The following is a 144179-nucleotide window of genomic DNA, read 5'->3' on the forward strand; positions in this document are numbered from 1 at the left end:
AGAAGAGCTCTTATGCTAGGAGTAGACTTGCAGTCACAAGATACTTTGCTAAAATACATAGGAGGTTTGCATAACTATCTTCGACACACCATTATTATGTTTAATCCCACGAATCTTGATGAGGTATGTGTTCAAGCTACACACCTCAAAGCAAGAGGGAAAAATGTACAAGAAGAAGGTAAGAAGAAGCCATTCCAGAGTGGTGAAAAAGGAAATAAATCTAAAGGAAAGCAGAAGAAAAATTCTTTTGTTAAGAAAGAAGGGGAGAAACCTGTGTGCAAGAATTGTTCCAAAGAGGGCCATGATGAAGCGCATTGCTGGAAGCTTCATCCTGAATTAAGACCAAATAAATTTAAAAATAAAGGGAAACAAAAGACAAACGCTGTTGTACAACAAGACTTGGGTTCCGACTTAGGTGATGAAACAAAGATTGCAGCCACAGTCACTAAAGGAAAATCCATGGCAAAAGCAAGCAAAGAGGAAGTCGTGCAAGCACCAACGAAAAAAATAACTCCAACAATGCTTCAAATGAATAAAACATAATTGAGTTGTTCCATATCAAAGTTATTTCCAAACACACCAAGATTGATACACTGTTTGACAATGGATCCCAGGCAAATTTAATTTCTACAGACTTGGTCAAGAAGTTGAATTTGGAAACCGTGCCTCATCATAAACCGTATCCGTTGGGTTGGATAACCAAGGATGCAAATCTTCAGGTCACAAGGAAATGCATTTTCAAGTTTTCTATTACTGCCAATTTCATTGATGAAGTCGAATTAGATGTAGTGTCGCTGGATATTTATGGAATTGTGTTGGGAAGCCTATATTTGTATGACCGGAAAGTTGTTTTCCATAGATTTGAGAACAAATATCATTTGTTCAAAGATGGAGTGGAGTATATTGTGAGAGACCATCATAGAAAGCTTAATCTTTCTTTAGCAAGCGCAGGGAAAATGAAGCGACTAGTTAATTCCAGCAAGAATCTCATGCTCCTTATGATCAAGCCGAAGAATGACACGAAGCGTGAATCCTTTGCAGGCTATGACGAGAAGCTGAAAGAAAAATTGTTTGATGTGGTCAATCAATATGGAGATGTGTTTCAAGAACCAAAGGGATTGCCACGAAAAAGGGGAATTCAACACGAAATTCAGCTACAACAAGACTGTCCACTCCTAAATATTGGTATGTATCGAATGTCAATTCTAGAAAGTTTAGAAATTAAGAAACAAGTTCAAGAATTGTTAGATAAAGGTGTAATTCGTCCCTCTACTTCACCATGTGGTTCACCAATTGTTTTGGTACCCAAGAAAGATGGAACCTGGCGCATGTGTGTATATTATCGAGCTTTGAATAAAATTACCATAAAGAATCGATACCCATTTCCCAAAATATATGATTTGCTAGATCAGTTGAAGAATGCAAAATATTTCACTAAATTAGACGTAAGAAGTGGATATCATCAAGTTAGAAAAGTTGAGGAGGATATTTGGAAAACTGCTTTTAAAACCAAACAGGGATTGTTTGAATGGTTGGTTATACCTTTCGGTCTTTGCAATGCTCCAACTACATTCATGAGAGTTATGAATGATGTTTTAAGATCCTTTCTTGATGCGTTTGTAATTGTCTATTTAGATGATATTTTGATATTCAGCAAATAAAAAGAAGAGCATTTCAAGCATGTGAGGAAAGTGTTGGATGTCTTGAAAAAAGAACAATTATTTGTGAAGATGTCTAAATGTGAATTCGGGAAAACTTCCTTAGTGTATTTGGGCCACATAATTGGAGGAGGTGAGTTGAAGATTGACCCGTCTAAAGTTTCGGTCATTGTGAATTGGCTAATACCCAAATCAGTCACAGAAGTAAGGATTTTTCTGGGAGCAACGCAGTATTGGCGGAAGTTCATTGCCAATTTCTCTTCCATAGCAGCTCCACTACATGCTTTGACCAGTGTGAAGGTGGTCCTCTAGTGGGGAGGAAAACAACAAAATGCTTTCGATGCTTTAGAACAAAAGATTAGTTCATCCCCAGTTTTAGCATTGTTGGATTTGAAACAACCATTTGAAATACAAACAGATGCAAGTGCCTACATCATGGGTGCAATTATTTTACAACATGGTAAGCCCATGTCATTTCATTTTGAGATTTTTAATGGTGTTGTTATTAACTATCCTACATATGATAAATATCTTTACGCATTGGTGCAAAGTGTGAAGAAATGGAAGCATTAATTAATAGGAAAATAAACCATTATTCACACCAATCATCAACCTTTGCAATATCTACAATCTCAAACAAAATTGTAGCAATCAAAGAACTTTTGTTGGATGGGATTATTTCAAAAATTCCACTTGGTAATCAGGTACAAGAAAGGTATTTATAACAGAGTTGCTAATATGCTTTCTAGACTGGTTGTTAATGTAGCCATTTTACTCAAGAATCATTCTATTTTTCCTGAAAGTTATGTTGAACAATACGCACACGATGCTGACTTTCAAGAGGTATATTTCAAACTTGAGTCAAGTCCCCCAAGTTGAGGAATTAGACTACCATGTACATGATAATTTGTTGTATCATTTGGGAAAACTTTGTGTTCCACAGGGAGAGAGAGTAAATGTCACAAGGGAAGCGCACACTTCTCTTATTGCTGGACATTTCAGTGTAAGTAAAACAATGGAAAATCTTGAGAGGTATTTTTGCTCACCTCGTATGCTTGAAAGTGTGTCACGTTTTATTAGAGGTTGTTAATTGTGTGCAGTCAGTAAGCCTAGTAATAGGAAACTAGGATTGTAAACACCACTTCTAGTGCCTTCACGTCCATGGGAGAGTGTTTCTATGGATTTTGTAGGAGGTCTTCCTTTATCAAGAAAAGGTCATGATTATTTGTACGTAGTTGTGGATATGTTCAGCAAGATGTGCATATTAGTGCCTTGTAAAAAACAAATTACAGTTGAACAAACAACTCAACTTTTCTTTCAAAATGTATGGGCTCACTTTGGATTACCTACTTCTATTGTAAGTGATTATGATTCCCAATTTGTTGGGATTTTTTGGTCAAATTTATGGAACTTGATGGACACCAAGTTGAAGAAAAGTACAACCTTCCATCCGCAAACAGATGGTCAAATTGAAGTGGTTAACATGACAGTTATTCATTTGCTAAGAGGATATTGCAGAAAACATCCTAAGTTGTGGGATGAACAGTTGCATTATATTCAACATGCTTACAACTGAGCAAAACACTCTTCTACTCTAACTTTGCCTTTTGAGGCATGTCTTGGTTATTTGCCTAAATCGCCTTTGGATTTCATCTTTGAGAAATATGTAGTTGTAGATGGACATAGCGACATAGACAGAGCAAAGAAATTCATTGAGCAAATTCAGTTGATTCACCAAATAGTTCAAGAACAACTAGAAAAGAGTCAAGGCAAGTATAAGGCAAGGCATGATAAGCATCACGTGGATCATCAATTTCAAGTAGGTGATGAAGTTTGGCTTTACATTAGCAAGGAAAGGCTTCAAGGTGAAGGTAAAAAGTTGAAACCAATCCATTATGGTCCATTTAAAATACTAGAAAAGATTGGTAATAATACTTTCAAGCTTGATTTGCCTTCATATATGCAAATTTATTTCGTTGTTAATGTTGAAAATTTGAGATTTTAGGAGCCTCGTTTGATTGAATATCAAGGAGAGAATATGCAGATTCCCTCTATTGAAGAATTTTCTCCAGAATTCCTTGATGAGCTTCAGCAAGACACTATAATTGACATAAGAACAAGGACAACAAAAAGGGGAAGTATTGATTATCTTTGAGTGGGGCTCAAGGATACAAATCCTTCAAAGGCCAAATGGATTGAAGAGGGGAAGGTGAGGGAACAATACCTTCATTTGTTCAATAGTTGAATATAATCTTTTGGAGTTCAAAAGGCTTCCAGTGGGGAGGAGTGATCAGGTTCTCAAAATTATGCTAAAATATAAAGTGCTAGAATTTTGTTAAACTTAGCTTCAGATTGAAGAGCTTGTCATTCTAAATCCAATGGTGTGAACGACACTCAAATCCGAGCTCGTATGAATAATTTAGAGCAATTCAAAGTTAAGGTTTGACTTAGACACGTGACAGGATTGGATGACATGGAAAAGGTCCCAACGAATGGGGAAGCACCAAGTGGCAGGTTGCCATTGGGTCTCGCATGTCGCATATCAGGGAAAAAACAGTGGTCGCGGCTTAAGAATTGGTCCCCAACAGTGCTGATTTGCGATTTGTGAAATCACATATTGCATATCGGAGGAGTTAAGGAAACCGACCCCCAGAGCAGTCAGGGTTGCGATGCGATATATCACAACTGCAAATTCGAGTTGTGATTTGCGATAATCACAATCGCATATCACACGAGTACCCTGCTGATATATATGTTCTTGAGGGACTCTGCCGATTCGATTTGTGAACGCGATATCATTTCAGAGTTGTAGTTTATAACTCGTTGGGTCCGCCAGATCGCCAGATCGCATATCGCAATGCGTTAAGTCCTAAATATAAGAATCACCCCCAATAAAGCCAATTGTGATTTGTGACAGAGCTGTGGAATTGTCGCCTTTTCCGCTGGACCGACCACTTTGTATGTGACCACTTGGTCTTAACCGTGAGATAGGTGGGGAAGATGGCGGGACCGCCGATTTCGGCAGAACTACCAGAATTAACTGTAGATAATGAATTTAGCTAGCAGTAAGCCAGATTTGGAGGAGAAAATTGTGGAAAGACTGATGGAAGTCGTAACTTCTTCAGTTTTTCACCAAATTGGATGCAAAAAGAGGTTAGATAGCCATTTTTGAGTATTCTGAACTAATTGAGGCAGGTTTTAGAGGCATTTGAGCATTGTAAACACACTTTTATTGTAATTTTGAGCATAATAGAGAGGCCCAAGCATTGGAAGCTAGACTAAGGAGACGTAGCCCAAGAGGGGTGAATTACTCATCAAATCTCTGTGTTGTGTGTTGCATTTTGATGTTCTTTGTTGTTGTTCAACATATGTTTTATGTTAAATTGTTTATAACATTTACATAAGAAACTCTCATGGGAATTGGTTAATTAAACAAAAATAGTGAATCCTTAAGCACTTGATAAGAAAATGATAAGCATCTTGGGTTTTATTCTGAATGGGGAATTAGCACAAATTACTAATTTGCTCCATTACATATTATGGCTCCTCCACATGACAATAGAAAATGGACAAGGTTGTAGAGGAGTACAGGGACATCTTCACCTCACCCATGGGGGTACCTCTACACTGTTAGGTCATGCACTCCATTGATCTGACCCCCGGCGCACCGCTACCTAATGGATCGATCTATCGATGCTCTATTCTAGAGAATGATGAAATCAAGAGGCCGATTTAGGAGTTGTTGCAGAAAGGGCACAATAGGCCAAGTTCATCACCCTATGGGAGCCCGACCATGTTCGTACAGAAGAAGGACGAGACCTAGAGAATCTGTATTGAATATCGGGTGCTGAACAAGATCACTGTCCAGAATAGGTATTCAATCCCACAGATTGATGACCTTCTGTACCAGCTCAAGGGGGTAAAATATTTTAGAAATATTGACTTGAACTCTGGTTATCACTAGTTACTGATTGGACCCTCATGGAACATTGCCTTCAAATCCAAGGAGGGCCTTTTCAAATGGTTGGTCATGCCTTTCGGGTTGACGAATGCCCCCACAACCTTCATGAGGTTGATGGAAGACATCTTGCGACCCTTCATCAACTCGTTCATGGTGGTGTCTTTGGATGACATTATGATCTTTAGCCAGAGTTGGGAAGAGCACCTCCACCATATTCGACAGGTCCTTCGAACCCTATGGCAGCATAAGTTGTGTGCCAATTTGGAGAAATACACTTTTGGTATGACCCAGGTTCAATATTTGGGGTACATCATTGATGATTAGGGTGTGCATGTGGACCAAGACAAGATACAAGTCATTTGGGATTGCCCAACCCTAACCACTCTAACAGAGCTCTGCAGATTTCTAGGTCTTGCCAACTTCTACCGTAGGTTCATGTTGGGGTTCTCTCATATAACTTGGCATTTGAGTCAAGTCACCAAGGGAGGAGAGAAATCAAAATTATTTTGGTATGAATCCCAAGAAATGGTATTTTCCAAGTTGAATATTTGCCTCTACTCTGCACTAGTGCTCACATTACTAAGCCTGCAACAACCATTTGAGATCGAGATAGATGCCTCTGACTACGCTATTGGTGCAGTTCTTAGTCAGCAGGGGCATCGAGTGGCATATCACAGTGAGACACTTTTAGACACAGTCCGAAAGTATCTCACCTATGACAAATATATGTATTCCATTGTGCAGGCCTGCGACAATGGAAGCATTACATTATGGGGAAGAAAATGATCATCCACACAGACCACAGACCCTTGCAGTTCATGTAGACACAAGGGAAGTTATAGAATTATCGCCATAAGAAATGGTCCACATAGTTGCAACAATTCCACTTGAACATGAAGTACAAGAAGGGTAGCACCAACAATGTTGCAGACTGCGTCAACCGACCACCGGTCATGGCGCTGACCACTGTGCTCGACTCTTGCAGGCATGAGACTGCGGGGTGTTCGCATATTTACAAGAGCGATCCGGAATTCGACAACACATACCAGATGCTCCTGGAAGGTAAGCAAGTTCCAAATTTTCACCTCTAGGATGCACTGTTATGCCATCTGGGACACCTCTGTGTTCCTTCAAGTGAACATGCCAAGATGATTTGGGAGGCGCACTACAGTTGGGTTGCTGGACATTTTGGGGTAGAGAAAATAGTGGCAGTGCTGCAGAAGTATTTTTATTGGCTGAACCTTCGACAAGATGTTGGGAAGTACATCAGATCCTGCACTGCCTGCACCATTGCAAAATCGACCATCAAAAATCAAGGCCTATATACTCCTCTGCCTACTCCTAGTCGACCTTGGGAATCCATCTCCATGGATTACATGTCGGGCCTTCCTTCTACTAAGCATGGCAACGATTTTGTTTTCGTGGTCATCGACATATTCTCTAAGATGACCATTCTGGCAGCCTGCAAGAAGAGTATCACAACAGAAGCCACTACTAAGCTCTTCTTTGAACGAGTATGGGTACATTTTGGGATCCCATAGTCCATTATCTCAGACTGGGATAACAAGTTCCTAAGTACATTTTGGTCAAGTATCTGGTCGATGTTGGATACCAAGCTCACTAAGTCCATGACTTTCCACCCCCAAACTAATGGCCAAACAAAGGTCATCAACAGGATGATCGTACACATTCTACGTATGTACAACTCAAAGCATCCACACACATGGGATGAAAGCCTACCCTATGTCCAACACAACTACAACAAAGCTCTACATAGCTCAACTGGCCACAAGTCATTTCAGGTGGGGTTGGGATTCCATCCATTATGCCAATTGATGTGGCCATACCATTTGCAACTACCCAGGCATATTCGTCTCATGTCCAATACGAAGATGACAGTGTTAACAACTTCATTGAGCGTATTCAGCACATCCACCAGCAAATCCATGACATATTGGATAGAGCCAATGCTAAGGACAAGCAGCGTCATGATTAGCATCGGTGCCACACAAGTTCTAGGTCGACGACAAAGTTTGGCTACATTTGGATAAGGAGCGCCTTGTTGGGCCTCACTGCAAGCTTCGCCCACTCCGATATGGGCCTTACACCATCACTAAGGCTGTAGGGGACAATGCTTTCAAGCTCAACATTCCACCATTCCTTGGCTTACACCCAATGTTCAATGTGGACCACCTTTGACCATACTTTCCACCATTATTGGACACATCAGACATTGTAGAACAACTCACACCAACAAAGTTAAACCCAGACTGCATGGAACATGCCACAACTGATCGGATCATGGACATGCAAATCAAGAACACTCACCAACAGAAGATCCAATTGTATCGAGTTGTCCAATTTGTCCAACTCTTGCACCAAGGCAAGTGGCTCACTGGGGACCATGCTCAAAGTTTCCCCATCTCATGGAAGCACTCAACGCAATGGGGACCATTGCTTCCTAAGGGGGGAGGACTAATCCAGGTGGATATTGGTGGCCACCTGCCTATTCCACTTGGACCCCCACTGTTGTTTCTTTTCAATTTCCTTAATTGTAGCACAACTTACTATTTTTGGTAGTTTTTTTCGGTTCCTAAACTTCTGGAGCCATTTTGAGGGACTAAAAGACGTTTTTAGGGAAAACAGAGAGACTGAAAAAGTCATAAACCTTTATGATTGTTTATTTTCGGCCTTCTCTTTGAGGTCTTCGAAACGATTTATTGTGATAGCCAAACGAAGATTGTAGGCCAAAGTTATGACACCGGGAGGTTGATGTATCTATCTACCCAAACTGGGCCCACAATTTTGGCTCTTCATCTCCTAAGGTTAGGTTTTTGGATGTTTAGGGTTTTCCATTGTTTCTCAATAATAAATAGGCCTTTGAGCCTCATTGTAACACATTTCAGAGGCATGTAGTTGCCACATCTCTTTTCAGAGATAAGCTACCATCCCCCGAGCTAATTTATCTCCATTTATGGATGTAAGCATATTTGAGTTCTTTGATATTAATGAAATGAAGTTTTATTTCTGCTGCATCTCTATGTTTATGTGTTTATCTGTATTTTGTTGCATTCCTGCATAAGTCCGGATCAACTTGATAATGCAACATTCATGGAATATCTAAAACGACTCCTTTCAAGCCACTAATAATAGTTAGTAAAGTTGGAGATAACACTTTGAAAAAATCTTAGGTGATCTAATGGTCCATACAACATGGAAAGCGTGGAGAACCAAAACTAGAACCAGCCCATTGAGAATCAACAACTTGAACCTAGATTTTTAAGCATTGAATCTTCACTCAAAGAGATATCCAACATGATGGACAAACAAGGCATGTGTTGGAATGTTAAGAACCCACTTAGGTATCCATATATCAAATCCGCAGATTGATCCAACTAAGGAAAATGAAGTGCATGCCGCTCACACAGTATTTATAAATAAGCCTCGCCCATACTTTCATGATCATAATTTGTGTTATTACTTTCCAAAGGTTGACATGAACAAATATGATAGTTCTAAACTCTCAAGTTGGGTTACCCAAATGGAAGACTATTTCTCTCTCTGTGGCATATGACCTAGAGAAATTAAAAGTGGAAAAAGAAACTCATAGTTGTATCCATCCTATATCGAATTTTCAAATTATGATAGTGAAAGGCGGTATGATGAAATGTGGAGGTTGATGTGAAAACATGAAAATCCAATTGGGTGACTATCATCTCAATACTAACATGTTTTTTATTGAAATGGGTAGTTGCAATGTAGTTCTAGGAGTGGAATGGTCACACACTTTGGTATCTATCACCATGGATTTCAAGGATTTATATGAGCTTCACTAAGGAAGGGAACGAACATACCCTCAAAGGGCTTACATTTAGTTTGCTTGAAATGATCACCTCCAATTACATGGAGAATTTATTGAAGAAATGCCACTTAGGTATCATGGCATAGTTCAATGTCACACAAGTCACAAACACCTCATGATAGGAGATGCATACTCATTTTTATTTGGTCCTCTCTAAATGTCAAAAAGTATTTGAAATGGCCTAGGGTTTACCACCTTTGCAAAGGGAACAAGACCATCGTATTCCATTAATTTTCAGTAGCTACCAACCAAATGTCCATCCTTATAGTCACCCATTTGCACAAAAGAATGAAATTGAAAAGGTCATTTAGGAATTGTTGGAGGATGGATTCATATATCCTAGTACTAGCCCTTACTCATCACTAGTGGTCATGGTAATCGGTGCATGTGTCCCAATTTTTGGGTTTTCAATAAATCAACACTTAAAGACAACTTCATTGTCCTAGTTATCAATGACCTCTTAAATGAACTTCATCGTGCCAAGTATTTCATCAAACATGACCTTTGTTCTAGGTACCATCAAATACGAATGAAAGAGAAAAACACCTTGAAGATAATGTTTTGCACACATGATGGACATTATGAATTTTTAGTGATGCCCTTTGGCCTCTACAATGCTGCATCCACCTTCTAGAGCCTTGCGAACAAATTTTTTTGACCCATCCTAAACAATTTTGTGTTAATAATATTTGATGATATATTGATCCATAACAAAACTTAGGATTCCCACATAAAGCATGTCAATAGAGCCTTGAAACTCATGTGGGACCACTAACTATTCATGAATGCTACAAACATTCTTTTGGAGATATAAAAGTTGAACACTTGGGTCACATTGTTAATTAGGAGGGACTATAAGTAGATCCCAAGAAATTTTTGGTGATGACAGATTGACCCTGACCCAAGATGTTGAATAGCCTCCATGAGTTCCTAGAGCTTACTAGCTCCTATAGATTTTTTGTAAAAAACTATGGAAGGATTATTTCTCCCTTAACATCATTGCTAAAAAGGAATGAATTTGTATGGTGTGAGGTAATAGAGAAAACCTCTTCAATTTTAAAGGATACCACATGCATTACTTTAGTAACAAGAATGCAGGATTTCATTAAGACGTTTGTCCTAGAATGTGATGCCTTAGGCTAAGGTATTGGAGTGGTTTTGATGTATGAAGGTTGTCCCTTGACATTCATCAATAAGCAGTTGCATAGTTGTAATTTGGGTAAATCGATATATAAGAAAGAGATGATGGGCGTCCTTATTGTAGTGAGACCTTAGCGTCCATATCTCATAGGGCAACATTTCCAAATTAAGAATGTCAATTATAGTCTAAACTATTTTCTAGAAAACTCTTATCATCACTAGAGAAACATAAATGGGTCACTAAGATGATGAGGTGTAATTATGAGATTAAGTGGCTCAATGAGATGACAATATGATTATGGGATGATCTATAAGAAGGGTAAATAAAATGTGGTAGTTAATGCTTTATTTTGGCAAATTGAGGAGAATGGATCCTTCTTTTCCTTATCTTTACCAATTATAGGTTGGCTTGATCAGGAATGGTCAGAAAATGACACTATAACTTAACTCATCCAAAGGCTTTAAGGGTATTCCAACCTTCATAAAGAGTATACATGGGAATAAGATAGATTTAGGTATAAAGGGAACATTTAAAAAAAGAGTTGTACCTTAAAACAAAGGGTCTTAAAGGAATTACATTCATCACATATTATAGGTCACCGTACATTTCATAAAACCTATGAAGGAGTTAAGTACTCATTCTTTTGGGAGGGCATGCAAATAAACATCCAAGATTTTGTAGAAACATATGAATTTCTAAGGAAACAAGGGTGAGACAATAAAGACAACAAGGGAATTGTAACCAATAATGACCCCAACACATCTATGGATTGACAGCTATATGGATTTTATGGTGGGACTCCGAAGAGCAAGTAATAGATTGGTGATCATGGTAGTAGTCAACCATCTTTCCAAATATGCTCATTTTTGTGCCTTAACACACTCATTTTTCCCTCCTTGATTGCTCAAATAGATCAAAATTTTATGTTAGAAGGCATGCCCAATTCCATATCAAATTAGGATACTACCTTCATAAGAAAAATATGGTAAGAAATATTTAAAATCCAGGGTGCCTAGTTGAACATGAGCACTGTGTATCATCCCCAAATAGATGGTCAAACTAAAGTGGTCAACAAGTTCTTAGAAACCTATTTTCAATTATATGCTTCTAACAAGCCACACCAATGGTTGCAATGATTTACCCTTGTATTTTGGTGGTTCAATACAACTTATCATGGAGATACCAAAATGATTCCATATGATGTTGTTTCTGGCCAAAACCCATTATCAATGACTTCTTATTTACTGAGCCCTCCCAAGGTCCAGGAAGTGGATAATGTAGTTCACACTGGAGAATCCATTCTTAACATCTCAAGGATAATTTGGTTATGCATTGAAATTGAATGAAATAACACATAAATAAACTTCATTTTGATTATTGTTTTATAAAAGGGATAAACTCTTTATTTGCCTTCAATCTTATAAATAATGGTCACTCAAAGAAAAAACACCCTATAAATTAGAACCAAAGTTCTATGGACCCTATATGATCATCCAACACATTGGACAAGTGGCCTATATGTTGGTTTTTTTGTCCCACTCCAAGATTCATACCTATTTCACATGTCTTATCTAAAGAAGGTTATGAGATCAAAGTTCAAGGTACAAGCTTGCTTGTTAGAGCGTGATGACAAAGGATCCATTTAGCTTCAACCATAAACAATATTTGATGTTATAGGATCCTAATTATATTGGCGAATGGTTCAAGAAGTATTGATTTAGTGGAAATATATGCAACTTGATAATGCCACATGGGAACTGTTAACAATTTTACAACAATTTCTTAATCTCCGACAGTAATGACTTTACTGCCTTTGAATGGGATTCAAGGACATGCTAGGATACTACCCTAATATCCCTACGTTAGGTTACCTAAGAGTTATTCAATCGGTGTATGTGACTATCCTATTTAAATAAGGCTCATTAGATATTAGTGGCTAGTTATTTAATGGAAAGGGGTTCACTATATAAGGCCCACTAGGTAGTTGTTCCCTACCAATGAATGGTGAGACAACAAATAGTTAGGTTTTTCCATTAAGAAATTATTTAAAAATATAGGAGGATAGTGAAAGGTCACCTCACCTTAAGAGGCAAGTGAAATTTTATTTCTTTCTTTTTATTATCATAATATAGAGGTATATTTGGATATTTCATCTTAATGCTCTTGTATTTAATTTTATACATTTATATTCTCTATATACCTAGTTGTGTTTTGAGTTTAAGGGTTAAGGAACACCCATTAGGGGGCAACATTATAAAACCAAGAATTGATGTTCCCCTTTTAAATGGGAATATTAGCTCATGTTGAAGCACTATTCTAGTAAATACATTGTTAATTAATAAGTCTCATATTTAAACATTAGGGACTATCCTTGACACATGAGTGTGCAGAACAATGCAGAGTCAAAATAGTGCGGCTTGGGACCCCACGGTGGGGAGAGGTTGCGGCAAGGATCTTGTGGACCTCCATTTTCCGTACGCCATGCACACCAATGAGGAGCCCCTTTCACCTCCTCACTACTGTTTCAATGAGTTTGAAAATGCACGTGATGCAAAGGATGCCATTCGAGGTTGTGAGGAATATGATATTAATGGCCATCGTCCATGGGTTGACCTTGCCCACGGTGGGAGAGGAGCATTATTTGTGGATCATTATAGTCACTTTAGCAGTGGAGGTGACATACATAATGGCCGACTGCAAAGGCATTGTGATGATTGAGTTATTATCAGTGGACTACTCGCATTGACATCATGGCAGGATCACATGCGATGAATCAATGATGTTACAAGTGCCTAAGCGTTCCATGATATATACATATTTTCTCAGTCATATATATGTGTAAAGGAATATGGCTCTAAAGGAAGCATGTCAAGGGGCTGTAGTTGCAATTTTTTCATAACCATAGCCACACTCGGTCTCCAAGTCGAAGCCCGTCAGTTGGAGAAAAGTCCACAACAAACCTCTGTGGAGTGGTCATAATTTGTTTCAATTCAAAGGCCACGTTCAAAACTATTTCTCAGAACCAAATCCAGGTCGATATCCGCGACACCTCAGCACAAGGTTTAGAGTCAAATTCCTAGAAGTTGTAGTGGGAGTTACAATCCATCTCGCTCTTGTTCAATTATGGAAAAGAAAAAAAATGAGTAAAGCCCATCACTAGGATCTGAAGGCTCAGGTGTATGTGTGCTAGATTAATTGAATTCCGAGATGAATATGAATAAATACAAGTTTTAGGTACACGAGAGACACATGATAGTAGATCCCATGATTTTTCTAGAACCTTATGGCTCTAGGTCGAAGACTGAAGAGCTTCAGGAGATTGAGAATCTCAGAAATGTAAGGCAGATCTTCGAGTGCTAACACAACTACTCCAAAATTTTCAACAACTAGAAATTATGCAACGAATGATTATGAATATGTTGGGTAGAGTAACAGGAGTTAACTTCTTTTACTTGGTAACAAATTATGTCGAGGGAACTACAACCCAGAACACAAAGAGCCCACAAATTTTAAATTTGGTTGCAACAACCTATTTTCATTTCGTTGTAATTTTATGTTTTTGTTATGTAACACTAGTCAGTTCGTGGAGACCCATGCAAACATGAGAAAAGGAAATGAGACTTGGGGCAGAGCACATGGGAAATATTTATTAAGACCCTAGCTAGGTGTTACTAGCTGGTTCTGTGCATACCAGTTTACACACCACATTTCAGATGCCTGAAAATAACAAAAGGCGTGACAAGAGAGATAGAGTTTTGTCGCAAAAGACTCTAGCCCAACATAAACAAAGAAATCTAATAACATCGACGAGTGATAAAACACAAAGAATCCGAGTAGGTATGATGGACATAGATAGTGGAAGAGTGGATAACAACAAATAGCTCAATGCAAGTTGCAGTATTTAATGACAGAATAACAAGAAACAAAGTAGAATAAAGAAGAAGAGAGATGGGGTCTTGTGAGCAAGAGGCTAGGACGCCCATAAAAAGAGGAAGAGGTGTGCAAAGAGGGAGTGCAGAATAGAGTAGAGGTTAGGGAGTAGCCTTTAGTTTAGAATTTAAAGATGGATTGGGATTGTGCAGTGGCCACACAAGCGAGTGTGGATGTCTGACTACACCTAGCTTGAGATGAGCTAATTATTTGTGTCAGCGTGCATTGGGATCCAAGTGCCACTTGGGTTTAATTGGAAGATGAAATGTAATTGATAGTTAAATGTAAATGTAAGGGAATTTAAATGTAAATGAATTTATCATGGAGGGAAAGTTAGTTAGGATATTTTATTAACATATTCCCCTCTAGTTTTATGATAAATTTTAGGGTTGGGGGTTTTAGTGAGGCATTCATTGGGATTTGAGTCTTGTATTTTTTTTGGAGTTGCATATGAGGGTTTTTGTGTCAGAGAGAGGAGATTGACAACCAATATTTCCAATGTTATAGGCCCATTAATACACCCTAAGAACAATTGTGACCGGTGAATGTCTAGTTGTCTTTTTATGATGGTCACACATATATTAATTTTATGGGTCATACATATATTAATTTTATGTATCATCATAGGTGGGATAGAAGGTCCGCTTCGACAACTTTGACTCACGAATGTCTAGTGGATAAGACAATCATTCAATGCCACTCCCATGCCAAGAATTTCAGATGTTATTTTGGCACCTAATATTTCAAATTAAAGAGTTGGGCAGGAAATTTAATCCTTAGATTCATTTACAAGTAGCTTCGGGTGTCCATTAGTGGATCCAGGGACCAACAGATTTTGGGCAGAGGGCAGTTTCTGCAATATTTACAAAGGAGTTCTCCCTAGTGGTGCAATGAAGTAAATCTGTCGTAGGAGAGGATCAACTATTTCAGGGTTGGGTGATCAAACTACACCAATGGAAAAGGTGTCAGTGGTTTATTGTGGCTCAAGTATAATAATTAAAGCATGCTTATCTCCACCCGTTGAGCTATAGTTCGGCGCTCTGCCCATTGTTTCTCAAGGTAAGCTGCACCAAAGACGACCGCAGTTCGGCACTCAGGCCATTGTTTCTCAAGGTAAGTTGCACCAGAGATGGTCGTAGTACTGTTGGAACAGACCCAGAGATTCGATCATCACTCCCATCTAGGAAATTCAACGTCCAACTTAACACGTGGAACTAGTTGCTGAGGTTGTTGCAGATTAGTTTGATGAATGAGGCTTGTTAGATTATTAAGTGTTGTAGGAATCAAGCCTTCCAGGGAATTGTCATTGAGAGATAACTGGTCTAGATTCAATAGAGAGGTGAGGGACATGGGGATGTTGCCAAAAAATGAATTGCAGGAGACTTGGAGATGGACTAGGGCCATGATATTTCCAATGGTTGTGGAAAGCATTGTTGGTGAGGTCCAAGATTTGCAGCATGCTCAACTGGGTAATGGCGAGCGAAAGAATGCCATTATATCTGACTCTTTGCCTATTAGATCTCAATCCACGGGTGAAAATATCTTTGAATGCATAAAAACATTCAAGGATCTGAGCCATGATCCAACTTTAATAGATCCTCATATTTAGGGTTTTCTTTTGTAGCATCCCATTTTTTGGAAGGTACAACCAAATTTTCTCTCTTACACTCATGAATGCTCACGTTGAAGTGTTGTCTGCCTTCGATACAATTTTCTTTGGATCCAACTAATATCTATGATGAGTCCTTACACCAGAGTATCCCCTAGCTAGGGTCCTGCCACTAGCGACTTATCCGGAAACACTCTAGCAGGCTCGAATTTGAAGTTGTCCTGAAATGGGCACTTTAGCTTGATGAGTGATTCATTGGGCCAACGATGGAAGAAACTAAAACAAACCCCTCTAAGCCGTGACTTGGAGCATCTTGTAAAGTGATTCTCACTCATCATTTCCACTTGACCAATCAATCTTCGAATTCTACAATATCTGTGATATCTTTTCAATATATGAAAAACTCCAGTGGCTGTAGGAAAAGAAAAGTCAAACCTCACCCCACCTCACATCAATGTATGCTCAAGTGGGTCCATAACGAACAAATAAATCATTGGAATTTCCTTTGCCAATAAATAAATCAGAGTGGACGAGAATCTTGGTAGTAAAAATGGAATATTTTCTACCTTTTCATTTTTAGAAAGGCAATTCAAAAAAATTCTTCGTATAAAATACAATTTTAAAATTATTTCTTATTTATTTATGAGGATAAAATATACTAGCATTTGCACTAGATGTTGCAAAGGAAACGCCGTAAGGCATAAAGTGCAAAAATCCATTATCCATGTAGTGTGTGCATTACGTTAATGACCTAAATATCAACATATCCATTCACTTTTTCTAAATGTTGTAACGAACAGAATTATAGAAATATTCTTAAATTTGTACCAATATTTATAGGCAAAAATATTTTTGTCTTTCGGATTTTCTAACACTTGTCAAACATTTTCATGTTATAAAACAAAGTCTAGAAGTCATAAAACTTACAAGGTGGTGGAAAGTTTAAAATGGTGCAAAGAAAGATCAAGTTCGAGGGATACTCATGAAAACATTTAATGTTAGTAAACTAATGCTAGCATTAGTTTATTTGTGAAAAAATGTTAATCAAAATGTAACTTATAACATAAGATATATGGGTTGAAGAATTGGATATCTATCTTGGGAAGAGGTTAAATAAAGTCTCAGACTTAAACATAAGGTATAATGTGAAATGCAATATGTGATTTCAACAAAACTTTAATTTAAACAATGGTATAACATCATTTTTTGTAACTAATTAACTAAAAAACAAAAATACAATACCATAGTCTTTACAACCGAAAGGGGAAAGACTTGTAACATTGTAAAGGGACTAACAACATTGTAAAAATAGTTGATTCTTGAAGAGAAAACAAGATACTCCAAAAGAGCAATCACACCAAAAATCAAAATCAAAATTCTCTCCTTAAACTATTGGTCAAAATATAAGACATCATAGAATTGCATATTTGGGATCATAGTCGACGAAATTGGATTGTTACTGGGTGACAATGACTGAGATATGGTATCAAGTGATGGAATAGGTGATGTTCCTAGATTTTCCAAGATATCCAAAGGAATACCATATGAAAGCGGCCATTCAAGTACGAAATTGAGCAACTGATATCCATAAACAATCCTTAATTGATGAGGCATCATAAGGGGTCATGTCACAGGCACATCTGTTAAGGAGATAGAAGAGATGGAGCCAACACATGAATCTACAGGTCTAGGCATTTGCAGAATTTGTTGCATGGTAGACTGTAAAGTAGACTGAACACCAGTACCTGGAGAAGCGATATTTCTATCAAGGTTGGGTAGAGGAATTTGCATAGAAGACAATTTACCACCAGAAATGGAAACATCCTGCACTGTTGGTTAATCCTGAGGGCTCTTCCGCTTTCGGTCATTTGTTCCTGTATTACTTCATAATTGCAATAAAAAGGATCTTAGTCCACATTAATAAACTGAACAACTTTTCTGCAGCCAACACATGAATCTACAGGCCTAGGCACTTGCAGAATTTGTTGCATGGGACACTGCAAAGTAGACTGAATACCAATACCTGGAGAAGAGATATTCCCATCAAGGTTAGGTAGAGGAATTTGCATAGAAGACAATTTACCACCAGAAATGGAAACATCCTGCTCTGTTGGTTGATCCTTGGGGCTCTTCCGCTTTCGATCATTTGTTCCTGTATTACATCATAATTGCAATAAAAAGGATCTTAGTCCACATTAATAAACTGAACAACTTTTCTGCAGCCAACACATGAATCTACAGGTCTAGGCATTTGCAGAATTTGTTGCATGGGACGCTGTAAAGTATACTGAATACCAGTACCTGGAGAAGAGATATTCCCATCAAGGTTAGGCAGAGGAATTTGCATAGAAGACCATTTACCACCGGAAGTGGAAACATCCTGCTCTGCTGGTTGATCCTCGTGGCTCTTCCTCTTTGCGTCACTTGTTCCTGAATTACATCAAAATTGCAACAAAATAGAACTTAATCCGCATTAATAAACTGAACTTTTCTGGATTCAACACATGAATCTACACGTCTATGCACTTGCAAAATTTGTTGCACAGAAGACTATAAAGTATACTGAGAAAAAGAATGGATACACTACTGAATCAGAAAACAAAGTTCAAAGTTGAGAGGCTAATAAGTGAATGAAAAAGGATGGATATATTGCACAATCTGGAATGGAAATTTGAAAAAAAAAACAGATACCTCTTGTTGGAGTGACCGATGTTGATAGATCTGATGTTGAATATTTTATCATATGTTTGTAGGGATTCTAGCAAGTTCTATGGGTTAGTTTTGCCAAGTACTGAAAAGTAATACGTTATTTTTTCAATGTCAATTTGAAATGGACCAGTAATATTGGTGCCATGCTTTAGTGTTTTAGAGATCATTTTCTATTTATGTCCCAATGTTTAAACAACTACGAGATAGAGAAATTCATCTTTCTCTGAAGAATTTTCAACTTCAAAATAAGTCAAAATGGCACAAGTATTTTTTGTTTTAGGAATTATCCAACATTTGTACCTCACTCTGCTGCAGTGGGATCATCTTAGAATATCTGAAAACAAATATCTAAACATTTTAATACTCACAATAAATTCCATTGTAGACCTTGATGTTCTCCCTGTGTTTTAGACATTATCCCATGTTAAAATGTCTATTAAGTATCTAATAGAGATGCGAGGAAAGAATTATCGAGAGAAGTTGCAAGTGGGTTAATGTAATGGTTGGAAATTCACAAATTGCTTGTGGAGCTCCCAAGTCACCATGACATCATGGTTGCTGAAGGAGAACATGGTTACATTTGAGCATTTTTCTTTACTGACTCAGACTCAAAATTAGACATATTATAGCATAATCATTTCAGTGTTAAACCTTATAATAGCAATGAGAGGTTAAACCTAATATGGATAATGATAAAACAATTATTGCTTCTCCATTTTTTGTACAACTCAAAAATCATTGTTATCCATATTTTCTTATGTATGGAAGCAAGCATGTTCCTGTTTGTTTGAAGCCCAATTTGTTCATCTCTAGGAATCTGCTCATCAAAAGGTTGGTGCTCTTAAGAAATTTTATTCACTACGGCTGGACCTGTACATGATGCATAAGAAGGTAAACCAAACACTCTTAGGGTAGGAAGACTACTGAAGAGGAGCAATGATGTCCTAAAATGATATGCAGTACTCCTGGAGTGGGAAAGTGGCTACCTTGGGTTCCTATGTGGGCACTCTGGAGAATCTAAAGGAGAAGTGTTGCTCTCTTTCTGTTATGTATATTGATATGCTTGTCGATGCCTGGAATAATGAAGGTCTCATTACCAAATATACAAATCTTGAGAAATCTCCTATCCCATTAAATAAGTATGCCTAAATGGAAGTGCTTTAATTCTAGCAGTGTTTGATTTCTCTCCTCCACATGATTACTTGTCCATATTATTCACAAACAAAAACTTCCTTTTGTCACATCGAGAGTTGTTCCCTCCGCAAGTGGTTCAGATCTCCTCAATGTAATAGCTGAAAAGAATTGTAAGAAATACCATACTTGAGATTGATTGGTGATTATCTTAGGCTTGAGAGTAGAGTTTGGTTGTAGTAAAATGCCTTTTCTACCATCCAAGCATGGTCTATTATCAGTTTCCCAAAGCCACGTAATTTGTTGTTTCCCACCTTTGTCAAAATATTCTATGAAATCAAATGTATCAACTGACATGGCTTCAATTGAATGGAGCTATGATTATCTATCTGGTCATTTCTATGATGCATGTTCTTCATTCGTTTTTGGTTGACATTTGTAGAGTAATTGCCTCGGGTCTGTTACTTTTGAGTCATTTCTTCATCATGGAGAAAATCAAATCCCATTTTAATGTTCACCGTCAGTTTTTGCTGGAGGATTTGAGCCAACATCCTGATTCTCTTCATCATGGCTTCCAAACTTTCAAGTTTGTTTTCCACAATCCCAAAGTGGGTTCTCTGTCAGTAATGGGTTGTCTATAGGGATCCCTAATCATCGTGTCTCTGAGGTCATGGGTACCAATCGAGGAGAAAGGGTAGGCGACATTGCCGTGCCTCCCATGTGAATGGGGACAACTGCATTTTCCCAGCCTCAGAAAGACAGCAGATGCCTCAGTTTTACAGAGGCCCCTTGCTACAGAGAACCTTCTCTAAAAACCTTTCAATGTCGAAAGGATAAACCAATTAACTTGCAAAGAGGTTAATCAATTTCTTTCATAATCACAACCACCTTAAGAATTGTTTACATATGGAAAGTTCAAAATCACATCAAAATTTTCTAAATCCTACCCTACACAATATTTAATTCCAGCATGTTCAAAAACATTTCTTATGAATCACATCAAAATTTTCAAAATTCAACCCTATGTAATATTTAATTCCAGCATGTTAAAAAACATTTCTTATGAATCTCTAGGGATTTCTGTTCTGCAATCGTGAAGTGTCTCAACTGTCACAAAACCTTAAAGAAAATTTTGAAATCTAATGTCCACAAAACCTAAAACAAAGACCATTTTACGCTCAACGGGTTGAAAGCTTGGAACATTTAATCTGCCCCTTCATCTTGAGCTTTGACAAAAGCTTCTTCGTCAACATTGCGACCAACAACACTTTTTGTCTCACTATAGACCGACAAATGGGCTTCAGAATTTCCATCCTCTATAAGTTGGGCATGGGCAACATCTCCTTTATGTAACTTGTGGCGTTTCTTGGATGACATATCTCTTTCTTCCTTCACTGAATCATCTTTTCTTTTTCCAAGAACATTGTCTTTGCCAGTCTCTGCTGTATCCTGCTCCTTTGTCTTTGCCATTCCTAACATGGACAGGTGTTTTTTCCCTGACATATGCAGCTCATGAAGATTTTATAGGCTTCCACAGTTAACCTCACAAAGAGAACACCACCCCACCAGTCCTTGTGGCTGCTTTTTCTGTGGCTTTACTACATATTTTAAACCCTTTTCCTTCAACTTTTTTAACCCGGATCGGTGCTTCTTCCCAAACACATGTTGTTTGGGAAGAACTTCCTTTGTGCTACAGGTAACATCACAGAGTGAGCACCACCCAGGGATCTTTGGAGTCTTAGCATCCATATCTTTGATGCCTGGGATCTCCCTATGTGCCTTGTTTTTAGACTTTGGTTGCAATCCAGAATCTGAGTTCTTACCCAACCTGGACTTGAAAATCTAAAAAACATACCCAATGTTAGTAATAAAAATAGTATGCTCTATAATTTCCAATATGAAGATCGACCTCTCTGCATTTTCCTAGCCTCAGAAAGACAGCAGAGAGGTTGTTTTAATGCCTAGTGAATGGGGTATTGCCCTCAACAGTGATAAAGGCTCCCACAATATCAAACATTGCTCAATTAGTAAACAAAAAGAATGGACAAATTACTGAAATAGTAAAAAAACAATCTGGCACAATAAGAAAAGGTAGAAAAAGAATGGATACACTACTGAATCAGAAAACAAAGTTCAAAGTTGAGAGGCTAAGAAGTGAATGAAAAACGATGGATACATTGCACAATCTGGAATGGAAATTTGAAAAAGAAAACATATACCTCTTGTTGGCGTGACTGATGTTGATAGATTTGATGTTGAATATTTTATCATATGTTTGTAGGGATTCTAGCAAGTGCTATGGGTTAGTTTTTCCAAGTACTGAAAAGTTATACATTATTTTTTCAATGTCAATTTGAAATGGACCAGTAAATATTGGTGCCATGCTTTAGTGTTTTAGATATCATTTTCTATTTATGTCCCAATGTTTAAACAACTAAGAGATAGAAAAATTCGTCTTTCTCTAAAGAATTTTCAACTTCAAAAGAAGACAAAATGGCACAAGTATAATGGGTTATCTGTAGGGATCCCTAATCATCGTGTCTCTTAGGTCATGGGTATCAATCGAGGAGAAAGGGTAGGCGGCGTTGCCCTGCCTCCTATGTGAATGGGGACAATTGCATTTTCCCAGCCTCAGAAAGACAGCAGGTGCCTCAGTTTTACAAAGGCCCCTTGCTACAGAGAACCTTCTCTAAAAACCTTTCAACATTGAAAGGATAAACCAATTAACTTGCAAAGAGGTTAATCAATTCTTTCATAATCACAACCACCTTAAGAACTGTTTGCATATGAAAAGTTCAAAATCACATCAAAATTTTCTAAATCCTACCATACGCAATATTTAATTCCAGCGTGTTCAAAAACATTTCTTATGAATCACATCAAAATTTTTGAAATTCAACCTACGTAATATTTAATTCCAGCATGTTCAAAAACATTTCTTATGAATCTCCAGGGATTTCCATTCTGCAATCGTGAAGTGTCTCAACTGTCACAAAACCTTAAAGAAAATTTTGAAATCTAATGTCAACAAAACCTAAAACACTTGAAAGCTTGGAACATTTAATTTGCCCCTTCATCTTGAGCTTTGACAAAAGCTTCTTCCTCAACTTTGCGACCAACAACACTTTCTGTCTCACCATAGACTGGTAAATGGGCTTCAGAATTTCCATCCTCTATATGCTAGGCATGGGAAGCATCTCCTTTATGTAACTTGTGGCGTTTCTTGGATGGAATATCTCTTTCTTCCTTCACTGAATCATCTTTTGTTTTTCCAAGAACATTGTCTTTGCCAGTATTTGCTGTCTCCTGCTCCTTTGTCTTTGCCATTCCTAACATGGATAGGTGTCTTTTCCCTGACATATGCAGCTCATGAAGATTTTCTAGGCTTCCACAACTAACCTCACAAAGAGAACACAACCCCACCAGTCCTTGTGGCTACTTTTTCTGTGGCTTTACCACATCTTCTGAACCCTTTTCCTTCAATTTTTTTAACCTGGACTGGTGCTTCTTCTCAAACACATATTGTTTGTGAAGAACTTCCTTTGCGCTGCAGGTAACATCACAGAGTGAGCACCACCCAGGGATCTTTGGAGTCTTAGCATCCATATTGTTGATGCCTGGGATCTCCCTATGTGCCCTGTTTTTAGACTTTGGTTGCCATCCAGAATCTGAGTTCTTACCCAACCTGGACTTGAAAATTTGAAAAGCATACCCAATGTTAGTAATAAAAATAGTATGCTCTATAATTTCCAATATGAAGATCAACCTCTCTGCATTTTCCCAGCCTCAGAAAGAGGTTGTTTTAATGCCTAGTGAATGTGGTATTGCCCTCAACAGTGATAAAGGCTCCCACAATATCAAACATTGCTCAATTTTCCCAGCCTCAGAAAGACAACAGAGAGGTTGTTTTAGTGCCTAGTGAATGTGGTATTGCCCTCAACAGTGATAAAGGCTCCCACAATATCAAACATTGCTCAATTAGTAAACAAAAAGAATGGACAAATTACTGAAATAGTAAAAAACTTTTCTAGCACAATAGGAAAAGGTAGAAAAAGAATGGATACACTATTGAATCAGAAAATGAAGTTCAAAGTTGAGAGGCTAAGAAGTGAATGAAAAAGGATGGATACATTGCACAATCTGGAATGGAAATTTGAAAAAAAAAACAGATACCTCTTGTTGGCGTGACTGATGTTGATGTTGATAGATCTGATGTTGAATATTTTATCATATGTTTGTAGGGATTCTAGCAAGTTCTATGGGTTAGTTTTTCCAAGTACTGAAAAGTAATACATTATTTTCTCAATGTCAATTTGAAATGGACCAGTAAATATTTGTGCCATGATTTAGTGTTTTAGAGATCCTGATGTTGATAGATGTGATGTTGAATATTTTATCATATGTTTGTAGGGATTCTAGCAAGTTCTATGGGTTAGTTTTGCCAAGTACTCAAAAGTAATACGTTATTTTCTCAATGTCAATTTGAAATGGACCAGTAAATATTGGTGCCATGCTTTAGTATTTTAGAGATCATTTTCTATTTATGTCCCAGTGTTTAAACAACTACGAGATAGAGAAATTCGCCTTTTTCTGAAGAATTTTCAACTTCAAAAGAAGACAAAATGGCACAAGTATTTTTTGTTTTAGGAATTCCCCAACATTTGCACCTCCCTCTGCTGCAGTGGGATCATATTAGAATATCTAAAAACAAATATCTAAACATTTTAATACTCACAATAAATTCCAAAGAGTTAATAATATTAGTACCCTGGATGTGGGATCATATTAGAATATCTGAAAACAAATATCTAAACATTTTAATACTCACTATAAATTCCAAAGAGTTAATAATATTATACTCACAATAAATTCCAAATATCTAAACATTTTAATACTCACAATAAATTCCAAAGAGTTAATAATATTAGTACCCTGGATTTATAATAATGATAGGGTTTAATAATATAATTATTATTTGGTTGTGCTTTATAACCCCTTGGGTTTATAATATGAATAATATGTTGCATTTTCTAATCTTTTGTGAGCTTATAATATTATTATAAGTTTATAATATAGTATATATTAAGTTGTAGCTTACTGTGTATATCAACCACATTTAATAATGTGGTTTTGCTAGTTGTCAACACTAACAACTACTCATTTATAATTGTACAATAAAGGGTGGATCAATACATGGAACTCATTCTATTATTTTTACAATAATCTGTAATTTATTATTTCTATTATTGACCATATTAAAATTATCGCTACATTAAAATTTTTGAATTTAAGAAATTATTTAATATGATTCAACATCTACCTTCAATTTCTTCAACTACATTGTAATTTGTTGTAATACATATTTATTTCCTTTTAATATATTGTAATATTATATTAGAAATTTAATTTAAATTTAAAATAATTTTCCTAACATAATTTAATTACACTATTAATTTTTTTTGGCTATCTCAATTTTTTCATGATGATAGCTACCATTAATTCTTACTATGAGTAATAATAGTAATGGTTTACTCTTATCAATGTTAGGATATTCCGACACATGGGAAATAGTTAAGTATAACTTGGTCTAGTATAGAGTTAGGTAAAGTGTGTTTCTTTACTATGTACATTTTGTAGCTTACAATCCGACAATCACGATATGTAGTGATCCGATGGTTCATTCTCTCCTTGGTATTACCGACACTTGATCCGTGGCTTACCACCCGATTGGTCCATGATCTCTATTTAAAGAGCATGGAGGATCATTTGTAGGGTAACCGTCCATGAGAGAAGCTTATGTAAATTTTCATTCTTTTATTAATAAATTGCCTGAAGTGGCCGCGTTGGCTCAGGCCGTGGACTGTTTCCCTCTTTGGGGGTTTTAACCACGTCAAAAGTACTGGTGTATTGATCTGTGATCTGTTTGTGAGCGGTGTCCTTTGGTGTTCTGTCTGAGGAACTTACCCTGTAAATTCCTACATGGTATCAGAGCTATTTGAGGGCCGCGTCTGTTGGTGATCCAAATCTGAAGCCGGTAGAACTGCATCCGACTGTCGTTTCCTAGATCTACTATTTCTGACTACTTTCGGGCCGAGAGGACTGCTCTATTGTGTTGGGAGCATCTGTTCCAGTGAGGAACCCCTTTCGTTTCACACGAAAAGGTTTCTGGTAGCCCTAGCTACGCCATTTTTAAGATCTGGAGGTATAAAGTGTTTATTTGCAGTTTACAGTTATTTTTATCTCTGTTTATTTCATTTTCGGTTTATTTAGCCTTTTTTATTACCGGATCTATACCTTTCATTTCTGCATATGCTCTTTGCCCTGCGACTCTGTGCGATCTGGGCAAATCAGAAACAGAAAGGAAGGATTTTTCTCATGCGTATGCTCTTTTCCGTTGCGCCTTAGTGTGATCTCGGAAAATCAGAAACATTGAGGAAAATATTTAGTTTCCGGCTAGAGCTAACTTCGAGCTGCAAGGTTCATTTTTTTTTTATGTCCGTGTTGGGTTTTGTGTTTTTTGTTTTGTAGGGAAAAAGAGCTTTCTCAAAGCAAGCATGCAACCCAAAGCTTCAACCCCTCTCTCTCTCTCTCTCAAACTTTTTGTATAGCTCACTTGGTCCAAAGCTAATTTATGGGAGTATAGGTCTTGAGTTCAAGTCTCCTTTTTGTGAGGGCGGATTTTTCATTTCCGCACATTCCCGCACTTTGTCGACATCTTCATCAATTTTTTTTCAAAAAGCCATAACTTCTTCATCCGGAAGTCGTTTTCAGAGCCGTTTTTTTGAACCAGCCTAATTTTTCAAGCTCTTTCCATTGGAACACTTAGTTTCAGCATCTATAGCTTCAATTTTTGTTAAAATGGAAAGTCCATGCCAAGTTATTCTTGACAGCACCAACTACTTCCAATGGTGGTCCTACATTGTGGATTTACTTAGAAGTAAAGGTCTTTATAGAATAGCCTCAGGCCAAGAGACCAAACCGAAAGATGAAGATAAAGCAGCTAAATGGGAAAATAGGCAAGATCAAGCACGTGGGTTGATAGGGATGTCTATTTCTCCAGATCTTAGATTCCATATTGCAGAACTTGATACTCCTGATGAAGCATTGAAACAGATTATTAAAGTTTTTGGAATAAAAAATGAACTTAGAGCCCATCAACTTGAAAATGAGTTGCTTACATTGGACCCCAATAATTTTTCTTGCATTGAAGATTTTTTGTCCAAATTCAAGACCCTTAGACTTCTCTTGGAAGGTGTTAAGGTTAAGAAAGAAGATAGTAACCTTATCTATTCCATTCTTACTAAGTTGGGACCAGCCTACTTTGTGTTTGTTTCCACCTTCCATTCTACAAGAGAAGCCTTCATTTCTCAAGGACAAGACTACAAGTCCCCTTCCTTTGATTCTTTTTGTGATTCTTTAATAAGAGAACAAGAAAAACTCTTACACCTTGGTCTTATTCATCTTGGAAACTCTCCTAAGAAAGCGTTACCCGCCCAACATCAACCAAATTCAAAGAATCCTAAGAAGTTGTATCCTAAAAGGAATGGTCCTAAACCAAACAAGGGTCCTAAGCAATTTCAGCCTCAAAATGAAAAATCATTTCAACAAAATGATAATATAAATAAAAACGAAGGGAAGAAGACTGATAGACATTGCAACTTTTGTAATCGAGATGGCCACTTAGAATCCAAATTCTTTAAGAAGATGGAAGCCTTGGAAGCAACAATGAAGAAGCATAACATCCATTTGGAGCACTCTTCAACTTCAACTTCATCTTCAGGAGTGGCACTTTCTGCATGTGGTTGTCAAGCATCTCGGTCTGGCTATGCACTAAATGTATCTTCTTCTTCTCATTCTCATGAGTGGCTCATTGATTCTAGAGCTTCTTATCACATGGCCAAAAACAAAGTCATGTTTTCTTCTTTAAATGATTATAACACCAAAAATATATATGTTGGTGATGATAGATCTCTTAGTGTTGTAGGGACTGGAACTGTTCATATAGACAACGTTCAGTTTAATGATGTATTATGTGTTCCAACCTTATCCTGCAACCTTCTATCTGTATATCAGATAACTCATTCAGGTGAAGGTAAAATCGTTGAATTTTCACCTCACGATGTTGTAATTAAGGACCTAAGAGATCCTAGACAGATTTTAGCTACTGGCATTGCTGATGATTCTACAAGGTTGTATAAGTTTCACAACTTTGGGTCATCAAATCTTCCCTCAGTATTTGTTGCTCATAATGATGAAGTGAGAAAACTTTGGCATGAGCGATTTGGTCACTTAAACTATCGCTCTCTTCAGAATCTATGTAAAGAAAATATGGTGATAGGTCTTCCAATGGTATCTTGCAGAGATGGTGTTTGTTCCGGATGTGTACTCGGAAAACTCATCGGGACAATTTTGAAAAACGTGCCTCTTGGAACGCCTCAACCCCTTTACAGCTTGTGCATAGTGATTTATGTGGTCCACTTCCAGTTGTTTCATTCTCTGGCTACAAGTATTTCTTAACTTTCATTGATGATTTCTCCAGACGCACTTGGGTATACTTCTTAAAACTCAAGAGTGAAGTATTTAACATGTTCTTGGCCTTTAAGGCCTTTGTTGAAAAACAATCTGGACATCAAATCTTAAGCTAAGATATGATAATGGCGGAGAATATGTTAACAACAAATTCATCAACTTTTGCACTAAGAATGGAATTCAAATGCAACATACTGTTCCATATACTCCACAACAAAATGGTGTAGCTGAAAGAAAGAATCGCACCTTAAAGGAAATGGCTAATTGTATGCTTCAATCTAAAGGACTTAGTCTTAATTATTGGGCAGAAGGAATTAACTGTGCAATTTACATAATAAATCGCACTCCTACTAAGGTTTTAAATAATATCACTCCAGAAGAAGCATGGAGCTCAATTAAACCAGATGTAAGTCACGTTCGTGTTTTTGGAAGTGAAGCATGGGCCCATATTCCAGATGAGAAACATAAAGCTTTAGAACCTAAGAGTGAAAAATGTATTTTTGTTGGATATAGACTTATTCCACTTAAGTCCAAGAATGTTATCATTAGAAGAGATGTAAAGTTTGCTGAAAATATATCGGCCTACGAGCCTAGTTCGGCGGATGTGCCACCTCTTCCTTTCTCTTCTACTTTTGAAAATATTTCTTCTTCTACTTTTGAAAATATTTCTTCTTCAGATGATGAAAGCGAGGATGAAAATCCTCCCCCACCTTCTCGGGATCCTCCTTTAGCTCCTCAGCTTCCAAAATGGGTCCGTGCTACTCGGGATGCAGCAGGTGATCTTGTCGGTGATCCTACAGATCAGCGACGTACACGTTCTCCGTTCAAGAGAGCCTCTTCTTTACTGGCTCAAGCTTCAGTGAATTATGATCCTGACACCTTTGCAGAAGCTTCAGGCCATCCAGATTGGGAAGCAGCTATGAATGATGAATATCATTCATTATTGGCAAACGATACATGAGATCTTGTTCCTCTACCAAAGGGACGAAAACTTGTTAGATGCAAATGGGTTTATAGAACCAAGTATGGACCAGATGGGAAAGTTGATAAACATAAAGCTCGTCTTGTTGCTAAGGGTTTTTCACAAGTTGAAGGCATTGACTACACTGAAACCTTCTCCCCTGTTGCCAAAATGAACTCTATCCACCTTGTTCTTTCCCTTGCTGCCTCTTTCAAATGGGAAGTCCATCAAATGGATGTTAAATCTGCCTTCTTGCATGGAGACTTGCATGAAGAAATCTATATGGAACAACCTATTGGCTTTATACAAACAAACTCTAGCCTTGTATGTTGGCTTAAGAAATCCCTTTATAGTCTCAAGTAAGCTCCTCGAGCTTGGTATGCCAAAATGGATAACTTTCTTTTAGAAAATGGCTTTTATAGGTGTCATTCTAACAATACTGTCTACACTAAGAAAGTGGGAAAGTCTTTTATCATTCTTGTTCTTTATGTTGATGATCTTATCCTGACTAGTAGTGATCCCAACCTTATAAACCATGTGAAGTCTAGCCTTAAAAGGAAGTTTGAAATGACAGACTTAGGACACTTACATTATTTTCTTGGTCTTCAAGTCTTGCAATCCAAGGAAGGTATTTCCCTTTCCCAGTCCAAGTATGCCTGTGATATTCTACGCCATTTTCACATGGAAGACTATAAGCCAACCCCTTCTCCCTTTCAGTCTGGTGTCAAACTTTCAGTCACTTTTACTTCTCCTGAAGTTGATGCTACCTTATACCGTCAACTTGTAGGAAAACTTTTGTATCTAACCCATACTCGTCCTGACCTTTCCTTTGCTGTTGGCCTTGTTGCTCGGTTTATGCAAAACCGATGTGAAAGTCATTGGAAAGCAGCTAAAAGAATACTTTGTTATGTTCGAGGTACATTTCAGTTTGGGATTCATTACAGTGCCGAAGCATCTCCTCTATTGGTTGGTTTCACTTATTCCGATTGGGCTGGTGACCCTGATGATCGGAAGTCTACTGCAGGTTATGTGTTCACTCTTGGTTCAGGGCATATTACATGGGCTTGCAAGAAACAAGGTGCCATTTCTATTTCTTCAGCAGAAGCAGAGTATCGTGGTGCCGTAGAAGCTAGTAAGGAAGCCTTGTGGCTTCGTCAGATCCTGTCAGAGTTTGGCTTTTAGCAGCAACATCCAACTACACTTTGGTGTGATAATCAAAGTGCCATTCAACTATGCAAAGATCCAGTCCAACATTAGCGCAGCAAACACATTGAACTGCACATGCACTTCATCAGAAAGCTCATTCACGACCATGTTCTTGAAGTGCAATATTGTTCAACAGATGATCAAGTTGCAGACTTCTTTACAAAGGCTCTCACAGAGGCGAAGTTCACTAAACTTTGATTTATGGTTGGAGTTCAGGAGGTTGTCACTAAGGGGGGATAGGCTCTAGTGCCTCCTTCCTTCTCCTATTGTGTCATATTTGTAAATCCTTCAATCCTATCCCAAGTTGTTCTTGAGGGGGGATGTTAGGATATTCCGACACATAGGGAATAGTTAAGTATAACTTGATCTAGTATAGAGTTAGGTAAAGTGTGTTTCTTTACTATGTACATTTTGTAACTTACAATCCGACGATCACGATATGTAGTGATCCGACGGTTCATTCTCTCCTCGGTATTACCGACACTTGATCCGTGGCTTAACACCCGATTGGTCCATGATCTCTATTTAAAGAGCATGGAGGGTCATTTGTAGGGTAACCGTCCATGAGAGAAGCTTATGTAAATTTTCATTATTTTATTCATAAATTGCCTGAAGTTGCCGCATTGGCTCAGGCCGTGGACTGTTTCCCTCTTTGGGGGTTTTAACCACATCAAAAGTACTGGCGTATTGATCTGTGATCTGTTTGTGAGCGGTGTCCTTTGGTGTTCTGTCTGAGGAACTTACCCTGTAAATTCCTACAATCAATACTTACAAATTTTAACTTATTTTAGTTAACTAACATAACTACATTAATAAATGTGTTTCATATAATGTTAGCTTATTTGAATGACACATATTATAATTATTAGAGGTTGTATTATAGTAATACTTTGTTCACCTAATTAATAAACAACATCATTTTAAATTCTCTAGTACTAAAAAAATGCAAACATAATTCTTGAAACTATATGAAACTTTTTATTTTTTATTTTTTTTTTCCATGAGAAAAAACTAAACATTCTTACATTAATCATAAAATGTCTTACATGATCTTAGTTCATGATCTAGTCAAAACATAAAACGAAAGTATTGTTTTGAAAATCCAAAACATATAGCATGTTGAGTCGTTGTGGGTGAAAAGTATTGTTTTGAAAATCCAAAACATATAGCATGTTGTGGGTGAAAAGTATTGTTTTGAAAATCCAAAACATATAGCATGTTGAGTCATTGTGGGCTAAAATCATGACAAGACTAAATATAGAATCTAGAAAGTAAAAACATGAAATTGGATTTATAAATTACCCATAATAAAAGCTAAAATCATGACAAGACTAAATATAGAATCTAAAGTTATGCTAAACATATAAACTTTAAGTATGAAAAAACTTGAATATCAAAACTACTGAATCTCACGACTCATGGGATCGTGAGCGTAGAACTCATTAAGTGGAGGCTTAAATATTCTAATTTGATCAAAGTGTGTATAATTTTGGTGAAGTAAAATTGACAAAATGAAACGAGAAGAGAAGGGATATGCATCGAGAAACTGCAACAAATTTAAGGTCCATAATTCGTATTCTGGAATACCATGAAACAAATGAAATATTTAATAAAAAATAACTCTGTAAAATTGTATTCTGGAATATTCTGGGATGCCATAAAACATTGCTCAGTTGTGCACCTCTAAACTCATCTAAAAAAAATAACATCATTCATCATTTTTAATGTAGGAACTCTCTAAAATCTATTACCAATGTTCATTCAAGTATAACATAATCTATTACCAATGTTCATTCAAGTATAACATTAATGTCAAATTTCTTACTACGCTATTCAACTGACAAAATCTATTACTAATGTTCCTTCAAGGATAACAAGAAAGTGAAATTTCTTACTACATTATTCAAACGAAAATATGGTAAAAATTGTCCTCTCGAATGCCATAGAAATATTTAATGATCAATAACACACACAATTTACCTAAAAAAAAAGTTTTGAGTTTCAGTCTCTGTAAAATTGTATTCTAGAATATTCTAGGATGCCATAAAACTTTTGAAATTTTTAACAACCAACCAACATTGCTCAGTTGTGCACCTCTAAACTCATCCAAAAAAAATAACATCATTTTTAATGCAGGAACTCTCTAAAATCTATTACCAATGTTCATTCAAGTATAACATAATCTATTACCAATGTTCATTCAAGTATAACATTAATGTCAAATTTCTTACTACGCTATTCAACTGACAAAATCTATTACCAATGTTCCTTCAAGGATAACAAGAAAGTGAAATTTCTTACTACATTATTCAAACGACAATATGGTAATCATTGTTACTTAATTTCAAATCTCAATACTCTGTACATCCCAATCATTTCTGTTTGCTTTCCTGCTGCAGTTCTTATAGGCGGCTCATAGATATAGCAAACTTTAACATTACTCTCGGCATTACCGTAAACAAAAATCTTCCCAGAACACTAAATCCTTTCAAGGGTTTTAGCAAGAGAACCCAGTGCCCTCCACACGTTTTCATTGGAATCACATTCCATCACTCCTTGCTGCAAGAAGAAACAACCAGACATGCCAGTGGGCCTTTCCCTTCTCTTTATCTCCCATAGTCTCCAGTGTTGTCCATGCCCTTGTTTCTGGATCATAAACTTCCGCACTCCCCCTGATTAGATCATGGCTAATAATGAAAAAATTGTCGCTAATGAAAGCACCAAAGCATTCATCCTATCCTCGGTTCATGTCGGGAATTGTAATGGTCTACAAACAAATTGTAAACCACTATGGGTTGTGCAAGGGATTTTGATCTTCATCATCTCCGCTGGAAACGTAAATGTAAATGAGTCCATGCTCTGACACAGTGCCAAGAAGGTAAGCCACAACAAAATTCGTTATACTGTATAAAGATTTTACCCTAACCAACTATAAGCCCCAACAAAAACCGTTACACTGTAAAACGATTTTACTCTAACCAATCAAAATTCCCGTGGACGGTGGATAATATTTGAATCATGTAACACACAGATCAATGGTGAAAAATGGTAACCAATGAAAAATAGTAACCAACCAAAACTCACGTGGACGGTGAATAATACTTCAATCGTCTAACACAAAGATCAACGGTGAAAAACGGTGGAGAGTGGCAATCAGGGGAGTCTTTTCCAAAGGGAAACACCTTACGGCGTAATTAGATGAAGATTCAACCAATTATGTATTTTTACAAAAGCATTATATCCCATTTACAATTATATGGTCTTTACCAATACGGTATGGAGGCCTGCACGCTTTACTGCGGCTATATTCCTGGGACTGTCATCAAAGAAAATCTGCACGGAAACATAATAGATTAAATAGAAACTCTTACAATAGATGTTGTTGAAATGATATGCATAAGGTAAATAAAAATTGATGATGTCGAATTGCAGGTTGCCAGATTGGTTTGAGTCTAGATTACAATTGCGTACAACAGTCCCTTTGTAGCTCCTCTCCACTGAAAAGGGGCTGTTCGGGAACAGATGTATAATTGATCAGTATGTGGGATGTGATCAGACTAACAAACATCTCTTTCTTATTTAAACATCTCTGTCACACACCTTCAGATTTATGTTTTGGGACTCAATACAATATTCTCTTTGTAGATCCTCCTCGTTGAAAAAGGACTGTTTTCAGAGACAAGTTGATAATTGTGCAGTATGTGGGACATGATCAGAGCAACATGCATCTTTTTCTTGTGAAAATACCACTGCAACATAACTTCTCAAAAGACAACTAGGTCATTCACCCTGGGGGATTTTAGCCAGAATGGTCATTTTTAGAAAACGTATCGCTATAGGATACCCCTGTACCCTCACACTGGGGCCAAAGTAGAGGTGTTAGCTATCCTTCTTTGTTTACTAAGGGGGATTTGGTATAAACTTTTTACGGTACCTGGATGAGTCAATATTTTCATGAAAAAATGGATAGCTGAAGGAAAATGGCCATCAAAATCTTTGTTACCATACCGTTTTTTGTGGATCAGCGTTTGCAAGGCGAAGAGCCTGCTCCATGGCATCTTTTGAGGGCTTGCAAATTATGGATGTCTTCGGGATTGTAGAGTTATTAGCGGGCATATTCCATTCATTATTGCTTTTAGTAATATTTGAAAGAGGATTAAGTGTCTCAAAGCATATTATGCCTTCAAAGCAATCTTCCAATCCCAGCCTGTTAAGGACCTTTGCAGCATGAACTTTGTCACTGTTTGTAAATATCTGTTTTTGCAGAACAAAGTTACAAGCGGTTAACGAGCACGCTAATAAGTTTCCAAACAAAACCTAGGACTTCATTTAATATCATCGTAAAAAGAATTTGAAGGGATCCATATGATCTTACAATTTTCCTCTGAGGCATGCTTAATAACAAGTTCTTCAGCATAGGATCTGGTTTAAGATCTTCATATGGCAATCTTCCATGAACAAAATTATATAAGAAATGTTTGTTTCCAGTGAGTGAAACAGGATAGCGTGTAAGGCCAAAAGCAATCAATGGTATTCCAAACAGTCTAAACAATGAAAGTCAAATCACTGGCATTTTCTCTGATTTTGTCGAAAGTTGAAACGTTAGATAGCTGTAAATTTACCAACCAGAAGATGATACAAGATTTCTTAGATACCTGTGGTAATCGTCATAGTCAAATTCATAGCCCACTGCCTGCGTAGAACAAAGAATACTGTCAAAATATGCAAGGAATTCATGAACATGAAAGTTGAGAAAAAGGTTCTCAATCCAATTGCAATTCCTAGCCATAACGTTGATCATAATTCCATATTTTAGAAATTGATATCGGTAGTAGTTATTAAATAAAGACATCTAGAACACCTTATATTTGCATTCATATATTATCATTAGCGGAGCAAGAAGAGAGTTCCTTGAGGCTTAAAGACCACAGATGAGAAACAGGGTTTCAGTCTCATGAATTTGCAAAAGGTATCATGGCAGAGTAGTGGCCAGTAAAATCATAGAAAACCATGGAGTAATTATGGATAGTATGTCTCAGATGTTCTGCAGTCATTCCAGGAAGCAGGTTCTGATTGAAAGCAGCTCATAACCCCACTCTTAAGCTACTTGCTAACCGATGACACATAAGGGACCCCACTCTTAAGCTACTTTCTAACCAATGACACATAAGGGGGTTGCTGAATTCCTCAATAATCAGCTACAGAAGACTCCCAATGCTAAAAATCAGTCATTTTAACCTTAAAAGTTGAAATACCATGTTGAATTACATGAAACAATAGGGATTGAATGCTTACCCTGAGTCCAGCCATGGTTGTCCCATAAGTTTTATACAGCTCTCTTGCTCAAGTCAGGGACTCTGCTCTTTTCAACTCCCAGTTTTTGATTCACATAATCTGTCACACAACAACCAGATCACACACACAATTCAAACCTCAAAAGTTACCTCAATGGCTTAAGAGAAGTCTTAATTGCATCTACAACCCCAGTAGGGGTGGGGTGATCCAACTCTGTGTGTGCAACAATGCATTAGTTATAGACAATATATTGGGCGTGTTGAATATGAACACTAAGCCCATAGTCCATTTGGGTCTGATCACCTTCAAGTTGCAAAGTTGGAGATGCATATAACAAGCTCACGTAAATTCCAAGAAATTGTTCGATGGCAATCTAACTATGCAACTCCAAGCTTTCCGGGTTGCATTTCAGACTCTGGTTTAGATTAAAATCTAAAGATTAACATTTCCTTCAAAAGAACACTGAAATTACACAATTTTTTAGGGGCAGATTAGCTACAAGATTACCTCTGATGTTGTTGGTGCATGTTGCAGCTAGTTCGGAGCTTAAGGGATATAATGTGTCATCCAGATCTAGAACAGCGGATTGGAATCAGAAACGAATACATACAACTTTAGCTTAATACCATTGAAAAAGGAAAAACTTAAAAGCCAAAGAAAGAAGTGTGATGCTCACCAGACAGAAGGCAGTCAAATCGAGGGCCCTTCTCTGTCACGAGTCGATTCTTAGCTAGCACCATTATGGATGACTCTGCAATACATATACCAAAAAATTATCATCCCGATACACTGAAGTATATGCACATCAAAGGCATCAAAACAAGATAATTATATTCCAATTATAAAACTCCGAAAATTTCAGAAGAATCAAAGAAGATTGGCTCTAAAGAATACCATATATGTTGAATATGGGGAGAAGAGTGAATGCAATAGGAAAGGAGGCAATGTATGTTGAAAGAAAAAAAGAGGCACTCGCAGAATAAAATGTAATACAGAGGGGCATAAACAAGCTAACGATGTTAATGAAATGAAGGGGGGAATTGAAGGAGAACATTGGGTGGCTTAAATAGATCTCCGAACGGCTTAGATGAATTGCTGTGAATCTTCCGTATTGTAGTCATAGACTCGTGATCGACTCCGGTCCCCATCTTTTCACATTCATTTGTTGTCACTTTATTGGCGTGCAATTTGTCGAGGATTCCTCCCATTTTCAAGAAACTCAAATTTAAAAATAAACAAGAAGGTAAGCCACAACAAAAGCCATTATACTGTATAACCAATGAAAAACGGTAACCAACCAAAACTCACGTGGATGGTGAATAATACTTCAATCGTCTAACACAAAGATCAACTGTGAAAAACGGTGGAGAGTGGCAATCAGGGGAGTCTTTTCCAAAGGGAAACGCCTTACGGCGTAATTATAAAATATTTAAAAAATGTTTTTTTTTTTTTTTAATAATTCATATATTTTTTATTTTAACATTTAGTTAATTAATGAATATTTATTTATTAGACAATCTATCATATCATTTTTAATTGACTATTATTTATGTGAGTAGACATGTTTATTTTGGAAAAGAGCTTCCATAAATTTAATTTAATTATTAGTAAATATTAGGTAAATAGTAGGGATTTAACTTTTTCTATTAGAGGAATTTTGAGGTTTAAAATGGGTCTGAAAAATGTACAACCAAAATAGGGGAGGGTCGCCATTACTTGTGCGCCCTTCTCGCCACGTCGCAAAACCACGTGTCAACGCGCATGGATCTGGTACGACACCTGTCCACCGTGGAGGTCCACGTGTTGGGCATCGTGTCATCACATAAAATTCTGTGTCCGTGCCATTTCCTTCGTTTGTTTGGCATCATTGCTACGATGTTCCATTTTCCCTTTGTCTTTTTGCTCGGGGCCGGTTGTTGAGCGAAGCTCCCCGTCGAAGATGGCGCGGGACGACCCCAGAACCTGCGCGCTTCGTCTGGTATGTAGATGCTATTGCAAACGTTTGTTCGAGGTTTAGGGTTTGTGGACCTGCGCGCTTCATTTGGTATGCAGGTGCTGATGCAAAAGTTTGTTCGAGGTTTAGGGTTTGTGGTTGGAACATCGCTTCTGCCTTTCTTGTGGTTTTCCTCCTGGATTTCTTAGTCGTTCTGGAGCGCTGGTTGTTTAGGGTTTCTTTGGTGGTGGTCTTATTCGCAATTTTTGTTGTTTGGGGAGGAGCCGGTTGCAGTTTTACCGAGCTTGAGGTAATTGCTTAATTTGTTGTTTTGTGCTGGTTTTTTTTTGTGGTTTTCTGTTGTCTAATGGATTTTTCTTCTCGTTGCAGGTGTGGAAAAGGTCGTTGCAGGTGTGGAGAAGGTCTGGTGAGCTCCAGGGGAGGTCGACGACCATCAATGGCCTGTATCCGGTAGGATTTTAATCCTACCAACAATTTCTCTATGTTTTTCAACAGAAACAACTCTATTTGGATATTTTATAAACTTTCTATGGCAGGTTTTGAGGGTTTAGGGTTTTTGTGGATGTTTTGATGTTGTTTGTGGCTTTTCATGATGGTATGTGTGAATTTTCGCTGTTTTCGCTGTTATTTTCGCCGTCCCGTGCCATCCTCGGCCGTCTCGTGCCCTCGGCCGTCCCATGCCATCCTCGGCCGTCCCGTGCCATCCTCAACGGAGGGCTTCGCCCAACAATCGGCCCCGAGCAGAAAGACAAAGGGAAAATGGAACATCGCAGCAATGACCCCAAACAAACCCTCGAAACCCTCTTGACTTTTGGTATGAATTAATTTTTGATATGTCTGATAGATTCCTTGGAGGTTTCTTTGGTCGACACTGATTCATATTTGTTTGTTAGGATTTTTCATGGAAGTCAAGGCTCTCTGTTATCCTGCACCTAAGCCTCTTCTCTTTGTATTTCTTCTACTAACTCGTGTTTATATTGGCTAGTTTCATGTAATGCTTCCTCCTTGTCAATTGTGTGGACTATGGAGGTAAAATTTTCCACCCTTTTGTTCAATTTAATAGCATAGATCTATATTTTGCTGTTTGATTTTAGGGCTTGCATTTCAAAACAAGGTTGGTGTAAAGAAGAAGCTTACTGTCTATATGTCCGGAACCAGTCCAGGCCTTTCCTTCAAATTCTAGATAGAGAGATTATTTCTTTTGTTTCCCTTCTAGCATGGTCCTATCCTCATCCTATGGTTGAGGAAAATATTAATGTCCTCGACTGGAATGTGGTAACAATCATTCAGGTGAAAGACTCAACATCTTCAGGCGTTGAGAAATTACATCATCAAATTTCTTTATCTGCTGCTTGGCTCTAGTAACTCCTACAAACATTATATTATTGGACTCTGGTTTAGGTTATTATTGCCATATTTAGCTTTTTTCCTACTCTACTTGATAATGAGTGCTCTCAAAAACTTATTATGAGATAAGACTATCTGGTCATATGCAACTTGATAATGAGTGCTCTCAATTTCTCAAGTGTCCCCTCAATGAATAAAATTATCAGTGGCTTTTTGACATTTAATAAAACTTATTATGAGGTAGATTGCCTCCTCATTTGAGATTGTTTGGTCATTTTATTTTTTGTATATAACCTTTTTCCTATACCTTTGGCCATTATCTCTTGTCTATTGTTCATATCCAGTGTTTCCACTTCTGCAATGTTTATTTCATTTATTGGTCTGTAATAGTATTCTGAATTAGAAGATTGTTTTCTCATTCATCGAACAACAACAAATCATTCTGTAGCTTTGCTGGCATATTCCTCTTGTTAATGAGAAATTTCCTTCTTCCCAGGCAATTTTTGGTCAATTTACAATTATTTAATTGCTGGTTTTGTCTCTTGCATAGAGTCTCTACGCCTGCTCGCAACTTTGAATCTCCCCTATTGAATCTGAAAAATGACTGAAATAATAATCCTAATGCCCTCAGAATCCTATAATACAAATTTCATTATTTTTTTCCTTTTTATAAATAGATGTCAACTATATTTTAAAGATAAATCACAATATTTATTTCGAAAGGTCAACTAAATCTTTATGATGTCATTAATCTGAAAAATTCATTCTACAATATAACATCTCAAATCCAACCATTTAAATTTCATTATTTATATTATATTTCATAATAATACAATCATCAATTAAATTTACTAAAAAACTATAAATTTTATTATCTGAATTAAATCTAATTCTCTCAGATATAAATTGCTAAATAATGGTTTCAAGGGCAAGGAAATGAAGAGATTCCCAATTATGTAAAGCATTAATGATTCTGGATTGGATGATGCAAGATTATCGGATGATTTTTCTGATCAAATCTAGTTGCTGTCAGGCAAAAGTAATGGTTAACTGAAAGTTCATTATACCACTTTCTTTGTGTGACCTTTTGTGTTATCCTTTCCTCACCCTATGGTTGAGGAAAATATTAATGTCCTCGACTGGCATGTGGTAACAATCATTCAGGTGGAAGACTCAACATCTTCAGGCGTTGAGAAATTACATCATCATGTTTCTTTATCTGCTGCTTGGCTCTAGTAACTCCTACAAACATTATATTATTGGACTCTGGTTTAGGTTATTATTGCCATATTTAGCTTTTTTCCTACTCTACTTAATAATGAGTGCTCTCAAAAACTTATTATGAGATAAGACTGTCTGGTCATTTGATTTCTGTATTTAGCCTTTTTCATATGCAACTTGATAATGAGTGCTCTCAATTTCTCAAGTGTCCCCTCAATGAATAAAATTATCAGTGGATTTTTGACATTTAATAAAACTTATTATGAGGTAGATTGCCTCCTCATTTGAGACTGTTTGGTCATTTGATTTTTGTATTTAGCCTTTTTCCTAAGCCTTTGGCCATTATCTCTTGTCCAGAGTTGGAATGGAATGTCCAGAGTTGGCTAGTTTCATGTAATGCTTCCTCCTTGTCAATTGTGTGGACTATGGAGGTAAAATTTTCCACCCTTTTGTTCAATTTAATAGCATAGATTTGTATTTGGCTGTTTGATTTTAGGACTTGCATTTCAAAACTGGGTTGGTGTAAAGAAGAAGCCTAGTGTCTATATGTCTGGAACCAGTCTAGGCCTTTCCTTCAAATTTTGGATAGAAAGATTATTTCTTTTGTTTCCCTTCTAGCATGGTCCTATCCTCATCCTATGGTTGAGGAAAATATTAATGTCCTCGACTGGCATGTGGTAACAATCATTCAGGTGGAAGACTCAACATCTTCAGGCATTGAGAAATTACATCATCACATTTCTTTATCTGCTGCTTGGCTCTAGTAACTCCTACAAACATTATATTATTGGACTCTGGTTTAGGTTATTATTGCCATATTTAGCTTTTTTCCTACTCTACTTAATAATGAGTGCTCTCAAAAACTTATTATGAGATAAGACTGTCTGGTCATTTGATTTCTATATTTAGCCTTTTTCATATGCAACTTGATAATGAGTGCTCTTAATTTCTAAAGTGTCCCCTCATTGAATAAAATTATCAGTGGATTTTTGACATTTAATAAAACTTATTATGAGGTAGATTGCCTCCTCATTTGAGACTGTTTGGTCATTTGATTTTTGTATTTAGCCATTTTCCTAAGCCTTTGGCCATTATCTCTTGTCCAGAGTTGGAATGGAATGTTATTATTGAATTCCTTACGATATCAATAGACCAATGATTATTTTGTTATGAATCTTGGTTACTGCGACTGATGGGATTTTACCAAGGTCTATTTCAGTGCAACATGGTCTATCAGTTATCAATAATCTTGAAGTGCTTGACTGAGATTTACCCGGACAATAGTTATCCTCTTGAAGGCTCTATCCTCTTGAATGAGCCTTCAAGGAGATGGGGATTGGTTCTAACCTATTGACCCTATTGACTTGGCCCAGAAACTAACCCCAGTTATCTCACAAAGTTACTCATGGATTCCTCTTTCATTAATTTCCTTTTCTCTTTTAGCTACAACCACTGAAATAATAGTTTTCAGTTTGAGTTTAATAGAAGCCATAAATAGTTTTGCTAATTTGCAGCAACTTAATTTAGTTCTAGAAACTTTATTTCAACACAACCACAATTACACAGTTTAACCCAACCGCTTCGAGTATAACTAATTAACCAGCAATGATGGAAACTATTTTTCAATACTTATCTGTTTCCTTCCTTTATTCCTCTAAGCTAGCCACACAAAGTTCACAGAATAACTTATCGAAATTGTTTTATCATAATTAATATTTTACAGAAAGAAATATTCCATTGAAAATTTCTTTTCAACATACATAGTTAGGTTGCCACAAGAAATCACTACTAGGTTGTAAGCCAAAATGTTTCCGTGACAAGAAAAAGATACAATCTAGTGTTGTAAGCCAAAATGTTTCTGTGACAAGAAAAATATACAATCTAGTGTTGTAAGCCAAAATGTTTTTGTGCCAAGAAAAAGATACAATCCATCCAAAATCCACATCATAATGTGGTTAGAACCAAAAACATATGACACCCCTATTCTTTATGGCCCTGAGAATCCTGAGTGCCAAAACTCCCCGAGTTACCTTCTTGAGCCAAGTAGATTGGCCTACTAGTCAAGGGCTGATTAGGAAATGGTTGATTGCTGCCATATGATTGATTCCAATTTGCAGCTTCCAACCATGGAGGTACTGAGTACCCATACCTCACATTTGCACTACTGACCCCTGCATTAAGTGGAGGTGTGTAATGAGCATACAGAGAATTGACACCAACTCTGATAGGAACAAGGCAAGTGGGTAAACCCTCAGTTTGATAGTGAGGCACTTGAATGTTTATGAGATTTTGGAATAATGGTGTATTATCTGCAATGGAGTCCAATGAGTTTGAAATAATCATGGTTTCATCAGCTATTCTTGTATCGTTGATCATCCCTTGTTCCTTTTCAACCATTTATTGTGCCTTTCTTTTTTCCTTTTCCTGTCTTGCCATTTGCTTTTGTTGGTCCTTAACTTGCCTTGCTTTATCTCTTTCAATCCTTTCATCTGCTCAACGTTATGCTGCAGCAATCCTTGTTGCCTTCTTTTCCTTGACTATATCCTTCTTTTTCTATTTTAATTCTTGCATTTCAAATTTTTATTTTATTTTATTTATTTATTTATTTTTTATTTTATTTTATTTTTATTTTTATTTTTATTTTTATTTTTATTTTTATTTTTATGTATTTTTATTTATTTATTTTATTTTTTATTTATTTTATTTTTATTTATTTATTTATATTATTTATTATTATTATTATTATTATTATTATTAATTTTTATTTTTTTTTCAGACTCAACTAACAGGTTTATATAGTCCTCTGAGGTGAGTAACTGTGAGCTTCGGCCCAAACAAAGACTACCCGGTGCACCTTGCTTTTTTTTCATTGATACTCTCTCTACTGGTAGCTTTAGGAACCATCCAAGTGTCTTCTCCACCCCTCCCACCTGCATGTCATTGCTTGGTACTTCCCTTTCAGTATCTGTTGGAACTGATTGAACTATATCATTATCTTCATTTGATGCCTCATTATGTCCGTCATCTTCTTCCATTGATCTATTATAAAAAAATGAACAATTTCACTGTTTAATTCTGCTGGTTGTGAGGGCATGTTCATGCTTTCTTCATTGGTTGCTGAGACACTATGTGCATTCATATTGATCATTGCTTTTGCTAGCCATGAAGGTGGGGTTACTTGGCTTGGCAATGTCAATTGGTCATTGTCAACTGCATGTTCAACAATATCATTAACAATATCAGCAACATGAATTTCATGTTCTTGAGTTGGTGGAACGATCTCCATGTTACTGCGAATTTGTTCATTGTTATATTGTGTTTCACATACAATTTCATCATCTTCAGCATATAAGTGTCCTTGAGATAGGGAAATCATATTACCAGCTGCAACAACATCATCTTGGTCATCTACTTCTTGCACTTCAACACCTGTTTGGGCATTCCCTTCTTCCTGACCATCCACATGAAATGCTTGGCTACAACCAGTATCATGCATAAGAGCATCATAGTTCAGTGGCCAGATTCCTGTCCTCCTAAAGCCAGCCTTGATATTTGATGGTGTCAAAGCCCTTTTAAAAGCTTTACTTGCAAGCTCTGCTAGCTCAAACCTTTTCACCTCAACCCCTGGATTCTTTGCCATCCATGTAGTGCGCTCTGACCTGAAATAGTTCTTGAAAGGTCCAAACACACTAACATCAAGGGGTTGCAGTCTGTGAGTGGTATGAGTGGGCAATGTCAACAGGCGAATGCCTAAATTGTTTGCTTCCTCAATTGGTACAACCATGTGGCTCCCATGGCCATCTAATATCAAAAGGTTTCTGTTATTAGGCGAGACACCACCTGGTACCGATGCAGCAAAATGAAAAAGCCAACTTAGAAATAGTACTTTAGTCATCCATGCATGGGGATGTGCAACCATGCATGCACCTGGTCAGGGAAAATTTTAAGAACCCCCCCTAAATTTATAAATATAATAAATGGGCGAATCTCCATGGTATATAGGAAAAATGGAAGGCGATCTTATCAATAATATAATATGTATATATAATTTTTTGGCGAATCTCTAACCAGGCATGGCGAATATTTTACTCAATTATAAAATCTTGTAAGATCTTGGCGAGTCTTTCACTAAATAATAAAACTTTGTAAAGTCCTAGTGAATCTTAGCATAGGCTACATGCTGGTTTAATTCCCCCATTTAAGTAGGCTACATTCCAGGTGAATACCATGGGTCAATACCATGTGCCATTTTGGTGAATACCATGGGTCAATACCATGTGCCATTTTTATTTTTATTAGAATATTTTACTCAATTATAAAATCTTGTAAGATCTTAGCGAGTCTTTCACTAAATAATAAAACTTTGTAAAGTCCTAGTGAATCTTAGCATAGGCTACATGCTGGTTTAATTCCCCCATTTAAATAGGCTACATTCCAGGTGAATACCATGGGTCAATACCATGTGCCATTTTGGTGAATACCATGGGTCAATACCATGTGCCATTTTTATTTTTATTAATTCTAATATTAGGGTTAATAATGGTTTTTTGCATGGTATTAATAAGTTTCACCTAAATATAACCCATTTTTTGAGTGTTCGTAAATATAAGGTGACTTATGGAGTAAATATAAAAATTTGTTTTATTTGTTTACCATACCTCTCGTTTATTTATATTTTTTTATTTATTTACCATACCTCTTTTACAAATATGGTATTTGGCCCATAGGATTCACTTAAATAAAACCTCTTCCTTGAGCCTTCATAAATAGAACGAGGGTTATGGACTAAATATAAAAAGAGGTTTTATTTATTTACGATACGTCTAGTTTATTTATATTTTTATTTATTTACCATACCTTTTGAGTAAGTATAAAAAGACGTTTTATTTATTTACCATACCTCCACTTTACTTATATTTTTACTTGTTTACACCCTTACATGTATATAAGGTGACTTATGGAGTAAATATAAAAAATGTTTTATTTATTTACCATACCTCTCATTTATTTATATTTTTATTAATTTACCATACCTCTTTTATAAATATGGTATTTGGCCCATAGGATTCACTTAAATAAAACCTATTCTTGAAAATGGGCGAATGGATTCACTTAAATAAAACCTATTCTTGAAAATGGGCGAATGGAAGGTTGTAAGTCTTAATTTCAAGGGCTAAATTTACCTTTTTTACCCTCTCCCTTAAAATAAGGTGGGCTATTTGAGGTGATTTGTAAAAATGTACTATGATACAAAATATTCGCCCACAAAAAATTTAAAACCCCTTAATTTCGCCAAAGGGCGAACATTCGCCCCTAAAATTATCCTTGCACCTGGTTCATAGTTATGTATATAGTTTTTCAGTTGATTTTTACCTTTGAATAGATAAAATCCTGGGATTGAAGTACCAATTGCATTGACACAACATAAAGTAGTTATCCACTCCCTACTCTTGGGCAAAATCTTTGGCACATTTCGGCTCCCTCTCTTGGAAATTACCCGCATGCCACAATTCCTCCCTACTTGTAAACCTGTTTCATCACAGTTCCATATATGGTCTGCTCCATAAGAATGTTTATCGTAAGCACTAGAAAGTGTGTCATAGAACTTTTGCACAACTGCAGGGTGCAAATTTAATGCTCTGTCTATGTCAAGGCCCTCAGAAGTACGCAATACAAGTTCTGGATGCCTTTTTTTAAACCCAAACCACCATGATTTACCAAGAAACCCATCTTTGAATGGGTTTGGCCTCCCTTGAGAGATTTGAGCAACTGTTGATTTGAGTTGTATCAACTCTAGCCCATGTCCTAGTTGGGCCATCTCTTTACACCACTCAACCACCTTGGCCTCCTCCTCCTCAGTCATAACTGTAAGAGGCCCTCTATGTTTTGTATGAGTCAGTCCATTTATCCAACAATGTATTGATGAGGGAGGAATACCATGTTTTTTTTCAGATGTCCGACTGAGTATCCATTAAACTCTATGTCATCAATTGCAACTAACATTTGTTCTTTTGTCCATCCTCTTATAGCACTGATCTTTTTAGTTGAGCTTGCTCCTTGGACTATTGTTGATGGTGGTTCTGTGGTTGATGGCGTGTTAACATCAACTGCTGTCACATGGTCATCCTCAACAATGTTCCCTGGTTCATTGTTGGCATTGACATAAGCTGTCCTGTCCTCATTAGATGATGTGTATCGCAGCTGCGCACCCCTTGTCACTCTCCTGCCACTTCTCCTTGTACGAGCCGAGTAACTTCCTTTTGCCATAGATGCAACAACCTGTAAAATTATTGCATGCATTTAGACATTAGAATATTTGTAAATCATGCTGTATTACTTCTCAAAAATACTTTTCCTTTATTACAAGAAATTATCAACATGTATGTTACAGGGAATCGAATTGCATTACTTATGTTACAGGAAATGGAATTGCATTACTTCGTAGCCTCTCATTGCAAATTACTTCGTAGTCTCTCAATTGCCTGCCTGTTCATCAGTTTAGAAACTTTTATATGGATTCAAGTAGGATTATATGATAGTTGTTTCAAATATCATTTTCCATTTTTTTTGCTGTTTGGCATTGCCAAAAATGTCTCAGTACTGCAACTTCTCCATTGCAGTCCATGGCCACCATTCCAGGAATAAATTCTATGTTGTGAACAACTTGCAGTTGTGATCAACCTTGGAATGGACTTATCAGTCATAAAAAGTTTTAGAAAATTGAACTGAAAAAATTAAGTATGTTGAAGGCATTCATTTTTTATTTTTATTTTAAGGAATGGTTTTAACTTTTCTAAATAGTTGTATTTAGAACCTACTTTTTATTCAATGGCTGTTTGTGAAACCATCCAACTATCCTTTTATCATTTATGGCCAGACAGATCATGTAAGAACTCTGATAAATGAAAACAATGAAAACAAAACTGTAAGAATAATGACTTTCAATGGCTGTTTGTGAAACTATCCAGGTATCCTTTTAGCAGTTATGGCCAGATAGATCATGTAAGAACTCTGATGAATGAAAACAATGAAAGCAATGAAAACAGAACTGTAAGAACAATGACTTTCAATGTTTGCTTGTGAAACCATCTATGTATCCTTCTAGCAGTTATGGCCAGGCAGATCATGTAAGAAATATGATAAATGAAAACAATGAAAACAGAACTGTAAGAAGAATGAGTTGTAATTGATATAACTAACTTGGATATATTGGCAACTGTTTTGTGATGTTGTCTTCAAGTTTGCTGAATAGTTTGAAAGCATAAGATGCAACTTCAACAGTGGGTGGACTTCTTTTATGGTTTTTCGCACTTGAATTTACTTGGTGGACATGGATGCACATGGATTGCAATGGCTTCATTTTGAATGTGTGGTCTGGATTTAATTTGATGTGATCTAATGGTTGGGAATTGGTTATTTGTTGATCCATGTGCTTTGATCTATTTTAATGAGAAATAGAGTGAATTGGGTGTCATTTATTGCAGTTATTGGGTCTAGGTGTCATTTATTGAACAAAGTGGGTTTAAATGTTATTGGGTTGGGTGTCATTTATTGAACATAGGGTGTTTAGTTGTTGAACAACACAACTGTTATGGCTGACATACATTCCCTTTGGTTATGTGCAGGTAGGCATATTTATTTAGGATGCAAAGCTGCAGTTCTGATGAGTGGGGGTTGAAGTCACTGCTGCTTTGTACTTCTGGAATAGACCATTTTGGAAGCCTTTATGGTTTTAGTTGTTTTCTAGTTGGGTCAATATGGTTTGTAGTCTTAAGTAGTAAAATACTATTTATGGACAGTTGTGGGCCCGGTCAATGTATGGGGAAATTTTGGACATAAATTAATACTTATTTATACTTAATGTTATTTATTTTTGTTTAAATATTGGTTTCAAAAGTCTCAATTTATGGTGGTTTGGTGGGCTCAGTACTATATCAATTACTGGTCCCTGCACAACATTAGGAATCTCTCCCCTAAACTTTATAAGAACCAAGATGATTCAAGATGATGATGTCAACCATGGGGATGATTCACCATTTTTGGAGTAAAAAAGTAGAAAGATTAAAAAATAATAAAATGAAAAAACTATTTTTTCAACTCGTATTTTCAACTTATCTCCCTAATGTTTTACTCAAATTTCAAGAGGGAGTACTCATTAGATGTACAATTTAATTCTTCATCCAAAGAATACCCATGTTGCATACTTTCGATGGACCTTGCTACACGAAAAATGAGAAATACATGAAACAACATGATTGCAATCACGTCTTTCATGTATTTTTAATTTTTCATGTTGCAGGGTCCATCGAAAGTATCCAACACGGATACTCCTTGGATGAGGAATCAAATTTTGCATCCTACGAGTGTTCCCACTTGAAATTTGAGTAAACCCATAAGGAGATAAGTTGAAAATTTGTGTCGAATTTATTTATTTATTTTCCCTCTAAAATTTGATGATGTAATCTAATCTTATTTTATTATTTCTATTATTATTTTATAATTTTCTTAAGAAGTCCATTGTAGACCTCAAAACTCCTCTTATGCTTAATATTCTAGAATATTTTTAGTACTATATACAAATCAAAGATTGAGATTTATCTCAATGTAGTTGTGCTCTTCTAATTAAATTTATTAATTAAAATAAATGTCACATGAACAAACGCCCTACAAACTGAATTATGGTTTTTTGGGCACGTAGTATTGACCCACCGTATTGTAACAAAGTGTATTTACAAATTAAAAATCTCCAAGGTAAAGTGGGGGTCAAGCTCCTTAGATAAAATATGTTTTTTTTTTTTTTCAAAATGATATATGTTTAACATATATATTAATTGTTTTTATAATTCATAATAATAATAATAGTTGAAAATAAAGTTATAACATAATTATTTTTTAGATTTTTTATTTTATTTTAACAATGCAGATGTATTATGAAGTGTGCCCTTCTAATTAAATTTATTAATTAAAATAGATGTCACATGAACGGAGGTCCTACAAACTGAATTATGGTTTTTTGGGCACGTAGTATTGTAACAAAGTGTATTTACAAATTAAAAATCTCCATGGTAAAGTGGAGGTGAATGTCTTTAGATAAAAATGTTGTTTGTTTTTTTCAAAATGATATTTGTTTAACATATATATTAATTGTTTTTATAATTAATAATAATAATAATAATAATAATAATAATAGTAATAATAATAATAATTGAAAATAAACCTATAATTAGTTATTTTTAGATTTTTTTTTTTTTTTTTAATTTTAGTAATGAAGATGTATTATGAAGTGTTTTGATGCTTATTATGGATCAATGCTTATTAACATTTACCATCCATTTAATTTATATGGATTCACTAGTTATTCATTTTAAAATGTCATTTTTTAAGACATTAAATCATATCCCCTTATGATGTATGAACTATTTTATGTGTCATCTAATGAAAACTTTTCAAAGAATAGACATTTTGTTTCTAGGATTCCAGTAAGCCATTGGCAACCATGTTTATTATCACCATTTGGTTTCAAAATGAAGCTAAAGTATTTGAGGAAAGCATCTAAATTTAAATTAATTTCCTCTAAAAAAACCTTTTATCTCTTCAATTATATTATTAAAACTAATTATAGATGTGTGCACATTAATTTCCATTCCCATGGCCTTCCAATACAAATGAAAAATCTATTGTAACATTTTCCCTTCTACTAGAGAACCATTAGTGAAAATTAATACACCATCAATGAATAAATGATGACTACGATGTTCTTTCCATCCAATTTTAATCCTTTTAACAACTCTCTTTCTTTTGGCTTCTGGAATGGCCATGCTAAGCCCTTCTGCCACTAGCAAGAATAAATAGGAAAACAAACATAATCCTTTCCTTAGTCCTCCTATTAGAGTGAAAATTGAAGAGAAGTGTCCATTAATAAGTATAAGAAACGATATAGTGGATGTTAAAAATAGCAACAAGAAATCATAGTTTAATTTGTCCTTGAATTAAATTAGGAATTAAATCGAAATTATATTCTCATAGCAACTTGTAATAGTTAACTAAGTTAATTTGACTTAGTTGGCTCAGTAAATTCGAGTTGGAAGTCTATCTAGAGTCATGTAGAGTGATTCCTAAATTTTAGGGGTCCAGGTTGAGTTCTTTTGAGTTGTAATTAATTAACTCAATCTAACTGAGTTAAAGTCAGTTAAACTAGTTCAAACAATTGGAGGAACTAGTAGGAGGTCTAGTAGTGGGGACAAGCACTAGTGCAACTTCACTGCTCCACCAGTTAACTGAAGATTCACTCATAAATAACTCATGCATGTCAGTTCTGAGGAAGACCCAGTTGAGATTAGAGTTCAGGGACAATGTACTATCAGTTGTATAATTTTCCGAGTTGTACAGATGGTGCATGCAATCAGTAGAAGACCTATGGATGGACTGCACAATTATGAATAAGGAATTTCCCAATTAAATATTGGCTAATTCTCTCAAGAATTGTGCAAGGAAGTTGGGGCTTGGCAGGCAACAAAATTAGCTAAGTGTTGGCTTGAACTCTTTTGTGAAGTAGAGAGATAGATTGTAATTGTGAAAGAATTGTTCGGGTTGAACAAGCATTGTATTTTCTTCTCAGATTTTCTGGTTAACGCAATATAGATAGTCGAGGTTTTGAGCAGTTGTTTTCCCCTAAAAAATATTGTGTTATGTGCGATTGGAATTCTTCCTTTTCTAATTAGTGTTTTCATCGATCAATTTTGTTTCCACTGATGAGTAGAGTAGATTCTTGTTTTATGTTTTAACATATCACATAAGATGTTGAATCTACAAGTAAAAATCTGCATGGCATTAGAGCTAAAGACATTATAGAAGAGGAAAATTCAAGTTTGTTGTGAAGGTGAAATCGAGTTTGTTGGTTCATACTTCAGAGTCAGCAGTATGTCATTCTATAGTTTGAGAATTGAGTACGCCCTGGAGGGCAACTCGAATTACATAGCTTGGAAGGATAGCATGGAGGCAGTGTTGGAAGACAACGGGTTGAAGGAATTCATAAATCATGATATTCTGAAGCCTCCAACGTATGATGCTAAAGATATGGATGAATGGAGAAAGTGTGTTGCAAAAGCAAGAAGGATTATCCTAGAAGGAGTTCGAGATCATATTGTCGATCGAATATCCATAGTAAGGAAACTCCATTTGCAATGTGGAAGGCATTGACAGACCTATTTCAAAATAGCAATGACCACATGAATCTGGCACTAAAGGACAAACTTAGAAAGATCAAGATGGATAAGACCAACTTTATTCCGAAGTACTTGACCAAATTCACCCAATGTTAGGATGAGCTTGGAAGTGTCGAGATTACTGTTGCTGAAGACGATCTAGTGAGCCTAGCACTTCTAGGACTTCCCAAGAGCTGGCACAGTTACCAGGACTCAGTTAATGGGAGGGAGAAGCTACTAGAGTGGGAGCGATTGTGGTCCGACTTGGTATAGGAAGATATTCGACAGAACACCAGAGGAAGATCCTCATCAAAGCATGATGATGAGGAGAATTGTGCCTTAGCGGGTAAGGCAAGAAAGGGAAGGGGAAGTCATCCCATTCCAAATCAGATTCTTGTCAGGGCAGAAAGAAGGACATGTCGAAAATCAAGTGTTTTCACTGTCATGAGCTGGGACATTTTTCCACAAAGTGTCCGCATAAGAAGGTTGGTAAGAAGCCCTCAGGAGGAGTGGCAGGTGAGGCTCTTGCTTCACAGTTCGAATTGGATTTTACCCTCATCGCTTGTATGGTGTCATCGATGATGGGTAGTGTGTGGTACCTGGACAATGGAGCTTCTTTCCACATGACCAGTAACAAAGAGCTCTTCAGTAACTTGGAGGAGAAGGATCTCCAAATGCATATCAAGATGGGTGATGATGGGAGGTATAATACAACCAGGATTGGTACAGTTACCTTTCAGAGGGAGTCTGGTTCTCCATGCACTTTACGAGATGTTATGTATGTTCTTGGTTTGAAGAAGAACTTGGTTTTTGTTTCCATGTTGGAGGATAGAGGCTATGATGTGATATTTAGTAAGGGAAAGGCGTTCCTTCGTCACATAGCCATAAGACAAGTGAAGAGGATAGGGGTTCGAGTGAAGAACCTCTACAAGTTGGAGGTAGAAGATTGTGTTGCCTTGAGCACTAAATAAGAGAAGGTGTAGAGTTGAGACATCGGTGAGTTGTGGCATAGGAGGTTGGGTCACTTGCACCATGGCACTTTGAAGATCATGCAACAAATTTCTACTGGTCTTCCCAAGGGTACACTAGAGAAGGTAGACACATGCAAAGGGTGTACATTGGGGAAGTACACCAAAGCTTCCTTTCATGAAAAAGATAATGAACACAGGTGATCCTCGATTGAGTTCACTCAGATGTGTGTGGACCGTTCTCGATAGCATCCACGACCAAGCATAAGTATTATGTGATATTTGTTGATGATTTTTCTTGTAAGTGTTGGATCTTCTTCATGTAGAAGAAAGATCAAACTTTGCTAAGTTTTGTGAATTTAAAGCACTTGTCGAGAAAGATACTAGCAGGAAAGTTAAAGCTATCAAGAGTGATAATAGTGGAGAGTATGTGTTGAATGAGTTCAAAAAATTTTGTACATCAAAAGGCATTCGATGGGAGTTGATAGCACCTCATAACCCACAAAAGAATGAGTGGATGAAAGGAAGAACAAGAGTATTATGGGAGCGACATGGGTGATGTTGCATTATCAGGGCCTACCATTACACTTGTGGGTTGAAGCATGCAACACAACTGTTTATTTGCAGTTAATAAGCCCTCATCAAATTCTCGGGATGAGTACATCGGAAGAGGATTTTTCAGCGAAGAAACCAAATGTGGCACACTTTAGGATCTTTGGTTCATCAGTCCACCGCAATGTTACCAAAGATGCATAGAAAAAGCTAGACCCAACAATAGAGTTGGGAATATTTGTGGTGTACATTGATACGCTTCACAACTATCGGGTGTACTTGCCAACCAATTGGATGACACTAGTTCGCATAGATGTAAAATTCGATGAAGAGAAGGCCATGAGATGTTCCCTTGAGAGGGAGCTTCAACTACATGCGATTGACGAGATTTTAGCTCTTAAGGAGGAACCTTAGGATGATGTGGAGCAAACACATGTAGAGGAGCAAGGAGTGGAGATACTCACTCATGCAAAGTCTTCTAGAGATGGGAGAAAGCACACCATAGAGGTTGACAGGTTATTGCACAATTCTAGAGAGAATGTGGGAGCACCCACATCACAATGCAAGCAGAGGAGGTCACCAGAGAGGTACACTAGCTACGTGGCTCTGATGAGCAGATGTGTAGAGTTGATCCATCTTCTTTTGAGGAAGCAATGCAGCAAACTATTTGGGTTGATTCCATGGTTGAGGAGTATGACTTAATTGTCAGGAATAGTGTTAGGGATGTGGTCCCAAGACCAGAAGACAAGTTAATGGTGAGTTCCAAATGGCTTTACAAGGTAAAGCAAGCAACGGATGGTAGTGTGGAGAAACATAAGGCCAAGTTTGTGGCCATAGGGTTTTATCAGGTGGAGGGGATTGATTATGATGAGAATTTTGCTCCTGTTGCAAGGTACTCATCAATCAATCCATTCTAGCACTATTAGCGCAGATGGGATGGAAGATACATCAGATGGATGTAAAGACAACATTCCTCAATGACATGATTGAGGAAGAGGTGTATATTGAGCAGCCTGAAGGATTTGAGACCTTCAATAGAGATTCACATGTGTGCAGACTCAAGCGAGCGCTGTATGGACTGAAACAAGCACCCCGTGCTTGGTACACCAGGATTGATAACTATTTCACTAGGTTGGGCTTCACCAAAAGTGAAGCAGATGCGAACCTTTACCATATTGTGTTTGAAGGTAAATTGTTGATTATTATTTTATATGTCGATGATTTGATTCTAACAAGTGATGATAAGCTGATAAAGTCTTGCAAAGAGGATCTTGCAAGAGAGTTCAAAATGAAGGACTTGGGGCTCATGCACTACTTTCTAGGGATGGAAGTATGGCAAAGTGATGAGGAATTGTTTGTCTCTCAGGGAAAGTATGCCAACAAGATACTCAAGAAGTTCCACATGGAGAGAAGTAAACCCATGGAGACTCCTCTAGCTAGTAACTGGAGGAAGGAGGATGCTACTTCCAGTGAAGTAGTGGAGGCTACTATTTACATGTATCTTATGGTTTTACTCATGTATTTGTGAACATAAGACCAGACATGTGTTATGCAATTAAACAGATTTGTCAAGCAATGGTTAAGCTGACCAAGTTGTATTGGAAGGCAACCAAACATGTGTTGAGATACCTCAGAGGCACTACTCAATATGGTCTTTGGTACAAACAGACAGAGGGAGTGAAGCTTCAAGGCTTCACCGATGTAGATTGGGCAGGGAGTCCATCCGATAGGAAGAGCACATCAGGTGGGATCTTCAGTATTGGGTCAACAATTATTTCTTGGTACAACATGAAACAAAGATAATTTTCACTCAATTCAATAGAAGTAGAGTACATGGCTGCTAGTTAAGCAACTTGTGAGGCTATCTGGATGAGGAAGATTCTAGTTGGTTTTTTTGGTCAGCAAATGGATCCAACTGTGATTTATTGTGACAATTAGAGTTGTATCAAACTCTCTGAGAATCAAGTTTTTCATGATTAGCCCAAGCATATTGATATTCGGTATCATCATCATCGAGATTGTGTGTAGAGGAGAATTATGTTGTTGGAGTACATTCACACATAGGAACATGATGAAAATATTTTGACAAAGCCCTTGTCAAGATGAAAATTCGATTTTCACAGAGGCGGGATTAGGGTAGCAGATAATCCCTTTCTTATTGAGAGGGAGTGTTAAAAATAACAACAAGAAATCCTAATTTAATTTGTCCTTGAATTAAATTTGAAATTAAATCGAATTCTATTCTCATAGCAGCTTGTAATAGTTAACTAAGTTAATTTGACTTAGTTGGCTCAGTAAATTTGAGTTGGAAGTCTATTTAGAGTCATGTAGAGTATTCCTAAATTCTAGGGGTCCAGGTTGAGTTCTTTTGAGTTGTAATTAATTAACTCAGTCTAATTGAGTTAAAGTAAGTTAAACTAGTTCAAACAATTGGAGGAATTAGTAGGAGGTCTAGTAGTGGGGAAAGCACTAGTGCAGCTTCACTGCTCCACCAGTTAACTGAAAATTCACTCATAAATAACTCATGCATGCTAATTCTGAGGAAGATCCAGTTGACATTAGAGTTCAAGGACAATGTACTATCAACTGTATAGATGGTGCATGCAATCAGTAGAAATCCTATGGATGGATTGCGCAATTATGAATGAGGAATTTTCCAATTAAATATGGGCTAATTCTCTCAAGAATTTCACAAGGAAGTAGGGGCTTGACAGGCAACATAATTGGCTAAGTGTTGGCTTGAGCTGGTTTGGGAAGCATAGGGATAGATTGTACTTGTGCAGGAGTTCTTCGGGTTGAACAATCATTGTATTTTCTTCTCATATTTTCTGGTTAATGCAATATAGATAATCGAGGTTTTGGGAAGTTGCTTTCCCCTGAAAAATATTGTGTTATGTGCAATTTAAATTCTTCCTTTTATGCTTAGCGTTTTCATTGATAATTTTCCCCCTAATGAGTAGAGTAGTTTCTTGTCTTATGTTTTAGCATATCACATAAGCTGTTGAATCTACAAGTAAAAATATACCATGGAAATGCAACCCTTTATCCAATTGACAGCTTCCAAATTATTTGAAACCAATTTGTCTTAATATTATCCTTAAGTAAAACCATCTAGGCCTATCATATTCCTTGGCAAGATATAGTCTTAACATTGTACCAAGCATAATTTTGATCTGATAGAGTGAACAACTTCGTATGAAAATACAATAGCTTCATAGATATATCTCCCATCCAAAAAGAAAAATTATTTCAAGGAAATCACATCAAATATTAAATTCTTCAATTTGACATCCAACACCTTTGAAATGATCTTATAAATGTAGTTATAGAGGAAGATCATGCCAAAGGCATCGAATGTTCTAGGCTTATCAACTTTCGAAATCAAGACAATAAATGTTAAGTTGAATGATATTGGAACCTTTATAAAGGTATTGACATTATCCACCACCCTTAATAAGTCACCACTTAATAAGTCAAAGAAGCACAAATAGAAATCAATTGTCTAACCAATTAACCTAAGAATTTTTCCTTCTTAGATGTGGAAAGGAAAGACAATATCTCATTCCTATATATCACCTTTTATATATCATCATTATCCTCTTCTATCACCATTTGGGGAAAATATGAAACCAATATAATAATATCTACATATTGACTCCTATTGGCTCTTTGAAAACATCACCAAATGATTCACACTATTGTAGGCGTTAGTTGACTTTGTCAAGTAAACCCACTAATCCACATAAGTAACGTTAGTCAATAGAGAAAGATAGTCGATCAAGTAAGTTAGTTGAGTGTTGAGTCATGCTGACTAACCTAGGTAGTTAAGTAGTTGTAACTATCATGTAACTAAAAGCACAATATAAATATGATCATGAATGTAACACAGAGTGGTTGTTGTGGTAGAATTGATATAATATAAAGTGCTTATTGCTGGTCTCCCTATTAAATTTTTTATTATCTTACTTCTCTTTTATACGCATGTGATGTATATTATTGTATGACACTTGTGTATCACTTTCATATCACTCTATGTAAAGGACTGCTAGTAACATTTGCATGCAGACCCTTAGATTACAACATTGGCTCCATTGTCGACAATACTTAATTTGGGCCTATAAGATAACATATGCACACATAAATTTTCAGTTTATAAGAGTTTCATGAGTGCTTGGATAGAAAAATAAACAAATATTAGAAGAATTACACATAAATAAACCAACTAAGATGGAAGAGGATCAATTTCAGACATGGTGCTCTTCTTTACAAGAATCTCTGTTAGGATTTATGAATAACTTATCATTCTTTTATTTTAGCAAAAAGAAAAATGTAAATATTCGTTCTTACAATAAATATTTCTTTTATGTATATGTGTATGACTATGTCTGTACTAGAACCCTGCCTCTATTTAATTTTCAAGAAAGAAAGGCTGTAACATAAAACCCTTGTAATTAGTCTTTCATGTATAAATATATTCTGCCAAGTCTAATTTTTCTCCTCTAGATTTTATCACATTCTAAACTCAAATAAAAGATTGGGACATAAAAAATAAAAAAAACATAATTTTATATCAATTTCATTTGTAACTAGATCATTTTCCATAGAAGCTTGGATTTGTGTAATTTTCTGCTCCATCTTCTGTATAGATGCTTGACAATCAGTCCTAGTGCCAGATAACTAGGATTTGATGCTCACTTTGAGTCGTTTAATATTTTTCTCCCAGATTTGGATCAGACTTCCCTCAACCTAGGGGAGCCACAATGTTGTGACTAAATTGTGGAAGTTCTTGAACTGGATCCAAAGGGAGGAGTATCTAAGGGAATTTGGCCATAATTGAGAGAAATGGATAGTTCCAACTTTATGGGGCGATGGTTTGAGCCATTTTAGGGGAGAATAAGGGAACACGGGTTAATATTGAGGGCCAGGAAGGTGTTCAAGGTTACGAAATGGTCAAGTCTTGCAACAATATGGTCTGGAGCAGATATTTTATTGTTCCAAGTGTATTCCAAGTATAGAAAAGACCTAAATGTTTGATCTCCATTAATTGGAGGTGGTTGATGAAGTCCTCCATGTGCTATTGGAAGGGTTTCAGATTGGGAAGCCCCTTTTTTTCTCCCTATTGTTATGAGTGGTATTGAAGTCCCCTTTGAAGATACAATTGGTGCCAAATTCAGTTTCCTTAAGACCCATGAGGGAGTTCCAACATTTTTGCTTTTCTTTGAAATGAATAGGCATATATATATATATATATATATATATATATATATATATATATATATATATATATATATATATATATATATATATATATATATATCTATATATATATATATATATATATATTGATGATAGCACATACCTGGTTAGAAGATAGGTTCTAGAAGGAGGTGGCTATCTAGTCCATTATCTTGAGAGATTTTAGAAGATGGATTTAGCAGGGATACCATAGAGTGCACAAGCCACCTGAAGCTCCCCTAAAGCTGACAAAAGAGATGTTACTATTGTTCCACATCTTATGATGCCTTGAGAGGATCTAACACTCCTTCATTTTCGTCTCTTGGAGTAGAGCCACTGAAGGGTTTTATTTTTTAATGCGAGATTTTACTTCTGCCATTATTTTTTCAGATTTAAGGCCCCTACAATTCTAGGAGATAATGATCATTACTTACTTTTGGAATGGTTTCCCCCTTTGGGGGGGCTATTCTAGTGTTTGTCTTTCTTTATTTGTTTCCCAATTTTGCTAATTGATGGGGCAGGGTAGGTTGATGGAATAACTCGTTTTTTAGACTTTTCAATTTGAAATTTTCTATTGGTTTTGTTTCTTGATCTGTGCGAATGACGCTCAAACTCTATATGCTTCAAATTTTTCATCAGCTAAGCTTATAAATGTTGAAGGGCATATAATCTCTCTTGGTGAGAGAAAATCCTCTTCCTCTTCTGAGAGATCCTCTTGATTAGTGGCTTGTTCTACACTAGGTCTAGATTTGTTCATTGGTTCAATGAATAACTCATGTTGGGGAGGTTTCTCAAGTTATTGATTTGATTCAAGAGGGAATTGTTATGGTATTTACTCTTCCTCTTCTTCAATGACTAAGGCTTCGAACTTCTTCCCATCCCCGCCAGGATTCATAGATTTGCTCGTCCCTTCCCCATTACCAGTGGATTTATTTTTTGGGGAGGTTGGTCCTTTTCCTTTATGGATTTCCTATTCTTGCTAGTTCTTGGGAGGATGCTACTGTCTATTGGATCCATGTCTCTTCTTTGCTTGTTTCCACTGATCTCTTGAATTTCCTTGATTTTCCTGGTCCTTTGGATTTTTGGGGCAGTTTCTAGCGAAGTGCCCATACTCATGGCATATTTTACATTTGAAGGGGACCTGGTCATAGTCAAATTCCTAAATATGTGACCAGTCGTCAAGATAAAGCTGATTGTAGTGGGGAGGTCCTTGTCCATATATACCTTGACACAAATGTGAGCGCAGGAGAAGAGGCCCTCTTGGGGCTCTGCATAGTCATTGTATTTACCGAGAGTGTTACTGATGCTTCTCAAGGTAGCATAATTTTAGCAATGGACAGGGAGGAAGGGGAGTTTGACCCAGATTAGGATAGATGTGGGAATGTCACAGTTAGGGTTAAAGTTAGGACTCCATCAATCAAGATAGATACCATGAGCCCCCATGAAATACAACCCATTATTGAAGATCAAATCTTGAACCAGCTTATTTTCAAAGAAGAAAGTGAAAAACCTTTTCCCAAAAAAGGAGGAGGCGATCTTTCCCTTGATTAGTGGTTTCCATTTTTCTTTTCCACAAACGGACAAATCAAGGAGAGGGCCATAAGCCTATGAACTAACCTACCAGATCCCTCTCAGATAACTATAGGGGGTGAAATCTAGCCTGTGGATTAGAAAATTTGACCTTTGGGATCTCATCGAGTTTCTTAATGAACCTGGATGGGGGGGTTTTTGGAACCTGGTCCCATTGGTCACAAGGGTGTTGAATTCTATGATTTCCTAGGCCAACAGAGGTTTAGAGGCTGGACTGGGCATGGATGATCTCCTAACTAAAATAATCTGCTACAACTACAATAATCAGAGGTTCAAAGACAATTATCGAAAACACCAATTAAAAAAAGAGGGGTTAAAATCTCAACAATGGGGGAATCCAATAAAAAACAAAGTCCTATAAATGTCGTGAATGTAGGGGAACAAATACATTTTGCTAAAGATAGGTTGCCTAGGAGCAAAATTTCTCATGGGCGCAGGGCCATCGAGCAGAGCAACTGCTAATCACGACTATCCAAAAACTTATATAACATAAAATAATATATAAATAATTATATCATAATAAAAATGAAAATAACTAAACTATTTGAATATTCATGTTAACTAATATATTTTAATATCACTCAAAGGTGACTAATTCGTTTACCAGGTTGGGTATGCTCCTAGATCAAAATGGACAAAGACCAGTGCTATAGTAATGGATATTCTGACGGGGTTAGATTTGAAAAAGGATCTACTTTGATATTCATGGGAACTGGGTGCTCATTTGGAATGCCGATTGCAAGGTGCTTGAAGTAGCCATAAAATCTTTTGTGTGAAGTTTTCCACATGGAAATGTTGATCCCTCTTGAAACCAATAGAAATTATAGATCTGGAGGAGCTCTGTTAAAATTGATGGAGCCCATAGCATTGGTGGTAGATCTTGTTCAAAATGTAGTTGGAAGCAGATCTTGTAGAGTGACGAGTTGAGGATCCCCTAGGCTAGTCCTTGCTTATATGTTGTAAGGAGAAATGGTGCTAGATTTACCAACTTGCTATTAAATCTTTGTCAAGATCCCCTCTGGACAATCACTTCTCTTTAGGGTTTTCTCTTCAGATCTAGTTTGTGACCTCAAGTTTTACTTAGAGCTTTAAGTGAGTAGTCCCTAAGTCATGCAACGCTTGCTTTTTGATGTAAGCAACTAGATAATGCTTCTCCTCTCTCAGTCTACAACAATGGTAAATCTGCTATTATTTTTATGGTGGGTTGGAGGTAATCCTTCCTCCTCTTGGACATTTTCTTATAAAGATGTTGTTTATGATCAGTCCACTCTTATGATAGATTAGCCCCATGCAGATCTTGGGCCATTTTTGGTGCAAAAATCAGAGGAAGTTCCCTCCATACAACTGTATTTTGGAGGATCTTCATCAACTGTATTCTGAGTTAGGCCTAATTTGTCGTTTTAATGGATTTTGGCCCTACACGACCAATCTGTACTAATGGATCCATTCTATATGGACTAAGAAATGAAAAATTATTATATACTTAATAGTATTCTTCATTGTGTTATTTGAGGAATCAAAATATTATCATAAAAATCTATCTAAGGGGCCTTGGTTTTGGGGCAACGCTGGACTATTTTTTGTTGAAAAGTGTGCAACATGAAATGTTAAATTTAGGAAGTGCTAAAAATAGAACTGCTAAAAATAGCACTTCTAAAAATAGTAGTTTGGCCAATGAGCATTTTGGCCACCTTGGGTGAGAGGTGAAACTGCTAAAAATAGCATTTCTGGGTCCCTTCCTATTTATAGCAGTCCCTGGTCTATCTATAGGAAGTAAATTCGAATTTGGTCTTACCAACAGTTTGGAATATTAATTAATTAATTCTCCATGAGTTAATTAGTTAAGGAAAATCAAACTTGAAGTCTTTGTGAGAACATGCAATTATTTCTCCACTAATTGGGGAATGTGTCCTTGATTTACTCCACTGATTGAGGAATTAAGGATGAATTCTATATTGAGAGGATCAATTGACTTAGCTTAACTTAGTCAAGTTCAATTATATTAATTTAACAAGTTGTTAAATTAATGAGATATAGTTTGTTGATGCTTGCATGCATGTGACAACTATTATTTTCAGATAACTGAGTATTCTCTCATGGATAACTGATGCATGGTAGTTCAGACAGAGACCTAGTTGAGATCAGATGAGGGATAATGTACTATTAGATGCTAGGATATTTCTTTCCTTGCATGCAGGAGGAACTTGAGTCCTCAAGGATTGCATAGTTGGACCTGAGGTTGACAACAGGTATGATTAGGACAATTTACATGTGTTTTGTAATTGGACCCCAATTAAAACCGCACAAGGAAATAGGAGCTTGGACTTGAGGTGTAGCCTTTATATACAGGGCTAGGTAGTCCATGAGCTTTATCATCAGAGTACAGAGAGAGCAGGATAGCTTTTGAGCTGATTCTTTTTGTATGTTGTTGAGGATTTCCACTTGATTGATAATATAGTGTTGGGGTTTTATGCTGGTGCTTTCCCTAGTGATATATTTTGTGTTATGTGTGATTGATTCCTTCTTATCAGTTATATGTGTTCATGCTTGATGTTGCTCATGTTCAATTAAGCTTCCGCAAAGTTTATGGTAGATGTAGATCTAGTATTATGCTTTAGTACATTGCATATATCAGTTTGATCTGCAGGTGAAATTTCTACATGATATCAGTGAGCTAGCTGATTTGTAGAGAAAATTCTACATGGTATCAGAGCATAGGTGATCAAGGAAGAACAATATACAAGAAGGAATTTGAAGTTTATTATTCGGGATATAGATCTCAAGTTCTTATCACATCTATTTCACCGATGGCGTTCTATGGTTTGAGGCTTGAGTATGCCCTTGATGGCAGCTCAAACTATATAGCTTGGAAGGATTGCATGGAGGCAGTATTGGAAGATAACGGCCTTAAGGACTTCATTGATCAAGAAGTCCCTAAGCCTACTGATGCTACTCAACTGGCAGAATGGAAGAAGTGTGTGGCTAGAGCTAGGAGAATTCTCTTGGAGGGAGTGTGAGATCACATTGTCTTGAGCCTCCATGGGAAGGAGACTCCATTTGCAATGTGGAAAACATTGAAAGATTTATATCAGAATAGCAATGATCAGAGGAAGTTGGCATTGAAGGACAAACTTCGAAAGATCAAGTGTGAAAAGGATGATACGATCTCTATGACCAAGCTCATCAAATGTAGGGATGAGCTTGCAAGTGTAGGGGTCATGACAATTGATGATGATATGGTGAGTCTAGCATTCCTTGGCCTTCCTAAGAGTTGGCATAGCTACCAGGACTCGGTTAATGGAAGGGAGAAACTGCCAGATTGGGAAGGACTATGGTCGAATTTGATGCAGGAGGAGATTAGACGGAGCACCAGAGACGATTCTTCATCCATGGAGGATGAGGAGAACTGTGCGTTAGCGAGTAAGGCAAAGAAGGGGAAGGAGAAGGCTTCTCTTTCTAAATCCAATTCTTCCAATGGTGGGAAGAAGGTTGACAAATTGAAAGTGTGATGCTTTCGTTGTCATGAGGTGGGCCATTATGCTGCAAATTGTCCACAGAGGAAATCCAAGAAGGGATCTGGGGAAGGATCTGAAGGTGAGGCACTTGATTCACAGTTTGAGTTGGATTTCACACTCTTCGCATGCATGGTTTCATCCATGGTGCGAAGTGGTTGGTTTCTTGACAGTGGAGCTTCTTTCCACATGACTGGTGACAAGATTTTGTTTAGTACTTTGGAGGAGAAAGATCTCTAGATACTCATAGCGATGGGTAATGATGAGAAGTATGGTGTCATAGGTGTAGGCATGGTTATTTTTCAGAGGGAGTATGGAGCTCGCCTTACCTTGACCAATGTCAAGTATGTACCAGGACTGAAGAGAAACTTGGTGTCAATCACGATGCTGGAAGACAGAGGCTATGATGTAGTCTTCAGTAAGGGAAAGGTTTTCCTTAGACACATCATCACTAGACAGGTGAAGCAAATTGGTTCACGGGTCAAGAACCTGTATGATCTTGAGGTTCAAGATGCATGCAAAGCCTTGAGCAGCAAGGCAACTGATGGAGACTTGGTGGTTGAGAGGGAGGGTATGTTACCTCTCAACATGCAGCGCCAGAAGAAGTCTCAGACGATTGTGGAGGAACCATGATTGGTGCAACAACTTCAGGAGGTTGTGGAGCAGCCACAACAGGGGAAGCTGAGTGGAGATCGAGTAGAGACATCTACTCATGCAGAGACCTCCAGTAGGGGGAAACTTTGAGCCAGGTAGGCAGAGGGATCACATGCAGCCATACCTCCAGGTAGGAGGTGGGGCGATATAGAGTGATTGTCCCAAGGATGAGGGGCAGGATCCTTGAGGTACCCAACCTCTTGGATGAGACCTTGCTACGGGAGCCTTGATGTGGAGTAGTAGGAACTGACTGATTGGGTAGAGACAGATGTGGATGGAGTGGCAGAGAGAGCTACAGTGCAGGGAATCCCAGGACAGCGTAGAGCATGTAGGCTGCAGCAATGCGAGAGGCACAAGTGTGTTGCACAGTGCAGGGTGTTACCACTCAGATTTTCCTTAAAGTTGTTAGAAGAAGGAAATGGGTCCGAGGTAACCACAAACCAATCTTTTAAGTACAGAATCTAGCCAATTTGTATTTAGAGAGGGCTCTCTCTTTATGATTTAGATTTGTTTATGGGATATTAGGCTAGTTATGAAATCTTTGGGGGGTTTTGATTTTGTTTGGTGGTGGAATTCAGGAACAAATGGATAGAACAAGGTATTTCAGGCCATTGGGCTATGGAGTCAACTGAAGATGGCTTAACTGGATCAAGTTGATTAAACAAAGGAGAGTTTCATAGGGTAAGATAGCTAAACAAAAGACAAATGATAGCTTAAAAGGGTGAGATGGTCTTGAAAAGGGAGGAAGGGCAATCAAGAATCCTTCAACAAAATCCAAGATGAAAGAAAGAGGGTGCTCATTAACAAAAAGCAATTAAGTATTCTTTGTTAAATGGTCACAATGATAAACTATGAAAGCAGGGAGCAGTTAAGAATTCCCTACCTATAATAGCTTGGAAGAAAACATTGAGAAAATAAACGATTTTAAAGACAGAATGCAGTAAAGCTCTTTCTGAAATATAACTTTTCGTTTATCATTCAGATATGAAACACATATGAATATTGATTAAACCAGAAAACTGTAAAAACACAAGATATAGAATACTTATTTGTTTCTCGTTTGACACAGGTATCCTGTAAAAGTCCTTTGCTTTATTACTTTGTTCCAGCCAGCCATACAAAAGTTGTTCAACAACACTTCAATTCCAAAAGTAAATTGTCTACAGAAATGTCTAAGAATCCACACCACAATACTTTGAATAAGGAAGTACTTATACAAAATTTACATTAAAATATCTCTTAACTAAAAGAGATACATTCTAGGAAAACTAAATATCTTTTACATGAATATAGAGACAAATGGTCTCGAAAGTAGAAACTGAATGTGAACTGCTTGTTGCTGTCCCTGTTTTTGTTGAAGGAGCTGGAGGCAGGTCCTATGAATATGCATCTTGCTGTCTTGCTCGTAATTTTGTGCTGGATGATTGATTTTAGCTTTTCACTGATACTCTTTTACCTATGACTAATACTCTTTACTTGTTTTACCATCATTCATCCTTTTTTACCAAAATTGACTATGGTAAATACTTCAATTTACTTCACTTTTTACCATGGTAAATCATAAGATGTCTGTCATGCTGGTCCACCAATCATCTCTCAGTATTCTTGTCCTTGTCAATTTTCTGTAGATTTCATCTGCTTCTGTATATTTTACAAAATTTGGTTGCACTGGAAATAAGTGCTTCACTTCATGCTCAATGTAAAAAAGGTTCTCCAAACTATCATAGAGAACTCTCCCTGTGGGCAATGCCTTGACTGCAGATGAACTGGCCTGACTGTTAGCTTGCTGATGTAATTTGTTGACATAATCATTCTAAAACATTAGCTTGTCATTGATGACTAAAGGACTTGGAAGTCCTTTACTTTGTAAGATGCCAAATTTCTCCATAAACTCATCTATGTCTTCCTGCATATTTTGACATTTGCATTCCAGGCCTTGCATTAGACTCCTTTTGGTCAATACTTTCTTTATTTCGAGGATGGTAGCAGTCCTATCCTCAATGTTTAATTGTTCCAACTGATGCCTGTTTCTACTGTTTAGAAAGTTTATTAATCTGATAGCTTCTTCAGGCTTCCTTCCTAGTTCTTCCTTGGTTTTTTCAATCTCTTGAAGAGCAACTTTCACTAAGTCAATTTGTTCAAAAATGATTTGAATTGATGACCAAATATCATTGATTGAATCAATGATATTGGTCCATAATATCTTTTTGATATCAGTCAAAGGATTTTCAAATGTAAGATCTTTTTCCAGTGTTTTAATCTATTGAGTCAAGCCTTTGTTTTTTCTCATCTCTTCGGAAAAATTGAATTTTGATACATCATATTTTTGCTCTAAAGTAATGAATTTCTCTTTTACTTTTTGCAGTTCAGTGACTTGGAGCTTCATTTCCTCCATGGACTTGATCAACTCTTCTGTGCTCTGATTTGAGGTTCCTGCCTGTGATGTACCTGTACCTATTACTTCTATAGTTGCAACTATTGCCAAAGGGACATTTGGTGCTAAAGCAGTTGCCAATGTAGAAGGGACTGCTGTAGAAACCACTGGCACTACATTTTGAGGCTATGTGGTTGACTCACTCTGCCTGCTTTGTAGTGTTTTCTCTAATTCTTGCTCTATTTCTTTTAGTTGCTCATTTAGCTTAAGGACTAGATCCATAAGCTCTTCTTCATTTTTCTTCTCAATCACTTTAACAGTCTGAGGGTGAATGAGTTGTGGCAATTTCAACTGCTTTCTCAGTGCAGCTATATCTTCATTCTTTTTCTTTATTAAGCTCTCTGTAGCCTTGATATCCTTTGGGTTATGGCCCAACTCAATAATCAATTCTTCCAATGATTTGATTCTGTTGTCCTTTGCTTGTGAGGAGGCCTTTTCTAGTTGCAATTGGGCAGTAGTGTTGTCCAGTGAATTTTTCAACCTATGTGCCATCATTGCCTTGCTTGTCAGTGTAGAATAAACCATCTCCCCTGTTTTCTTATGCAGTTTTATCTGATCTATGGGGTGGATATCTTTAGCTAAGACCTCAAAATCAGTCTTGAGGTAGTCTGCAAATGACTTGGGCTGCTGTACTGTGGGCTTTAGAAAGCTCATCTGCATTTTTCCTTCTTTGATGTCATAAGCTGACATCAATCTGGTTTGATTTGTAGGGGCCATCTTCAAGTATTGAGCATAGGCTTGGGCCTTCAGCTATTCATTCTTGGTCTTTATCTCCTTGAATTTTCCTTTTATGTCTATGATCTTCTCAGATTAAGATCTGAAAAATGAAACTTCTACAATCTGTTGTCTTTCAAGCTCTTGTCTTTGTGAACTGGAAGGTGTCCCACATGTTGGGAAAGTATGTAGACTGTCTCCACCTTCTTTTCTCAAACTCCCTGTTGTTTCCTCAAAGAAATATTCCTCTTTAGCCTATGCCTCTTAGCACCAGGCTGGTCTGAACGACCACTGGCAGGGGTAGCTACTTCCTTGTCTCTTTTCAAGTTTTTTTCCTCATTTAGAGGAGTCTGTACGACCGGGGGATTTCCCATATTAAACTAAGCCCAATGAGGCTGTGGTGGAGCTTGTTCTTCAGAGATTTCAGGCTGCTCTAACATCTCTGGTTGTTCTGATGCTAGAGTACTTGTTCCCTGGTCTTGTTCATGTGGTGGTTCTGCTGGGGGAGCAATAGTTTCCTGTGTGTGCCTTTGAGAAGTCTCTGCTGTAGAGGCACTAGGCTCTGGTGTTGGCCTTTGAGTAGATTCAATTGGTACCTGTTCACAAGAGTCTAGGTCAAGTCTCTTTTCTAAGTCTTTCATCACATTCTCTACCTCAACTTGATCACTATCCATTTCAACTAGAGTTCCTTCCCTCCATTCATCCATATTTGCATACTGTTCTATCTCAGGGATTCGTGATGGATATATGGTGACAGCTTATGTTTCATTCTCCTATCACAAATGAAACCTTGTGGATCATATTTCCAAGCAAAGCTTTTCTTTAGTCTCATTTTTGTTTCTATGATTTCTTCTGCTCTTTTCCCTGCTTCTCTATTGTTGCACACAAATGGGCCTAAGTGGTCTTTAATCCTCAATTGGGCTTTCTTCTTTGCCTTGGTGAAATGAATTTGATCAGAGTTTAACATTTTCCTATAATATTCCAGGGCAAACAATCTCATAGGAACATACTTAGGCAGTTTGAAAGGAGGGAGTTCACAACCATAGATTCAGATCTCAGTGTGATTCTGGTACAAGTACCAGTCACCTATCTTGTACTGCTTTGACAGTTGAAGGATTCTCTTGATTTCATCACTAATCCTAGGAGGAGGACTTCCTGTCAGCATGGTGGTCACAGGGTGGACAAACTGGTCAATGAATTCATTGTATGAATAGGGACAGTATGTGAATAGTGGAATGGAAGTCTAAAAAATCACTGATCTAGGATTACCCTTTGTATCAAGTTTATTTACAGAGAATGGGAACTTGTCAGACTGATAGTAAAGGAAAAGGTGATATATGACTATAGAATACTTGAATACCTTTTCATTTTCTAGCCTCATGAATTGGTCATGGATTTTCTCAGCAATGAAAGCAACATAGTTATATTTGACAGTAGGAGGTTGACCAGAGGTAAAAATGGACATTAAAACTAGAGTCAATTCATCCACATACTCACTAGTATTGAAACCCATGACTGCAGCTATCATATTGACTATATTTTTGCCTATCTCTGTGAAGAAAGATGCCACATAGGGAGGAGGATCTTTGGGTTGATGTTGTTTATCCATAAAATTCTGGCAAAGGCGACTGAGTTCAGACTAGGACATTTTAGATGCTTTCTCTAGTAATTCCCCAAGGGAAATGGGGGTGAGGTCTTGACCGGGCTGAAACTGTAGCATTTCATTGATTGAATCTGCAGTAATTGTGAAGAGAACAATTTGATTGGGGGACATTATTGCTCTGAGGGTGGGATTATAATTGGCTTGACATTGATGGATAATGTCAGGGAAAACGCACACAGAGGGGAGCATGTACCTTGGGAGATTTTATTCCCAAAGCCCTATGGTATCAGAGCCATTCATGTAATTGTCCCGGCATTGACAAAATACTTTCAAGGAGCTTTTATCAGTTTCAAGGTCTTTTATCTGAAAATCTTTATCTACTAAGGGAAGATAATCCAAATATCTATGAGGAGTAGTGATAGGAGGTATATTGAGGGCCATGGGGGTTTCCATTTCTGGTTCTTGTGGATTCAGATAGGAAAATGGGGTTTTCAAGTAGAGTTGGTGAAAACAGAGGGTCCTGGGAGTCTTCAATTCTAAATTCCGCAACTAAATTGTAATGAATTTTGGGTTTTTTAATGTAATCATAGAGGAAATCAAGTATTTACAGGGTTTCTGGAAGGAAACTGGTAAATACTTGTATTTAAGTGACAGGAAATGGAGTGCAGGTTCACTGGGTGCAAATGGTGGACTGGAGCGGCGTCGAACTGCAAATTTCAGGGTGGCTGATGGTTGGAGTACGAGCTAGTCGACTTCTACGTTCTGGTTGCATGCATGAGTTTTCAGAATAAGGACGGAAAACTATTTTAACTTTGTTTTTATGCAAAGTCAAAGCTTTTGGCGGGTTCGTGATATGGACAGGTGGTGTCAGCGGGGAGGCGACTTGACATTTTGTCTTTAGCAGGAGGCGGTAAGCGGGTTTCATCGCACCACTATTGGAGGGTAAGTGGTATTTGGGCGGGACCGCGCGATTCCATACACTGCTTGACATGTAGCAACGGTACAATTCATGAAACCACTCACCATCGCATGTTAAAAGTTGACCACAGAGGTCCGTGCGATATGTGCGATGACCGTCGGATTTGCGGGATCCGATCGGACGGTCATCGGGGAGATGAAGTGACTGGCAGATACAAAGGGCGGGCCTGATATAAATTAAAGAGATTAATCATATCGGGGGTGATTCGATTGGTTATCGAGTTATTAATTAGTCCGAATGACTTAATTAATTCTCATTAACTGATGGCGTGGTTGGGTTCTTAATTAACTACGGATTAGTTAATTAATCCCGTTTATTTATTTGTTTTATGGTTATATTTAACTGAGGGGCGAGATATATAATGATTTGGGGTTTTGTATAATAATATAATACGGGCGTGGGTAATTTTGTTTTATAGGGGAATTATATAATAAACATTAGTGGTTAATATGACAAAAGTGAATGGGAAAGCGCTAAGTCCAATGTTTTCCAAAAGTGTTTCATTGTATAACATATTACTTAGGCTAAAGTGTATAAAAGGGTTTTTATGCAGATTTGTTTCAATTTCCCTAAGTAAAATAGGATTTTACTTAGGAAAAGTTTTATCAAAGGAATGAGTGATCTTATGGGGGGGCAATGTTGATGAAAGGGACTTAAGTACTTTAGGCATTTCCAATTATTGGGCTGAGGGTCCGGTCCCTCCAAAAGTTAGAGAAATGCTCTGAGCCCCTCTAACTTTGGTAATTACCTTTAGTACTTAGGGAATTAGTGAAGATTTTTAGGGGAATGGGTAGGGAAGTTAATTATTTTGACTTTGAATGTTGAAGTGCCTTTCCATGTGATACATGCCTTTGCCTAGTGATGAAAGTAAAATATTTAAACATTTAAACTTATCATTCACCACATATTTATTCTGCAACCATCATCTACTTACCCTACCTACTTTACCCTAGCATTTTCACTTCTTTATTAGGGTGCACTTAGACTGGCAAACCCTTTTCAAACTTTCTTTTTTCTCTTTTTACATGGTGATGCTTATCTAAGTCTACACTTATTACATCCAAGGGCTCAGATTAAACTGTTGAGCTCCTTTTTCACTCTACCTATCTACTTATCTGCCAAGTTTACACTGTTTGGTCAGATCTTTATTCTTTACTTTTAAAACATGAAATTGAAAATATGAACTAGTCAAGCTTAAACGATTTGACTGTTCATGAATTGTGGAATAGGCGACAATCTGCACACAATTTTTTATTATACAAAAGTAAAAAAGTAGTGGCATTTAGACTTGCACACTTTCATGGTCTTTTCTTTTTGTTGGGGTTCATTTTCTTTCCTTTTTTGACCTTTTCTTTATTCTTTTTACCCTTTTATTCTTTTCCTAGGGTATACCCTCTTTACATTTTTTATTTTTTTTAGTTTTTTTTTACAAATGTGGAAAACCTTTGCAACAAGTAAAGGTATGAACATATTTCAAAGCTAAACCAAGTCAATCATGATATATGACACCTATTGGTATAGGGGCATAACAGTGGCTCCACTTGGGGATGGCTTTTCCTGGTGGAAAGTCAAGAACAGTAGATTAGTGGCCTCTGAATGACTGTGACTATGCCCTGCAATCTTCCTCTTGCCTGTTGCTTTATGTATATGTATGACAGTAATACTTTTGAAGCTTAGGGCCTTCTCTTCGGGCTTCAACTCCAAAATCTTACTGTCCAATCAACACTATGACATTACAAAAAATATAATATGTACTGTGAAGAACATGGTAACATTAGTAACTAGGATCAAAGTAATGCTTCAACATCCGACCATTGACTGGTCCTTCTTCTACTTCTGTACCATCTAACTCTTTAAGAAAATATGCATTGTTTCCTCTGAAAGCATAGATGATGTATGGTCCTTTCCACAGGAAGTCAAACTTCCCATGTTTCCCCTTGTCCTCTCTTCTTGAATCCCATCTTAACACTTTATCTCCAAGGTAGAAATCTTTTGCCTTGGTTCTTCTGTCAAATATCTTCTTAAGTTTCTCCTACAACACTTGGGATCTTTGGTACACCTCCTCCCTGGTTTGCTGCAAATTGATGGTCTAGTTTATCCTTCTTTGAATATCATTAGGTTCCACTTGAGCTTCTTGGAGTATTTTCATGACAGGAACTCCTAATGATGAAGGAAAAACAACCTCCATGCCATATACTAACTCATAGGGACTAGTTCCAATGGATTTTTTGGTTGTAAGAATGTCTGCCCACAAAGCATTGATCAATTTTTTGTTCCAAGTTTTCTTATTTTCTTCCAACAGTTTCTTGATGATATTAACTAGACTCTTGTTGGAAGATGCTGCCAGTCCATTCCCTTGATGGTAGTAGGCTATGTAATGGCCCAGTGTAATGTGATACTTGTTACAGAAATTAATCATTTTATTTGACTTGAAGGCTGCAGCATTATCAATAATGATTTTAGTGGGACAACCAAATCTGGACAAAATATTGGTCTCTAGGAAACCTGTGATCACAGTGTCATTGGCTTGTCTGGAGGGAATGGCTTCTATCCATTTAGTAAAATAGTCAGTGGCAGTGAGTATCCATTTGTGTTGGCTAGAAGAGGGTGGATGAATTTCTCCAATGAAGTCAAGACACCATTGTTGAAAAGGTTTCTCGGTGGAAATGGGTTTTAAGGGTAAAGGCAACAATTTTCTTTTGCCTTCAAAGATTTGACATTTATGGCAAGAACTTAAAAGTCTCTTCACATTTGCAAACAAGGTTGGCCAGTAGAATCCAACCCTTAGGATCTTGTATGCAGTTGACTTCCAATAGAGATGTCCACCACAGTCTCCTACATGAAATTCTTGCAGAGCCTTGTCAACTTCATATTTTAATAAACAATTTAACAAAATTCCTTCATGCTTTTTCCAAAAAAGAGTATTAACCAAGATGCAAAACTTTGAAGCTTTCATTTTCAAAAACCTATTCTTGGTTCTGGATAACCCTGGAGGAGCCTGCAGGTTTTGTAAAACATAAATTATATCAGCATACCAAGGTGAATCTGAAAAGGCCTAGCTGATTTGTGGAGTCGCCATCTCTTGCTCGTTATCCAGTTCATTTATGTCTAGGGCTTGACAATTAGTTTCTGCCATGAGTTTAGCCAATCCCTGACCTTTTATTAGCTTGGTAGGTTTTATCTCTATATCATACTCTAAGATGGTAGCTATCCATTTTCCTCTTTTACCATCAACTCCATCCTGAGTTAGGATGTCTTTGACTATTGCATTAGGAACATAAGCTATTACATGAGAGTATAATATGTAGACTCTGAAATCTTTAATAGCTTTTACTAGTGAAAAAGCTTGTTTCTCCATTATTTTGTATTTTAATGATGCATCTCTGAGTGCTTTACTAAAAAAGGCTATAGGTTTTTCACATCCCTGATCATCCTTTTGTAATAAAACTGCAGCTATGGTGTGTTCTGATGCAAAAGAAAAAATGATGAAGTCTCTATCAAATTGTGGACTCGTGAGGACTGGTGTTCTGGTTAAGGCCATTTTGATTTCTTCAAATGATTGCTTGGCCTCTACTGTCCATTTGATACTTGAATCCTTTTTTAGCATGTTATTTAGTAATCTAATGAGTTTAGCTAAGTTAGAAATAAATCTTCTTAAAAAATTTATCTTCCCTAGGAAAGCCTGAAGTTCTTTAATACTTCTTGGATGGGGTATCTGTAAAATAGCTTCGATCCTGGAAGGGTCAATTCGAATGCCATCTTTGGAAATAATGTGACCTAAAGTTTACCCTCCTCCAGACCAAACAAGGACTTCTTTGGATTCAAAGAAATGCCATATTTTCTGCATTTTAAAAAGACTTGCCTGAGATGGTCCAAGTGTTGTTGATCTGATTTAGAAAAAACAGTTAGATCATCTAGATATATAACAAGAAAATCATGAATTTCTTTGGCAAATGCAATGTCCATTGCCCTTTGGAAGGTTTCTCTTGCATTTTTTAGTCCAAATGGCATTTTGATGTACATGAAAGTACCCCATGGTGTTGTAAAAGCAATTTTCTCTTGGTCATCAGGATGAACCAAGATTTGGTTATATCCTGAAAACCCATCTAAAAGTGAAATTCTAGAAGAACCCACTACCCTTTGCAAAATATGATCCATTTTGGGTAAAGGATAGTTATCTTTAAGAGAGACCTTATTTACATTTCTTAGATCAACACATAACCTTATTTCCCCAGTTTTCTTCCTAGTAGGTACCAAGTTAGACACCCACTCTGAAAATCTAATAGGGGCAATAATCCCTGCTTCATACATGTGTTTGATTTCTTTCTCAATTGATGGTAATAGCACAGGGTTAATTCTTCTGAGTTTCTGTTTAAAGGGCTTTTGATTTTCTTTCAGAGGTATAGTGTGTTGAATGATAGAGGTGTCATAGGACTTCAAATCTTCGTAACTCCAGGCAAAGACATCCTGGAATTCCCTCATAAGTTCAACATACTTTAGCTTTTGATCAGGAGGTAAAGATTTTGACAATTTTATCATTTTTGGATTATCCTATGTTCCTAAGTTGTACTCTTCGATATCTACTTTTAATGGCTCCATTTTAGGTTTCTTGGGAATGTCATTGGAGTCAAACAAATCTTCTAGAGGAGTCAATCCTTTGGGTAAATGATTGTCCTTTAGGTTGATAACCTCTATTTCTTCTTCAATTATTTCATCTAGGTTTATTTGTTTCAGGTCTTGAATTTCTTTTTGTGTGAATTTTGTGGGATGAAGCATATTTATTGAATTTTATTCTGAAATGTTAATTTCTACCTCATTTATTTGGTTAGAACTAATAACTGTATCAACATCTATGTTAATGTTAGAAAACTCTTCATCTAAAGTTAAAAATTATTGATTTGCTTATCACTATAAAAAACTTGCCAGTTCTTCAGATTATCAGGGATGGCTGGTCTATGCCTAATCTCAGTAGTATATTGATGATTAGGTTGAAAAGGTAATTTGCAGGTGCTGGCAAACATGGCCAGACTATGGGCTTGCATGTTGTGTTTTCTAGGGATAGTTGCAAGCTGGGTTTCCAAAAAAATGTTGAGAATTTCTATGACTGTTCCTCTATAATATCCTAGTCTAGGATCCCTAGTTGAGTAAGTTCCTTTAATCTGTTTAATTATTAATTCTGAATCTCCTATGATAGACACCCTGATTGCTCCTAATTTTTTAACAAGTTTAAGACCCAACAAGAGAGCCTCATATTCTGCCATATTATTGGTGCATCTAAAATTTAATGTGTAGGCATGGCCTTCAACATGATCATTTTCTAAATTGTACACCCAAACTCCTACTCCTGCTCCTAGTTTATTGACTAAGCCATCAAATTATAAATGCCAAAGGATTTCATGCTCATAATTTGTGTCTCGGGTAGTAGGAACTTGTTTTACCGTGGGATCTGGGTTTTCATTTTCATCTGACTTTTCTTTGTTATCTGATATTTCCTGAATATGAACACTTGATTTTTCTTTTTCAATTTCTTTTGGTTTTGCTGCTAAAACCTCTAAAGTATTGGAAGGACTGGTTTCTGCATTGTAAAGAATGAACAAATCCATATCAGAGTGTACTGAGTAGATGGGGAAATTTTGGGGTCTTTCCTGACTACTTACTACGTATTTCATCAATGTTTCTCTGTATAGTTTCTTTGGTTGTCCAAAAACTGATATAGTGGCATATGACATATCCAATTGAAGAGATCCCTGAAGCTTAGCACCCCAGGATCTGGACAATAACATGCCATATTTAGGTGGTATATCTGCTACCACTATGTCCATTAAAATTGTTTTTGCAGGGTATTGAACCAATGAAACACACAAGTCTTTTATCAGTCCTAAACATCTCACCTGACTAGAATCAAAAGAAAACAAATCTTTGTATGGTCTAGTGATGTCTAGGTCTAGCTTTTCCATTACAGACTTGGGCATGAGGTTATGAGATGCCCCAGAGTCAAACATGGCATTGTGAAGAACCTTATCATGTATGTTTAAGCTCACATAGAAGGGAGGAATTCCTCCTTCCAATGGTTTTCCATTCACTTCTGGGCCAAAGATTAATTCGGGCTGGTCATCAAAAAGATTAACTGAGTCTTCAGTTCTAGTAATTTTTAGTGATCTATTGATTTGAGTTCGGTAGGCATCATGTTTAGCTAATTCAGATAATGGGATAGAAATTTTTAGCTTACATACTTCTGTTTCCAGATTAAAGGGTTTTTCTATTTGGACCTTTGGATTTCGAGTAGCAGTATTCTCTCTGTTTTCTGTGTTTTCTATGTTTTTCTCCTTTTTAGGAGTAGAATCATGATTTGCTGATTCTCCTAGATCAACCTTTGGAGGTTCTTCCACAGTTTCCTTGGAAGGAAGGGAAGTGGAGGGCTGTTTATTGTTTGGTTGATTATTAGAGACATCTTCAATTATGGGGTTAGAAGGATTAGTGTTTGATCTAGAAAGAATTTGTACAGGTCTGATTACTGTCTTACCTTTTTTGGGCTGATTTGGAACCGTTTTCTTGTTCGTTTCAGGGACATCAATTCTCCTACTTCTTAGATTGTATTGCTTGTGCACCTCAAAGATGGCTGAGTCATATCCTTCTCTAAAGTCGAACGATTCCCCTGATTGGGTTTGGAACTATTTAAGTATGTGGGCCTCTTGATCATCTTGGGATAAGAAAACTTCTCCTTCATCATCAAGCCCCATCAGATTAATTTGAGTATCTTCTTCTGGGCCTTTGGAGTGGGAAGCTTCTGCATAGTTCTCCTGGAAAGGGGGTCTAATGTTTTGGTTAGGACCATTCTTTCTAATGTTCAGGTTTTGATTTTTCTTGAAATTAGGATTTCTCCCTGTATTGGCTTTCTGGCTATCCCAAGGAGATTTCCTTTGAATTGTCTCCACTCTGTCTCCTAGTCTATCCATTCCTTTAATTATGGCATCTAGCTTTTATTCAAAGGGTGAGATTTCTTCCTTTAATGGTATCCTCCTTTCATTCCCAGCCTTGGCTCTTTTAGATAGCAGGTTGGCTTCAACACTGACTGTTATGCTTTGCATATCTTCCAAAGTAGGGGGGTTTCATTCTCTCAGCTGGAAAGCCATATCAGAATCAAATCCATCTAGGAATTTGATTAAAGCTAAACTAGGTGGGGGTCTAAGATATAGTGGGATGGCATTATACACACTGTTGAATCTAGTGCAATAGTCCTGCATAGTTTCTTGTGGTCCTCTTCTTAGGTTTCCGTATTCAGATAGAATTTGAAGGGGGTCTTTCCTTTTCTCCCACCCATTCAGGAATTGCTGATAGAGAGTTCTTAGGCTGTCTATACTATTTGCTGTTAAGGCTCTGAACCAAGTTCTAAATTCCCCAGAGAAACTTTGAACAAATATTCTCTTTTGAACATCAACAATATCTATTTCATAAATTTCAAAATACTTAGTCATCTTCTTGGTGTGTTGCTGGGCTGTATAGGTTCCAATGCCATCAAAAGTAGTGATCTTACTTTGGTAGTCCTAGGGCATGGCACCTAAGTTTGCTGGTAGTATCAGGGGGCATATCTATTGGCCATTACTATTGGTAATGGTGAAACAAAAGCTGGGGTTGGAATGATAGTGGATGGAGAGTTGGAGGTGATGGTCAGATGTGGAGTGGTTTGAGGTTGAGAGATATCAGGGAATAATAATGAGCTTGCAGAAACAGAAGTGATTACAGAGGGATTATGGGTTCCTTCAGTGGTAAGATTAGATTGTGGTGAGTTCTGCAAATGTCTATCAATTGACAAATTGGCTGCTTGGATTTCTAGTTCTCGGATGAACTTTGGGTCTTGGACTAGGTCTACTAATTCAGAATCGGATGAAGTTCTAAACAAAGAGTTTCCAAAGTATTCATCAAAGGGTAGGTCTTCGACGTAAATCCACTTAATAGGACAAGATGAGGATATGAATGTGGGTCGAGGACTAACATAACTTTCTTGTCTTCTAAGAATTTTGGGGATCAGATTGGGGTTCTCAAACACTTGTGGTGGATTGGGATCAGGATTAGCTCTAGTGTAACGAGTCCTTTCTGAAGCCAGATTTTTGGGTTTTGTTTTTGGTTTTCTTAACGGATATCAAAAACAACTTCTATGATTTCTTTAAGATGCTTTTAGATTTAAGGTTTAAATTTTCTTAAAGATTTGTTTTGACTGAGGAATTGTCCTTCCCCAGTATGGTCGCCACTATGTTATCACTCAGATTTTCCTTGAAGTTGTTAGAAGAAGGAAAGGGGTCCAAGGTAACCACAAACCAATCTTTTAAGTACATAATCTAGTCAATCTGTACTCAGAGAGGGTTCTCTCTTTATGATTTAGCTTTGTTTATGGGATATTAGGCTAGTTATGAAAGCTTTGGGGGGTTTTGATTTTGTTTGGTGGTGGAATTTAGGAGCAGATGGATAGAACAAGGTATTTCAGGCCATTGGGCTATGGAGTCAACTGAAGATGGCTTAACTGGATCAGGTTGATTTAACAAAGGAGAGTTTCACAGGGCAAGATAGCTAAACAAAAGACAAATGATAGCTTAAAAGGGTGAGATGGTCTTGAACAGGGAGGAAGGGCAATCAAGAATCCTTCAACAAAATCCAAGATGAAAGAAAGAGGGTGCTCATTAACAAAAAGAAATTAAGTATTCTTTGTTAAATGGTCACAGTGATAAACTATGAAAGTAGGGAGCAGTTAAGAATTCCCTACCTATAATAGCTTGGAAGAAAACATTGAGAAAATAAACGATTTTAAAGACAGAATGCAGTAAAGCTCTTTCTGAAATATAAATTTTCATTTATCATTCAGATAGGAAACATATATGAATATTGATTAAACCAGAAAACTATAAAAACACAAGATATAGAATACTTATTTGTTTCTCGTTTGACACAGGTATCTTGTAAAATTCATTTGCTTTATTACTTTGTTCCAGCCAGCCATACAAAAGTTGTTCAACAACACTTCAATTCCAAAAGTAAATTGTCTACAGAAATGTCTAAGAATCCACACCACAGCACTTCGAATAAAGAAGTACTTATACAAAATTTACATTAAAATATCTCTTAACTAAAAGAGAAACATTCTAGGAAAACTAAATATCTTTTACATGAATATAGAGACAGATGGTCTCGAAAGTAGAAACTAAATGTGAACTGCTTGTTGCTGTCTCTGTTTTTGTTGAAGGAGGTGGAGGCAGGTCCTATGAATATGCATCTTGATGTCTTGCTCGTAATTTTGTGCTGGATGATTGATTTTAGTTTTTCACTGATACTCTTTTACCTGTGACTGATACTCTTTACATGTTTTACCATCATTCATCATTTTTTACCAAAATTGACTATGGTAAATACTTCAATTTACTTCACTTTTTACCATGGTAAATCATAAGATGTCTGTCATGCTGGTCCACCAATCATCTCTCGGTATTCTTGTCCTTGTCAATTTTTTGTAGATTTCATCTGCTTCTGTATATTTTACAAAATTTGGTTGCATTGGAAATAAGTGCTTCACTTCATGCTCAATGTAAAAAAGGTTCTCCAAACTATCATAGAGAACTCTCCCTGTGGGCAATGCCTTGACTGCAGATGAACTGGCCTGACTGTTAGCTTGCTGATGTAATTTGTTGACATAATCATTTTGAAACATTAGCTTGTCATTGATGACTAAAGGACTTGGAAGTCCTTTACTTTGTAAGATGCCAAATTTCTCCATAAACTCATTTATGTCTTCCTGCATATTTTGACATTTGCATTCCAGGCCTTGCATTAGACTCCTTTTGGTCAATACTTTCTTTATTTCGAGGATGGTAGCAGTCCTATCCTCAATGTTTAATTGTTCCAATTGATGCCTGTTTCTAATGTTTAGAAAGTTTATTAATATGATAGCTTCTTTAGGCTTCCTTCCTAATTCTTCCTTGGTTTTTTCAATCTCTTGAAGAGCAACTTTCACTAAGTCAATTTGTTCAAAAATGATTTTAATTGATGACCAAATATCATTGATTGAATCAATGATATCGGTCCATAATATATTTTTGATATTAGTCAAATGTTTTTTAAATGTAAGATCTTTTTTCAGTGTTTTAATCTGTTGAGTCAAGCCTTTGTTTTTTCTCATCTCTTCGGAAAAATTGAATTTTGATACATCATATTTTTTCTCTAAAGTGATGAATTTCTCTTTTACTTTTTGCAGTTCAGTGACTTGAAGCTTCATTTCCTCCATGGACCTGATCAACTCTTTTGTGCTCTGATTTGAGGTTCTTGCCTGTGATGTACCTGTACCTGTTACTTCTATAGTTGCAGTTGTTGCCAAAGGGACATTTGGTGCTAAAGCAGTTGCCAATGTAGAAGGGACTGCTGTAGAAACCACTGGCACTACATTTTGAGGCTGTGTGGTTGACTCACTCTCCCTGCTTTGTAGTGTTTTCTCTAATTCTTGCTCTGTCTCTTTTAGTTGCTCATTTAGCTTAAGGACCAAGTCCATAAGCTCTTCTTCATTTTTCTTCTCAATCACTTCAGCAGTCTGAGGGTGAATGAGTTGTGACAATTTCAGCTGCTTTCTCAGTGCAGCTATATCTTCATTCTTTTTCTTTATTAGGCTCTCTGCAACCTTGATATCTTTTGGGTTATGGCCCAAGTCAATAATCAATTCTTCCAATGATTTGATTTTGTTGTCCTTTGCCTTTGAGGAGGACTTTTCTAGTTGCAATTGGGCAGTAGTGTTTTCCAGTGAATTTTTCAACCTATGTGCCATCATTGCTTTGCTTATTAGTGTAGAATAAACCATCTCCCCTGTTTTCTTATGCAGTTATATCTGATCTATGGGGTGGATATCTTTAGCTAAGACCTCAAAATCAGTCTTGAGGTAGTCTGCAAATGACTTGGGTTGCTGTACTGTGGGCTTTAGAAAGCTCATCTGCATTTTGCCTTCTTTGATGTCATAAGCTGAAATCAATCTAGTTTGATTTGTAGGGGCCATCTTCAAGTATTGAGCATAGGCTTGGGCCTTCAGCTGCTCATTCTTGGTCTTTATCTCCTTGAATTTTCCTTTTATGTCTATGATCTTCTCAGATGAAGATCTGAAAGATGAAACTTCTACACTTTGTTGTCTTTCAAGCTCTTGTCTTTGTGAATTGGAAGGTGTCCCACCTGTTGGGAAAGTATGTATACTTTCTCCACCTTCTTTTCTCAAACTCCCTGTTGTTTCCTCAAAGAAGTCTTCCTCTGAATATGGATTTAGCTTGTGCCTCTTAGCACTGGGCTGGTCTGAAGGAACACTGGCAGGGGTAGCTACTTCCCTGTCTCTTTTCAAGTTTTTTTCTTCATTCAGAGGAGTATGCACAATTGGGGGATTTCCCATATTAACCTGAGTTGGATGAGGCTGTGATGGAGCTTGTTCTTCAGAGGTTTCAGGCCGCTCTGACATCTCTGGTTGTTCTGATGTTGGAGTACTTGTTCCCTGGTCTTGTTCTTGTGGTGGTTCTGCTGGGGGAGCAATAGTTTCCTGTGTGTGCCTTTGAGAAGTCTCTGCTGTAGAGGCACTAGGCTCTGGTGTTGGCCTTTGAGTAGATTCAACTGGTACCTATTCACAAGAGTCTAGGTCAAGTATCTTTTCTAAGTCTTTCATCACATTCTTTACCTCAACTTTATCACTAACCATTTCAACTAGAGCTCCTTCCCTCCATTCATCGATATTTTCATACCGTTCTATCTTAGGGATTCTGTGATGGATATAGGGTGACAACTTATGTTTCATTCTCCTATCACAAATGAAACCTTATGGATCATATTTCCAAGCAAAGCTTTTCTTTAGCCTCTTTTTTGTTTCTATGATTTCTTCTGCTCTTTTCCCTGCTTCTCTATTGTTGCACACAAACGGGCCTAAGTGGTCTTTAATCCTTAATTGGTCTTTTTTCTTTGCCTTGGTGAAATGAATTTGATTAGAGTTTAACATTTGCCTATAATATTCCAGGGCAAACAATCTCATAGGAACATACTTAGGCAGTTTGAAAGGAGGGAGTTCACAACCATAGATTCAGATCTCAGTGTGATTCTGGTACAAGTACCAGTCACCTATCTTGTACTGCTTTGACAGTTGAAGGATTCTCTTGATTTCATCACTAATCCTAGGAGGAGGACTTCCTGTCAGCATGGTGGTCACAGGGTGGACAAACTGGTCAATGAATTCATTGTATGAATAGGGACAAGTATGTGAATAGTGGAAGATGGAAGTCCAAAAAATGACTGATCTGGGATTACCCTTTGTATCAAGTTTATTTACAGAGAATGGGAACTTGTTAGACTGATAGTAAAGGAAAAGGTGATATATGACTGTAGAATACTTGAATACCTTTTCATTTTCTAGCCTCATGAACTGGTCATGGATTTTCTCAGCAATGAAAGCAGCATAGTTATATTTGACAGCAGGAGGCTGACCAAGGGTAAAAATGGACATTAAAACTAGAGTCAATTCATCCACATACTCACTAGTATTGAAACCCATGACTGCAGCTATCATATTGACTATATTTTTGCCTATCTCTGTGAAGAAAGATGCCACATAGGGAGGAGGATCTTTGGGTTGATGTTGTTTATCCATAAAAGTTTGGCAAAGGCGACTGAGTTCAGACTGGGACATTTTAGATGCTTTCTCTAGTAATTCCCCAAGGGAAATGGGGGTGAGGTCTTGACCGGGTTGAAACTGTAGCATTTCATTGATTGAATCTGTAGTAATTGTGAAGAGAACAGTTTGATTGGGGGACATTATTGCTCTGAGGGTGGGATTATAATTGGCTTGACATTGATGGATAATGTCAGGGAAAACGCACACAGAGGGGAGCATGTACCTTGGGAGATTTGATTCCCAAAGTCCTATGGTATCAGAGCCATTCATGTAATTGTCCTGGCATTGACAAAATACTTTCAAGGAGCTTTTATCAGTTTCAAGGTATTTTATTTGAAAATCTTTATCTACTAAGGGCAGATAATCCAAATCTCTATGAGGAGTAGTGATAGGAGGTATATTGAGGGCCACGAGGGTTTCCATTTCTGGTTCTTGTGGATTCAGATAGGAAAATGGGGTTTTCAAGTAGAGTTGGTGAAAACAGAGGGTCTTGGGAGTCTTCAATTCTAAATTCCGCAACTGAATTGTAATGAATTTTGGGTTTTTTAACGTAATCACAGAGGAAATCAAGTATTTACAGGGTTTCTGGAAGGAAACTGGTAAATACCTGTATTTAATTGACGGGCAATGGAGTGCAGGTTCATTAGGTGTGTGAAGTAGGAAAGTGTTCCCTCTACGGACAGAGGCAAACCCTTTAGCCCTAGAATGGGTCTAGTCACAACAAGGACAAAACAACAATTAATTCCTCGGCGAAGATCACATGAGACATCATTTGTCGACGCGTTTTGAACCAACCAGTGTGGTTCATTGTCAGGACAAGTTGAAGAAACAGATCCAGCATAGCAGTTTAAATAGACAGAGCAAAGCCCCCAGCGGTTAAAAAGACTAACAACTACTTTTGACTAGGTACCTTAAAAAATGCTACCCGGGGGGACCAGTCCTATAAATAAATTAATATAGTGATGAAAATAATAAAATAATTAAAAATATATAATAGTTATGCTCAATTATAACATAAAAATAATTTATGTTAATAGTTAGTTAAAGACCAAGAAATAAAAATCAAATCTAAGGGGAAAAATTACCCTAGAGGGGGACAGTCCCTCAAATAATAATGATAATTTTTTTTTTTTTTTAAATAAATAAACAAAATGTTCAATTAGTAAAAATAATTTATAAGAATAGTTAGTTAGACATAAATTAAAAAATTATATCTAAGGAAAAAATATTTCTTATAGAGGGACCAATCCCTTAGAAAAATAATTATGTGAAAACTTTTTTATTAATGAAACTAATATGATAATAGTTAGTAAAGCTAAAATTATATTAAACTATATTAAAATTAAACTAAAATTAAAATATAATTAAAACTAGATTATATTAAAATTATATTAAAATTAAAATTAAAATATAATTAAATTATATCTAAAATCAAATTATATTATTAAATTATATTAAAATTATGTTAAAATTATATTACAAAATAAAATGATTTAATGATAATATATAACTCAATTTTTTTAAAGTTAAATTAGTAATTAGAAATACTTAGTGATAAAGGGGGCTTTGCTCTGTCTATTTAAACTGCTAGGCTGGATCTGTTTCTTCAACTTGTCCTGACGATGAACCACATTGGTTGGTTCGAAACGCGTCGACAAATGATGTCTCATGTGATCTTCGCCGAAGAATTTTTTTTAAACTTGATATGGATCACAGAAGCCTAAACTATACTAACAATTAATTCCCTTAAATAGTCATTGTTGGAGGCCTAACTCAAACCGGTGGTTATCGAAGTTCCGTTGCACTGCTCCAGCTTCCGTTTCCTTCTCCTTAATGAGCAATCAACTCGAAACACCACAAGAGAACAACAGAGCACGTAACCGAGAAACAACAATGATCTATTTACTCATAAAGTCAAGAAGTCATGAGCTATCAAGTAAATTACATACAAGACATAGGAAATCATCATTGATTGTATTAATGATAAATCAAGAGCAAAGCTTACAACCAAGTCTTAACGTCCAAAGGCTTCTCGGAGGGTCCAACCAGTATGTTTCTTCAAGCATTCACTCTCAAAGATGGGTTTCCCAAACAACAATAAATCTCCCTGTCACTCACAAGCTTTAATACAAGGCTAAGGGCACTCCACAACCTCTTGCAAACTATTTAGTAATCCCACACTTGTCACACTCACACCAAAACTATCTACCAAACTCAAAAGCAAGAACAGCACTGTCAAATCAAAAGAATTAGCAGATCATAGCAATGGTGAGTGATTTTATAGGAGAAGGAGTCTCCATGTAATGAGGGAGAGGGAGCTTATCCTCAGGGCAAGAAGCACAAAAGATGGAACTACCATCCCAGAGGGGGAAGGGTGACCCAAACTGACCCAACAACCAGGTCTAGAGACATCCAGAAGGTTAACTGTTGGAACAAATTCACCCAATCTGGATCGTCGCTGGTTGTGACCTAAGCCTTAGCGCCAACATCGATAGGAAGCAATGTATGCAGACCGACTGTCACTAAAGATAGTTAATAGCCTCGCGCCGGGGCTTGAAATCCGACTCTCGCGGGAAACAAGTTTACTCCTGTGACGGGGTCGCGATGGGATCGTTTATGATAGAGGTCCGTCGCATGTATTAAGTGTATTCTTGTGATGAGGCAGAAAACTTAGGAAATGAGGGTCAATTGGCAACATCAAAGAGAATTTGCTTAATATGAGCATGTTTATTTGACACATGACATAATAGAAGGACTGGGATGAAGGCAGTGACAAATTACTGTGTAACAGATGCCCCCAAAAGCATGAAGCCCGAGAGAGTGGGAGGGGTGAAATTATTTACGAAATTGTTTGAACTGGAACACCACCTTGAAGAACCTGCAGGCGCAAGTACAACTGACATCTCTGATAGTGAAATACATGTAGTCTAGGCATGGGCGCAGCCATCCAAAAAGACATACAAACTTGGTCTGTGGTATGGACGCAGCCACCCAGCTAATAAGACCATGATAATGATAAAGGTATGGTCACAACCATCTTTGAAGACTCAGGTATGGTCGCAGCCATCCATCACAGAGTCATGTATGTAATCATGAACCAGTCCACGCAGCCCAAACGTATGTAATCTTAGTTCGGGGTCTTGAAACCCAACCGATCATAGTACAAATTCTAGCATGCGAACAAATGTGCTAAAGTCGAGCATGATAGAAAGTCGCTTGATTACTGGTCAATGATGAAAACCATTAACAAGCATGAGAGAAACCACCAATAATGCCAATGGCTCTCAAGGTACTGCCCAATAAAATCCACCAAGTGTGAAAAATGAGCTGAAGTCGAACACTCATGGAATCATCCAATCGACGACCAATGATGAAAGTCTATCGCCAGGCGTGAAGAACTTGCCATTGAGGCATGCAAGCTCCAAGGTACCAAAAGGGATCTCTAGACCAATCTCCCAGATAATGAGCTGGCATCGACAGGAGACGATTCATCGCAGGAGGGCCATAATGTTTCCCCCATCAATGACATGAGATAAGGAACAAGTGGTAGATGGTGAAGCAGAGTATCAGAGGAGGAGGTAAGGGTGTGAATTGCAGAAGGATTATACTCTTGAACATGTCGGCGACACGACTCTGGGAGGTGGCAGCATTCAGGTACCAAGGGATTGGAGGCTCGAAGGAGACAACATGGATCAGATGGAATGAGGCAAAATGGAAACCCAAAACCCTGGAAGGCCAAATGACGATGCATGGATATCCCAACCCGACAAGAAGTAAAAGTGTCGATGTTCAAGAGTGACTAGTTGCCGCAGGTAACCAATGATGACTTCCAAATTTCCCCCACCATTGCTGGCGAGTAGCCCAATTATTTTTGAAAACAAGCTTGAAGGGGATAGCATATGCTTATGATATAAGTTTGTCTTTCAGACAAATCTAACCTAGTGATAGTTTAACGAGCCCTAGGGAGGAGAAGCTCAAGTCTCGTCATTATGACGAGTCCAATGTTGTCAGGGTTTCACGAGTCCGACATAGGGAAAGCTTGGAGTCTTTTTCATGTTTAGAGAGTTTGAAAAAGACACGGAAAAGAAAACTCTAGGGGGGTCCTTTTTCGTAAATTTGTGTCCCTTGAGCTCGAAAAAGTATAAAATAATACTCGGGAGAATCGCTCAACCATTACGATCAAGGAGTACTTTTCGTAATTAGTGGCCTCAATCCGAAAAAGTAGAAAAGAGATCGAAGACACATTGTTTTGTAACCAGTATCAAACCTGAAACGACAAAAGTCCAGCAACCTTTTCACATTTATACGGTTGGAAAAGAGCTCAAAGTGGACCGCCTTTTATTCGTTTAATGAGTCAAAAGGGAAAACTCGGCAATCTTTTCGTCTTTTAAGTCAGAAAAGAGCTTTAAAGAGGAATTTTTACAAAATATGGACCAAGTGTATACAGATCATGACATGTACCCACCACCTGTAGTTCTGCACAAAACACCTCAACATAAGACCCATTCGACATAAAAAATAGTATATGCGTGGATACAAGGGCAAAAACTCAAAACCCTAACCAAAACCCTAAAATAAATGGAAAAAACCCAAACCATATAGTGTAATATTTTAATTTTTTGAAAAAAACACTATAAAAGGGGGTATGGTAAGTTTATTTTTACCATTTACCATTGTGAGTTTTACCTTGGCATTTTGGTGTGCAAAATTGAGCGAATTTCCGAGTTTTATTCTGGTATTGACGGTCAACAATTTTGCCCAAGGTCTTTACCAAGTAAGTAATATCTTCCTTGCGCTCCATTTCATTGCTTTTTTCATGCAATTTGGTGGTAGATAGGTGGTTTTTAGGTGGATTTTGAAACCCAAACTCGCCTCTCGGTCGTCACGAAAGATCCGCTCGAGTTAGTGACGACCGAGATTGTTAACACTAGCTACCATCGGGATCGTCGCGGGATATAGATGTAATTCTGCGACGGTCGCCGAAAAAAACAATGACTGACCTCGAGCTGTTGCCGCTATTTGAAAAATATCCGCGACGACGCTGTAAAGTAATTTTTTTTATAATTTATGTGTTTAAGCTCATGAAAAGTGCCCTAATCAATTTTTCCTTTGATGCAGGACAAAATGGCTTTTGTGTGGCAAGAGAGAACTCATGATGACAATGATGAACAAGATTTTAATGATCTTGGGTGCCGAAGAGCCCTTCTCGAGTGCGGATTGCTAAAATTCTTCCTCACTCCTCATCTTCGAGCACAACTTGACTTACTAGAGCTGTTAATCCGCTCCTAGAACCCAACGGATGGGAAGTTCGTCATCCGGGGCAAAGACATCGAATTTGATGCCACGGACATATATTTTCTGACTGGATTGTCTCACCGTGGCGAGAGGCCGATCTTAGAGGGCCAATGAGTGCAAGGTGAGACCTTAGACATGCTGATAGCACGGGTGTGCCTAGGGGCACGCAAATCAGCCACTAGCGGGAAATTACAAATCCTGACAGTGGAAGACTTGACTCTTCGCTCGGTACTGTTCATGGTGACGAGGATGGCGGGCTCCCAAGCCCAACATGAGGCAACAAAGACCCACCTTCGGTTAGCTCTCGAGTGCCTTAACCTGACCATGTATAACTAGGCCGAGGCAGTGGTTGTTAACATGAAGAGACAACTGACGAGGTGCCAGTGCAGGGAGGCGAAACAGTTCGGGTATGGATCTATCCTGATCCCGCTCATGCTAGAGCAGGTACCGGTTCTTCAGCTTCAGGACATGGACTTATACGTGCCCAGGCCATGAGAGACCCGCATCACCCACTGGGCACACGTCATGCCGCGAGGGGGTGGTGGCCGACCAGTATCATGGGGGATGTTGTTCCGAGAGTGGCTAGACCAGCAAAAGGTCATAGTCGAGGATTGGCCGTATGCAGGCACAGATTTTCATGGAGACCCTGACATGTTGCTTCCTGCGGGCGAGCAGTGGGACGAGGGAGGTAAACACTTGATCGAAACACCACACTATTTATGTTTTGATTTTTATGATGTTTTTGGATTTTATCATGCATATGTCTTAATAATGTCTCTTATGTTACTTGCAGATGTGGGACCGGAGAGGCCGGTAGGACTAGCTCTCGAGGCATGGAGGGACCCACAGGGCAACATGGAGCTGGCCCTGGTTCACCCTGGTGGCAATGCAGTGGAGGAGATAGCCCGTAACCTTGAGGGCTTGATGGACGGGATCTCGGATTACAGGGGGATCGAGGAGGTCCCTGTAGAGTACCAGAGACATACAGTCGGAGTGCCACCTAGGGTGCATAGGCTCTTGAGACGAGTCGCATGAGCAGTGGTCTGCTATAGAGAGCAGAACCCACCGCAGTAGATACCTAGGTTTTACTTCCTGCTGATTTTTTGAGAGACATGCGTCTCGGATGTATGGAGAGCACAAACTCTATTTTTGACATATACACTTATTTTTTGAGCACCTCGGTGCGCCACACGATATATATATATATATATATATATATATATATATATATGTATGTATGTATGTATGTATGTATGTATGTATGTATGTATGTATATATATATATATACATGCTATCTATGGTTCATTATTGTGTTTTGAATGCTTCTATACGATGTTTTGATTACAAGTTGTGTAAATGTCTGTCTAATATATGATTTGCTGATGCATCAGTTAATGTGTTTAATCTTCTTGGAATGTGTTGATATGTAATAAAATCAAAATTCCTTTCCAATAATTTAACACGTAATTACAACCTTAAAATCCGATTATATCTGACAGAATAATGCCCGTTAAGCTGGTGGACAACAAGTTGAGAATCTATATTCACAAACAATGCATGAATATCGAGGTTGACAACCTCGATCAGTAATTCAATGACAACACTATATTCAGCGACATTGTTTGTGGTGCAACCCAAACAAACACCTTGAAGGTTTACTAACCCACTGTGAGGATCGTAGATCACCTACACTGTAGAAGAAAGGTTTCGGGTACTGCGGCAGGCACCATCAACAAAACCAACGTAAGGTGTACTAGACATCTGCACAAGAAGCAAAAGACACAATAAGCGGCAATTATGCCTACACACCAAGCCAAACATGCAAACACACACTGACAACACACTTGATGAAAACACACGTATGTACAAATCAGATACACGAAATTCATGCATAATATTTTTCAGATAAAACCCATTTCGGGGCTTATCTAGAGGATTCCCTTCATAATTGATCAGCTCATAGGCCCCTTTTTGCAAAAGACGTTTCAAAATGTAAGGCCCATGCCACATAGACTTGAATTTTCCTGCCCCCAGCTTATCATTTGCTTGATCATAGAGCAGGACTAAGTCTCCTTCAACGAAAGAACGAGGATTGACAACTTGGTCGAAGTGAGTCTTCACTCTCTTCTTCTGCGCTTCAATGGCTAGAGAGGCTAGTCGACGGGTCTCGTCTAACCGCTCTAGGTAAAGAAGACGTTCTTCTACCGGAGTAGTGTTTGGGAGTAATTCGACGACTAATTTAAGAGAAGGGATCTCACACTCAATTGGAAGGGTGGCCTCCAGACCGCAAACCAATTGGAACGGGATGAACCCGGTGCATCCTTCACTGAATTTTGGTAGGCCCATAAGGCAGAAAACAAAATCAAATTCCAGTTGGACTTGTGCATTTCAATGGTGCGTTGAAGCATCGTGACCAAAACTTTGTTGACAACTTCCACTTAGCCATTGGCCTGAGGATAATATGGTGTTGAGCTATCATGCTACAAGCCTAGCTGAGTTGTTAACTCAGTCATCATATGATTACGGAAATGTTTTCCGTGATCAGTGGCGATAGCCTGAGGGACTCCGAATCGTGAAATGACATGATTGAATAAAAATTGCACCGCTGTCTGATCGTCATTGGATAGCGTAGGCATCGCCTCAGCCCATTTTGTGAAATAATCGACGACAACGATGATATATCCATCCCCCCTACCGAGCGAGGGTTACAGGTCATATACTCAATGCCCCATTTGGCAAAAGGGCTGATGGTAATGACAGGGTGTAAAGGAGTAGGAGGCCCGCACATATTCCGTTGGTAGATTTGGCACTCATGATAAGAGCGGACGACAAGAATGCAATCCTTAAAAATAGACGGCCAAAAATAACTAGCACGAAGGATCTTCTAAGCAGTAGCATATATGGACATATGACCACCAGAGACACTAGAGTGGTAGTCATTTAGAACTCGTTCGACTTCCTCAAACATCAAACAACGACGGAGAACAGAGTCAACGTCGAGACGGTATAGGGTGTCCCCAACAATGGGATAAGGTTGAGCATGATGGCGAATACGTCGATGAGCATCCTTGGACAAATCTGGACAAAAGGAGGACGTCTAAAGGTAGACAATAATATCCCCTATACCAAGGATCGAGGGTGCTAATCAAGAACAAAGATTCATTCGGGATATGGTCCTCTAATCGAGAGGGTGCGGTAACAGATGGTAGGAAGCAAAGCAGCTCAACGAAAATGAGGGACTTCGTAGACTTGGCTGTAGTAAAATCCAAGTCAAACTCTTGAAGGATGACAATCCATTTTGAGTATTTTTCCCCCAGTAACTAACGTGACAAGATGTACATCATTGGGTTGCAGTCAGAAATCATCGTCGTAGTGTGCAATAATATATAGTGGCGGAAACGTTGGACGACGCAAATGGCTTCCAATGCCAACTTCTCGACATAGGCATATCGAGTTTCCGTATCAAGTAAATTGCAACTGAGATAATAAACAACATGCTCAATACCATCATCATCGTCTTGGACCAGAACCATGCCAATGGTGCTATCGGCGGCGGCTAAATAAAGAGTGTAGTCATGGTGATAATCAGGCGGACGTAACAACGAAGTAGAAACAAGGAGGGCCTTGAGCTGCTCGAATGACTCTTGTGTAGCGGTATCCCAAAGAAAAGGGGTATCCAGCTTTAATAACCACGTATAGCCTTTGGCCACTTCAGCATAATTCAGAATGAAACGGCGTAGAAAATTCGCTTTGCCCTGCAGAATCTGCAATTGCTGCAAAGAAGCAGGGGAGGGAGATTCAGGATGGCCTCAACTTTAAGGGGATCCAGATGGATACCCTCTTGGGAGACAATAAACCCAAGAAGTATGCCAGATTCCACACAGAAGACACACTTATGCGGATTAAGACGGATACGATAGTGTCGACAGTGAAGAAATTTTTTGCGAAGGTGGTTTGGATGGTCTTGACGTTTCGCTGAATGAGTCGGAAGGTCATCTAGGTAAGGCTGCACAATGTGTCGAATATCATGAAATGCGTAAGACATTGCACGCTGGAAGGTAGCATCGGCATTTTTTAGACCGAAAGGGAGCTTTTTATAAGCGAAAGTACCCCACGGGTAGATAAAGGCGGTCTTGTGTTGATCTGCAGGCGAGATATTAATCTGGTTATAACCAGAAAAGCCATCCATGAATGAATATATCTCACTCCCAGCACACTCATCAATGAGTTGGTCAATGAAAGGTGTAGGGTAGTTGTCTTTGGGACAGGCACGATTAATGTCGTGATAATCAACACATACCCTAATAGTGCCCTGTTTCTTAGTCATAGGGACAATATTAGAAACCCAATTTGTGAGCGGGATAGGGTAGATATAGCCAACCTTAAGAAGCTTTTAGACTTCCGCTTTAAAAGCTGCAGCCTTGCGGGGGTGCACGGGGCATAGATGCTATTGAACAGGTTTGACACCCGGATATGTAGGTATTTCATGCACCATGATGCTAGGATAGATGTCAGGCATCTTTTCGTAAGACCAAGTGAAAACATCACGAAATTTGCGAAAAAGATTAGTATAAAGCTGAATCTCCTCCAGAGTACAGGTTACTCTGACATGAATGTGCTCGACAATACCTGGTTTGATAGAGATGTCGATCAACTGAGTTTGTGTGATGTTCCCCATGTTTCCTTCAGAAAAAACTTGATGAATTTGGATGGATGTTTGAAGGGGTTGAGAGGGAATACATGAAGCAAACTGCTCAAGACAAGTGTGCATTTCCTAGTGGGTAGGGAGAAACGAGGAACGATGGTGATGATCAGACCAAGGAGGTTCCTCAAAAGACATAGTCTCAATAATTGCTTCATCAAAAGGAAAAATTTCCTGTAAAGGGTCTAAAGAAGTGCTATCTCCGAGCCAAGGGGATTGAACGTACGAGTCGAGAGCCCTGCTCGAAGGAGAAGGTTCAGGAGATGAAGCCGATACAGAAGAAATTTCGACATAGTTGAGCTCAGTAGGACTCAACGACATCACATCGCCCCAGGATTATATTTGATCAACAGAAGGAAGAACCCAAGGATCAGAGCGAACATAAATCATATTAACAGGAGCGATGTTGGGAGGTGGGAGTGAAAAAACACCCATAAGGGCAGGATCTTTAAAGAGTCTAGCACCCACACTCTCATATGGAATGGAGGTATGCTCCACGAAAGGCACGTTGCCATCGGAGGAGGAAGAGGCGAAGAAGGACAACTAGTCTACCGTGACAATCTTCCCTTGATGAGGAAAATGAAGGACACGAAATAGAGATGAAGCCACGGCTCGCATGGCATATGTCCAGCTTCGTCCTAAAAGGAGGTTGTAAGTTAAACTGGCATCGACAACTTCGACCTCCACTTCGACCATCTTCCCTTCTAGGGTAATAGGTAGACGCGAGAGTATACCATAAGGATGAGACTCTCTCCCATCGAAGGCTTCCAAGGTAGTGGGAAACTGACTCAGAGTCGGAGAACCGATAGCCTTCCAAAAAGCAACAAACATAATGCAAGTAGAAGCACCTTCATCAATGACCGTGCGGTGAATAGTTTTAGAATTGATGATGACTTGAATAAGGAAGGCAATTTGGTGAGGCAGTCTCGGTACATGACTGTCTAGGTCAAAAGTGATCAAGTCCGAGTCGGCCGGGTCAATGCCACCGATGGCCGATAGCAATGACTTCCTTTGAGAGGGGCAGCTCTGGAGGACCTCTAATGCGGACATAGCTGATGGAGCCTGGGCTAAGTCCTCAACGATGCTATAGTGCTGCGTAGCACAAGCATTAGGGTTGTAAGAAGACTTCTAGAGTACCCCTTTAGGAGGAGGTCGGATGACTAACTCAGTACTAGGTCGCTCGATATGGAGCGGACTAGAGCTGGATGAAGGAGCACTAGAGGGGACCTCAGTTTCCTTCCCGACAGGTGAAGGATACTCTTTTGACCGAGTACTGATATGGATGGGAATTGTCCCAGCCATAAATACCTGAGAACCAAAAGGAGAGGAGGATTGAGATGGATCAGCCACCATTTGAGTCTGCTGCGAGGGAAAAGGCTCTTTGAGCACGATAGGAGTCCCAAAGGCACCTTTTAACAAACGACTAACTTCAGACCGCCTCGGGCAGTCTTTAGTATAGTGATCCTCGTCGCAAATAAGGCAAGGATACTTAGGCTTGCGCTTGGCACCTTCCTCGGGTGGAGGTTTAGGGGAATCTTGCTTCGGTTGATCGGCCTTATTCTTTCCTTTTCCCTTCTTCTTTCCTTTCGAAGTTTTGTTTGCCGTGGTGGAATGAACGGCGTTAACCTCGGAAGTGTTACCAGAATTGGATATGGCCTGAGAAGCATTTTCATTCAGAGCGTTAGACTTTTGCTTCCCAGGGTTTGCAAAAGATTTTTTAGAGGACGCATTGACAGAACCGATGACACTATCAACAGATGGTCTTGACGGGGCTTTAGAAGTTCCAGGTTGCGAAGCATCAGGCAAATAATCATATAGCGTATCGGACTGGGAGTAAACCGAGTCAAGATACTGAGAACGCGTGATAGCTTGCTCTTCAGTTATACATGCCCCATAGCAATGTCCCGGGCTATCGGACCGAAAAATGAGGTTGTGAACCAGTCAGTCAGAAGCTGGTCGGGAATCCAGAACTTAGTCAAACGACGATGTCTCCTCCATTCATGGATATGATCAGAGATATGCATGGCCGTGTTCTGCTTTAAGGATGTCAGGAGATGTGTGCCTGTTTCATATTGAATTGGCAATTGTAAATGAGTTAAAAATGCCATAGCCAGTGAGTTAAAGTCCTGAAAAGATCCGCGAGCTAGCTCGATATATCATTTTGCGGTAGAGCCAGTGAGAGTCTGTTGAAAAATGTGGAGCCGGATTGAATCATCAAGCCATGAATTTGACGAACACCATAGGTGATAAGTTAGGACATGAGCTTGGGGATCTTCTTGAGCTTTACCATCAAATTTGGGACAATCACCTGGAATTTTAGTTGGAACTGGTGGCCAATACGGATTATGAAGAATGGGATCATTTGTCAGTTTGGACACATCTGGTAATTCCAACGTCGCTAAAAAGGGTAATTGAGGATTAAAGGACATCTGAGGCTGCGGGTAAGAAGTAGCACTAGAGTTCCATCCAGTTCCTTGTTGCCCCCATTGATTTTGTCCGGACGGATTCGGCCCATAAGGGTTTTGTCCGTAGGGATTTTGTCCATAGGGATTATAACTGTAACTAGACGGTTGACCTTGGATTTGACTCCCAACATTCCACTAATTACCAACTTGGCCTGCAGGAGCAACATATGGTTGCTGGAAATTCTGATAAGGGTTAACCTGTGGCTGTTGATAATTTTGGTATGGGGCAAATTGAGTTTGCCCTTGGGACTGCTGAAAACCATAAGGTAGCTGGGCTCCAAACTGAGCTTGGGGACCAGGCTGCGTTTGATAAGCAGGTTGGGTTTGGGATCCAACCTGAGTTTGGAGACCGGATTGGGTCTGGAGCCTAGACTGGGGCTGAAAACCAGGTGGAGCTTGAGAAGCAACAAGCGTTTGAGTGCCCGGTTGAGCAGGCCCAGACGGATGTCCTTGGGAAAACTGAGGCTGAGCCATCTAGCTAGAAGGTTGGCCCGGTTGAGGTTGAGGTTGGCCCATTTTCCCAGAAGTTTGAACTTGCTGGGTATTGAGTTGTCCTTGCGCAACCAAAGGTTGTCCAGACTGACCAAATGGTTGAGTAGGCTGAACAATTGGTTGGCCTTGTTGAATTTTAGGCTGACCAACTTGTCCAGAAGGGTGACCTTGCTGGGTACCAGGTTGGCCTTGTTGGATGTAAGGTTGTCCTGGGTTACCAGAAGGTTGCCCAAAGTATGTGAAAGAAGACCCACTGAAGGCCGAAGGTTGTCCCTGAATGGGTTGTCCTTGTGGGTCGACAGGTTGCCTTGGATAAGGTTGCCCGTAGTACGGCTGTTGTAAGACAGTTGACCTTGATAGGGTGGACCTTGAATATTTGAAGACTGTGCTTGGCGACCGTGATAAGCAGTGGTACCCCAAGCGATAGATAACGGAACTGAAACCTCAACCGTAAGCTGAGATGCTATGGGTCCAGGGTGGTAATTATGGGCTCCCGGAGAATCATAATAATGAAAAGGATTTTGTGGATCCGGATTCTGAAGATGCAATGACAACACTAACAACGGGGGCTAAGGAAGCCACACAAATGTTTGCAATAGTTAGGAAAGACGTGACAGTTACATTGTGAATCTGGGGAGGAAAAGGTCCCGAAGTCGGAGTGACAGTACAAGACCACATGGAACTTGTAAGGGGAGACCTAGAACCTATGATATCAGCCAAAGCATTATAGCGTAGAGGCAACGTGATACCAAGAGGAGTGACACAGAAGGGTGAAGTTTCTGTAGGTATAGGGATTTCACCACTTGCCATAAAGGTCTCTTCACTCGTGATGGGGTTCGTTTCATCCATGTCAGAAGAAGACATTGAGACCGAAACACCAGGAGGAGTAAGGGGAAAGTCTTCTTCGGAAGGCTCCCAGACGGGATTCCAGTGAATGTCGTAAGACTCGTCTTTTGGAGTGTGAGAGTTAAGTGGTTGGATACTTGGAATGATAGGAAGAGTATCACTAGTAACCAGTACCTCAGCAGCGACAGAAGATGGAGATCCTTGGTCGCTTGGAATGGGAGATGGGATTAAAGATTCCGCCAAGATGATTTAACTCAAAAACCCTAGGGAAAACTAATCGAGTAAGGAAGACAACCCTACGCAAACTAAAACACAACAAGATCTAATAGGGTAACTGTGAACGTGGCCGAATAAGTTTTAAGACACAAGAACAGAACTTGACCTTTTCATCTTTAAAGAGTCGAGAAAAGGACGAAAAGATGACTCTAGTCACCTTCAAATATTTAATGAGCCTAAAAGGACAAGTGCTCAGATGGAACTTTTCTTTTAAGGAGTCCGAAAAGGAATGAAAGTGACTACTCTGGAGAAACTAGGCAAAAGGTTTACCAAACAACCTATAAAACTGCATATACACCTTGGCGATCATATGAAAACCAAGGACTTTCCGTACGGTAGTCAATATTCCCGAATGCTGTGTTCGGTGCGTTACAATTTGCAAGGCAGCAGACACAACGTCCTAGGGATATAGGATGATAACCTAGTGGGGTCTCCCAACATATACTCGATGGTACTAGGAGCACAATTCCATACTAGACCGCTATTGAGTCACAGAAGGAGGAATCACCCAATCTTAAGTGAAAACAATAGTGACTAGGTTTAACAACGCCGGAGCACGTCTCTAGCCTAGACATCTAAACAATGTGCGTTATGTTCCAATGCGTTGTTAAGTTCATTCAGTTCATTTTAGAGTTGATCTTGAATTATGTTTCAGTTTCCAGGCCTTACCGTATGTATATCAAAACCTAGGATGCAACTAGAATGAGTAAAGCATCTTTTACTTCAATGAACACCTACCTATGGGAGGGTAGAGAGATCATTCCCAAACCAAGAAAAACCAAGATCAACTAAGAGACACAATGCATAAACACATCAATCCTACAGTGCACAGATACTACTGATGATAGATTTTAAATTTGTTTTCCAATATAAAAACTCAAAATGAAAATACACTTTCACTTTCTTATACTAAATGAATGCAGTATTTTGATTTTGATTGTTTTGAATTTAAAGAAACAAACAAGCAATTGTGAAACCGGTCGATCCAAACAATTGTGATCTATGTTTGGTGGTGAAAAGAAATCAAATCAATACTAAAGATTGGTTCAATAATTGTCACTAAAAATCAACCAGCAAGAATCAAGTAATGAAGAAGCCTCAAACAAATCAACAAGAAGGTTGCAGATGAACCTTGGGCAAACAAGCAACCAAGTCAAGTAATTCAAGAATTTGAAAAAAACTAGGTCACAAAGCCAAAAATGCAAGATCCATTCAATAAAACCAACGAAAGAGTACCTTAACTAGAAGCAATTAAGCACAAACTAATGGGCAAGAGAAATATAATAGGGGATCAACAAGACTGGTGAATTTAGGAGGTAGAATTGAAAAAACAGCTCTACAGGAATCATCGCGGGCATAACACCAACAACTAGGGACGACCAGTCACTAGGTGCAGAAATAGAGCAACGTCATCGGGAGAGTACACGTCTCTTCGGTGTCAGGCTGATTTCAGGAATCGTTGCGACTGTACGATTGGATTTAGCGACGCACAAAACTTTAAAATAGAGACAAGGCGACGTCGGCGCGACTGTTAATCTTTTTTCAGTGACGATCTTAAAAACAATGAAAGATAAACCAAAAACTCCCAAACAAAGACCAGCCTATCCAACAGATAATCAGGGGACTTCCCAAATTGACCCAGGTAACCCAAAAGACTGATAGTTTAACCCCAAAATTCAAGAGACACTAAATCAAAACCAAAACAAGAGCAAACAAGAGAAAAAACATACAAAGGACTCCCCAGTATGGTCGCCAACTTGTGAAGTAGGAAAGTGTTCCCTCTGCGGACAGAGGCAACCCCTCTAGCCCTAGAGTGGGTCTAGTCACAACAAGGACAAAACAACAATTAATTCCCTTAAATAGTCATCGTTGGAGGCCTACCTCAAACTGGTGGTTGATGAAGTTCCGTTGCACTGCTCCAGCTTCCGTTTCCTTCTCCTTAATGAGAAATCAACCTGAAACACCACAAGAAAACAACAGAGCATGTAACCAAGAAACAACAATGATCTATTTACTCATAAAGTCAAGAAGTCATGAGCTATCAAGTAAATTACATACAAGACATAGGAAATCATCATTGATTGTATTAATGATAAATCAAGAGCAAAGCTTACAACCAAGTCTTGATGTCACAAGCCTTCTCGGAGGGTCCAGCCAGTATGTTTCTTCAAGCATTCACTCTCAAAGGTGGGTCTCCCAAACAACAATAAATCTCCCTCTCACTCACAAGCTTTAATACAAGGTTAAGGGCACTCCACAACCTCTTCCAAACTATTTAGCAATCCCACACTTGTCACACTCACACCAAAACTATCTACCAAATTCAAAAGCAACAGCAACACTGTCCAATCAAAAGAACTAGCAGATCATAGCAATGGTGAGTGATTTTATAGGAGAAGGAGTCTCCATGAAATGAGGGAGAGGGAGCTTATCCTCAGGGCAAGCAGCACAAAAGACGAAACTACCATCCCAGAGGGGGAAGGGCGACCCAAACTGACCCAACAACCAAGTCTAGAGACATCTAGAAGGCCGACTGTTGGAACAAATTCACCCAATTTGGATCGTCCCTGGTCATGACCTAAGCCTTAGCGCCGACATCGCTAGGAACCAATGTATGTAGACCGACCGTCGCTAAAGATAGTTAATAGCCTCGCGCCGAGGCTTGAAATCCAACCATCGTGGGAAACAGGTGTACTCCTGCAAGGGGGTCGCAATGGGACCGTTTATGACAGAGGTCCGTCACATGTATTAAGTGTATTCTCGCGACGAGGCAGAAAACTTAGGAAATGAGGGTCAATTGGCAACATCAGCGAGCATTTGCTTAATATGAGCATGTTTATTTGAGACATGAAACAGTAGAGAGACTGGGATGAAGGCAGTGGCAAATTACTATGTAACGAGGTGCAAATGGTGGACTGGAGTGGCATTGAATTGCAAATTTTAGGGTGGCTGATGGTTGGAGTATGAGCTGGTCGACTTCTACATTCTGGTTGCATGCATGAGTTTTCAGAATAAGGATGGAAAACTGTTTTAACTTTTTTTTTTATGCAAAGTCAAAGCATTTGGCGGGTTCGTGATATGGACAGGTGGTGTCAGTGGGGAAGCAACTTGACGTTTTGTCTTTAGCGGGAGGCCGTAAGTGGGTTTCATCGCATCGCTATTTGAGGGTAAGTGGTATTTGGGCGGGACTGCGCAATTCCATACGCTGCTTGACATGTAGCAATGGTACAATTCATGAAACCGCTCACCATCGCATGCTAAAAGTCGACCATAGAGGTCTGTGCGATATGCGCGATGACCGTCGGATCTGCGGATCCGATCGGATGGTCGTCGGGGAGATGAAGTGACTGGCAGATACGGAGGGCGGGCCCGATATAAATTAAAGAGATTAATCATATCGGGGGTGATTCGATTGGTTATCGAGTTATTAATTAGTCCGAATGACTTAATTAATCCTCATTAAATGGTGGCGGGGTTGGGTTCTTAATTAACTACGAATTAGTTAATTAATCCCGTTTATTTATTTGTTTTATGGTTATATATATATACATATATATATATCTATATATATATATATATATATATATATATTTGCTAAGGCAAGAGCGGATCCTTCTATTCATTTAAAAAAGGGAGAAATAGTGTACAAAAGGCAACTTCGGCAGTGAGGCCCACTAATATGACAGGCCTACCCCAATTCATGGTCACCAAACGACAAAGCGGACCCAAGGACGCGGGCCCGCCAAAACAAACTAGCAGTCCAAAACAGACCGTTGGATCAGGAGCGGGAGATCCAGCGGATGAAAAAAAAATCGGGTAGCCAACAAGCACACCATTTAATAAGTAAATCGGACCCGATAAACCCAATAGATCATAATCTATACTCCTATCGGGTCCATTTTTGACTTATCCTTCGATCACTTTAACCATGTGAAATGCACCATTTGCGCGCGATCCCGGAGAGGTCTAACGAACAGCTCGAAACATAACCACTGCTGCAGACCCACCAACTTGCACGCTAAATCCTGGCCATAGATTATCCTCTCTAGATCCAACGGTTACAAATCATATTGCGTGGACTAAGAGCACCGATAGTTAGCGTGCGATGGAGGTGGTATTTCCACCCCACCCTTAGCCACATGTCTCGTGGTGAGTGGAATTGCTCCCGAATGAGAAAAACCACTTCCTTCTTGATGAGCATGTGATATATCGGAAACCGCCACAAGGGCAGTAAAGTTGTTTATAGAAAGAAAAGCTGAGGTTTTGCGATTGTTGAGAAAATCCGGGTTCCGGTGCATGGGCCAAGGAGAGAGGAAGATCCCTACATTCTGTCGTCCCCCAGAGGCATTTTATTTGCCATTACCTAAGTTAATGAGGCCAACATAGACCTACATCCTAAAAAGGATCTCACTTATGTCAAAACATTTCATCATGAAACCCGAAAAACTGGACCCCGTCACTGTGGATCTGTGTCAGCAAAAATTGTCTCTTGATTTTCCTGATGCTGTTGTTGGTCGTTGAGGGCCCTGGATGCACATCCCTCCTTCAACCTGTCATCTGTTATCTCTGTTAGAGTTGGTCTGGTCATCCCTCCGTCAGAGATGAAAACTCTTTTTGCGTTTCATTTTTAGGTGTCCCATCTCGCTCGATCAGTTGCATTTCGTTAGTAGCATGCCATAAATCTATGGGAAGGGCTTTTGTCATTCATTCCCCTCGTGCTTTGCACTGCTGGCTCAGGTCTGTTCATCAAAATCAAGTTTTTGTGTCTTTTGATCAGCAAGAGTTATTTTCAGTCACTAGGTCTAGGGTTTCACAAACTGTGTCTTCACAATGTCCAATAAAGCCAACAGGCCAGAGGGAGGTTCTTAATAAGTTTTCATTTCAAATATTTTCATCGTCATATGGATGGATTATGACTTTTCTTCAAAACTCTGTTTTGAAGACAAGTCGACATTTCGTTTTTTGTAATAATTTTAAAAAATTTTCAGTTCTTGAATTTTTCAGGTGCAGCCCTGGTCTCCTTTGCCAAATTCCATGTCAGCTATTCTTGCAAAAAATTGCCATGAATTTCATCATTTCAACCAAAAAATCAAGGAGGAAACAAAAAGACAGAGTTGTATTTATTGTGAAAAAGTGCCAATTTCAAAACATTATAAAAATGGGTTTTGGAGAATCAAAAATCAAATCCATGTCTCCATGTCTTTATAAAGATAATTCCATGAGGATCAATGTCATTTTACATGCCAAGGTCAAAGGGAAGCATTTCAAAGTAAATTGGGTGAGCAAGTGAGTAACTTGGGTGAAATCAAAGGAAGCTTGGCCGGTGCGGCGTATACAATAGGTGGCGCAACGCACTAGAGGAGCGCGGCACACTGGGAGAAATTTCCCAGTGTAAATTTACATAGGCGCGGCGCACTGAAATGGCGTGGCGCACTGGGTATCTGGTGCGGTGCATACACCTGAAAGCCCGAAATTGTTTCAAATTTCACCAATTTGCTCATAACTTGCGTGGATTTGCCAGGTAGTGTTGCTATTTTGATATTTCATCCAATGTTGTTATTAGTGATGGTGGTTTATGGATGACAATATGTGAACACATATATCAAACCCTCCTTCTATAAACATAAGCAAACTTGCTGTCAGGGTTTCAGCTCTCACTGTTTTGCCACCAAAATCATTTCTCCTTCCCATTGTTCCCTTGTCTTCACCAATCCCTAATTCCCTATCACCTAAGTTCATTATTCCCTTCTCCTACATGCTCTGTCCCAAATCCTCCAACCTCACACCTCAAACCCTATACAACAATTCCAAACCATAAACCCTATTCCCATACATAAATCCCTCAAACCCTCTCCCATATTTCCCTATTAAATTTCTCCCAATAATTCCCATTCCTCACTATTATTTCCCCTTCCTAACAATCCCTGTTGCATTTGTTTTTTCCCTTTGGTGGCAGACTTTGCACACAAAAGAGCAGTCTAAACAGTTTTCATATACTAGCATCTTTTTCTCCAAGGCAGTTTGATAAAACAACAGTCATGGCATCTGAGCATTCATCGACTATGAAGTGGAAACCCAAAGTGACTCACCCTTGGAAGAACAGGCACCCCGGAGGCCTCATAAAAGTGGCAGACATGTAAGAGAAGAACCAATCACCCTTACAGAATTGCAGGCCTGCCCTCTTGCCATGTTTTGTTTTCAGCATCAATCATGCTATGAGTTTTGTCAAAAGGTGGCTAGTGTTCAATTTCATCATGAACTAGCTCGTCTTTTTGTGCTGCACTTACATGGAGATCAAGCTATCTTAGCCGGTGTCACCTTCACGCTTACACCAGAATCTGTCTCATTAGCAACTGGCATACCGAACATTGGAGAACCATGGCACAAGAAGAAGAAGATTGACCGGCAACATTATGAGCCATACATTAAAACCGATTTCTTGAGGCAGCTCAAGGTAGTCTTCCCATTCCGATATCTGAAAGATGAATATGCTCCACTAATGAAGTTGATCATGAAATATTTCAGCTGTGAGAGACGGTTCTCTCGTCTCTATCCTTATCACATCAGGTTGCTCATGCATTTCACCAGGGTACGGATGATGAACATTCCGTATTTCTTTTGCCGAAACATAGAGAGGATGACCACCCTTGTGCAGCACAAAACACCTCAACAACAACTTAACAGTGTCTATCATTTTGCTCTTATTAAGATTTTGGTGGTTCATCAGTTTGGACTACAGGGCATCACTTGGGATGATTTCATCGCATCACTTGGGATGATTTCATCTCGTGACTTCTTCAGAGCTTCATAGGGATTATCAGAGGTTAAGAATGAAGGTGAACCTTCTCATCAGTATGAGCGCCATGAGACTGCTAGTGTGCCGGTATTCATCACATATCAGAGAGGCACCAGACATTTGTTTGCAGCGGCAAAGCGAGTGTTATCTCCACCCGGGGTGGAAGGGGCCTCGCTTTCTCCATCAGCACCACCAGTACAGGACAAAGGCAAGAGGCCAATGCAGGATGAGGGGCCTTCAGGTGAGCCTTCAAGTGAAAGAGAGACCGACTTCATTCTCATTCATGATGATGATACAGATACGGGCCCACAAAGTGCCAAGCTTAGAGAGATCATCCAGGAGCAGCAAACAGAGATCCAAGCCTTATCCCTTGACTTGGAGAGAGCTAAGTGGACCATGAAGTACTTGGAGTAGAGGAACAAACAACTTGAGGATCAGCAAGCAATCATGGAGCTACAAAACATTCGCGAGCATCGCCAAGCTGCACAAAGGAGAAGAATTGTGCTCATGTCATTGGAGCAAGAGATTAATGAGGATCGGGAAGCGAATCTCGAGAGATTTAACATGCACTGAGAGAGGCTATTGGACAAGGCTGACAAAGACCATGCATTGCTGAGACACATGGCTTTCCACTACATGGCAAGAAAAAAGGTTTGCAAGGCCCGAATTAGGAATTTGAAGGCAAAATTGAGGAAGGCAATAAGGAAGCAAAAGAGGCAAAGGGAGCTTGATCATCTTCAGATATTGGCCGAAGCCTCTTTAGCCCAACATAACACTTAATGAAGAAGCTCCAGCCCAAATTTCAAGAAATTTTGGGCATTTTTGACATTTTGGCAAATTTTTGTACAAAAAACAGGGTTTTTCTCCTGTGGCGTGGCGCACACTTATGATAGGAAGCTCCAAATGTAATTTTTTTTATATTTTTGGATTTTTCATGAAAAATCATGAATTCTGGTGCATGGTCAAGAAGTTTGGGCAAGTTTTGAGTCTCCAGGAGGTCAAAAACACTCAAAAAATGACCTCTCTGCCCCTATTTTGACACACATGAAGCAGTCTTGGGAGATTGAAGTTTTGGAGGGGAAAATGGGCACCAAATTTAGAAATTCCACTTGGGTTGGAAATTAGATAGATAGGGATTTCCAAAAAGCACACTTGGGCTCAATTTGGACTTCAGGAACTGCCTCAAACTCAACCTCAAAGTGGCGCGACGCACAGAGAAATTGGCGCTGCGCACATAGGATTTTTGCTCAATTTTTCACCTTTCAGCTTAGAAATTCGGCCAGTTTGACTAGTTTTGCTTTTGGATGTAATTTTTGATCTATCTTGATGTAATTAGATAAACATGATGTAATTTTGGCACTTATTTACTTGTTCTAGAGGATTCATTCACTAAAAAGTGAAAATTTAATGAATGAATCAGTTTCCTACCTTATAGAGGCAAGTTGTTTTGATTGCCTAGATTTTAGTGCTTTGTTTAGAATTGGTTGAAACAGCTCCTAGAATGATGAGCTCGACCCCTAGAGGCAAGGGAATGGGTTGGGCTAGTCTATATCATGTAATTCCTAAGTCATTTTCAGGGTTGGACACTTGGGATTGCTTTGGCATATCATTGTACATTCTATCTCTGCATTTTTGGCTAAGGAAACACCAGGGTTTTGTAGCACTATTTGGGATCCATGTGGCTTTATGTTTTGATGGTGTGCTTCCCTGAGTAATTGTAAGTTTATTAGTGTTATGCGTATCATTTTCCTCTCTTTTCTTCTGAATTTGAACAAATGAGTGATTAAGGTGGAATCCATTAATTGTTATGCTCTGCCTTTGAATTTGTTTAAATTTCCATGTTTTCATCTGTTTAAGGAGAATTATTGAGAATTTATTGCTCTCCTTAGCTCCTCACCAGTCTGATCTATTCATTCACTCAATTTAAAGCATAAAAATGATTGCCTTCCTTGCCCCAATAATAACTCTGCAGAAACTGTGCCTCATCCCCGAGCCCAATTTGCCTTTCCTTGTTTCCAACACAAAACCCCAAAAAAATCAAAATAAACCCTTGTACTTCATACCTAGCCTAAAATTAGCTTTTATTTCAGTCATCTCGAGCCCCATCGCTTGTCTTTTGCCGAGATCGACCCGGAGAGAGCCCTCTCCTGTCCTCGTAGGGCTAGCTACGAGGCTGAGCGTGGTTTGATGTGGACCTAGAACCTTGTCTTTTCAGCCTGAGGCAAATCTAGGCTCTAACAATCTCCTCCCACTAGCATCATAAATCGATATGCTTATTTCGTAACCCATCATTGGCAAGCCAGTCCACAACTTTGTTGGCTTCCCTACGAACATGCACCAACCTGAGGGTTCTCAGCATTCTTAGGTGCACTTGGATTCTTTGGTAGACTTGCAGAAGCCTCCAATGTTATGAGATTTTCTCAGGAGTAGCACCTGCATTTATCCTCTTCACTGAGTTAATGACTAATTCTGAATTAGCCTCAATGATGACATTTTGAATGTCGTACTTGAGCAATATTTCTAGGCATAATTCCATCGCCATGAGCTCCGCCATGTTGTTAGTTGCTTTGCCTAGATAACTATGGAAGATGACTTGTATGTTTCCTTCCTCATCCCTCAATACCCCTCCATAACCAGCTTCTCTTGGATTCCCTTTTGAAGCCCCGTCTATGTTAAATTTTAAAAAACCATGAGAAGGGGGTTGCCAAGAAGACTTTTCTGTTGAGATTTTCTTGATAATCTGCATAGAACCCTGAGGGGGAATACCCTTGAGCTCTAACTTCTCCAATATTCTGACCTCTCTTTGTCCATTGGGTTTACCTGTAGCTGCTCCTCCTAGGATATACACAGTTTCTTTGAGTTGTTTAATGACTAGTTTGAGGATGTTGCTCACTGGGCTCGCTTTCTCCTTGAAAATCCTATTGTTGTGCTCCTTCCAGACATTCCAGATTAAGAATCCTAGGATCAGCATCCAGGCAGACTTTATGATCTCATTATCCGAGAAATTTTTCATCCAATTCTTCAAATTAGTGATGATGTCATTAACATCTTTGTCTGTCTGCTAAAAGACTTCTCCAACCCAATTCCAAAGTGTTGTGGTGAAAGTGCATCTAATCAGGAGATGATTTATAGTTTCTTCCTGTTGTCTTCATAAGTGACATCTTGAAGGGCCGACAAAGCCTCTTTTTTTAAGATTGTCCCATGTCAGAATCTTTCCTTGGTGAACCAACCACTTGAACAGTTTGACTTTCATCCAATGGGGATTTTCCCAGATTTCTTTCCACGTCTTATCTGTGTTTGAAATATTAAACCCTGCATCTATCCTTTTGGTTTCCTTGAGATTGAAGAGACCTACCTTGTTCTTTCCCCATCTTAGTTGATCATCTAAGTTTGAGTTTAATATTTGTCTCTTGTCTAAAAGACTTTTAAGGGCTATAGCTTGAGTATGCAGCATGCCCATTTCTCTGTAATCTGGAAGTTTCCAAGTTCTCCATTTCTCATTGTTCCTTGATTGGTCCCAGTAGTCACTTACCCACCTTAAACCTTTGTTGATGGTATCAATGTGAATGTCTGCTAATTCTTCACTTCGGAGATTGTCCTCCTGCTGCCAATTATCCTCCCAGAACCAAGCCAGGTTTCCATTTCTGATCTCCCAAAAACTATGATTTTGGACTAGGGCCCTATTCTCCCATGCCCTATTCCAAATTGAAGAACCTTTTACTTGTCCTGTCATTCTGATTAGATTCTTTTCCTGCCATTCACTAGCATATTTTTGCTTCCACAATTTTGCCTAGGGGGCTTGTATTTCTTTTAGCCATCTCCACCAGATTTTGGCTCCAAGAACTCTATTAAGAATTCCTGGGTCATGCAGACCCAAGCCACCATGGGACTTAGGTTTTCACACTCTGTCCCATGCCACAAGGGCCCATTTCTTCTTTTCTTCACCTTTTCCCCAGAGAAAGTCTCTCTGAATGTTTCTTATGTTAGTAACTACACCGGTTGGTGCTGGGATGGTAGATAGCATATAGATAGGGATACTTTGGAGGATAGCCTTAGTGAGAACTAGTCTCCCTGCTAGATTTAGTGCTCTGTTTGTCCATTTGCTAATCTTGTCATTGAGCTTATTAAGAACAAGTTCCCAGATATATTTGTGAAGCGGTTTCTCAGTGAGAGGAACTCCTAGGTACTTCGTAGGCAGTGACTCCCTTGGAAGCCCAAAATTTTGGAAAGATTTCTTTGAATTAAAATATCCATATTGAAAAAGAAAATCTTTGATTTAGTAAGACTAACCTCTGTGCCCACTGCCTTAGTAAACTCACTCATAATCTGTTTGAATGCTTTGGCTTCCTTGATAGTGGGTGTGCCTTGAAGCATGGTATCATCCACAAATTGCTGATGTGTCACCGTGTCCCCATCTTGAGTGAGTCTCAGACCCTGAATTCTCCCTTCCTCCTTTGCAGGTCTGATAGCTCTCCCTAACCCTTCCATTATTAGAATGAAAAGGAAAGGAGAAAGTGGATCTCCTTGCCTTAGACCTCTAGAAGGCTTAAAGGTTCTTGAAGGAATGCCATTGAGAAGAATTGAACAACTGTCAGCGGTAACTAGCGCCATAACCCATTTAATCCAATTGTGATCAAAGCCATAGGCTTTTAATATTGCTCTTATGTATGCCCAACTAAGCTTGTTATAGGCCTTTGCTATGTCCAACTGCATAATCATTCCTGCATATTTTTTGGTGCTGAGTGAATGAACCATTTCATGAGCTTGAATTATATTATCTAGAATTTGTCTGCCTTCCACATAGCCCATTTGCTCCTCTGACACCAGGGTTGGGAGGAGAGGTTTGAGCCGGTTGGCAATGACTTTGGATATAATTTTGTATATCACATTGCATAATGCTATAGGTCTAAATCTGTCTGGAGAGGTGGCCTTTTCTTGTTTGGGGATTAAGGCTATGAAAGATTCGTTGAGTGCCTTTAAGACTATCTTAAATCTTTGAGAGTCTTCCACTACCTCCAGGATGTCCTGTTTTACTATCCTCCAACAGGCTTTGAAAAAGTCTACATTAAAGCCATCCAGGCTTGGTGCTTTCCCATTTTGCATCTCTTTCACGACTTCCTCTATTTCTTCCTTAGTTACTGTTCTGTTGAGGTTGAAATGATCTTCTCTAGTGACTAATTTAGGGATGTACTAAGTAAATCTTTCCATGGACTGATATCTGTCTTCCGAGGTTTCCTCAGCAATTTTCTGAAAATGCTAGAGTAGAACCTTTTCCATCTCCTCATGAGTGTTTCTCTCTATTCCATGCTGGTTTGTAAGTTTCACTATTCTTTTGTTGTTTCTATGAGCTATGGTGGATCTATGAAAGAATTTGGTGTTTCTTTCCCCTTCTTTAATCCATTGTACTCTATATTTCTGTCTCCAGAATATTTCCTCTTGAAGGCATCTGTTGTCCCACTCCTGTTGGAGTGACTCTGCCATATCTTTCCTTTCTTTTGTATAGCCTTCAATGATAAGAATCTGGTTTATTTCCTTTAGTTTCTTTCCCACATCCTCCTTAGCTTTGAAGATGTTACCAAATTCTTTTTTTATTCCACTCTTTCAGTCTACCTTTAATGTGTTTGAGCCTGCTGTGTAGAAGAAACATTTTTGTACCTTGAAGGTGAAGCTCTTCCTTCCACCATTCTTCAATGTTGGTGAGGAAATCTGAATGTGTGAGCCAGGCGTTCTCAAACCTGAAGGGGGTGTTCCTTGGTTTGCCAAAGAGGGAAGCTTCCAATTGGATAGGCTAGTGATCTGAACCTCCAAAAGGTAGAATCTGTGCAGTAATGTTGTCTCCCCTGAGAAGAAGTTCCTTTGAAACTATAAATCTGTCCAATTTTGAGGCTACTTGGGTAGGTCCCCCTCTTTTGTTATTCCAAGTGAAGATTCCATTGCTTGTTTCCATATCAACTAATTTCATATTGGTGATGAAGTTCTGGAAGGCAACTGAGTCTCTGCCAAGTGTTCTAGTTCCTCCTTTCTTCTCCATGAGTGATTTTGTTATGTTAAAATCACCTCCAAGAATCCAGGGTAGAGTTGGGTATCTCTTCTTCATATCTTCCAGTGTTGTGAGGAGTCGAAGTTTGTCCTCCATTGGCTGCGGACCATAAACATTGGTGATCATGTAACATTGTCTGTCACCCATCGGTTGGAAAATCAGTGAAAGGTGATGTCTGGATGCCTCCGCATCAATCACACCAAACTTCTGTGGATCCCATAGAGTGAGAATGCCACCAACAGATTTATTTGCTTTGACTTCCAGGTATTCATATTTATTTAACCATTTGCTGTGTTTTTCACGGATCCTATCCACAGAGCATTTTGTTTCCTGTATGAATACTATGTCAGGTTTTTCCTCTTTGATTCTTTTACCTAGATTCCTCTGTTTCCTTCTGCTCCCGAGTCCTCTAATGTTCCAGGTTGTGATTTTCATTGAGGTGGGGTTTTAAAGGAGTAACTGGACATGTCTTTCATCCTTCCTGAGTCAATCATGAGTTTGCCACACTCCAATAATAGTTCTTTCTGTCTTTTTCTTCCCCTCCTCTTGCCTAGATTCTTTGTTAGTTTTCCTGTTATTAATCCTATTGAGGAAGTCCCTTTGTTTTCCTGGTTATCATGTCCTCTTTTGACTCCTACAGCTGTTTGGTTTGACTTATTTAGGAATATCTGTTGAACCTTGTCCACATCCTCCTGAGGGATGGAGTCTATTCCCAGGTTTCCTCCCTGTTCTAGAAACTTTTCCAGCTCTAGGTTTTCCCTTTCTAGGATCTCCTGTAAATCTTGATCCTCTGTACCACTTTCACTTTGAGTCATTTCCTGGTCTTTTTCTATTTCCATGGTGCTCAAAGGGTCCGTCATGTGTTCATTCTGTTCCTGAGTGTACTCCATGTTGGTCTCTTTTTCTTTCCCTCTTGCTGTTTGATTCTCTGTATTCTCCTTGTCCCCTCCATCAGCTTCTTTTTCTCCTAAAATCTCAAAACTGTTGTAACTTTTTGTTTTGTCATTCACGCTAGTGTTCTTTTGTAAAATAGGATTTTACTTAGGAAAAGTTTTATCAAATGAATGAGTGATATTATGGGGGGACAATGTTGATGAAAGAGACTTAAGTACTTTAGGCATTTCCAATTATTGGGCCAAGGGTCCGGTCCCTCCAAAAGTCAGAGAAATGCTTTGAGCCCCTCTAACTCTGGTAATTACCTTTAGTACTTAGGGAATTAGTGAAGATTTTTAGGGGAATGGGTAGGGAAGTTAATTATTTTGACTTTGAATGTTGAAGTGCCTTTCCATGTGATACATTTCTTTGCCTAGTGATGAAAGTAAAAGATTTAAACATTTAAACTTATCATTCACCACATATTTATTCTAGAACCATCATCTACTTACCCTACCTACTTTACCCTAGCATTTTCACTTCTTTATTAGGGTGCACTTAGACTGGCAAACCCTTTTCAAACTTTCTTTTTTCTCTTTTTACATGGTGATGCTTATCTAAGTCTACACTTATTACATCCAAGGGCTTAGATTAAACTGTTGAGCTCCTTTTTCACTCTACCTATCTACTTATCTGCCAAGTTTACACTGTTTGGTCAGATCTTTATTCTCTACTTCTAAAACATGAAATTGAAAATATGAACTAGTCAAGCTTAAACTATTTGACTATTCATGAATTGTGGCATAGGTGACAAGCTGCACACAATTTTTTATTATACAAAAGTAAAAAAGTAGTGGCATTTAGACTTGCACACTTTCATGGTCTTTTCTTTTTGTTGGGGTTCATTTTCTTTCCTTTTTTGACCTTTTCTTTGTTGGAAATAATACTGAGAGGGGGGGGGGGGGGGGGGGGGGGTGAATCAGTATTATCAGATCAATAAAACGTTTTCATTTCCATACTTAGATACATATACGCTACTTCATTCAAGGGAACCCGCGTGTATACGCCACTGTGTCTAATGCAACTAGCATATATCCAAAATACTTATGATTCAATTAATCCATTAAATGTTGATCTTTAGTTAGTGCATCAGAACTTCATTAACCATATGAACAATAAGCAGGTGCAGTAAAACATAACAGATCATCACACATAAGAAGCACACATGAACACCATGATATAAGGTGGAAACCCAATGTGGGTGAAAACCACCTGCTGCAAGTCATCTCTATCTTCTTTCAATAAGATACTTCATTTTACAATATTTTGTACTGGTGCAGTCCTTTACCAGTACACAAGCTTCTACCTATAGAGGGCTACAACCCTCTCTCGTTTTCCAGACTCTCCTGGATGGGAGCTACAACCCCCTTTGCTCTTGTACTAGCTGATCCATTTACTAGTACGTAGGTGCCTGCCTACTGAATGCTCCAATCTTCACTCGATCTCCAGCTGCTACTGGAAGGGAGCTACCACCCCCTTTGCTCTTGTACTAGCTGATGTACTAGTACGTAGGCGCCGGCCTACAATCTCCTTTCATCCTCCAGGGACCACATTTCATACATTTTTAGACTGGATACTCTTGAAGCACAACACTATAATCTGAAGGCCACGTTTCATCAAATTTTCATACTGGACCCATAAATATCATTGAAGCACAAAACAATCAATACTAGCATCATCAATCTCTGAATCACTGAAACACTGAAACCCTGTCAACAACATAGTCACTAGAACATAAAACAGACAACAGAACTCTGCAACAACAATCAGAACCAACTGTACCATCAAAATCATGCATCAAAGTGCATACGCTACTTGGAAGTGTCGAACCAGCGTGTATACGCAACTTCACCAAAGCAAACCAGCGTATATGTCATTAATTACTTATTCATAACTTCGCTGCACTTCCTGACTTCAGACATACCCAGATCATTACATATACAAAGGTAATATATGTGTTAGCACCCAGATCTAGTCCATCAGATAACATAAATATGAGTCATTATGATCCTGATCCAATATTAGTTCTCATCCATCAATACTGAAGCTAAACACAATCAACCAAACAGGATATGCAGAATACTGACACCTTTAAACTGTCATCAAAACTCATCAACAATCAGAACCACCTGTAACTTCAAACATCATAGCTCAAATGGTATACGCTACTACAATGAACCAAACCTGCGTACATATGCGCTTTCACCAAAGCCAACATGCGTACAGATCATTTGATCCCGATCTATCCTTAGATTTTGTTCTCCATCAACCGGTGAGATCCCTCCTTAGCTCAGATCATCAACCCATAACCTGCATACTGGATCTCATACTTCATAAGATATTCAAGAATTTTTTGTAATTCACTTGCCTAATGATCTTCTTCTCCTTTTATAGTCTTAGGCCTTGCTCAATACCATGGTCCAAAACCATAACAAACCAATACCATGGACCCAATACTTGGGATCAACACATCTGACGAGATATTATGGTCCAAAACCATAGGTTCAAATACCAAGGACTAACTACCACAGACCAAAAGTAAGTTCTCCAACATATATGTGCTTTTCCTTGCATGAAAGTGTGTGTATACGCATATGCGCCTTTGTAACGTCTAACCTGCGTGTATACGCGTTTCGGTCACGATGAACCTGCGTATATATATTTTCTCTTCATTCTTGTAGTCTAATCATCAAATCCTTGTTGCTGACCTGCTGCACTATGATCTGTCATCTGTGTGATTTTCCATCAAGGAAAACACTTGTCTCATAATGCCAACAATCTCCCCCTTTGGACTTGATGGAAAAGCTAACTTGTCACACTTAGAACTATCATCTAATTCCTTTGAGCTGTCCCGCATCCCATGCATTCAGTCACATCTGATATCTCTTCTGAAGATTCATATAGTTATAACTAAGAGAGATGTTCTTCTATGAGTGGGTTGCCATCAAGTACAACACATGCATCATAATGCCAACAATCTCCCCCTTTGGACTTGATGGCAACAACACCAAAGCACTCTCCCCCTTTGACATCAAGGGCAAAGGGCGGACCAAGATATTCACTTTCTGTGATAAACATCCTGCTGACCATACTCCCCTCGAGTACCTACTGAAATCTCCGAATGAGCTCCCCCTTTGTATATGCCAAGGTGTACCAATCTGACCATGCTCCCTCTGAGTACATGCTAAAGTTATGCTCTTGCTGAATTGTGCTGATCATGCTCCCCCTAACTGTAAGCAAGGTCTGCAAAAAGATGTTCTACAAGAAAGAACATGACTCTATACATCATAAGTGACCTTCCTAGCACCAAAGACTCATACATCCATCTCCCAACCAAGTGGGGATATATCAAAAGTTTACACATGATAAAGCAAGAACATTACATCATCCATCCCAGGCATAGTGGGGAAACCAATATAGGCCGTTACATGACCTTGATAATAAAAGAAATACATGACATAGAGACCAAATATCAAGCGCAAGACTAATATCAACAGCATCTGTCAATCATCAGCAATCATGTTCTCCTTCAGCCAATCTACTTGTGCCAGATGGTTTCTGTCAGACCCATATCAGACCCTTCTTACTGATTTCCTTCAAACCAACATATACGTGACTGTATCCACAGAAACAGGCATATATACGCGGATATTACTCATAGAACTCGCGTACAACCACTTCCAAATCAGCAACCTGTAAATGTCCTGTAGAGTATAAGTCATCAACCTATAACAAGGTATGTCTGCATCAATTCATCCCTTTGAACATAATTCTGCATATGTCATATAGAGTCATTCACATTATATCATGTGCGAAACCACCATAGCCATTTCATCAACATCAAGATCTACATGATCCAAGTATCATTACTTGGGAACATCTGCATCAGTCAACATATGTAAGTATCATATAGATAAGAACTCATCATCGTGTCTCCAACAAAGCAACTTTGAGTAGTCATCCATGTATCAGCACTATGTATCTTGAGCTCAAGCTCATTTGACAAAACTTCTTGATATCATCAACAACAACAATCCTTATCCACATGAGTGCCTGCATCATAACTGTATTATATGATCTTTATGTATATGACCGTAGTAGCATATGAGTGGCCCATTACCAAGTACTTTGTACTTCTCCTTATCCTTATGAAGATCACCATGTAAGCATCATATATGCACCATCTAAGAATCAATCCACAAATAAGATCTGAACATCAACTATGTAACCCCAAGAATCATATGAGATTTTATCATGGACAACTCATAGCAAGATATATCATTTGGCCATATAAGCATCATCACCAAGGACTATTAACCATAATGCCAACAATGCATTATTAAAGGCATGTGCTCCCCCTCAACCTGTGCCATTTGATAGATCTGATCATGCATATATTAGCAATGAGCATCAAGACATCATCATCATCAAGTTAGGATCAAAAACACTTCTAAACATCTTACAAGTATCAAAAATATTTCCACACATCCTCAACAGACTGTAACTATTAACCAATAGAGCAAATAATGGACTGAATCATATCAGACCCCTTTTTTGAGCCTGTCCCCACTGCTTTTCATCAGACTGACATATACGCGACTTTTCAGTGTCTAACTCGCGTATATACGCGACTTCACGCTAAGAAACTTGCGTATGAGATTCAGGACACTGAAGTTTTACACTTTCAGCTCCGCTTGAGTCTGTTATGTCTGTGCTGTGCTGTGTCTGAGTACATTGTGCTGTGCCACATGTTTCTGACTGTACTTCCTTCTTCTTCTATATCTTCAAGTGTGATGATGATGTTTTCTCCTTTTGGTATGGTTCCCATACTTTGTTCCAGCATTCCTTAGCTATATGTCCAAGCTTGTTACATGTGTAACATCTCATATTTCTTCTATAGCAATCAACACCTCTGTGACCAAACATTTTGCAAGCAAAGCAATATCCATTAAAGTACCTTGAATGTGATGATCTTTCTGCATGATGTTCTTGAAACCTTCTTCTTCTACATCTGGCTGCAACATGTCCAAGATTATGACATACATAACATTCAACATTATTCATAGGAGGAGTAAAATATTTTCTTTGAAGAATTTCTTTCCTTGGTTGATGATGAGATTGACCTTTCATCTCCTTATCGAGCATTTCAGATTTTGCAGTAGAGTCCCTTGTCTTACTTTGTGAACTAGATTCACCTTCAATAGATTCATGAAAACCAAGACCAGTTTCGATAGCAGGAGACCTTTGACTATTAAGAATATCATCCAAGACTTTAGTACTATCTTGAAATCATAACAGTTTATCCTTTTCTTCTAATTTATCCTTTAGAATATTTACCTCAACTTGATGTTGCTCTTCCTTTTCAAGATACTGCTTCTTCACGTTTTCTTCAACATTTCTTTCTTCTTCCAACTGACGTCTTAGTTCAAGAACTTCATTTTCATGAGCTTGGAGTAGTTCTTTATTATGCTTCTTTGATTCTTCAAGATCTTCTTTTAGCGAGTGGATCGTGGCTTCAAGACTTTCATAGTAACTGGATCTATCTCTGAGCTTCTTGATGGTTGTGCTTCTTTCATTGACTTCATCTCTTAGTGATGTTACTTCATCCTGCAACTTTTGATATTTGTCCTTGAATAACTTCCTTACCTTGTTTCCTTCCTCTAGTTGAGCTTTTAGTTTGGCAGTTTCTTCTTTGAAGACATATTCCCTTTTGTTCAATAGAACTTGTTGATCTCTAATTTTGTCTGTAAACCTTTTAAATTCTGCCTCTATTTGATATCTTTCTTGCTCACCCATAAAAGAAAATTCAGTTGTTTCGCTATCACTTTCATCTTTTCCAAATGGATAGATAGCTGGAACATCAGAGGATAACAAATTCATACCTGATAGTTCATCTTCATTCTGAAATGATTCTGAATATGAAGTGCTTCTTCCACATAGTCCCCAATCGATTCTCCCACTGTCATAGTTCTTTTGAGATGTCTTCTTCTGCTTAGGCGCTTTCTTCTTAAGCTTCTTTCCCATTGTTCCACGGATCTCCTTTAAGCGATCAAGCTTCTACCAAAGGACCTGCTATGATACCAATTGTTGGAAATAATACTGAGAGGGGGGGTGAATCAGTATTATTAGATCAATAAAACTTTTCATTTCCATACTTAGATACATATACGCTACTTCATTCAAGGGAACCCGCGTGTATACACAACTGTGTCTAATGCAACTAGCGTATATCCAAAATACTTATGATTCAGTTAATCCATTAAATGTTGATCTTTAGTTAGTGCATCAGAACTTCATTAACCATATGAACAGTAAGCAGGTGCAGTAAAACAGAACAAATCATCATACAAAAGAAGCACACATGAACACCATGATATAAGGTGGAAACCCAATGTGGGTGAAAACCACCGGTTGCAAGTCGTCTCTATCTTCTTTCAATAAGATACTTCATTTTACAATATTTTGTACTGGTGCAGTCCTTTACCAGTACGCAGGCTTCTACCTGTAGAGGGCTACAACCCTCTCTGGTTTTCCAGACTCTCCTGGATGGGAGCTACAACCCCCTTTGCTCTTGTACTAGCTGATCCATTTACTAGTACGTAGGTGCCTGCCTACTGAATGCTCCAATATTCACTCGATCTCCAGCTGCTACTGGAAGGGAGCTACCACCCCCTTTGCTCTTGTACTAGCTGATGTACTAGTATGTAGGCGCCGGCCTACAATCTCCTTTCATCCTCCAGGGACCACATTTCATACATTTTCAGACTGGATACTCCTAAAGCACAACACTATAATCTGAAGGCCACGTTTCATCAAATTTTCATACTGGACCCATAAATATCATTGAAGCACAAAACAATCAATACTAGCATCATCAATCTCTGAATCACTGAAACACTGAAACCCTGTCAACAACACAGTCACCAGAACACAGAGCAGACAACAAAACTCTGCAACAACAATCAGAACCAACTGTACCATCAAAATCATGCATCAGAGTGCATACGCTACTTGGAAGTGCCGAACCAGCGTGTATACGCAACTTCACCAAAGCGAACCAGCGTATATGTCATTAATTACTTATTCATAACTTCGCTGCACTTCCTGACTTCAGACATACCCAGATCATTACATATACAAAGGTAATATATGTGTTAGCACCCAGATCTAGTCCATCAGATCACATAAATATGAGTCATTATGATCCTGATCCAATATTAGTTCTCATCCATCAATACTGAAGCTAAACACAATCAACCAAACAGGATATGTAGAATACTGACACCTTTAAACTGTCATCAGAACTCATCAACAATCAGAACCACCTGTAACTTCAAACATCATAGCTCAAATGGTATACGCTACTACAATGAACCAAACCTGCGTACATACGCGCTTTCACCAAAGCCAACCCGCGTACAGATCATTTGATCCCGATCTATCCTTAGATTTTGTTCTCCATCAACCGGTGAGATCCCTCCTTAGCTCAGATCATCAACCCATAACCTGCATACTGGATCTCATACTTCATAAGATATTCAAGACTTTTTTTAATTCACTTGCCTAATGATCTTCTTCTCCTTTTATAGTCTTAGGCCTTGCTCAATACTATGGTCCAAAACCATAACAAACCAATACCATGGACCCAATACCTTGGATCAACACATCTGACGAGATATTATGGTCCAAAACCATAGGTTCAAATACCAAGGACTAACTACCATGGACCAAAAGTAAGTTCTCCAACATATACGCGCTTTTCCTTGCATGAAAGTGCGTGTATACGCATACGCGCCTTTGTAACGTCTAACCCGCGTGTATACGCGTCTCGGTCACAATGAACCTGCGTATATATATTTTCTCTTCATTCTTGTAGTCTAATCATCAAATCCTTGTTGCTAACTTGCTGCACTATGATCCGTCATCTGTGTGATTTTCCATCAAGGATAACACTTGTCTCATAATGCCAACAATCTCCCCCTTTGGACTTGATGGCAAAGCTAACTTGTCACACTTAGAACTATCATCTAATTCCTTTGAGCTGTCTTGCATCCCATGCATTCAGTCACATCTGATATCTCTTCTGAAGATTCATATAGTTATAACTAAGAGAGATGTTCTTCTATGAGTGGGTTTCCATCAAGTACAACACATGCATCATAATGCCAACATTCTTTATTCTTTTTACCCTTTTATTCTTTTCCTAGGGTATACCCTCTTTACATTTTTTTACAAATGTGGAAAACCTTTGCAACAAGTAAAGGTATGAACATATTTCAAAGCTAAACCAAGGCACTCATGATATATGACACCTATTGGTATAGGGGCATAACATAGGGTAGCAACAAAGAAGGGTGCAATGGTGAAAGATGCATGGAGATGTTGTAGTAGCGTAGAGGTCAGAGAGGAAGCACTTGTCAGCAGTAGGTAGAGCTTCAACATCAGAGTATGTTTTTAGCCCAATAGAGAGGTTAGTTGGGAGTTTTTTTGTTCCGAGTGTTGGTGGAGCAACCACACTTGGTAGATGTGTTGCATGCAGAACATTCCAGAGTTACTGGATCGGGTTCGAGAGGAAGCCTTTCTTGTTGAAAAGTGCACAACAAGAAATGTTAAATTTAGGAAGTGCTAAAAATAGAACTGCTAAAAATAGCACTTCTAAAAATAGAGGTTTGGCCAATGAGCATTTTGGCCACCTTGGGTGAAAGGTGAAACTGCTAAAAATAACATCTTGTAAAAATAGAATTTCTGGGTCCCTTCCTATTTATAGCAGTCCATGGTCTATCTATAGGAAGTAAATTAGAATTTGGTCTTACCAGCAGTTTGGAATATTAATTAATTAATTCTCCATGAGTTAATTAGTTAAGCAAAATCAAACTTGAAGTCTTTGTGAGAACATACAATTATTTCTCCACTAATTGGGGAATGTGTCCTTGATTTACTCCACTGATTGATGAATTAAGGATGAGTTCTATATTGAGAGGATCAATTGACTTAGTTTAACTTAGTCAAGTTCAGTTAGATTAATTTAACAAGTTGTTAAATTAATGAGAAATAGTTTGTTGATGCTTGCATGCATGTGACAATTATTATTTTCTGATAACTGAGTATTCTCTCATGGATAACTGATGCATGGCAGTTCAGACAGAGACCGAGTTGAGATCAGATGAGGGACAATGTATTATCAGATGCTAGGATATTTCTAGTGAATATTCCTTGCATGTAGGAGGAACTTGAGTCCTCAAGGATTGTGTAGTTGGACTTGAGGTTGATAACAGGTATGATCAGGCCAAATTACATGTGTTTTGTAATTGGACCCCAATCAAAACTGCGCAAGGAAATAGGAGCTTGGACCTGAGGTGCAACCTTTATATATAGGGCTAGGTAGTCCATGAGCTTTACCATCAGAGTGCAGAGAGAGCAGGATATCTTTTGAGTTGATTCTTTTTGTATGTTGTTGAGGATTTCCATTTGATTGATAATATAGTGTTGGGGTTTTATGCTAGTTCTTTCCCCAATGATATATTCTGTGTTATGTGTGATTGATTCCTTCTTATCAGTTATATGTGTTCATGCTTGATGTTGCTCATGTTTAATTAAGCTTCCGCAAAGTTTATGGTAGATGTAGATCTAGTATTATGCTTTAGTACATTGCATATATCAGTTTGATTTGCAGGTGAAATTTCTAGATGATATCAGTGAGCTAGCTGATTTGTAGAGAAAATTCTACATTTTTAACCCCTTTGTTCTTATATTTTGACCCTTCCACAGCTGTCATAACCAAGTTACCAATATGGGTTGGGCTTCTTAATTTTCCTGCACACCTGTGACAATATGAAATCTTTCACAACAATGGAGACTCTTTGAGTTGTTACCTTACAACATATGTCTCTCGAGGGTAGCTTGTTGTATGCTCCTATGACATAATTTGTGTTGAAATTGATATCAGTAAAGGGTTTCTAGGCCAAATCAATTTGAAATCAATGGTCTTCATTGGACCCAGGCTCTAGCTATGATAATACTTCTTTTCATAGCCATTTTTATCACTAAACAATACATTTATTGAATTCTTTCCCGATGTTTAATTCTCAACAAAAGTAGAACATCCACAATTCTAGATCCAAAACTTAGAAGCCCTACAACCTTATATTATGGAGGGAAATGTCTCCTTTATATCGGTCATGCACACCGAAGATTCTAATGATGAAATCCCTCCAGGGGACAAGCTCCAAGATTCAGGGCCTTAAACATATCTTGAGGCTCTTGGCGTGAGCCATACTCCTTAGACAAACGCAAAGATACATATCTTGAGGCTCCTGGCGTGAGCCATACTCAGAAAAACACATAGGTATTGAATGGTAATGCTTCTTCAGGAATATTGAAACAAGCTCACAAGTCAGCTTCTTCAAAATCTGATAAGGAATCTCCTTCAATGAGCAATGCTAATAAGCTACAAATTGCATTAATCAACCCATCTTCAGAAGGTTGGGTCAAGGTTTCATAAAAGAAAGGAAAGAAAGGTCATCTTGAGGATTAGCCCCAATTCGAGTGATTCTTCTCCCTAATTGTTTCTTCAGTCCTTTTATTGTTAGAAATAGTAATTACTCCTGCATGTGGAGTTGGCTAAACATAAAGAGTCAGTTAACTGAATGAGTGAGTGATTGAGTGTTTGATTGTTGAGTCAAGTTGAGTTAAGTGATAGATGACTTTTAGTGTGTGGTTGCATGTCAAGATATTTTAGGCAAGTCGCTAGTTGGAAAAGGTTAAATACCCTTCACCGGGTTCATTGTAATAATCATGTTTTGTGTGATCAATAGAAGAGAAACAACTCATGTTTTGTGTGAATTTATGTTTTGTCTCCTCTGCCTTTCCAACAAATTGGTATTAGAGCCAGAGAAAAACAACTAGAAATTCTGTAGCCGCAGCTTGTAGAGTTCTCAATTGAAAGTTCTAAAGTTTCACCACAGTAGTTGAGAAATAACCCGTAGCTTGTCGTCCGTTGAGCAATAAAGCGGGTCTTCTTATCACGGGCAACGATAGTACGCATGCAAACTACATCAAAAGCTGCGTTAATAAAGTGGAGATGGTTATTTAAAAAAAAAGGTGAAAGCATATCATATGGAAAGTTAGTAGTCACGTGTTGGATTGAGTTCTTATTGAATTAAATAAGTGAGTGCATGTCTTTTGAAAAGGTTTTTTTTAAAAGGAGCACATTAAAAAAGGTTTGTTAAGGTCCTTTTAAAAGGGTTCGGTAAGCTTTTATTAAAAGATAGATTTTATAAAGACTTGAGAAAGGATTTATAAAAGTTTTCTTTTATGAGTGGCTTGTTATAAAGATATTGAAAGGTATAAAGAAGATTTTTGGGAGATTTGTAAGTGATTTTTCTATGAAAAGTAGAAAATAAAGAAATAATCAAGGGATTTTATGAAAGGGCTTATAAAGGATTTTATTGACAAGAGAATTTAGGGCTTTGTAAATTTCGTTAGTCTACAAAATTATTTGGTTTTTTTGTGAAGTATGACAATTTTTTTAAAAATTGTCTTTAAAAACAGTGACCAAAACAAGAATTCAGGACAGAATTTTTGGATATGATCTCGAGCTCTTTGAATCTGCTCATGCTACTCAATCATTGTAGAGGTCTTATGGCTCGAAGCTTTAAGACTTGAGTCATAGATAAAACTTCTATAACAGATCTCCTAAGATGATATTTGACCTTATAGTATTCTGACCTTTTGCAATCTTCTTGATCTCTGAGGTTCTGAGACTGAAACATAAATCTCCACTCAATGCAGGGACTTGCTGCCTCGCAACTTCCCTTGTTAATCTATTAATCTTTTGTCATATCTTTATTATGATCACTTTTAATTGAATGTTTAATAATGCCATCTTGGTTCAAATTAAAACCATTCGTTTAAAACAAGATGCGTATGTAGTAGAATTCAAAACTCAGATCATATGTATCAAATCTATGTATCAATTCATTTATTTAAAGGATATTTTATTTTATTAAATTAATATAGATTTATTTTGAATAGAAATTTAATATTGGCAGAAAAAAAATCTAATTTTTTTAGATGTAAATATTTTTATAAGTTGATATTATTTAAATATAATATATATATATATATAATTTTTATTTTAATTAACCTAAACAAAATTTCATTTTAATTTTTTGGTTTCTAGACTTTGACCCTTACATAGTTGTCATAACCAAGCTATCAATATGGGTCAGGCTTCCTAATCTGCCAAGACACCTATGGCAATATGCAAATTTTCACAATATTGGAGACTCTTTGAGTTGTTACCTTACCACAGATGTCTCTCAAGGGTAGCTTACTGTATACTCCTATGGCATAATTTGTGTTGAAATTGATACCAGTAAAGGGTTTCTAGGCCAAATCAATTTGAAAATCAATGGTCTTCATTGGACCTAGGATCTATACTATGAGAATACTTCTTTTCACTGCTGTTTTTATCATTAAACAAGACATTTATTGAATTCTTTCCTGATGTTTAATTCTCAACAAAAGCAAAACATCCACAATTGATCTAAAACTTAGAAGCCTTGCAACCTTCATATTATGGAGGGAAAGGTCTCCTCTATCTCGGTCATGCATGCCGAATATTATGATGATGAAATACCTCTAGGGGACAAGGTCCAAGATTCAGGGACTTAAACATATCTTGAGGCTCCTGGTGTGAGCTATACTCCTTACACAAACACAAAGATATTGAATGGTAATGCTTCTTCAGGAATATTGAAACAAGCTCACGATTCAACTTCTTCAAGCTTTGATAAGGAATCTCCTTCAATGAGCAATGCTAATAAGCTACAAATCTCATTAATGAACCTATCTTCAGAAGGTAGGGTCAAGGTTTCAAAAAAGAAAGGAAAGAAAGATCATCTTGAGGATTAGCCCCAATTTTGGTGATTCTCCTCCCTAATTATTTCTTTAGTCCCTTTATGTTTACTTTGCTATTCCCAACTTTGTTACCATTAGTATATAACATACCGAGCCAAAAAATGTGATGTAATTTATTTGTGATTAATCAATAAAATTTGTAGACTTACAAAAAATATATATATTTTAATATCAACTTCATATAAATTTCTATATAAGGACAAAATAAAAACATATATTTTAATGTTAATCCTAAATAAAATATTTTAATATATATGGAAAAATATTGAAAGTAAAAACTTATTTCACATCTAGAAAAAGTGAGTCATAAATAAAATCTATATAAAGTAATTGAAAATAAATATTTCATATATTTAAAAGTCAATTATGTATATTTTAGTATCAAGTAATTGAAAATGAAAAATTCTTGAGATTAAAACACTTAACAAATTTTTTAACTCTTTTCTAAAAATATTTTTTGGTTAATTTTATTTAAAAATTTATTATAATTACAAATTTAAATTATGCGATAAAAAGATTTTAACACTTATAAATCCAAAAATAACATAAATTTATATAATATATACCTCAATTTCACTGGACGGAGCTCACTCACTTTCTCTGTCTGTAACAGCAAATCAAACTCTTATTAATCTATTAATCTTTTGTCATATCTTTATTATGATCTCTTTTACTAGAATGTTTAATAATGCCATCTTGGTTTCAATTAAAACCATTCGTTTAAATCAAGATGCGTATGTAGTGGAATTCAAAACTCAGATTATATGTATCAAAGGTTGAAAAGGAAATTTTTTAAGAAAGCAAATTGCAGTTGATTTTATTTAAAGTATATTTTATTTTTATGAAATCAGATTTATTTTAAATATAGATTTAATATGATTGGAAAGTTCTAATTTCTTCACATATATATATATATATATATATATAAAATTTCAATTTAATAACTAAAAGATATATAAATAAGCTTCTCAACTCATAATCACACTGGTTTCAATGGGAGAGTGTCGGGTCAATGTAGTCTCGTTGATACCTATCTCAACATCGAATTATTTGGTGACTTCAATAAATTAATTTTATTATAAACGACTTACTAATAGGATCAATGAACTTCAGTGAATGAGCGACACAGCAATCAGCATTGACAAAGCATTTTCTAATCGTATAGTAATTCATACACCTTGCTATCGATATGTGGTTTATGATAATGTATTATGGAGCATATACATAAATGTCCAGAGAAATGGGTTGCTGTACAACCCTAGTAGCGGAGTGGGAGATAAGATATATTATTCAATTTTATTTTTGGAAATTATGGTATTATTATTAATGATTCCCAGCGCCGCAAATAAAAGAGGAGAAGACAATCAAATCAGAGCCGATAAAAACAGATTATCAATTTATTGATGCAGGCGATGCATAGATACGGAAATTACAAAAATTTTACTCTTCTTCGCTAAATTCACTCCTGATCCACTCGTCTATAGTGCAAGCAGGCATTCGTAAACCCAACAGAAGCTGCACAGTTATTATTACTACTACTATTATTGTTACTTATTCTTGGCTGGAGGTGACATGATCATGATCAAGGGCACTTGGGGCCACCTTGCTGTGTCTTCCAGTTGTTGTAGCAAGGGCATACTTCTTTGTTCCCAGAAGTCCCTGGAGGAACACACAGACACTTTGCGCAGCACTTTTGGCAGAAGAACATGCATGGCTTCTTGTGAGAAGTTGCCGAACAACGGTATGCACACCTTGGCCCGCATTCTGCATTATTTTCAATCACAAGACATCAAGCGTATTAATAAATTTCTGTAGAAAAGAGTGCGATGTAAAAGAGGAATCCGAAAAGATCGAACCTGACGGACGAATACTTCCCCCGCCCTGACGGCCCTGAAAGCAATGAACTACTGGTCAGACAGATTACCATAAAAATGCATGTAACCATATAGTAGAGTGCAGGAGCGGTGAATTATTGAATAATCTGAGTCGATGCAAGAGTATTAATAACTATCAGAACTTACTCGCTTCTGCTCCATGAAAGGATCCACATTGCTGTGTGGTAGCGCTGCCTGCAAAATCATAAAATGTATTGCTATGAGGGTTAGATGCTATATCATGAAATTCTATATGTGCTTTACTTTATTGGCATTATCACCGATCAATTGTGATCTGCTGGAACGTCTTACCTCAATATTCCATATGAAGAGAGCAAAAATAGTGATGACTATGACAGCAAACGATAGTAGACGCGCCATGGGAGAAGAAACAAAAACACCTGCAACAGCTACTTAGTCACTCCACTGAGTTGATATGAGGTTATGAGGAGGAGGAGCATTATATAGCATATGGTGTAAGTCGCAGAGGACTTCCTGCTAACCTAGCGTAGTGCTGTTTGGTTGGTCGACTCATCGAAAATTTAAACAGAAAACTTCGATTAACGTAAAATCGTATGAGAGTGTACCGCGTGTCCAAGATATGGAAAGTAACAAGGCGATCTTTGACACGGAAGCGTGCTCAGTTGGATTTTCATTAAAAAAAAAATACAATTCTGGGAATGTATGCCCGACCAAGCTGTGCATTCTGCCAGAGAAGCCGAAGTATATCAATACAGATAAATCAAATGCGCCACTGGGTATTGAAGAAGATGTATATATATCTTTGACCGTTGAACACCGACTGTGTTGGAGCGTATGGATTTTTTTTAATGAATCTTCTTGTATTTGGGGAATAGTAGTACTGTTTGACTGAACTACCTGGGCTGATTTCGAACTGACTGGATCTGAATGCATCGATCATTTTGGGAACTCATTTTCTATGGAATTCTCGTTGGACGAACCAAATTTTTTATTCATATTGGATTGACCTTATCCTAATAAGGTGTGAGGCTATTAATTTTTTAATTTTGGATTATATATATTTGAGATTATTAATTTTTTAATTAATTTTTTGATTTTGGATTATATATATTTGAGGTTATTAATTTTTTAATTTTGGATTTTATATATTCATATATAAATAAGCTGTAAGTACATTATTATTTAATATTTGATTTGTATTATTTTTGTTTTTCAAAATGTAATTTGCTATTTGAGCGATTTATCATCAAAAGATAGTTTTTGTTTATTATTATTATTAATATTATTTTTATTTTTATTTTTAAACGTTATTTGTTATTAGCGATTATCGTTTTATTTTGATGTCATTTGTTATTGGTGATTTATTATTTTATTTTAATGTTATTGGTGATCTGATAAATATATATTTTTATATTTAATAAAAAATAAATTTTAATTTAAAAATACAAAAAAATTAATATGTGAAATTTTATTTGTTAATATAAATTTGTTCACATTTAATAAAAACTCTTATCAACCTAATAATTAACCATTTTAAATTTAAATTAATATAAAAAATAAATTATTTAATTTTAAAATATTTAAATAAATTTATATTTTTAATTTTCTTTTCAATTAAATACAATATGAAATACATTTTTTTTAAGAACAATTATATTTCTATGAATCAATATGGGTTCTAGCCACAACCATTATATTCAAAAGTAACAACATTCTCACAACTCTAAAAATATTTTAATTAAAGTCTATCAGTATTTAAAGATCTCTTCTCTAGAATTTCTACAACATTTTTCTTATAATTTTGCCAAAAAAACCCCATTTAAGTTTACATACTTACATAACATAAGAAACTGATTTTAAAAACTAACTACCTAGATCCTTTTGTTTCATGCTGCCTAGTTTCTTCTGTGTCTGCCGCGATTGCTTCCTCCTGCTGGCCTTCTTCCACTGCTTCATGCTGCTCAATCACCTGTTGTATCTCCAAATGAACGACAAACTCTCGAGGGAGAGTTCCCTGCTCACCATGTGCTGAATCATGTTCACTTCCATCCACGATGCCCAACACTTCTTTTAACACCAACACAACAACAATCTCCACCTTACTGTCAAGGTTCTCTATCTTTGACATGATTACCTCTGTTGTTGCCTGCACATTGTCCACATCTTTCTTTAGGCCCTCTAGCTGACCCAAAACTAGATTAAAATGAGACCAGGCCTCAAAAATAATTCTCCTTACAATATGAGATATCCTATCCTCCACTTCTTGCCTGAACACATGGTTCAAATCCTCAGAGCAACCTCCAACACCATTGCCTGATGAGGAAGCCATTTCTTCAACACATCGAGATTGAGAGGCAAGCCACAACATATAAGCCCTCCACAATCATCTTCTTATAGCCAAATTCAACTCCAAAATGGCAGAGCGAGAGGTCCTTTCATTTTTAATACTCTTCTAAATTACACACCCTATAACCGAATTGGTATTCATTGCTTCTTGCTCTGGAATGTAATCCCACAAGATCGAATTGAGACAATCCTCCTCGAGCTTAGAGAACACAACTCCTTCACAACTTCTCTACCTTAAATATTGGATTACGATCTCCCAACTGTCCTTATTCATGTCATTACTCCTCTTAATTAACCATCTGTTGGGTGAAGGGCCCAACTTATAGCCACGACACCCACCGCAGAACAAATGTGCCATGGAATGAAGAAGGCATTTAATCATTTTGTCAATCGATTTATCTTCCTGAATATTCCTCTTGCACTTTGAATTTTTCAATTTATTAATGATCATGGGACGTGACATGTGGATAATGCGTCCTCGTCCTCCCTTAGTTCGCCTTGTTCCAGGTTAACGACCTGATTGACTTGATCATCCGCCGACACATTGTTTTCCCTCTTGATATGGTAAAATTCTATAGTCTCAAATTTGTCCATTATCATATAAATTCTTTGCATGGTTGGCCTTAAGTCAAGATCCTTGTTGTGAGACTCGTTGACACATTTTTGGATGGTGATAAGAGAGTCTCCAAAAACTAATAATTGTGATATTCCTTCTGCTACTACCAACCTGAGCCCTTGCCAAAGTCCAAGTTCTTCCACTTGATTATTTGTGGCTACTCCCAATCTCGAGGCAAACTTTTTTCCTACTTTTCCATCAGGACCATACATAATCCCTCATGCTCCAATCTCCTCCTTAATTGATTTAATTTCATTAATAAAAGAAAATTTCATATTATTCAATTAGTATTTTTTAAATTATACAAATTAATTTAATATGTATTATATTAAAATCTCTTACACAATTAGAATTTATATCCTTAAATAAAACAAAATAATATCATTAAATAAAATAAAATACTCCACAACTTTTTCCAAAGAAAAATTGGTCTTACAACATTATGTATATAAAAAAGCAAGATTGCATAATCACATTCTAAAAAATATTTCCAATTTGCCTTTAAACTTCTTACTTGGTATATTATGTGTTGTTATTGATGGGTGAACACTGTCCTTGAAAATGGGTGAAGTGTTCCTAGAAAAATGGAGCATATCAATAACAACACACACTATACTAGAAAAATTTTCTTCTGCATCAAGTTAAACAATATGAAAATACTCATGCTAAAATTTCATTATATTTTCAATTTTTTCTTCAATTAAGTACACTATTATTTTAAATTAAGATTATTTTAATTCATTTAATTCTATTAACAATATTATCTTGAATTAAAATTATTTATTGATTTAAATTCTATTAATAATTTTTTATTTTTTATTTTATATTAGTAGATTTATAATTAATTAATTATTATTTTTTTAATTATATAAATCATTTTATTATTTATTATAATTTTATAAAATTAAAATTTATATCATAAAATAAAATAAAATACACTGAAGTTGGTCTTAGATAAATAGTGACCCGTTATTTTGTTAAGCCACTTTTGGATGTGAAATCATTAATTCAATAACTTAAAAAATAAAATAAAATCATATATAAAACAAAATTAAATAATAACATTTCAATTTTTTTTTTTAATTTAATTTTAAAACCTATGACCTTATTGCAAATAAACTTTCCATAATAATAAAAATGTCAAAACGCATAATCACATCACATTCGGGTGAACATTTCCAATTTACGTAAACTTTCGTTAAACCAAAAAAACGAGTTTTCATTTGTTGTTATTATTTTTTTAAATTAACATTTTTATTAAAAATGAACTAAACAGAATATAGTTCATTGTTTAGGAATTTGCATTACATCACATAGGATAAGTAGCAAGAAATTTATTTTTGTTAAGTTCTTATCATTGAATTTGATGTATCATAATAATAATAGATTAATAGATTTTATGATTATAATAATATTAAATTTTTAGTAGATTTTTAATATTTTGATAATTTTTACATCGTTGTTTTAATAAATGTATTTTATAATTTGATAAAGGTATGTGATAATTGTTATATTTAATGTGAAATGGAAATATATAGTTTTTAAAATAAAAATAAAATATTTAAATAATATTTATTATAATTTAAAAAATAAAAATAAAAATAAAAATATTTATATTTATTTAGTTTTAATTAATAACTTTATAAAATATTAAGAAAGATTGCTGGGGAGTGCGAGAGTTTCTTAGAAGTGTTAGGGTTAGCAGCGTTCACGGGAGATTCCATGGAAGCGCGCAGAAGAGGGAGATCCACTCCCTCCTATAGGCAGGCAGTGGCTAGTCGTGGAAAGAAACCAATAGAGAGTGTCAGAGGTCCTTCAGGTGAAGGGATAAGGAATATAGAAGAGGAACAAGATTTAAACAAGACAAAGGAGAATAACAACAATAAGGAAAATGAGGAAGAAGACAAGGAACAGGGAGCGAATAACAAAGCACAAAAGGGGCCATGTAAACCCAAAGTTGAGGTCACTCCCAGAGTAGTTTTAAATGATCTTGCTCTGCAGGCGCACAGGGACCACATGCGGACATATGCTATCATTTGTAAATTCATGGGATTATGGCCCACTGAAAAGGCTTTACAGACATGGATTAAATATAACTGGAAACCAAAAGGAAGCATTGACCTACATCTTGGGTCTAAGGGTTTCTTTACGGTAGTCTTCACAAATATTGAGGACAAAGACAGGGTGTTTGAAGGAGGGCCCTACTTCTATGCAGCAGCAGGCCTTGACATGCGACCGTGGATGATGCATTTTGTCCCTGAGAGAGAAACATTCACTTCTGTCCTGGTCTGGGTAAGACTCTACTCGCTACCCCTTGATCACCGGCAAACGAAATCGTTATCTGCTATAGGAAACAAATTAGTGCGTTTTGTCAAAGCTTCTGAGGCCACCAAAAGGGGACAGTACACTTCCTTCAAAAAAATATGTGTGGAGATGGATCTCTCTAGAGCTCTATCAGATGAGGTCATTTTAGAAGTTTTTGATGAAGAATGGGTGCAAATAGTAGACTATGAACATATTCCTTTCAGATGTCGGAAATGCCATGAGCATGGGCACCTATTTAGAGACTGCCCTCTCAGTAAAATAGAGAACAAAAGTAAAGCGAACACAATGAAAGATACTGAAGGCTTTCACAAAGTGGCACATAGAGGAAAAGGGGGCAAAAGGGGGCCAAAGCAACATCAAATAGAAGGACCACAGACTAATCTGAATAGGTTCCAAGTTCTCGAAGAAGAAGAAGAGATAACAAAGGTAGATCAGGTAATGGAAGGAAGCCCAGAGGAGAAGGAGAAAGAGGAAGACACAGTACAAATACACGATATTAACAAACAGAAAGAGACTATGCTGAGCGATGTAGAACTGGAGATGGACCAAGAAATGACCCAGAGTGAGATGGAAATGGAGGATCATGAATTGCAGGAGATTCTTGACAGGGAACACCTAGATCTGGAAGGGTTCTTGAAACAGGGGACCATGAGTGGGGTAGACTCATTACCGCCAGAAGAGTTTAATAGGGTACAATAGCTGTTCCTATGGAAAACTCAGGCTAAAGGGCTGGACAAACAAAGAAAAAATGAAAGGCAGGGCAACGAAGGTGTGAAAACCATGAAAATCACACCGGGACTAGCACCCAGAAATCCAGGAAAGAAAAGAGGTAGGAAAAAGCAGAACGAGTTATTGATGGAATGTGGAAAGCTAATGATAGATTCAGGTAAGATGAAAGATCTAACCAGCTACTCCTTTACAAATCTTTAATAATGAAGTTTACATCTTGGAATATCAGAGGTCTAGGTAGAAAAAGAAAACAAAGAATTCTTAGTAATAGAATGAAACAAGAAGCTCCGGATATGATCTTTATCTAGGAAACTAAATGTTCCATTCAAAAAGTAAGAGAAATTCACAACAAATGGCTCAATCGATTTGAGTTTCTAGAAGTTAAAGCAGATAACACAACAGGGGGCATACTCACTCTTTGGAACCCCCAAAAGATTGGTATAATAGATGCTGAGGCATCTAGAAATTATTTATCAGTGGTTATACAGCTAGTGGGAGATAGGGAGACCTATCTGGTCACAAATGTATATGGCCCTCAAAGAATGGATGACAAAATCAGGTTTCTAGATTCTCTTATGGAGCTCAGAGACAGACATGTTGATGTACCATGGATCTTGTGTGGGGACTTCAACATGATCAAATCACTTTCAGAGAAAAAAGGGGGAACCAGAACTTTAAGCAGAGACTCTACAACTTTTCAAACTTTTATAGATAATATGAAGCTTGTTGACACTGACATGAGTAATGGTCACTTTACTTGGAACAATAAAAGAGGAGGAGAGTCTCAAGTAGCCTCAAAGTTAGACAGATTCATAATCTCAGAGGATCTTATGCTCACCAACAAGGAAATGATAGCGAGAATTCTACCCTTTGGAGGCTCGAACCATTGGCCTGTTCAACTGGAGGTTCAGGGCATTGGTACCCCCAAGAACAAACCTTTTAGATTTGAGAATATCTGGCTCACCCACCTGGACTTCATCAACAACATTTCAAAATGGTGGATAGAAGACCTGCATATTCAGGGTACAAGTATGTTCCTGCTACACAAAAGACTTAGGCACATCAAGCTCAGACTTAAAGATTGGAACAAGAATGAATTTGGTGATATTTTTACAGCAAAAAAAGCTGTGGAGGATAAAATGCGGGAACTCAATCAAACCCTTATCACAGATGGCTTTGATAAAGATAGAAATGACCAAGTCACCAAACACCATCAAGAATGGGAGAATTTATGTCAACAAGAGGAAATATTTTGGCGACAAAAATCCAGAGTTCAATGGCTGAAAGAAGGGGAGCGTAACACCAGATTTTTTCACAGATCTACCATAGCGAACAGATCTCATAATAGAATCTCCTCGATCAAGGATGAGGGCGGTCATCTTCATAATTCCCATGAAGAAATAGAAGAAGTGCTAGTTCAACACTTTCATGGAATAGCACAGGAAACTATTTCAGATAGAGAGCATTTTATTAGGGATTTAATAGGGCATATTCCTAGACTGGTTACAAGAGAGGATAATTTTAATCTCAATAGGCCAGTGATAGAAGAGGAGGTTAGTGAGGTCATCAAAGAAATGCAGAATGGTAAAGTGCCAGGCCCTAATGGTTTCAATGTGGATTTCTTTAAAGCTTGCTGGAATATAGTTAAACAGGATATTTTGAACGTAGTGGAAGACTCCAGGTTGAATAGAACTATTTTGAAGGCACTCAATACTTCCTTCATCGCCCTGATCCCCAAACAGGATAATGCTCAGACTCCAGACAGGTATAGACCCATAGCCTTGTGCAATGTGGTTTATAAGATAATATCCAAGGTTGTTGCCAACAGACTCAAACCACTTCTTCCTTCTCTAGTTTCTATGGAGCAATCTAGATATGTGGAGGGCAGGCAAATTCTCAATAACATCATTCAAGTGCATGAGGTGGTGCACTCTTTGACATGCAATAGGAAGGTTGGTATGATTATGCAATTGGACCTAGCCAAAGCTTATGATAAGCTGAATTGGACCTATATAAGGAAGGTCCTTATTGCTTTTGGGTTTGATCATAACTGGGTTAGATGGGTCATGGCCCTAGTAACTTCTTCCAGCTTCTCAATTCTAGTTAATGGTTCTCCTTCCAAGACCTTTACTCCTTCTAGAGGCCTTAGACAGGGTGATCCGCTCTCACCCTTTCTCTTCATCCTCATGATGGAAGGACTGGGTCGGTATATCAAGCATGCCAAAGAAGATGGTAATATCAAAGGCCTCCAACTTTCAGAGAATGGTCAGGCTTTGACCCATCAACAATTTGTTGATGATACTATGCTGCAAGGAATCCCCACGGTCAAAGAAGCTTTAGCGTACAAGCATATCCTGTCTGACTTTGCCATGGCTACAGGTATGGAAGTTAATCTCTCCAAATCTAAGATATTTTTCTTTAATACCAATATTGCTATTCAAAAAAATATCTCCAGGATTCTAGGCTTTCAAAGGGATGTCCTCCCCTCCAAATATTTGGGAGTTCCTCTTACTAATAAGCCTTTGCATAAGGGCATCTGGGAGCCGGTGATCAATAAGATGCAGGATAAAATCAGGAAATGGACCTTTAGATCTTTAAACTTGGTTGGTCGGTTAGTGCTTACAAAAGTTGTTCTCCAATCAATTCCTGTCTTCATGCTATCTACCCTTCCAGCTCCAAATGGAGTTCTGCATCATTTTAGAACCATTCAAAGAGACTTTCTTTGGGGCAAGGGGAGGAAAGAAAGAAATGGGCCTTGGTAGCCTGGGAGAAGATCTGCAAACCTAAAAATTTTGGGGGTCTTGGACTGGATGATCTGGAAGCACTGAGTAAAGTTTTAGGGGCGAAATTATGGTGGTGCTGGGTAAAAGAACCAGAGGCACAGTGGGCTAGAATATGGAAAGAAAAATATGCTAGCAATTGGCAAGATAATGATCTAATAAGAATGTCTGGCATCATTAAGGGCTCACATATCTGGAATAAGGCCTGGGGAAATAGAGGTTTAGTACAAAAAAACAACTTCTGGGAAATCAGAGATGGTGATCTTGCTTTGTTTTGGGAGGAAAAATGGCAACAAGAACCTACACTGTTAAGAGAGAACCTTATGGACCTCAAGAAAGAAACAGATACCAAAAGATTATTTAAGGTAAAATATTTTTGGGATCAAACCAATAGTGAAGGAAAATGGAGAACCTGGAAAAAGATGGACTACAGGGAAGATAGCCCACTGAAAGCCAAAGCTGAGGCACTTCTGACAATGTTGGAACAAAGGAAAATATTAGTGACAGGGGGGCAAGACCTACTCAGATGGGGAAACAATTCTGCAGGCACCTTCAATCTCAAGGAGGCAAAACACATACTCCTTGAGTTGGATTCCAATGAACCGGATAGGGTTTGGCAGAACATATGGAGACATCAAGGCTGGATGAAGATTAAACTCTTCATGTGGTTGGTGCATCATAGGAAAATTCTGACTTGGGATAACATTCGGAAGAGGGGAGTTTTGGGCCCTTCCAGATGCCAGCTATGTGAAGCCCAAGAGGAAACAATGGAGCACCTTCTCAATAATTATATTTTCACCTCTTGGTTGTGGGATACTTTTGCCACTATCTTCCAGCAGACAAACAGGGACAAAGGAAGCATTATCAATACCCTAATCAATTGGAGACACAACTTCTCTGATTTGGAACTTCTAGGCTCTACCTGGGCTTTAATGCCAGGTTTCATAATATGGACTGTCTGGAAAGAAAGGAACAATAGAATCTTTAAGAATGTAAAAAGTTCCTCCCATCGCCTTCTCGAACAAATCTTAAGACAACTTAAGGAGACGGTAAGCACCATTGTGCGAACTGTACCTAAGAATCCACCTTCTGAAGCTAAATCGCATATACTTCTTAAGTTAGGTATGCAGGGGCTTATTCCACAAGGCCTGGACAGGAAGGTTTTGAGGATGGATTCTAAACAAGATCATTGGCATCCTCCCCCTCAGGGTTTTTTGAAATTCAACATTGATGGGGCTTCCAAAGATAACCCAGGTATTGCTGGCTGTGGTGGGGTGCTAAGGGATGAAAATGGTAGTCTCCTTTTCATTTTCCATTGCCACCTGGGAAGAGCCACTAACAATATGGCAGAATTAATGGCTCTTGAGCAATGTTTAGAATTTCTGAAGCAGGATAATCTCCAGAATGTTATAGTCGAAGCTGACTCTGAGTTAATCATAAACTCAGTCAAAAGAATAAGCTATGGCACGGAGCCAGAAAAAGTCTCTAAACAATGGAGACTGCTCCAGGTCTTTCAGAGGATCCAACTTCATCTCCGGGGATTACGCATGGTGAGTTTTAACCATGTGAGAAGAACAACTAACAAATTGGTGGACATATTGGAAAATCAAGGAGTACTCAGTACTAAAAGTAGGGTTGCGCTAAGGTGGCCTAAGATGCCTCTGAATAGATTGAAGATGCAATGTCACGACCAGGCGGACGAGGATATAATGGTGTTTCGATACAAAGACATGGGGGCGATGTCTAGTTGATTTGGTTTCTTTATGCAATATTTTCTCCAAAATAAGATCATTCTAGGGAGGCAGCTTACTGTCGGCCTCCCCAGCCCTCGACAGTACATTCACAGAAGTGTCAGATGGGAGTTGCTGTGCAGATGCAGTTCCGTGGATGGTAGGCCAACCAGATGGGTTCTCATTATGCACGGGTTTATTCGACTGCGGAGAAGGGTTGTTGAAAGGGACCAGATTTCCGGCTTTCCCGGCAGCCTGAATACCCCCGTTTTCCTTTCGGCGGCTTCAATACAGCTTGGGAGGTGGTTTGGTGTCCATCGCATGCCCTTAGCGTAGGAAGTGGTTTTGTGGAGTTGGGAGCGATTCCACTCACCATGCAACACGTGGCATAGTACAGGGATGGAATACTGCCCTCATTGCACATTATTCTTCAGTGTGTTAGGCCCGTGCGATATGATCCTCGACCGTCGGATCATGCAGGACAGATCTACGGTCAGGAACAAGCAGGCTTGTTTGTGGGTCCAGGTTGGCTATCGTGTGAGTAACCAACGGGCTACTTGGCAGTGCGATATTATCCTCCGCCGTAGGATCTGGCAGGGAGGATCGACGGTCAAGGATAATTGCGCGGATCAGGAAAAAATATCTTCCGGGCAGGTTACGTGTCTGGATGGAAATCGGTGGCTTTCGTGCGCTCCATATGCTCGAGAGTTATCCCCCCTTCTAGACCTGAAATCCGTTTAGGGGTTTCCCTATTGCATCACCGGGTCCGTCTCCAAATTTTATGGGTTGATTTGTTTACTTTTTGTGGACTTAGCAGCTTTGTGGACTTTGTAGGTTATGCCTTTAGCTCGGGGCCATAGGCTATAAGTGGATGATTGTTCTGTGGCCCACAGTTCCTTTGGGAATGGTGTATATTATGTAAGTTGTTTTAAGATTTAATGAAATAGAAGGTACGACTCTTGCTTCAGCAAAAAAACATTATAAAATATTAAGAATGCTATTTTTATTAATTTATTTGGTTGGTGGTTGTATATATATATATATATATTTATATTAAGTAGCATAATTTTATATAAAATTTATGATTTAGTAAGACTAAAAGAGATTAAATATCTTAACATGTAAATGTTATTTTTTTCAAGTTTAACATTTTAAAAGAGGTTTGGATTTAAGTTTAAGATGGATCTATGATCATAAGAGGTCATAGATTCAAATCCGAAGGGGTAGAGTATATATGCATTGTTTCTGAAACAAGGGGGTCTCATATATAAATTTGGTTTCTTGATTGGCTATGACCTTCAAAATCAATTATTATTATTATTATTATTATTATTATTATTGCATACAGAGCAACATTTTACAACCTAGTACGAGGGAGATGCATAATTCCCGTGGTGCCCATCTTCTAATTGATACTTGTCTTTTAAAAAATAAAAATAAATTGGAATTTGCACCACATGTTGCAAAGGAAACGCCGTAAGGCATAAATTCGAGAAGAATGGCACTTGATATTGCAAATTATCATTAAATGTTGGAAGCAACATCATGATAATTTATATGAAATCGACAGAGTTGTGAATTTATCCTTCATCCACTAGTCCTTGGATAAGCTTCCCACTTGCCATCTTGGTCAGCTCTAGACGTGATGTTGGGAGAAACAATTTATAGTCAGAATAGCGTAAAACTTCGAATAACGTAAAACCGTGTGAGAGTGCACCACGTGTCCAAGATATTGAATGTAACAAGGAGAACATTGACACGGAAGCGTGCTCAGTTGGATTTTCATAAAAAAAAAAAAAAAAAATATACAGTTTTGGGAATGTATGCCCGACCAAGCTGTGCAGTCTGCCAGAGAAGCCGAAGTATATCAATAGCCACTGGGTATTGAAGAAGATGTATATATATCTTTGACCGTTGAACACCGACTATATAGGAGCGTATGGATTTTCTTTTAATGAATCTTCTTGTATTTGGGGAATAGTAGTACTGTTTGACTGAACTACCTAGGCCGAATTCGAACTGACTGGATCTGAATGCATCAATCAGTTTGGAAACTCATCTTCTATGGAAATCTCGTTGGACGAAGCAAATTTTTTATTCATATTGGAGTGACCTTATCCTATTAAGGTGTGGTGCTATTAATTGGATGTTATTAATTTTTTAATTTTGGATTATATATACTTGAGGTTATTAATTTTTAACTTTTGGATAAAAAGTGAAAGAAAAGGAAAAAGTAAAAGTACATTATTTGGTTTGCATTGTTTTTCTTTTCTCATTTAAATTAATTTTGGATTATATATATATATATATATATAATTATTTGGCTTCTATTATATTTTTCTTTTTAAAATGTAGTTTGTTATTTGACGTGATTTGTTATTAGCTATTTATCATCAAAATATTGTTTATTATTTTAAGTCATTTGTTATTAGCCATTTATTTTTTTATTTTGATTTCATTTATTACTAGTGATTTATTAGTTAATTTTAATGTTATTAGTTATTTAATAAAAAGATAAATATAAATTTTGCTATTTAATAAAAAAGTAAATCTCAATTTAAAAATAGAAGAAAATTAATATATGGAATTCTATTATTTAATATAAATTTATACACTGAAACAACAACAATCTCCACCTTCTCCTCTAAGTTCTACACCTTACTGTCAAGCTTCTCTATCTTTGACTCCTCTAAGTTCTACACCTTACTTCTGTATCTTTGACTCCTCTAAGTTCTACACCTTACTGTCAAGGTTCTCTATCTTTGACATGATTACCTCCGTTGCCTACAGATTCTACACATCTTTCTTTAGGCCCTCTAGTTGACTCAAAACCAGAGTAAAATTAGAGTGGGCCTCATAAATAATTTGCCATACAATCCGAGATATCATATCCTCCACTTCTTACCTAAACTACTGTATAAATCCTTAGAGGAGCCTCCAACATCATTGCCTGATGGGGAAGCCATTTCTTCAAAACATCGAGATTGAGAGGCAAGCCACAACACATAAGCCCTCCACAACCATCTTCTTATAGCCAAATTCAGCTCCAAAATGATAACGCAAGAGGTCCCTTCATTTTTAATACTCTTCAAAAGTACACACCTTGTGTAATATCCCCAGGATTTTGTAAATATTTTATTTACCATAGTTAAAAGGAAAAGAAACAAACTGATGGATGATGGTACTATATGCTATATAAATTGACATTTTATTATTAGTAAATAAAAAGAAATGAGTTCCTGGTCACGAGGAATATCACGTAACTTCTGAGGAGGGAAGTTATGTTCTTTTCTTTTCTTTTTTTAAATAAAAATAAAAAAGAAACAGTTGCAAATCCTAACTACTTTCCCCTCCACCGTGGGTGACTTCCGAGGAAAAGGAAGGAAAGGGGAAAACTGTGCGGTAGAGGACTGACAGTGAGCAGGAGAAAGGAAGCTTGCCAAGTCTGGTGATGACCAGATGGTAAGGGTACAAAGCGCAGACAATTGTCAAGGACTGTTTGTCTTTGAGTGAGCCAGGGGGAAGATTGGTCTCGAAGGACAATCTCATGGTCGGGTGGTTGGCTAACTGCAGAAAGCAGTGGTGACTTATTCTTGGAATTACTTATTGGACAAAAAACTAGGTACGAAGTGTTAACCTGAATTTCATTAATATCTACAGTGAACTGGAGAATTTATTTTTGTAAACCAGTCTTATTGTCTTATTAGAGGACTTTGATTAATGGTTGTATTAAACTGAAAGTTAAATTCTGTGAGTTAGCCTCATCAAAGGTCATTAATTAGAGTCAAAGTGAACCCGAGGGTTTAAACATTGGGGTCATGAGATGATAGCGGGATGGCAATAGGTACAGGGTTTACCTTAGCATAGAGTCATAATAACAGTCCTCTGTTTCTTTATCTAATTAAAAGTGGTACATGGGTTTTGCATTAGCCAACGTAGTGTTTCCACAAGTGTAAATACGGGCAAGAAAACCATGTGGTAAGGAACGTACACCGATATCTAGAAACGATGCCATGTAATGGAAATCAATCAGAAAAGAAACTGTCCGCATTAATAATTACGTTTAAACAGTGTAGCAAGAAACTGTGCATGACATAGAAAGATCAGGAAGGGTAGTAATTATTTTATTCTGAACTATTTCACACGTAACATTGAAAGACAATTGACGTTTCTCAGAACCAAAGACAATTCTGTGAATGATAAAAACAAAGACCTACTGCGAGATAGAGTCACGATGTGTTGTAGCCAGGGCTGAGCTACAGTGCCGTGGGACAGCCATTCAAGAGCAGCATCTGAGCCTGATTAGGCCAGACAGCAATCTTTAGGTGTGGCCAGGTCTCATACCCTGGTATTCCAAACCCTTAAGTAAGGTATTTTAAGCAACAAAACCCTAAAGAACCAAATAAAGAACCTAGCAGAGTGTTATTATGCCTGTGGCTGTAAGCGGGTCCGAGACCGAAACCAAATACAAGATACATTCACAAAACTATGCATTATAGACAGATAATAAATCACAGATATAAAGTCTACAGCTGGTCGAACCCGACATCCATGGAAGAAAACTTCATATTCCATCTATCACAAATATATCCTCAGAACATGCAGTATAGGAACAGTAAAAGAATAAACGTCAATATCTGAATTCAACACCAGCGTATTTTAATTTACATTACAGTAACAAGAGAGAAGCATGCCGCAACATGACTATGTACAACCGTGCCATAATCCAAGGGTCGGGTCAAGAACTAGAAACTATGGCTTAATGCCAAAATTCCTATAACAAAGGAAATAAAACTATACACGTAAAACCTGAGCTCGGCCTCAGGAACTTCCATACAACTCGACAGAGTCACAGTCGAAGAATACCCCTTAGCTAACCTTCCATCTATTAATAAATGAAGACTTTCCATTCGAGGGCTCGGCCGAAGGAAATGTGCATACCTGGAACCCTGGACCCTGTGCAAGGAGGGTTTTCCTTAAATTAGAATAGGCGTCCAACCTGTAGCCAAACAACCAGGGCATGAAACAAAACAAAGAGACTACGTCAGTATGGTGAAATAGGAAAAATTGATGACAGTTTAGAAGAGGGAAGACAACGGCAATGAGTTGGAAGTTTTACCTGAGTAGGATGGAGCCATCGTGTGCCAGACCAGCCCTTCAGTGTTGCAACAGACTATCACCCTCGAGACCCGAACTCTGCAACCAAAAGAATGCAGGACAAGGTCACAGTTATTGCGGAACGAGGGCGTTGCTAACCTGGAGAATCACATAGAACAATTTCACCATAAAGTTTGTTCACCTGAAGGGAGCAGTAGACCCGAAATCGCCAGCAGTGAAACCATAACTGAGAAGTCAGCATTTTGGGTGGCATGGTTTGAGCCTACTAGAGCTGGCTCCGCGAGGAGCAACCTTCCAAATGAGCTCCACCACCCTGGACTGAGGCATAGGTTGAAATCTACAAGTTTGTGATGGCCGTTGGATAGCAAGGTGAGATCTCCACCGTCGATGATGGCGAGACTACCCACGGTGCTGACTCAATCTGCCAGCCATGTACAGGACGGACATCCAAAGTTAATGGCACCTTATCCCTTCCATGTGAAGGCGGAAGAGCTACCAGACGTTCTGGTGGCATGTGGACAGCGATTGCATGTCACCAAATCGGCAAAGTAAATGAGCCTCAAAGCTTTTACATTGGGACTGGGGAAAAATCCATGATCGCATACAAACATGTGCCAAAATTAAACATTAGGATTTCAAATGAAGTATAGAGTTATCTCAATGAGTCATGTGAGTTGGTGAGGGTAATACTTACCATAAAAAAAAATAAAAATTGTTTTACCCGAGTTGGAGTCATTACACCTCGTAACCGAATTGATATTCATTGCTTCTTGCTCCAGAATGTAATCCCACACGATCGACATGAGACAATCCTCCTCGAGCTCAGAGAACATAACTCCTTCACAACTGCTCTGCCTTAAATCTTGGATTACGACCTCCCAACGATGCTTATTCATGTCATTACTCCTCTGAGTTAACCATCTGTTGTGTGAAGGGCCCAACTTACAGGTAGGGCATCCACCATAGAAAAATGTGCCATGGAATGAAGAAGGCATTTAATCATCCTTTTAGACGATTTACCTTCCCCAATATTCCTCACACACTTCGAGATTTTCAATTTATTAATGATCATGGGATGTGACATGTGGATAATGCGTCCTCGTCCTCCCTTAGTTCGCCTTGTTCTTGATTGAATTGATCATCCACCGACACATTGTTTTCACTCTTGATATGGTAAAACTCTATAGTCTCAAATTTGTACATTATCATATAAATTCTTTGCATGGTCGACCTTAAGTCAAGATCTTTGTTGTGAGACCGATTGACACATTTTTGGACAGTGATAAGAGAGTCTCAAAAAACTAATAATTGCGATATTCCTTGTGGGACCATAGATAACCCATCTTGCTCGAACCTCCCCCTTAAATGATTTAATTTCATTAATAAAAAATATTTCATATTATTTAATTATTATTTTTTAAATTAATTTAATATGTATTATATTAAAATTTCTTATACAATTAGAATTTATATCCTTAAATAAAACATAATAATATCATTAAATAAAATAAAATACGTCACATAACTTTTTCCAAAAGAAAAATGGTCATACAATATCATGTATATAAAAAAAAAAATGCATAATCACATTCTAGAAAATATTTTGAGTGTGTTGTTATTGATATACAAGTGAACACTTCACCCATAATATCCTTAAAAATGGATAAAATGTTCACCCTAAAATCAAATATATCAATAACAACACACAATATACCAAAAAATTTCCTCATCAAATTAATGGTTGTAAAAATACTCGTACTAAAATTTTATTATATTTTCAATTTTTTCTTCAATTAAATACAATATTTTTTTTTCCAAAGAAAAAAGCCGAGCTTTTCTATTATATAATAAAAGAGCTACAAAAGAGATGAGTTAACATCCAGCAGATCAACAAACTGCCTGATACAAGGAGGTGCCAACCTTCCCCATGGTTCGTCATTTTTCATGACTTTAATACACAGTATAGGATCCTAAGATCCCTGATGTCTACTGCCTGTACTCAGCCGCATAATAAAAGGCTGTCGAGTATCCACGGGCCTCCATTAAAGGAAAACAGCCCGCAACTTTACAGAAATATTCCATAAAAGTTTTATCCATAAAATTCTCCAAAAAATAAGAAGCTTTAAGTTTTTGTTTTTTTGGTTCATATAAACACAGAAAACGCCAAGGAAAAAAAAGTACTAATACTTGGCCCCATCCGATCTTTTGAACAAAACAGAAAAAATTAAGTATATGGGGCCAGATCCGTCTCACGAATCTGGTCCTGGACCTGTTCCTTTATCCGCCACGAGCCCACAGCCTGTTGTAAACCTGTTTTAGAATATTCATCTGCTTCGACATTCCTGTCCCTGTAGATATGTGCAAGAGAGAAAACAGTGAAATAGGATTTAAGGTTTTGTATTTCTTCTAGCAATGGCATCAATAAATAATTTCTGCATCTAAATTTCCCATTGACCCAGTTTACTACATTTGAGGAATCTCCGAAAATCTGAACTGTGTGGACTTGTCTATGAATAAGCCAGCAAAGGAGGAGTTTTAAGGCTGATAATTCGGCAAAGTTGTTTGTACCCGGACCAAGACCCACAGAGGCTTTTAGAGAGTGATTTGAGCTAAGGTGGATAATAATTCCAGCGCCAGTGGAATTGTTTTGTGCTGCCCCGTCGAAGAAAGCCCAGGGAATACCAGCTTTTATCTGAAGCTCTGTCCTTTGCTGAGAGGCAGGGGAGGTCTCAGGTTCGGGGATACTAGATAATATTGCTGTGCTCTGAATTGCAATAACTTCCACTGGGGGCGAATTTTCTGAGAAGATGCTGTGGTTACGAGCAATCCAAATGCCCCAACAGAGGATGGGATGAAGGTTCCTCATATTCTTCTCTGGATGATTTAACCACCAACCCTCCCATGCCGCCTTGATATCCGCTCCCTCCCATCTAGCATTGATTTTCAATAATCTTTTTGTTTCTTCCCAAACAAGTTTGGTGAATGGACACTCCACAAAAAGGTGGTTGATCGTTTCTGAAGCTTCCTTGCATAGAGCACAGCGGCTAGGTCCCTCCTTATAACGAGCTGTCATAACATCCCAGGTAGGTATCTTCCGATTGAGTGCACACCATAGGAAAATCCTGGCTTTTTTGGGGCATTTCAGCTTAAGAAGAGGTCTTGACCACCAGATGGGAGGATCCCATCCCTTTCTGTTCATCAGGAAAGTGTATCCCTCCTTTGGGGAATATGAGCCTGTCTCAGCATGAGCCCATACCAACAGATCCGGCCGATCCTTTATCCT

General features: G+C 37.9%; 1 protein-coding gene and 1 pseudogene across 1 annotated transcript; both read right to left on the reverse strand.

Moving 5' to 3' along the window:
- Positions 1-21522: 21522 nt before the first annotated feature.
- LOC149224690 (phosphate metabolism protein 8-like) lies at positions 21523-81432 on the reverse strand (annotated as a pseudogene).
- A 43496-nt stretch (positions 81433-124928) lies between these two features.
- LOC149224691 (gibberellin-regulated protein 5-like) lies at positions 124929-125651 on the reverse strand. Its single transcript, XM_089383589.1, has 4 exons — positions 125583-125651; positions 125418-125465; positions 125253-125286; positions 124929-125160 (listed from the first exon to the last, which is right to left on the reverse strand). The coding sequence occupies exons 1-4, from the start codon at positions 125649-125651 to the stop codon at positions 124979-124981; spliced, it is 333 nt and encodes a 110-aa protein (XP_089239715.1). The 3' UTR covers positions 124929-124978.
- Positions 125652-144179: the final 18528 nt, after the last annotated feature.

Source organism: Pinus tabuliformis, chromosome Q (assembly GCF_031772625.1).
Source record: "Pinus tabuliformis cultivar Carrire ecotype Pingquan chromosome Q, CPIR1, whole genome shotgun sequence".
Taxonomy (NCBI): Eukaryota; Viridiplantae; Streptophyta; class Pinopsida; order Pinales; family Pinaceae; genus Pinus; species Pinus tabuliformis.

What these genes read in the sequence shown, in the direction of transcription:
- LOC149224691 (XM_089383589.1), bottom strand. Translation starts at nt 125,651, where the DNA reads ATGGCGCGTCTACTATCGTTTGCTGTCATAGTCATCACTATTTTTGCT. An exon ending in CTTTCATGGAGCAGAAGCGA is followed by an intron (nt 125,287 to 125,417) that starts GTAAGTTCTGAT and finishes CATTGCTTTCAG; the next exon opens with GGCCGTCAGGGCGGGGGAAG. An exon ending in GGGAAGTATTCGTCCGTCAG is followed by an intron (nt 125,161 to 125,252) that starts GTTCGATCTTTT and finishes AAAATAATGCAG; the next exon opens with AATGCGGGCCAAGGTGTGCA.